General features: G+C 34.7%; 6 protein-coding genes and 1 long non-coding RNA gene across 12 annotated transcripts; 4 read left to right on the plus strand and 3 right to left on the minus strand.

Annotated features, from left to right (window-relative positions):
- Positions 1-46,169: 46,169 nt before the first annotated feature.
- Positions 46,170-51,631, plus strand: LOC116119903 (elongation factor P). The gene is made up of 11 exons (XM_031405841.1): positions 46,170-46,367; positions 46,469-46,499; positions 47,110-47,123; positions 47,221-47,271; positions 47,872-47,941; positions 48,372-48,438; positions 48,532-48,599; positions 49,587-49,710; positions 50,109-50,148; positions 50,809-50,876; positions 51,315-51,631. The coding sequence occupies exons 1-11, from the start codon at positions 46,170-46,172 to the stop codon at positions 51,322-51,324; spliced, it is 741 nt and encodes a 246-aa protein (XP_031261701.1). The 3' UTR covers positions 51,325-51,631.
- Positions 51,632-51,983: 352 nt separating this feature from the next.
- Positions 51,984-54,628, minus strand: LOC116119906 (mitochondrial dicarboxylate/tricarboxylate transporter DTC). Its single transcript, XM_031405848.1, has 6 exons — positions 54,372-54,628; positions 53,943-54,026; positions 53,526-53,587; positions 53,042-53,403; positions 52,449-52,663; positions 51,984-52,327 (listed from the first exon to the last, which is right to left on the minus strand). Exons 1-6 carry the CDS (start codon positions 54,489-54,491, stop codon positions 52,271-52,273), a joined length of 900 nt encoding a protein of 299 aa, XP_031261708.1. The 5' UTR covers positions 54,492-54,628; the 3' UTR covers positions 51,984-52,270.
- A 19,584-nt stretch (positions 54,629-74,212) lies between these two features.
- Positions 74,213-86,726, plus strand: LOC116119896 (tubulin alpha-3 chain). Its single transcript, XM_031405834.1, has 5 exons — positions 74,213-74,441; positions 84,737-84,951; positions 85,034-85,233; positions 85,398-85,906; positions 86,208-86,726. Exons 1-5 carry the CDS (start codon positions 74,329-74,331, stop codon positions 86,518-86,520), a joined length of 1,350 nt encoding a protein of 449 aa, XP_031261694.1. The 5' UTR covers positions 74,213-74,328; the 3' UTR covers positions 86,521-86,726.
- Positions 86,727-88,373: 1,647 nt separating this feature from the next.
- Positions 88,374-89,393, minus strand: LOC116119915 (ethylene-responsive transcription factor ERN1). Its single transcript, XM_031405861.1, has one exon. It carries the CDS (start codon positions 89,289-89,291, stop codon positions 88,428-88,430), a length of 864 nt encoding a protein of 287 aa, XP_031261721.1. The 5' UTR covers positions 89,292-89,393; the 3' UTR covers positions 88,374-88,427.
- A 3,608-nt stretch (positions 89,394-93,001) lies between these two features.
- On the minus strand, positions 93,002-104,216 carry LOC116119897 (importin-5). The gene is made up of 20 exons (XM_031405835.1): positions 102,857-104,216; positions 101,779-101,982; positions 99,426-99,530; positions 99,247-99,312; positions 99,007-99,171; positions 98,599-98,673; positions 98,359-98,513; positions 97,200-97,335; positions 97,046-97,115; positions 96,800-96,927; positions 96,627-96,683; positions 96,330-96,515; positions 96,080-96,172; positions 95,184-95,269; positions 95,013-95,079; positions 94,864-94,930; positions 94,645-94,781; positions 94,390-94,481; positions 94,208-94,274; positions 93,002-93,662 (listed from the first exon to the last, which is right to left on the minus strand). Exons 1-20 carry the CDS (start codon positions 104,093-104,095, stop codon positions 93,504-93,506), a joined length of 3,354 nt encoding a protein of 1,117 aa, XP_031261695.1. The 5' UTR covers positions 104,096-104,216; the 3' UTR covers positions 93,002-93,503.
- A 10,736-nt stretch (positions 104,217-114,952) lies between these two features.
- LOC116119891 (peptidyl-tRNA hydrolase, mitochondrial) lies at positions 114,953-118,981 on the plus strand. Of its 6 annotated transcripts, none has more exons than XM_031405828.1 (10): positions 114,953-115,078; positions 115,557-115,726; positions 115,885-116,091; positions 116,183-116,270; positions 116,360-116,427; positions 117,013-117,063; positions 117,161-117,234; positions 118,158-118,216; positions 118,342-118,418; positions 118,618-118,981. In XM_031405828.1, exons 3-10 carry the CDS (start codon positions 115,978-115,980, stop codon positions 118,747-118,749), a joined length of 663 nt encoding a protein of 220 aa, XP_031261688.1. In that variant the 5' UTR covers positions 114,953-115,078; positions 115,557-115,726; positions 115,885-115,977; the 3' UTR covers positions 118,750-118,981. The 6 variants fall into 6 exon arrangements, with proteins under 6 accessions (XP_031261688.1, XP_031261687.1, XP_031261690.1 ...); XM_031405827.1 differs by having other exon boundaries at positions 115,557-115,715; XM_031405830.1 differs by having other exon boundaries at positions 115,557-115,715; positions 116,186-116,270.
- A 1,601-nt stretch (positions 118,982-120,582) lies between these two features.
- LOC116119892 lies at positions 120,583-121,787 on the plus strand. Its single transcript, XR_004126462.1, has 3 exons — positions 120,583-120,603; positions 121,527-121,585; positions 121,711-121,787. It is a non-coding gene; the product is annotated as an uncharacterized LOC116119892 (long non-coding RNA).
- The last annotated feature ends 22,392 nt before the right edge of the window (positions 121,788-144,179 follow it).

The following is a 144,179-nucleotide window of genomic DNA, read 5'->3' on the forward strand; positions in this document are numbered from 1 at the left end:
TATTTAATTTATTAGAAAAATTAAATAAGTGAAATTACGTTTAAATATGTGTTCGCATATATTTAATTAAATCATCATTATTGTTAAATGTTAATATATATATATTAAATATATATTAATTGATTTTAATTGAGATAATGATGAAATAAATATAAAATATCTAATTGGGAGTGTTTGGTAACATGGGGTGTTTGGGTTGGAGCCCAGGCCTATTCCATATGGGAATAGGGCATTAAAGTAACACTATAAAAGGAAAAGGTAATTGTAAAAGTGTGTGATTTTCATTATTCACTTTTTCCTTTGTAAAAGAGAAACACAGCAGCCCCATATTCCCTCTCCCATGGCAGACTTGGTTTTTACTTGAAATCAATTCTTCCTTTTCTTCTTTAATCTTAAAGCTAAGGAGGATCTAGCAAATCTCTCCTTAGTTCTTTGTGATTGTCTTCGTGTGGATTACATGGGTTCGATCCTACACTTGGGTCGGTAACAAAAACGTTCATTGACAAATTTGGAGGAGCCTCCAAATGTGCTTATGTTTTTCTAAACTCATAATTAATTTCTGCAAATTTGTATTTTAACATAAACTGTAAACTTGTACATTTGATCTTGGCTCTTTGGGAACGATCCTTGTATTATGATTTTTGTTTTTTCGCTGCGTATATGGACCGTTTCCTAACATAATATAACATAGCATATTCAGTTTATATCATAACGCATAATATAATTGATGTAATGCTTTCCTTTAATGTTCATGAATAATGTACTTCAATGCCATGCATATATAAATACATTTTTCTTTGAAAACTTTTTACTTTCTGCCGATTGGACTAAGCTGAGGCATGGATTACAGAACCTTGGGCCAATGAGCCAATCTTAACTTATAACACAGTCCCCATGGTCATGCACGCTGTGGACTATTCATTTTTTTTGGTCTAGACATGTGCATGAGTGAGCTCAGGTTCCCCATACATGACAACAGCTTCCATAAAACTTAAAAATCATTTTGTTCATGAAAATGCATGTCTATGTACCTTGAAAGCACTTTGCTCAAACTTGGGATCAAGTCCCCCTTTTTTTCATCATTAATATAATTGACATGCTCTAATCTTTAGAAACATACACTTTCCATATATGAACATATCATTTGATCATGACCATTTCGTGGATGCATAAAAAATTCATAGAAACATAGCATATTTAGGCTTGTTTATACATAAACAAGCTCATAATTAGGTAATACATAACATATTACACATAACCTCCATGGTCATTCATTACATCAAATATATATATGTTCATACAATCATTAAATAATCACAAAGATCACTCATTCAAACATCCTTCAAAACCCTTTAAGCATTATTTCCATACTTGGAATCAATCATACATTATTAGGCTAAAAAATAAATTAAGAAATTGGAAGCACTTTTGAGGTAGTCATATAACTCGATATATTCAAGAAGGCATATATCAAGTCATATACATTCGATTGATATGATATTTGTTAGAGTAAATGCCCTAGAACCAATCAATTATTGTAGAATTAACTCTTTGTAATAATGTTTATATATTAATAAAAGGCATATACTTCTATATCATGTAAATCATAATTGTGTGTATTGATATATATCCTTAGGATAGTACAACCGTGACGAGAGTATCAAGTATTTCAAATCTTGATAGTGAGAACCCTATGATCACATCTGGTGGTCATTCTAGAAATGCCCGTAACCCCAGTATTATTCTAACCAAGGACACAAATAATACGGTAAGGGTATCATAGTGTTAAACGACCCTGTCGAAAGTTAGTGACTGATCTCACTTGTCAAGGTTGTTTGCCAACAACCTGGTGCAACACATGGGTGCTTGCTATAGGCAAGTTCACTAGACAGACCCACCAGAGGATTCCATATGGATGGTAACCCAAGTGTTTATGGAATAAATCCTCTAACGAATGGTGGTGCATGTGATCCTTAGACTGGAGATCACCAAATCGCCTTGTGCACCGATTGGTGTAGTTTGACACTAGCCTAATGTAGTTCTATTCAGAGCTATCAATACAGTAGTATCGAAGTGTATATCAAGACTATGGTGGATATCTCATTGCATAATTCAGTAAATGGCAATGGCACCAAATTTATGGCCACAGTGGGATTGAATTGTTGTTCAATCCAATTTATTAATCTAGTCATTGGTCCAGTAACTAAATACAAAGATATCGAGAATAACTCAGGTTGACACTATTTCTATACCTAAGCCTTGATGAGATAATGTATAATGAAAGGATTTGATTGCACGTTAACCATATCATTGATAGGTAGCTACTTCGCTGAATCTGAATCTATCAGGTGACCATGATGCCTTGCTAGGGGCCAATCTTGATTTGTGTGTAGTGAGACGATTAATTGGTATTAATCGTGATACTATTCACTGTTGGTATGATAAGAAGCCTACCGGTCACACACTTAGAAGATAATTTAAGAATCAATTTGTGAAAGAGGCATTTCTGTTTTTTAGGACGAAAGGGTATTTTGGTAATGTCACTGTGCAATTAAATTTGCTAAGGTTGTTGCTTGTATTAAATTTAAATATTAAAATTAAAATTAGTGAGATTATATTTAAATATATGTACGCATATATTTAAATGGATTATTATTATTAATTAAATGTTAATATATTTTTATATATTAATTTATTTTAATTATAATAATAATTAATTAAATTTACAATACCATTAATGGGTTGTTTGGTTGCAAGGGTGGATTAGGGTTGGAGCCCATGGCTATTCCTAACTAGAATAGGGTTTTAATTATTGCACTATATAAGTGCAACTTAAAATTAAAACAAATATAACACTATTCAATAAAGAAAAACCCTAGCCACCTACCCCACTCTCCCTCTCATGCTCTTCTTCATTAAGTGGGGAAGAAAAAATTTCTTCTGGATTCTTGAAGCCATCAAATGGATCTAGCAAATCTCTTTTTGGTTCTTTGGATTGTCTTCGTGTGGATCAACGTTCGTGCAGTTCTACATTGAATCGCTAGCGAAATCAAATCAAAGACTTTTGAAAGAGCCTCCAAATGTACATAAGTGAATCTGAATCCTTGTATGGATTTGCTGTTAATTTGATATTACACAAATTTTATAATACACGTAAACAATATAATCGATACCTAGATTTTTTGGGATTGAGTAATTGATTGATTTGTGTGTGTAGAAAGAGATTAATAAGCTAAATGAATACTATGAAAGATAAACAAGAGAAAAAAGTTTAAAGTGGTTCTGGAAGTAATCTTGGATGTGAAGCAATTCTTACATCCACTGTTATTTTATTGCTGAGATTACAAAATAAGAGTAGCTCTCTATCTTTTTAGGAGATTTCTCATATATATCAAATTCGGGGTGAACAGTGACGGATCCAATTAATGACTTGTGGGGACTAGAGTCCCCACTCAACTTTTGAAAAAAAGTCCATATCTTATATTTATTTAAATTTTACACTTATAGAATTATGAGATTTTGGGAACAGCCCCCACGATTAGTTTGGATTTTATTTTTGTAAAACCCTATTTTTAATCCTAATATATATATTTCATATTTTTTTTTTTTTTTTTTTTATGCAAGAGGATCTGATAGTTTTTAAAAGTTTTATTAGGAGTGAAAATGAAAGGAATAAGAATTGTTGGGTTTGCATTTAACTGATGAGAGAAATCTGGGCATTTTTACATCAAAAAGCTAATGTGGCGAGGTCATGGTGAGAATAAGAGAATCTTGAGGCAATTTCATAATTCAAAGAAGTTGTTTTACATATAAATTGGGTTGTTTGTCAAAAATGAAGAAAAAGAAAGAAAAGTCCATAAAAAAGAAAGGAAGAAGAAGCAAAAGAAAAGGAAATGGGTTTGGTCAATTTTATCCATTTGATTTTTCTGCACTTGAGTTGATAGTACTTGAGAACCAGATTAAGATTTATGTTATTGACATATGTTCTTATGATAAATTTGCTGAGTTACAAGGAATTGGTGATTTGGTTAAGAATTTAGTTCAGTTTAAAAAAGAAATTTTGCATACGTTGGTGTATAAACTTGTGAAAGTTGTATTGGTTTTATCAGTTGCGATTGCAACCGTTGAAAGAGTTTTTTCTACGATGAATCTTGTGAAAAATCGGTTATGCAATCGAATGGAAGATCAATTGATGAATGATTGCTTGGTCATCTATATTGAGAAAGATGTATTTGATACTATTGACAATGAGATGATTATCTAACGTTTTCAGAATAAGAAAACTAGTCAAGGACAATTGTAAAAAAATTGTTCTATTTTTACAAAAATTATGTTTTTTTTAAGATATTTATTTGTATTTTATAACTTTTTATTGAAGCTCATTGTAATGGGAAAAAAAAAAGTGTAGTTAGAATGGTTTTAATTTTTTTTTTTTTTTTTTTTATATTTTGCCCCCAATGAGGGAGATTCCTAGATCCGCCACTGGGGGTAAAAACCTCTTATGTATATTGTTCTATAGGTAATCTTGGATGTGAAATAATTCACATTCATCCAGACACATTACGCTACATTTTTATCTAGGTGGATGAAGCAACCCTCATGGAAGCTGACATGTGGAAAGATGTTCAAGCCGCATTCTTTTTGGTGAAGCTATCCTCATGCAGGGAAAGCACATGGTCTTAGCAAAGGCGGCTTCATTTCCTCTTTTGCAAGCTTTGTCCTCTGAAAGTGGGTCCATCTGGTGGACACGTGTCTGGTCCTTATTCTGCATGTATTACCTTCCAACACATAGTAAGGCTAGATTTTATTCTTTAGTGGTGAAACAAGCCAATGTTTGCCTTTCTGTACGGAATTCGTTGATTAAGTTATTGTATAATTTGTTCAAATCAGGGGCGGATCCAGCCCACTTTTGGGTGGATCATAGCCCACTCTCTATTTTTTTTTAAATATTAATATATATAATTTTTAGATTTTGATCCACCCTAATAAAAATATTAATATATAATTAGTTTTTATTTTGGTCCACCCTAAAAAAAATTTTTAGATCCGCCATTGACTTCAAATTACTAATTTTTTTTTGCATGGTAATTATTATGTTCCGGTTGTTCTTGATAAACTGCATAATGTTTCAAAATATTTTATCGGTTCAACATGTAAAATAGATGGAAGAAAAACTCAAGTGTTAATTCATATTTATATTACATGCATTTTATTGTTTCATTTCTTAATTTCATCTTCCATGTAAGTACGTCGTTTATATTTCTACTTGCATGTTGTTGGTATACTTGTATTGCTTAATTCAGCCATTAAATTGGAACTTCAGTGCGGAATAATGGTTTGATTCAAATACTTACTGATGGTTGATGATGTTTAGTGCATGTTTGAGATAGAAAATTGGGTGAGGTCTTTTGTAAGTTGCCTTGCATGAATGACCACCACTTAAATAGCCAAAGATCATATTTCATGCAATAGCTACTTATAATCTCCTTCTGTAAGTATGGCATAATAGTCATAATATGTATTATCGTTGGAATATGAAAACTGTTGACATGTTTCAACATTTTTATATGGGTATAATCGACCTTAAAAAAAAATGGGGGTTTACGGTCATATTTTTGAAACCTGTTGGAGGTATTGGCAATAGTTGGAACACAAGGGCGTTATTAAATTATTCATTTAATAAATAAATAAATCAAACATTTCATAAAAGTTGAATCACTGGGAATGGAAGATTCAAAGCAAGATTTGCCCAGAACAGTAAAATTGGGCGACTTGTATATAACTAGAAAAAAGGACGCAGAATTGATGGGAAAGACATGATTGTTCTGAATAGAGATGGGTTTTGTCTCGTCCGCAAAGAGGATTAATGAAAATAATATTTTTTTCACAGTTGATTTAGTAGGGCAGAACAAAGCAGGTATGTTTGTTTAGTTGAGTTTATTATTATGGTGAAATTTTGCAATCTCAGTGAGATCGATGTGTATATTTAAGCACACCGTCCAAGCATTGATTGGGATGTTTTTTATGAGATTTCGTTGTTGTTTTAAGACTTATTATGATGATCTAACATTGTTGAATTTGTGTTAATTTCGGTGTTTAACTATTTAAATTTTGCAATGTTAGTGAGAATGTTATAGTTTTTCTTTTAATTTTTTGATGAATTGGCATACAATACTTATCAATAATTTGCTTGAGATTTCCTTCAATCTGTGCAATTTAAATACTAAAAAAAAGGATAAAGTGATGAACCTTGAACCAACTCTTATCACTTAGTCACAATTTGTTGATACCAATCGTCAGTTGCTGACGTAAAACGTCTGGCGGATAAATTCATGGAGTGGATTGAACGTCAGAAGTCCATGCATGAAGCCCAAAGGTGCTAAATTAGTATGTCTCATTCAAATGGCTATAACTTTTGATCCAAAAAGAGTTACGGGGCCTGTAAGATACCATTGGAAAGCTTATTTCAAGCCCTTCAATGTTAATTGGTTAGAGGTCATTTTTTAGGTCAAAATCCACCATTTTGGCATTTTTCAGTGTTGTTTTTGTTGTTTGCAAGTTTTTTCCTATTTTATTTCGGGTTTTCTTGTTTTAATTAATTTAGTTTTTGTTTCCTTTGTTATTAGGAGTCTTATTAGGGTTGGTTGTCACCCTATATAAACTTATTTTTCGTTTTGGATGTCATTCAATAAATTATTCAATTTTTACTTCAGATTTTGTGGTTTAAGTTTCTAAATTGAGATTTGTGTTATCAATTCTAAAGGTATAATCGTGTGCTAGTCTTGTTTATCATGCTAACTCGCTGCATTAGTTGGTATCAGAGCAGGCAAAATTCGTTTGATCTAATGGTAGGTGATGAAGTTGTAGGAGGCGGTGGTTCTCATGACGAAGATTAGGGAGCTGAAACCTCGCAAGGGGTGGTGTTGAGGGCTTTGGAGCAACGAATCGATCTCAAATTCAGCGTTTGGAATGACGTTTTGACGAAAGGCAATGTACCGAGGATGATGCCGCTCATGGACGACCTATTGGCAGACCTGTTTTTGCAAATAGACTTAGACAGCTAGTTTACATGGAAGAGTCAGACGAAGAAGATGGTTATCATGAAGAACCTAAAAGGAACATGGGGTATGGTAGAAATTAGTATGGTGATAGAGACTCCAACGAATTCAGATTAAAGGTAGATATCCTTTGCTTTAGAGGAAATTTAGATATTGAGAAATTTTTGTATTGAATGGTAGAAGTAGATAGGTTTTTTGAACATATGAAGATCCTAGAGGGGAGAAGGGTGAAACTGGTCGCATGTAGATTGAAAGGAGGAGCTTCTACATGATGGAAAATATTACAAGCTAGATATTTACTCATGGGAATTACCAGACACAATGGGAATTTCTAAGACATTTAACATGACGGATATTTACCCATTTCACTTTTCTGATGAACCCTTGTATCCCGATGCCTAACTCAACTCAAGGTTGAGTTTTTCTTAAGTGAAGGAGACTGACGTAGAATGTCTAGCGGATGAATTCATGGAGCAAGCTTAACGTCAGAAGTCCATGCTTAAAGCCCAAAGATGCTAAATGAGCATGCCCCATTCAAACGGCCATAACTTTTTATATCCGAGAAGAGTTACGGGGCCCGTAAGATACCTTGGAAAGATTATTTCGAGCCCATTAATATTAGCTGGTTGGAGGTCGTTTTTGTGGTCAAAATCATGGTTGTTAGTATCCTACGATACCCGATACGTATCATACGATACGATTCGATACAGGTCGTCAACGATACGTATCAGAGAGTGTATCATAAACCTTTCGATACATTGATATGTATCCTCCAATACGATACGTACCCGTTCGTATCCTTAAAAATATCGATATAAATCGATACTACTTTATTAATTTGGGCCAAAGGTCCAAAAAAAATTTCAGGTCGAAACCGGGTCACCCCAACCCGATTCACTAAAACCTATCCAAATTTACCCATTTTGCATGGAGAAAGTGAAGAGGAATATGTATTGCCCATTTTACATGATAATAATAATATAAGTGGAGATATAGATATTGACATTGATCTTGGAATTTTGTGATTAATTTTGATTATGTAATACCGTAATTTAAAGCCAATAATACCACAAAATTCTTTAATTAATCTTGGGGATGAAATTAATTTTTAGAAAATTTTGATTATTTTATTAATTTTTTTGAAAAAGGTGTATCTTACGATACGATACGATACGCGATACCCAATTCAAAAAATTAGGTTTTCGATACACAATACGATACACGATTTGATAACCATGGTCAAAATCCACTGTTTTGGCGTGTTTCGAGACTGTTTTAGTTGTTCGCGTGTTTTTTCCTATTTTATTTCGGGTTTTCTTGTTTTAATTTATTTAGTTTTTGTTTCCTTTATTATTATGAGTCTTATTAGGGTTGGTTGTCACCCTATATAAACTTATTTTTCATTTTGGATGTCATTCAATAAATTATTCAGTTTTTAATTACTTCAGATTTTGCGGTTTAAGTTTCTAAATTGAGACTTGTGTTATTAGTTCTAAAGATGTAGTCGTGTTCTAGGCTTGTTTATCACACTAACTCGCTGCATCAGTTTCGATATATGATCATTGGTTGTATATTTTGTGGTTTGTGTGGGGAAGTACCAAAATACTACAAACTTTTGAAGAGATTTTGAAGATGTGTATTCTTGTTAAAGACTGGAAGCCTCTGTATTTGATGTTCTGCCTTCATTCCAAGCAATCATATAATGGAATTGGTGGAGTTTCAAGTGATGTTTGGAACCAGATTGGTCTTTACTTGTAAATTTCCAGATGATTCGTAGTTTGCAATCACTCAAAACTAATTAAGATGTGTACATAAAATGAATAGTGTTTCATGATTATCAATGTGGACGAGGATTGCAAGTATGGTGTCAAAAAATTTATTATGTTGTTTTTTTACTCCAGTTTAATTTATTATTAAGGTGAAATTTTGCAATTTTAGTGAGATGTGTATATTTAGGTTGTATGGTGGAAAAATATAAATTGTCATGATTCGTTGCGGTTTGATTAGCTAATAAAAATTTTGCATGATGGTTAGTATTTTTTTTTTTTTTTTTTTTGGGTAAGAGGATCATAAAAAGAATAATGAATTACAAGAGAGAAAAACCCCAACACTTCATCCTTAGCAATTAGTAAGAGGCAAAGAGACTCAAAAGAAAACAGTAAAACAAGACAAGATTTACAAACCAAAACAAATTCTTGAATCCAAAGAAAAGGCAGGAGACAGGAACACCTATACAAAACAATCCACAGTCCACACCGAGGCCCTCAAAACCAAGACAACCAACAAAAACAACAAGAGAGCAGAGAAAGGAATCAGCATTAGGCAAAGAAGTCAGCAGCTTCACACATAAGCAAAACAGAAATTCAAACCGCCCAGACAAATCAATCATCACCACCCAAAGACCCACCCAGTTGACACTAACAGCAAGCAAAAGGCCAATAGCAAGCAAAAAAAGGAGGAGCCTTCAAGACACGGGCAACCTACCTAGAAACCTAAACAAATCTCCATAAGGCTTTTGAGAAGCAAACAGCGCAACACCTCCAAATAATCATACCATCCCTATCATAAGCCCAAGTCTCCCAAAAGGCAGACATCATAACACACCAATAACCAACAAAAAATCCACAACTATAGGATACAAGAATGATCCCTGTATTTCTCACCAATGCAGCATCTAGAGATACCCCATTCCTCCAATAAATTACAGACATGCACAATGTTCTTAAACTTAAAATTAACCAACCTAAGCCTAACAACTGACATGATTTGAAGCTTAACCCATTGGGGGCTGTGTTTGTCACTATTAAAAAGCCGCAATTTTCTCTCTTTCCAAATCCAGTAAGTCGTAATAGCTATAAGGAGGCGACAAACAATCGATGTAGCTTTTGTTGCCCTTAAGATTACACGAACACCAGTCAATGGAACTTTGCCAATCTCCTATAGGAACTCTAAACTTACCCTTATCTTATCTTGGACCTTACGTCAAAAGTACATGCAAAGAAAAGGTGGTCATGGGAGTCCATAAAACCGTTACAAAGAACGCACTCCATGCAAGTCATAGTCACCCACCTCTTCATCTGGTCTTGTGTAAGTAATTTACCTTTAATAGCTAACCACATAATGAAAGAGTGGAAAGGAATGTTCTGACCAAACCACAGAAGATCATGCCAAGAGACTTTAAAGCCACCTAAGGACAAGTCCCAGCAAGCTTGTCTCACAAAAAAGCACACTAGTTTACCTTTGTCCTCCAAAAGATCTCATCTCTATTAACAGCAGTAGGGATTGAAGGAGACTGATTAACAACCTAGGAGAATCTATCACGAATTACCTCTAGCCAATTCCATTGCCTGTTAAGAATAATCTCACCAACCTTGGCTGTAAGGCCCATTCTAGCCTCATAGATCAATCTCTTAGGGATAATCCCATCCAAAGGACCAAGAAGATGCCAATTATCATGCCACAAAAAAATAGAAGCCCCACTACCCAACTTGGACCCAATGTGGTTTGAACCTCATCCCTTAAATTGAGAATCTTCCGCCAACTCCAACTAGCATCCCACGGCACCTTCACATTCCAAAAACTCCTACCTTTTAATTGAAATGTGTTAATCCATTTCACCGATAACGAGTCTTTATTAACCACAACACTCCAAAGATGGGAGATCATAAGAGAATAATTCCATACTTTCAAAGGTGCCTAAACCCCCATTTGCCTTTGGCACACATAAATCCTTCCAAGCAACTTTAACCTTACCATTAACAAGCTCATTCCCTGACCAAATGAAGCTTCTCATCAGTTTTTCCAAAGCTTTGGTCACAGAACTCGAGAGAATGAAAGGGATGCCCAATAAACTTGCATCGAGGAAAGGACAGTGATAACAAGCTGAAGCCTCCCAGCATAGGAAAGGAACTTATTCTTCCACGACTTCAACCTTTTTTTCATCTTCTCAATGAGAGGAATGCAATCATTGTGCTTAAGCCTTACGGTAATCAGCGAAACCCCCAGATATCTAACAGGGAAATGACCTTTAGAAAAACCCATAATGTCTCTAATATGAGTACGAATCTCTTCCTTGACATTGCAAAAAAATATAGCATTTTTGAAGGGATTGGGCTTTAAACCGGAGACTTGAGGAAAGTCTGAAAGAGCATCGTTAATGATCGAAACTGAATAAGTATCTCCATGGTAGAAAAGAAACAGATCATATGTAAAACAAAGGTGACTAAGATTTAGCTTCTCGCACCTAAATGGTACTTGAAGCCATCATTCTCCTAAATTTTACTACAAACCAGCGCAGTGAGAACTTGAACTCACCATTAACAGAGACAGAGAAGGACGCAATAGTCACAAATTTACGGATCCACTGAATCATTCGAGGAGGGAAACCAAACTTACCAAGAATATGAATCAGGAAACTCTAGTTACACTATCATAAGCTTTATGTATGTCAACCTTAAACGTGCATCAGGCAACCCCTTTATCTTTATGATAATTGCTGAAGATCTCTTATGCAAGCATAATATTGTCATCACTTATTCTTCTACCTGGAATAAAAGTATTTGTTGTGAACCAAGAAACTAATTACCATAAAAGTTGTAGTTTGTTTGATTTTGGGGACTTTTATAGAATTATTTAGAGAATGTGGGGATTAGGGTTGTATAATTATGCTATAGGTGTAAATTCACAGGCTACAATAGTAGTATTAGAACTTTTCAATCTATGCCCTAATGCAAAGAGTGCCAAAAATTGTAGGTCTTCAAAAGAAGAGGGCAATGATGAGAGGACGCTTCTTTGTATGTAAAAAATATCTATGCCCATGATCGTATTCAAGATATCTGAATTAATTTCATCGTAATAACATGTGAGACTCCTATTGATATGCCTGGTATGCAATATTATGTACAGGAAAGTGAGATGGGGTGGCATACAACCAATGCAATATTACTTGCCTGAAGATGAAAGCTCCTCATCAATATATACAAAAAATTGAGGACCAATTAAATATTGTCCTTGAGAAATGAGAAATGAAATAAGAGAAGATTACCAAAAAGCGGCTTAATTTATAAATATAGAATATAAAAAATAGTGAACATTTTACAATTATAAAGTATGTAAGTTTTGATGACAAAAAAGAGTGGACATTTTATAAGTTTAGAGCAGCAGTTGATGTGATATTTCTAATTCTCTGAGAGATATCAATGATCCCATTATAAGTTGCAGTATGTTACTCCGGTCATTTTGCATATCTCATGCAGTATGTGACAAAAAAGAGTGGACATTTTATAAGTTTAGAGCAGCAGTATGTTCTATAGAAATGGTCGACGAAAACCTATGTCGATACCAGGAACAAGACCAATGCATTCGACATCACTTTTGGATTTCTTTTGCATCTTCAACACATGCATTCAGACATGTTTGGGTAGCACTCAATAATACTAATGACCTGTAAACACACAATATTAATGATAATATGCCAGTAAACATACGATATTGTAGAACATGTGTCAATCCCAACACCCATTCCTTAAACAAACAAAAATTGGAAAACAAATTCAGCTGAAACATTCAATATATTTGTTTAAAGCAAGACAAATTTGAGTTTGTTGTAAACTACTGATGATATCTTATTTCAAGTACTAAGAGTGAGCAGTGGATGTAATTATCATGTGAAGACATGAAGATACAATTATGTTATCAAATTTTTAATTCTCAAGCAAAATGACGAAAATCTAGATAAAGCATAGGATAAATGTCAACGAAGCAATTAGATGTTGATATAAGCTTTAAAAAGAAATTCTTGTACTCCAGCAATACATAGTACCAGGATTAAAATTGCGGAATTATGGTGAAGTTCATTCAAAATTGTATTCATTCATTTGGTACAGCTATCTATACACATGGAAAGAATCTTAAAAAGCATTACTGTACAAGAATCTTATAATAAAAAGACAAATGCAAATAGGTGGGTTGAAATAACACAGCATACATAAATTGACATAATTAAATGGGTTGACAAATTTGTACAGCATAAGGTGGTACAGAATCTTATAATAGCAATATTATCAAGTTACCATACAGAATTTTATAATAGCAATATTATCAAGTTACCATACAGAATCTTCAGTAAAAGTCTCGGTACAGAGAACTTTGGACTGAGTCATACATTTACACAGAATTCAGGAAACAGATAAATAGAATCCTACCATAGTTATGCACATGAGAGGATGCCTTTTGTTATTAACATTATATTTTATATAGTTTTGGATCATGGAAAAGAAAACAATGAACGAACGAGTGAATAACAACTTGACCTATTGAAGTTTATACTCTTACTACTATGAATTCCTCCCAAAATCATGACAACTTAGGCTAACTTATTCATAATTAAAAAGAAAACAACATAAATGCAAAGTTTTGTTCATGAAATAGTGCTACAGTCATCCACAACAAATCTTGACATATCCATTTAGCTAATTCTTCATCTTCCTACCGATCAATCTATTTAGGCCACAGGATTGCAAAAATTTCCACTAGAGATTTGCCCTTGTGGATTGACTAGGGTTAAGTTGGCACACAGGAAAAAAGAATAACAAAGTTGGAAAATTTTAGAACTTATATTGTTTATTTTTGGATTCAATGGTCAAATTTCTCACATTATATAGAAATCCAAAGTGAGCCTACTATCCACGGGATCATCAACTATGTTCATAGATGAAAAAAATATGGTATTCACGTTAAAAAACAAAACATTGCATGAGGCAATTCAGTAACTTAAAGGAGGATACTAATATTTCAATTAAAAAATAGAAGTTTAAAAATGAATCACATAAGAGTTCAGCTTTTTGATAGGAAAATTCGTGTTTTAGAGCAAATAATAAAGAAATTTATCATATAAGACTCTACAACTCCGATGAACCAAATAGTCAAAGAAAAAATTAGTCGAGCAAAGATCTTTCTGCTTTGCAAAATTTGATTCCTTTTATTCAGTTTGAGTTTAAAACCAGATGTCACCCTGATAGGAGTTTGAAAGTCTTGGGTACTCGTAACCTTCCAGTCCAGAACTCACATCATTGCAGGATCAAGTTCCCATCTACTTCCATTCTCATAACCTGTTTCAGTTAATTGTTTGTATTTAGTGACTGAACTAAATCCTGTGTCCACAATTAACACCCGCACCTATGCTTGTGACATCAGTATATACCCATTAGAATTTCAAAGTTAGACCTGCTGATTAAATATCTATTGGATGTTGCTTAACTTATAGGGATTTGTTGGAAGAATCAAAATAGGAGATACAGAGTTGCCATAATATTCTAAAACAACATTCTTTAGTTACATAATGGATGAAGTGCCTTAACTTATTGGTTCGATACACAAAAGTATTACCTTTTGTGTGAAACCTAGGTAGCTGCCACGTATGTCTGGATCCAACCCGCTAGATTCATCAGCTGTAAATGAGCGAACATTCATTTCATATACATCAAGATCTTTCTGCAAATAATTTGATATGTGTACCATTATCAGCTCACCATCAAAACACATATATGAGAAACACAGAGAAAGAGAGACAGGTTTGCATTTTCAAATTTTAATCTCATAGAAAAATTTGTCAAAAAGAAAAAGAATCTTCACATGACTGAAGACCTATGTAATTTTTCAGAGTACCTGTGGTACATTAATAGAAGTATGTCAATAGCATTAACAATAATCCAGTAAAATAGGTGTTTGTAATTTAAACAACAATGGTTCCTGCCAATTAAACTAAAGTTGGCCCTTAGAATTTTCTTGATTGAGTTACCTTTTTCGAACTTTATTACAAATGTTAGAAAATTGGAAACTCAATTCATGATAAATGTTACAAATTTATATAACTGAAACCTAATCATTGAATATTAAAAAGCAAGATTAACATAACCCATAAACATAGATAAGAGATATGAGAAACCCATCAGCAATATGTGCATGTGCCAGATGTCTCCGGTTTTATTTACATGGGGACCCAAAGGTAGCTCAATCATTCCACCATCCAAACTGTGTCCTCTGAAAATTTATTTCACCAAACAGCAATATGTAACACTTTAGAACTTCATGTCCACTAAGAAAAGATCTAATGGTTTCATTAACTATTGGATCAGAGCAATCCACCACAAGTATCAAGAAATGCTTATGCATTCATCAGAAATCTTAATAGTTATGAAAGAACTCTCTACCCACTCTCTCCTTATTTCGTTACATTCATGTAAAATAGGATTCCATTCACTATCAACACAAGAAAACCGTATATTTCATTCACTGTCAACAGAAGAAAACCACCAAAGGTATGCATAACCCACTTTCAAAGGTATGCAATCGAATAGATAAAAGGAAAAGGATTTCACCTAATGGAAAGTGATAAACAAAGCACAGCATCCATTTCTCCTCTCGTTAAACAACTCTTAATTAGAGAACCAAACGAAGAAGCAATCTAAATAGGAAAAGTTATAAATGATTATAAAGGAAATATATACATATGGCTTCTTCACCAACTATACAAACCATATATAGGCAGCAATCTAAATACGAACTTACCGATTCAAGTGTGAGAAATTATTGTTGGAGTGATTCACTGGTTTGTTTGCGAGAGGCAGGGGGGACTAGGTAGCGGCGAAGAAGGGATTAGGGCTGGCTGTGAGATCGTTGAGTTATATAGCATGAAAAAATCTATTGACCCCCCTAGGTAATGCCTTTATTAATTAACCCCCTAGGGAGTTTGGAGTGTCGGGAAGTGTTTGGAAGGTGATAACTTTGCGATCCGATATCCGATCGGGAAGATTTTTTTTTTAAACCGCACGGATTTCGACATAGAATACAATGGACAAGCTCCAAAGGAGCTTGGGGGCTTGTGACGAGCCCAAAAAATGAGTTTTCTGGTAAAAATTAATCTTTTCCTTAAAATCAAATTTTCGGAGCTTATTTTTTTCATTAAGCAAATAAATTAAAATTTCGATTCCACAAGCAAAACCATATCTCTCGTATCCAAATATTGTATTGGATGTAATTTTAGGATAATCTGAGTTATTTGAAATACATATAATTGATACATGTAATAAGGTAGGAGTAATCTCAAAACTATAGAGTTATCCAAGTGCTTCAGAGCTTTACTTAGATTTTGACTCCGAGGTCAAAGGTTCAAGATGCAGTTGTGCAAATTTTTATCAGGCATGTAACTTTTTCATTGGTTGATATTTGCAAACAATGGCGCCCAAAAATGTCCACCACCGACACTGCCTACCCCGACCATCAGCACGTGCAACCACCCTTGATCTTTACATTGAATACTATGCATTTTGGGTCGGGGTCTGTTGCGTTGTACTTCTAAAATCCCCATTTGAATTGTGGTGTACAGAGTTGGGGTGCACGCTTTTGGTGCGGAGCGGCAACCTTACTTTCGCGCACGGTAGGGGCGTTCGGGACATCGAGGGACGATCTTTTTGGGGGTTGTCGTTTTGATTTGATTTTTTGGATGGTGGTGGGGAAAAATGCGAGGAACGAAACGCAGCAAGAACGGACCGATTCGGACGAGCAGATCTTTTTTAATGATTTTTCGAAGATTAAAACTTTGGAAAATCGTAAAAAATCGAATACTATGCATTTTGGGTCGGGGTCTATTGCGTTGCGCTTCTAAAATCCCCATTTGAATTGTGGTGTGTAGAGTTGGGGTGCACGCTTTTGGTGCGAAGCGGCAACCTTGCTTTCGAGCACGGCAGGGGCGTTCGGGACATCGAGGGACAATCTTTTCGGGGGTTGTTGTTTTGATCTGATTTTTTGGATGGTGGTGGGGAAAAATGCGAGAAACGAAACGCAGCAAGAACGGACCGATTCGGACGAGCGGATCTTTTTTAATGATTTTTCGAAGATTAAAACTTTGGAAAATCGTAAAAAATCGAATACTATGCATTTTGGGTCGGGGTCTGTTGCGTTGCACTTCTAAAATCCCCATTTGAATTGTGGTGTGCAGAGTTGGGGTGCACGCTTTTGGTGCGGGGCGACAACCTTGCTTTCGCGCACGGCAGGGGCGTTCGGGACATCGAGGGACATCTGATTTTTTGCATGTTGGTGGGGAAAAATGCGAGTCTGTTTTGTTGTGCTCCTACAATCCCCATTAGAATTGTGGTGTGCAAAGTTTCTATGCACGCCCTTGGTGTGCAGCAAAAACCCTCCTTTAGTCTATGGTAGGGGCGTGCGGCACACCGAGGGACGATCTTTTCGGAGGTTATTTTTTTGATCTGATTTTTTTCATGGTCGTGGAGAAAAAAGCAAGGAACCAAATGTGAGAAGAATTAAAAAAACACATACTATGCATTTGTCGTCGGGGTTTTTTTTGCTGTGCTCCTAAAATCCCCATTTGAATTGTGGTGTGCAGAGTTGGTGTGCACGCCCTTGGTGTGTAGCGAAAATCTTCGTTTGGTGTACGGCAAAGGCGTTCAGCATACCGGGAGGACGATCTTTTCGGCGGATGTCGTTTTGATCTGATTGTTTGCATGGTGGTGGAGAAAAGTGCAAGGAACGAAATACAGAAAGAATAAAGTGATTCGCACGAGAGGATTTTTTTTAATATTTTTTTAAGAAAATTTTGGAAAATCGAAAAAAATCACATATTATGCATTTTGGGTCGGGGTCTGTTTTGTTTTGCTCCTAATCCCCATTTGAATTGTGGTGTGCAAAGTTGGTGTGTACGGCCTTGGTGTGCAGCGAAAACCCTCTTTTGGTGCATGGCAAGGGCGTGCGACATACCGAGGGATGATCTTTTCAGAGGTTATCCTTTTGATCAAATTTTTTTCATGGTGGTGGAGAAAATTGCAAGGAACCAAACGCAAGAAGAATGAAGCATTTGCACGAGCGTATTTTTTTGATGATTTTTTGAAAATTAAAACTTTGAAAAATCGTAAAAAATCACATACTACGTATTTTTGGTCGGGGTCTATTTTGTTGTGCTCGTAAAATCCCCATTTGAATTGTGGTGTTCATAGCTGGTGTGTACGCCCTTTGGTGTGCAGCGAAAACCCTCTTTGTGTGCATGGCAATGACGTGCGGCACACCAAGAGACGATCTTTTCGGAGGTTATCCTTTTGATCTTATTTTTTCTATAGTGGTGGTGAAAAATGCAAGGAACCAAATGTAAGAACAATAAAGTAATTCACACGAGCAGGTTTTTTTTAATGATTGTTTGAAGATTAAAACTTTGAAAAATCATGAAAAATCACATACTATGCATTTTGGGTCAGGGTTTGTTTTGTTGTGCTCCTAAAATCCCCATTTGAATCGTGGTGTGCAGCGAAAACCCTCCTTTGGTGCACGGCAGGGGCGTGCCGCACACCGAGGGACATTTGTTCGGAGGTTGCCCTTTTGATCTGATTTTCTGCATGGTGGTGGAGAAAAATGCAAGGAGCCAAATGCAAGAAGAATGAAGCAATTCACATGAGCGTATTCTTTTTAATGATTTTTTGAAGATTAAAACTTTGGAAAATCATAAAAAATCACATACTATGCGTTTTGGGTTAGGGTTTATTTTGTTGTGCTCCTAAAATCCCCATTTGAATTGTGGTGTGCAGAGTTGGTGTGCACGCCCTTAGTGTGCAATGAAAACCCTCCTTTGGTGCATGGCATGGCCGTCCGGCACACCGAAGAACGATTTTTTTGAAGGTTGTACTTTTGATCTGATCTTTTACATGGTGGTGGAGAAAATGCAAGGAACCATACGCAAGAAGAATAAAGCAATTCGCACGAGCGGATTTTTTTTAATGATTTTTTGAATATTAAAACTTTGGAAAATCGTAAAAAATCACATACTATGCATTTTGGGTCAGGGTTTCTTTTGTTATGCTCCTAAAATCCTCATTTGAATTGTGGTGTGTACAGTTCATGTACACACCCTTGGTGTGCAGGGAAAACCTTCCTTTGGTGCACGATAGGGGTGTGCAGCACACCAAGGGATGATCTTTTCGAAGGTTGTCCTTTTGATCTGATTTTTTGCATGGTAGTGGAGAAAAATACAAGAAACAAAATGAAAAAAGAATGAAGCAATTTGCACCCAACGGATTTTTTTTAATGATTTTTTGAAGATTAAAACTTTGAAAAATCGTAAAAAATCACATACTATGCATTTTGGGTCGGGGCTTGTTTTGTTGTGCTCCTAAAATCCCCATTTGAATTGTGGTTGGTATGCACGCCCTTGGTGTGCTGCGAAAACCCTCCTTTGGTGCACGGCAGGGGTGTGCGGCACACCGAGGGACGATCTTTTCGAGGGCTGTACTTTGGATCTGATTTTTTCTATGGTGGTGGAGAAAAATACAAGGAACCCCACGCAAGAAGAAAGCAGTTCACATGAGCAGATTTTTTTTAATGATTTTTTGAAGATTAAAACTTTGGAAAATCGTAAAAAAATCACATACTATGCATTTTGGGTCAAGGCTTTTTTTGTTCTGCTCCAAAAATCCTCATTTGAATTGTGGTTGGCATGCATGCCCTTGGTGTGCTGTGAAAACTCTCCTTTGGTGTATGGTAGGGGCGTGCGGCACACCAATGGACAATTGTTTTGAAGGCTATCTCTTTGATCTGATTTTTTTCATGGTGGTAGAGAAAAATACAGGGGACCAAATGCAAAAAGAATGAAGCAATTCGCATGAGCGTATTTTTTTTAATGATTTTTTTAAGATTAAAACTTTGGAAAATCATAAAAAAATCACATACTTTGCGTTTTGGGTTGGGTTCTGTTTTGTTGTGCTTCTAAAATCCCCATTTGAATTGTGGTGTGCAAAGTTGGTATGCACGCCTTTGGTGTGCTGCAAAAACCCTCCTTTGGTGCACGGCAGAGGCATACGGCCCACCGAAGGACGATCTTTTCGGGGGCTATCCTTTTGATTTGATTTTTTCTATGGTGCTGGAGAAAAATGCAAGGAACCAAACACAAGAAGAATGAAGCAGTTCACATGAGCGGATTTTTTTTAATGATTTTTTAAAGATTATAACTTTGGAAAATCGTAAAAAATCACATACTATGCATTTTGGGTCAAGATTTTTTTTGTTCTGCTCCAAAAATCCTCATTTTATCTTTGCTTGGTATGCACGCCCTTGGTGTGCTGTGAAAGCCCTTTTTTGGTGTATGGTAGGTGATAATTCAAGAATTATACTGTTTTTATTAGGCTTTTAGGGTGGATTTTAGATACTTTTTAGTTCATTTATGCCTGAATTGCTACTTATTTCTTTACATTTTGTGTTTTAGGCTAAAATGGACATTTTGAGCAAATAATGAGCGAATTGGAGTTTTTGGACTCAGAAGTAAGCGGATCTCAGAATTTGGGAGAGTTCTGAAGCAGAGTGAAGCACTATGAAGCTTTTTCCCATGGGAGAGCATCGAAGATCGAAGAATCAAGCAAAGAAGCAAGCAGAGGGCAATTCTGTAATTTCAAAAAAAAATTATGGAGGTTTGCCGCGGCGAAGTTTGTTCTTCGCCGCGGCGAAATGAGTCACGCAGAAGAATCCATTTCACTTCATCGCAACGGCGAGATTTCTTCTTCACCGTGGCGAAGTCTATAGTTTTCAGTTTCTTTAAAACGCACAGTTTCAATTTTAGGCAAAGTTTTAGGTTTTTGGGCGAGGTATAAAAGCAAAACTTTACCATTTTGAGAGGGGGTCGCGTTTTCCTTACGCTAGAATAGCTTTTTCCTCTTCTTAGTTTGAGATTTGACGAATTTGTGTTAAAAAGTGAGAAGATTTGGGATTAACTCCGGTGGATTCTTCAATTAGGGAAGATCTCTTATCTTTTCTCTCATTTTTATCATGTTGAACTTTATGTTTATCGTTTTTCTTGTTTATTGTATTGATTTAGCTATGAACTAACCCATTTTGGGTTAGGGTTTTGATGTAGTTCGAATTCTCATGGATTAAGCAATTGATTTTTATTATTTTCATATGCTATTGCAATGATTGTGGGGTTATTCTGTTTTTAATGCTATTAATTGATGAACATGATGAGATTGAGAAATGAGTCATGTTAAGCTTCTTGGGTAATCACCATTGTAGTATTAAATGCTAGAGATAGATTTAAGAATCAATGAAATCAATCTAGGATTCTAGGTGCTTAATGAGCTTAGAACTATTAATCTTCAAATTGTTGGGTACGGAAGTTTAATAGGGAAAAGTAGGAAAACATAGCCTGAGAAGGTATGTTTACAATTTAGAGAATTCGATTTACAATCAATGCATGTGAATATGGAAATAGCATAATCTGTAGGTTTAATCCATAGAGTCCGAATGAAATCAAAATCCTACCTGTTGTTTTAAATTGATATTACCTTGTTTTTAATCTTGCTTTCACAATTTAGTTTTGAATATTTAGAACTTTCTGTTTTAGTTTTAAATTTAATTCTCTCCTATTAATCCAAACAACTCGATTGCTCTAACTTGAAAACAGTAGAAAACTTAGTGCTTAGCAACCAATCCTCGTGGGAACGATACTCACTCATCACTTTATTACTTTGTGCGACTAGTGCACTTGTTATTTATGCATGTTGTAGTTACAATGCATCAAGTTTTTGGCGCCGTTGCCGAGGATTGAGTTTTGTGTTAACATTGAAATTTTCTTGTGTTAACATTGAAATTTTCTTGTGTTAGCTAGATTGGAGTGTTATTTTTACTTAATTGTTATTTGTTTAATTTTCGTTATTTTTTTCTTTTCTTTGTTTGGTGTGATTTCACTCTTTCTATTTTTCTATGTAGTTTACGCGAAGAGCAAGACATCAGCCAGTGGTTCCTGTTGATCCTAAGATTGAAAGAACCACTCGAAGACTGAATAGAGAAAGAGAAGCTACAGTTGAACCAGAAGGAATAGTTGTAAAGATGGCAGAGAATAGAACACTGGGGGAATTCTCAGTTCCCACAGTTGAAGGCAGTGAGTCGAGTATTACTAGACCAGCGGTACAAGCCAACAACTTCGAGATAAAGCCGGCAATCATCCAGATGATGCAGCAGTCGGTTCAGTTCAGGGGTGATTTGAAGGAAGATCCAAATCTACACATTGCAAATTTTTTAGAGATTTGTGATACTTTCAAGTCAAACGGAGTGTCAGATGATGCAATTAGATTGAGACTATTCCCATTTTCATTGAAGGATAAAGCTAAGGGATGGTTACTGGCACTACCAATTGGAACAATCCCCACATAGAATAATTTAGCACAGAAGTTCCTGACTAAATTCTTTCCTCCAGCAAAGTTGGCAAAGTTGAGAAATGACATCATGTCATTCATTCAAGAAGAGTCAGAATCATTGTATGAGGCTTGGGAGAGATACAAAGAATTACTGAGAAGGTGTCCACATCATGGGTTGCCAGTTTGGATGTAAGTCCAAACATTTTATAATGGATTAACGGTGAATGTGCAAACTATGGTGGATGCAGCCTCGGGAGGAGCATTACAGAATAAGACTCCGGAAGAAGCTCACGAGTTGCTTGAGGTTCTGGCAAGCAACAATTATCAGAGACCTAATGAGAGGGTGCAACCGAAGAAATCTATGGGTCTTCATGAAGTTGATACATATACAGCCATTTCAGCCCAACTGACAGCACTTCACAAACAGTTGGGAAGTATGCAGTTGCATTGCAACAGATGCCGAGCTACGCGAAATTTGTTAAGGAGATTTTATCAAATAAAAGGAAGTTAGAGGATGAGGAAACAGTGATGCTGACAGAGGAGTGCAGCGCCATTCTCCAAAAGAAGCTACCTCCGAAACTCAAAGATCCAGGGAGTTTTACTATTCCTTGCATTATAAGAGATATTACTTTTGATCGTGTTTTATGTGATTTAGGTGCTAGCATCAATTTAATACCTTTTTTTGTTTTCAGGAGATTGGGGATTAGTGAAGTGAAATGACCATCTCGTTGCAACTTGCAAATAGGTCTATAAAACATCCACGTGGTATAGTTGAAGATGTGTTGGTGAAGGTGGACAAGATTATCTTTCCGGCAGATTTTGTCGTATTGGACATGGAGGAGGATAAGGAAATGCCTCTTATTTTGGGCCGACCATTTCTGGCCACGGGAAGAGCACTCATAGATGTGCAAGAAGGAAAGTTACTGTTGAGGGTTTAGGATGAAACAGTAACATTCAATGTGTTTGAGGCTGTGAATTTTCCATCCGAGATGGATTCATGCTTTAGTGTTGATGTGGTGGATAAACTAGTAGTGGAGACCATTGAAGAGAACACTCCACAACTACCTCTAGAAGCATGTATTGCACAATCAAGAACAGTAGAGGTAGAGGAATCGGCAAAGAATGAATGTGTTAGATTGTTAGAAGCACTTCAGCTGATTGATGCGAACCAAGATCTTGAATTTGAGGAATTTGATTTTGAGAAAGAGAAGGCAAAGGAAAGAAATGAGGAAACTCCACAGCTTGAATTGAAACCCTTACCTTCCCATGTCAAATACATGTATCTTGGAGAATCGGAAACATTCCCAGTAATCATCAGTTCAAAGTTGAGCAACTTGGAAGAAGAGCGATTGATTCAGGTTTTGAGAGAACATCGATCAGCAATTGGATGGACTATTTCGGATATTAGAGGCATCTCTCCATCTTTTTGCATGCATAAGATACTCATGGAGAATGATATCAAGCCTAGAGTTCGGCCACAACGAAGATTGAATCCTTCGATGAAGGAAGTAGTGAGAAAGGAGGTGGTGAAACTTCTAGATGCGGGAATAATTTATCCCATTTCTGACAGTCCATGGGTGAGTCTGGTGAAAGTGGTTCCGAAAAAGGGAGGTATCACAGTGGTAAAGAATGAGAGCAATGAATTGATACCAACTAGGATGGTCACAGGCTGGAGAGTATGCATTGACTACCGAAAATTAAATGAAGCGACAAGGAAGGATCATTTTCCTCTTCCTTTCATTGATCAAATATTGGAGAGATTGCTGAGCATACTCACTACTGTTTCCTGGATGGTTATTCAGGGTACAATCAGATTGCCATCGCTCTTGAGGATCAAAAGAAGACGACCTTCACTTGTCCATATGGCACCTTTGCTTACCGAAGGATGCCCTTTGGGTTATGCAATGCACCAGCCACATTTCAGAGATGCATGATGTCGATCTTTGGTAATATGGTGGAGAGGTTTATAGAAGTCTTCATAGATGACTTCTTTGTTTTTGGTTCGTCCTTTGATCATTGTTTATCTAATCTTTCGTTTGTTTTGCAGCGATGTCAAGAGACGAACTTGGTGCTCAATTGGGAAAAGTACCACTTCATGGTCTAGGAAGGGATAGTGCTTGGTCATAGAATCTCTAAAGACATAATAGAAGTGGATCGAGCAAAGACGGACATGATTGAGAAGTTGCCACCACCCTCCAATGTTAAAGCAGTTCGAAGTTTCTTAGGGCATGCGGGGTTTTATAGACGATTCATCAAGGATTTTTCTAAGATTTCTAAACCCCTTTGCAATTTATTGATTAAAGATGTTGCTTTTGATTTTAATGATGAATGCATGCATGCTTTTCAAACTCTAAAGAAATTACTTGTATCTGCACCTATTATTGCAGTCCCTGATTGGGGACTACCATTTGAATTGATTTGTGATACTAGTGATTTTGCTTTAGGAGTAGTGTTAGGACAGCGTAAAAACAAAGTGTTTTATGTAATTCAATATGCTAGCAAAACACTCACTGATGCACAATTGAATTACACCACTACTGAAAAAGAATTGTTGGCTGTGGTTTTTGCTTTTGATAAATTTCGTTCATATTTGTTAGGTGCCAAGGTGATAGTCTACACGGACCATTCAGCACTCAAGCACCTGATGGCAAAGCAAGAAGCGAAACCTCGGCTGATAAGATGGATCCTATCGTTACAAGAGTTTGAATTGGAGATACGAGATAAGAAAGGGTCAGAAAATGTGGTAGCGGACCACTTTTCAAGGATTGAATGACCAATTCAGGGAAATGAAGAAGAAACCCAAATCAGAGAAACTTTCCCGGATGAGAAATTGATGAGAGTGGAGGAAGCACTGTGGTATGCAGATTTTGCAAACTACTTGTCAGCGAGAGTGCTCCCCATTGGCATGACCTTCCAACAAAAGAGGAAGTTTTTCTCAGATTTGAAATACTATTTCTGGGAAGAACCATTCCTTTATAGACACTCTGCTGATCAGATGATACGTAGGTGTGTGCCGGAAGAGGAAATGGAAAGTATTCTAAGGCATTGTCATGAGAGGGAAGTAGGTGGCCATTTTGGAGGAGCTAAGACAACAGCCAAGGTTCTTCAATCTGGGTTTTACTGGCCAACCCTTTTTAAGGATTCTTTCCGGATGGTTCAAGAATGCGACCAATGTCAATGGAGTGGTAATATTTCAAAGAAGGATGAGATGCCGTTGAACAACATCCTTGTAGTTGAGTTGTTTGATGTGTGGGGAGTTAACTTCATGGGGCCCTTCCCAAATTCTTTTGGGAACATATACATTTTGGTAGCAGTGGATTACGTATCAAAGTAGGTGGAAGCAGTTGCATTGCCGTCTAATGATGCCAGGGTAGTGATTAATTTTGTGAGAAAGAATATTTTCTCAAGATTTGGAGTACCAAGGGCTATCATTAGTGATGGAGGATCGCATTTTTGCAATAGGCAATTTGATGCCCTGTTGGGAAAGTATGGGGTAAAACATAGAGTTGCAACACCTTACCATCCACAGACCAGCGGCCAAGTAGAACTGTCGAACAGAGAACTGAAGGGAATTTTAGAAAAGACAGTAAATGCATCTAGGAAAGATTGGTCACGAAAATTGGATGATGCATTAGGGGCATATCGAACTGCATTTAAGACTTCGATTGGAATGTCTCCATTCAGGATGGTTTATGGGAAGGCATGTCACTTGCCGGTAGAACTTGAGCATAAGGCATATTGGGCAGTAAAGCAGCTCAACATGGATTTACGAGCTGCTAGGAAAGAAAGGATGCTGACTTTGAATGAGCTCGATGAGTTCCGTCAAGAAGCGTATGAGAATGCTAGAATGTACAAGGAAAAGACCAAGAAGTGGCATGACAAGCATATCTGGAAGAAGAACTTTGAAGTGGATCAGAAAGTGTTGTTGTTTAACTCTAGAGTTAGGCTTTTTCCAGGAAAACTTAGGTCAAAATGGTCCGGACCCTTCATAGTTACAAGAGTTTACCCATTCGGAGCGATGGAGGTGTCACATGAAGAAAAAGGCACATTTAAGGTCAATGGCCAGAGGTTGAAGCCATAAATCGACGGAGTGATAAGTTGCAAGTCAATTCCTCTCCGGCTCGACATTCCAACATGAGAACTTAAAAGAGTCGAGCTTTTCGACTATAAACAAGCGCTCCTTGGGAGGCAACCCAAGTGTTTTCAGTTGTTGTTGTTATTTTTAATTGTTTAGTTTTCCTATAATTTTAGATGAAGTCTAATTTGTGTGTTTTTGGGTGTTTCAGGTGAGTTATCGAATCAAGGCGGAAAACAGAATTGTCCAATTTTCGCCGATCTTCGCTGCGGCGAAGTATCTTTTTCACCGAGGTAGTGCGTCTCTGTAATTTTTCGCCGCGGCGAAGAATTTTGTTTCGCCGCGGCATCGACTGGTTCTTTAAAAAACCCTAGATTCGACCTGATGAACTTCGCAGCGACGAAGTCTGCTTTATATAAATACCCACTTTATTTTCGTCATTTTTCACGCCACCCTTCAAACACATTTGAGAGGAAATTTTTTCACTTTCAATCTTGATCCTTTCCAGTGAATTTCCATCACTTCTTCTAACTCCTAAACCATCCCAAACACAAACACAACTCGATCTCACCAAGATCTTTGCGAAAAATTGAAAGAAATTTTGAGTTCAAGAAATTGGGGGGTTTTGCAATCTAGGTGATTTTTGGCTAAATTGGTAGCAAATACTCCATTGTTTTGGTAAGATTTCAAGTTCCCTAAGCCTTTAATCGAAATTTTTCGTGTTTAGATTTGTGGATCTTAAAATATTGATTGTGGTTGAGTTGTGGATTTTGGTGATTTTGTGCGTTAATTTTGTGTTGGAAGAAGTGTTGATTTTGCATTGTGTGATATTGAGGAGTGTGGATTTTGATTTTTGGAGTATTTGGTTGATTGCGGAAAATTCGTAGTTTGGGGGTCATTTTGTAGTTTTTGGAAGTTGTGGTGCTTATGCAGGATTGAGTGTGGTTGTTCGTAGGGTGTTTAATTGAATTTGTGAGTTTAATTTGTTGTGAAAAAAATGCCGGTCAAAGTACCATCCAAAGGTAAAGGAAAGGGGAAGAAAGTGGACAATCGGGTTATAAGTGACAACGCTCGGCAACGGTACGAAGGAGCAGCCCAAATGAGGGATAAATGATTCATTCCTGAGCGTGGATTGACCATTGACCACGCTGACGAATGGAGTCAAGGGAGACTTTGGGGGTTGTTTATGAGTCAACCCGAGCATGCGGCCGTAGAACCGATTGTGAGAGAGTTCTATGCCAACCTCCCTGAGTATAATGAGGGGGTTGTCTATGTGAGAGGGATTGTACCTTTTGATGTTAAGGAGATCAATAAATTCTTTGAATTACCTAAAATCTCCTGTGATGAGCATACGGAGTAGAAGTCAAAACGATCTGATGATGATGTAATACTTCCGATCTTAACAAAACCGGGTACCACTTGGGAGCTTTCGAAGAAAGGAAAGAAGTCTATCAAGGGAACAAATCTGACTCTGATTCTTTTGTGAGTGCGAGGATGATTCTGGAGACGCATTATAGCACAGTAACTTATGAAAAGACATTGCTTCTCTATTCCATTGCCACATGGAAAAAAATTGATGTGGGGAACAGTATTCTGAATAGTATCAAGAATGCAGCTCAACTAGGGCGAGGCAATTTCCCATTCCCACAGCTCATTATAGCATTGTGCCTCAAAGCAGGAGTCGAGAAGACTGATGATGAACCACTGATCCATGCTGCCCCGTCCTTGACTCAGACTATTATCACAAGCACCTTGAACGTACAGACGATGAGCAACCTAGCATCGGGACAAAACGACTGAGAACCACATAGGGAGCTACCACATCATCCAGTTCCACAGCCACTATGAAGGAAATGGTGCAGCAGATGATAGGTTAGATGAGACATATGACAAAACGTTAGGAATGGCTGGTAGAGTAGACCCGGATAATGTTTGACATGCAAAAGAGTAGCTTCGACAAGCTCAATGTTGATATTGTGGCATTCCAATGGGCTGACTGGGATTCAGATGAGTGGATGGGCTCCAAGTCAGAACAGGATGACGCCGAGGGAGACGAGGAGGCCGACAAATGAGCTGGAACACCTGTTTTGTATTTTGTTTTTGTTTGTTTTTATTTTGGTTTATTATTGGATATTGTGGAACTTTGAATTGATTTTTGATTTGTTTGTGGTTTGTTTTTGGATTGTTTTTCGTTTAGTTTAAATTTGTGTTGAACTTTTTAGTTGAAAAGACGAGATTAGGGTTGCAATATTTTCATATTAGTTCATGAAATTTTTCTAACATAGTGGACACCACCGTTTTCAATTGTGTTTACAGATTTTGGTGATGAAAAAGTCAAGGACCGGGTGTGCACAATGTTGAGTGACACTTCAGCTTCCCAGATTAATCAGGGAACTATCTCGTACTTTTACAGATTTTGTTTTTCTATTCCTAATTTGTGCATAATGTGACATTGGGGACAATGTCATCTTTAGTTTGGGAGTAGGAAAAATTTGAGAATTTTTTAACTTTTTATTTTATTTTATTTCTATGTTTTGTTGTGTATGCCAATAATGGATTGTATAAATCAATGATGAGATTAGGGTTGTTGGGATTTTATTGTTGAAAAATGTTAAGCATTGCTTCAAGTTTTTGTTTATTGACTGGATTTTGATTGAGGTTTATTGAGTGGTTCAGCCACCATTTTCATTTATTTTGGTATGCTTAGATTCATTTTATGTGGTTAGGTAAAGTTTGATAATGTTGGTGGACTCTGGAACCTAGTTGAGAAGTGCTTGAGGCGAAATTCTAGGAATAGACCTTGTTGAGGAAATGATTTAGGCATTTTTCGGAACGTTTGAGCTTTTCCAGCCAACCCACGAATGAATTGTCCCTAGTTACCCACTTGAGCCTTATGAGATTATCATTGCATTTTATTTTCTTGCAAACCAAAAATTTCCCAATCCAACTACCCTAAACACATAATCATACCCTTTAGGAGAATGTTGGACTTAATGCAAACACAAAGAATCTGAAGAGTTGTGTGAATGAACTAAAAGAATAGTTTGGGGGTTGTGAGATGAGCAAAAAGAATAAGAGAGGTAGTTAACCTCAATTTGAATTATTTTTATTATTTTAAAATAAATAAATAAATAAATATTTTGAGAACTGCATTGCAGAAGCAAAAATAAGAAAGGAGCCCATTACTTGAGCTTAACGTTATAAGCTTACAAAGACCTTTTGATTCTCAGCGATGTCTAATCCTCATTAGTGGAGAGTAGTTCGATATTTAGGCTTATGGAGTCTGCTGCCATTTGATAAACTTTGCATTTCTGCATAAAATAATCTGGGAAGTCGAAAGGTGGATTGAAGTGGGGATTACCTACTCGGGGGACCAATAGAGAAAGATAGTCGATGGTACTTATAACTTCTTGGAGTGTTAAACATTTTTCTAGTAATAATTTTGCAACAATCTTTGATATTTGTATAAATTCTAGGCAGTTTGTGTGTTGAGTTGAGTCTTATGTTTTTCTTTTTAATTTTTGTTAATTTTGCTGTTTTGCGTTTATTTGGGCGTTTGTTGTTTTTCTTTCATTTTGTTTTGTACCTGATGCTCGGGGACGAGCATGTCTTTAGTTTGAAGGTATTTGATAATCCGAGAATTATACTATTTTTATTAGGCTTTTAGGCTGGATTTTACATACTTTTTAGTTCATTTATGCCTGAATTGCTACTTATTTCTTTACATTTTGTGTTTCAGGCTAAAATGGACATTTTGAGCAAATAATGAGCGAATTGGAGTTTCTGGACTCAAAAGTAAGCAGATCTCAGAATTTGGGAGAGTTCTGAAGCAGAGTGAAGCACTATGAAGCTTGTTCCCATGAGAGAGCATCAAAGATCGAAGATTAAAGCAAAGAAGCAAACGGAGGGCAATTCTGTAATTTTAGAATTTTTTTATGGAGGTTTGTCGCGGCGAAGTTTGTTCTTCGCCGCGGCGAAATGAGTCACGCATGAGAATCCATTTCACTTCGTCGCCGCGGCGAGATTTCTTCTTCGCTGCGGCGAAGTCTGCAGTTTCTTTAAAACGCACAGTTTCAATTTTAGGCAAAGTTTTAGGTTTTTTGGCGAGGTATAAAAGCGAAACTTTACCATTTTGAGAGGGGGTCGCGTTTTCCTTAGGCTAGAATAGCTTTTTCATCATCTTAGTTTGAGATTTGACGAATTTGTGTTAAAAAGTGAGAAGATTTGGGATTAACTCCGGTGGATTCTTCAATTAGGGGAGATCTCTTGTCTTTTCTCTCATTTTTATCATGTTGAACTTTATGTTTATCGTTTTTCTTGTTTATTGTATTGATTTAGCTATAAACTAACCCATTTTGGGTTAGGGTTTTGATGTAGTTCGGATTCTCATGGATTAAGCAATTGATTTTTATTATTTTCATATGCTATTGCAATGATTGTGGGGTTATTCTGTTTTTAATGCTATTTATTGATGAACATGATGAGATTGAGAAATGAGTCATGTTAAGCTTCTTGGGTAATCACCATTGTAGTATTAAATGCTAGAGATAGATTTAAGAATCAATGAAATCAATCTAGGATTCTAGGTGCTTAATGAGCTTAGAACTATTAATCTTCAAATTGTTAGGTGCGGAAGTTTAATAGGGAAAAGTAGGAAAACATAGCCTAAGAAGGTATGTTTACAATTTAGAGAATTCGATTTACAATCAATGCATGTAAATATGGAAATAGCATAATCTGTAGGTTTAATTCATAGAGTCCGAATAAAATCAAAACCTTACCCGTTGTTTTAAATTGATATTACCTTGTTTTTAATCTTGCTTTCATAATTTAGTTTTGAATATTTAGAATTTTCTGTTTTAGTTTTAAATTTAATTCTCTCCCATTTATCCAAACAACTCGATTGCTCTAACTTGAAAACAGTAGAAAACTTAGTGCTTAGCAACCAATCCTCGTGGGAACGATACTCACTCATCACTTTATTACTTTGTGCGACTAGTGCACTTGCTATTTATGCATGTTGTAGTTACAATGCATCAGTAGGGGCGTGTAGGACACCAATGGACAATCTTTTTGAAGGCTGTCTCTTTGATCTGATTTTTTTCATGGTGGTAGAGAAAAATACAGGAGACCAAATGCAAAAAGAATGAAGCAATTCACACTGGCGGATTTTTTTAATGATTTTTTGAAGATTAAAACTTTGGAAAATCATAAAAGATCACATACCATGTGTTTTGGGTTGAGGTCTGTTTTGTTGTGCTCCTAAAATCCCCATTTGAATTGTGGTGTGCAGAATTGGTGTGCACGCCCTTGGTGTGCAGCGAAAACCCTCCTTTGGTGCATGGCAAGGTCGTCCGGCACATCGAGGGATGATCTTTTTGGAGGTTGTCCTTTTGATCTGATTTTGTACATGGTGGTGGAGAAAAAGGCAAGGAACCATACACAAGAAGAATAAAGCGATTCGCACGAGCGGATTTTTTTTAATGATTTTTTGAATATTAAAACTTTGGAAAATCTTAAAAAATCTCATACTATGCATTTTGGGTCAGGGTTTGTTTTATTGTTCTCCTAAAATCCTCATTTGAATTATGGTGTGTACAATTCGTGTGCACGCCCTTGGTGTGCGAGGAAAACCTTCCTTTGGAGCACGGCAGGGGCGTCCAGCACACCAAGGGACGATCTTTTCGGAGGTTCTCCTTTTGATCTGATTTTTTACATGTGGTGGAGAAAAATGCAAGGAAGCAAACGCAAGAAGAATGAAGCAGTTCACACGAGCGGATTTTTTTTAATGATTTTTTGAAGATTAAAACTTTGGAAAATCGTAAAAAATCACATACTATTCATTTTGGGTCGGAGTTTATCTTGTTGTGCTCCAAAAATCCCCATTTGAATTGTGGTGGGTGTGTACCCCCTTGGTGTGCAATGAAAACCCTCGTTTGGTGCACGGTAGGGGTGTGTGGCACACCAAGGGACGATCTTTACGGAGATTGTCATTTTCATCTAATTTTTTTTCGTGGTGGTGGAGAAAATTGCAAGGAACGAAACGCAAGAATAATGAAGCAATTAGCACGAGCAAATTTTTTTAATGATCTTTTGATTATTATAACTTTGGAAAATCATAAAAAATCACATACAATACATTTTGGGTCAGGGTTTGTTTTGTTGCGCTCCTAAAATCCCCATTTGAATTGTGGTGTGTACAGTTGGTGTGCAGCGACAACCCTCATTTGGTGCACGGCAAGGGCGTGCGGTACACTGAGGGACGATCTTTTCGGAGGTTGTCCTTTTGATTTGACTTTTTGTATGGTGGTGGAGAAAAATGCAAGGAACCAAACGTAAGAAGAATGAAGCAATTCGCACAAGCGGGTTTTTTTTAATAATTATTTGAAGATTAAAACTTTAGAAAATCGTAAAAAATCACATACCATGCATTATGGGTCGGGGTTTCTTTTGTTGTCCTCCTAAAATCCCCAATTAAACTGTGGTGTGTACAGTTGGTGTGCAGCGAAAACCCTCATTTGGTGAACGGCAGGGGCGTGCAGCACACCGAGGGACGATCTTTTCGGAGGTTGTCCTTTTGATCTGATTTTTTGGATGGTGGTGGAGGAAAATGCAAGGAAGCAAACGCAAGAAGAATTAAGCAGTTCGCACGAGCGGATTTTTTTTAATATTTTTTGAAAATTAAAACTTTGGAAAATTGTAAAAAATCACATACTATGCATTTTGGTTCGGGGATAATTTTGTTGTACTCCTAAAATCCCCATTTGAATTGTGGTGTGCACACCCTTGGTGTGCAGCGAAAACCCTCCTTTTGTGTACGGTAGGGGCGTGCGGTACACCAATGGACGATCTTTTTTAAGGTTGTCCTTTTGATCTGATTTTTTTCATGGTGGTAGAGAAAAATGCAAGGAACCAAATGCAAAAACAATGAAACAAGTCGCACAAGCGGATTTTTTTAAATGATTTTTTGAATATTAAAACTTTGGAAAATCGTAAAAAATCACATACTATCGATTTTGGGTCAGGGTTTGTTTTGTTGTGCTTCTAAAATCCTCATTTGAATTTTGGTGTGTACAGTTGGTGTATACACCCTTGGTGTGGAGCGAAAACCTTCCTTTGGTGCACAGTAAGGGCGTCCGGCATACCAAGGGATGATCTTTTCGGAGGTTGTCTTTTTTATCTGATTTTTTTTATGGTGGTGGAGAAAAATGCAAGGAACCAAACTCAAGAGCAGATTTTTTTTAATGATTTTTTGAAGATTAAAATTTGGAAAATCGTAAAAAATCACATACTATGCACTTTGAGTCGGGGTTTGTTTCATTACGCTCCTAAAATCCCCATTTGAATTGTGGTATGTAAACTTGTTGTGCACGCCCTTGGTGTGCAGCAAAAACCTTCTTTTAGTGCACGGCGGGGGCGTGCGACACACCATGGGACGATCTTTTCGGAGGTTATCCTTTTGATCTTATTTTTTTCATGGTGGTGGAGAAAAATGCAAGGAACCAAACGCATAAAGAATGAAGCAATTCGCGAGAGCAGATTTTTTTTAATGATTTTTTTAAGATTAAAACTTTGGAAAATCGTAAAAAATCACATGCTATGCATTTTGGGTCGGGGTTTTTTTTGACGTGCTCCTAAAATCCCCATTTGAATTGTGGTGTGTACAGTTGGTGTGCAATAAAAACCTTCCTTCAGTGCACGGCAGGGGCGTCCGGCACACCAAGGTACGATATTTTCGGAGGTTGTCCTTTTGATCTGATTTTTTTCATTGTAGTGGACAAAAATGCAAGGAACCAAAAGCAAAAAGAATGAAGCAATTCGTATGAGTGGAATTTTTTTAATGATTTTTTTTAAGAATTAAACTTTGGAAAATTTTAAAAAATCACATACTATGCATTTTGGCTCGGGGTTTGTTTTGTTGTGCTCCTAAAATCCTCATTTGAATGGTGTTGTGTAAGGTTGGTCTGCACGCCCTTGGTGTGTAACGAAAACCTCCTTTTCGGAGGTTATTGTTTTGATCTGATTTTTTCCACAGTGGTGGAGAAAAATGCAAGGAACAAAACACAAAAATAATGAAGCAATTCGCACCAACGGTTTTTTTTTAATGTTTTTTTTAATATTAGAAAATTGGAAAATCATAAAAAATCACATACTATTCATTTTGGGTCGTGGTTTGTTTTGTTGTGCTTCTAAAATCTCCATTTGAATTGTGGTGTATACAGTTGGTGTGCATGCCATTGGTGTGCAGCAAAAACCTTCATTTGGTGCACGGTAGAGGCGTGCAACACACCAAGGGACAATCTTTTCGAAGGTTGCCCTTTTGATCTGATTTTTTTCATGGTGGTGAAGAAAAATGCAAGGAACCATACGCAAAAAGAATGAAGCAATTCACACGAGCGGATTTTTTTTAATGATTTTTTTAAGATTAAAACTTTGGAAAATCGTAAAAAATCACATACTGTGCATTTTGGGTCAAGTTTTTTTTTTTTTTTTTTTTTTTTTTGGTGCTCCTAAAACCCCCATTTCAATTTTGGTGTGTGCAGTTGGTGTGCACGCCCTTGGTGTGAAGCAAAAACTTTCCTTTGGTGGACGGTTGGGGCGTGCGGCACACCAAGAGACAATCTTTTCAGAGGTTGTCTTTTTTATCTGATTTTTTTCAAGGCATTGGAGAAAAATGCAAGGAACCTTACGCAAAAAGAATGAAGCAATTCGCACGAGCTGATTTTTTTTAATGATTTTTTGAAAATTAAAATGTTTGAAAATCGTAAAAAATCACATACTATGCATTTTGGGTCGGGGTTTGTCTTGTTATGCTCCTAAAATCCCCATTTGAATTGTGGTGTGTACAGTTGCTATGCACGCCCTTGGTGTGCTATAAAAACCTTCCATTGGTGTACGGCGGGGCCGTGCGACACACCAAGGGACGATCTTTTCGGAGGTTGTCCTTTTTATCTGATTTTTTTTCATGGTGGTGGAGAAAAATGCACGGAATCAATCGCAAAAAGAATGAAGCAATTCTCACGAGTGGATTTTTTTGAATGATTTTTTGAAAATTAAAACTTTAGAAAATCGTAAAAAATCACATACTATTCATTTTGGGTTGGGGTTTTTTTTTTTTTGTGCTCCTAAAATCTGAATTTGAATTGTGGTGTGCACGTGCTCGGTGTGCAGGAAAGACCTTCCTTTGATGCACAGCAGCGGCGTGCAACACTCCAAGGGATGATCTTTTTGGAAGTTGTCCTTTTGATATGTTTTTTTTTCATGGTGGTGAAGCAAAATGCAACGAACGAAATGCAAAAAGAAGGAAGCAATTTGCACGAGTGGATTTTTTTTAATGATTTTTGGAATACTCAAACTTTGGAAAATTGTAAAAAATCACATACTGTGCATTTTGGGTCGCGGTTTATTATGTTGTGCTCCTAAAATCCTTATTTGAATTGTGGTGTGTACAATTGGTGTGTAACAAAAAACTTCTTTTGGAGCATGGCCGAAGCGTGCGGCACACTAAAGGACGATCTTTTCGGAGATTGTATTTTTTATCTGCTTTCTTCTATGGTGGTGGAGAAAAATGCAAGGAACCAAACACAAAAGGAAGGAAGGAAGCAATTCGCACGAGCAGATTTTTTGAAGATTAAAACTTTAGAAAATTGTAAAAAAAAAATAACATACTATGCATTTTCGGTCGAACTATGTTTTGTTGTGCTCCTAAAATCCCCATTTGAATTGTGGTGTGTACAGTTCGTGTACATGCCCTTGGTGTGCAGCAAAAACCTTCCTTTAGTGCATGGCAGGGGCGTGCAGCACACCGAGGGACGATCTTTTCGAAGGTTGTCCTTTTGATTTGTTTTTTTTCATGGTGGTGGAGAAAAATTCAAGGAACCAAATGCAAAAAGAATGAAACAATTCGCATATGTGAATTTTTTTTAATGATTTTTTGAAAATTAAAACTTTGGAAAATTGTAAAATTGTAAAAAATCACATACTATGCATTTTGGGTCTGGGTTTGTTTTGTTGTGCTCCTAAAATCCACATTTGAATTGCGGCGTGCACGCCCTTGGTGTGCAGCAGAAACCTTCCTTTTCGGAGGTTGACCTTTCGATCTGATTTCTTTCATGGTGGTGGAGGAAAATGCAAGAAACCAAACGCAAAAAGAATGAAGCAATTCACATGAGCGGATTTTTTTTAACGATTTTTTGAAGATTAAAAATTTGAAAAATCGTAAAAATTCGTATACTATGCATTTTGGGTCGGCATTTGTTTTGTTGTGCTCCTAAAATCCTCATTTGAATTTTGTTGTGTACAGTTGGTGTGTAGCAAAAACCTTCATTTGGTGCACAGCAGGGGCGTGCGGCACACAAAGGGATGATCTTTTTGGAGGTTGTCCTTTTGATCTGATTTTTTCATGGTGGTGGAGAAAAATGCAGGGAACCAAACGCAAAAAGAAGGAAACAATTTGCATGAACAGAATTTTTTTTAATGATTTTTTTAATATTAAAAGTTTGGAAAATCGTAAAAAATCACATACTATGCACTTTGGGTCGGGGTTTGTTTTGTTGTACTCCCAAAATCTCCATTTCAATTGTGGTGTGTACAGTTGGTGTGCATGCCCTTGGTATGCAACAAAAACCTTCCTTTGGTGCACGGTAGGGGCATGCGGCACACCAAAGGACGATCTTTTCGAAGGTTGTCCTTTTGATTTGATTTTTTTAATGGTAGTGGAGAAAAATTCGAGGAACCAATCGCAAAAAGAATGATGCGATTCGCATGAGCGGATTTTTTATAATAATTTTTTGAAAATTAAAACATTGGAAAATTTTAAAAAATCCCATACTTGTGCTCCTAAAATCCCAATTTGGAAAAACCTTCCTTTGGTGCATGGCAGGGGTGTGTGGCACTCCAAGGGACGATCTTTTCGGAGGTTGTCCTTTTGATATATTTTTTTTTTCATGGTGGTGGAGCAAATTGCAAGGAATGAAACGCAAAAAAGAATGAAGCAATTCGCATGAGCGGATTTTTTTTAATGATTTTAGGAATACTTAAACTTTGGAAAATCGTAAAAAAATCACATACTATGCATTTTGGATCGGGGTTTATATGGTTGTGTTCCTAAAATCCTCATTTGAATTGTGGTGTGTACAGTTGGTGTGCAACAAAAACCTTCTTTTGGTGCATGGCAGGGGCGTGTGGCACATCAAGGGACGATTTTTTTGGAGGTTGACCTTTCGATCTCTTTTTTTTCATGGTGGGAGAGAAAAATGCAAGAAACCAAACGCAAAAAGAAGGAAGCAATTCACACAAGCTTTTTTTTTTTTAATGATTTTTTGAATATGAAAATTTGGAAAATCGTAATAAATCACATACTATGCATTTTGGGTCGGGGTTTGTTTTGTTGTGCTCCTAAAATCTCCATTTGAATTGTGGTGTATACAGTTGATGTGTAGACCCTTGGTATGCAGCAAAAACCTTCATTTGGTGCATGGCAGAGGCGTGCGGCACACCAAAGGACGATCTTTTTGGAGGTTGTCCTTTTGATCTTCTTTTTTTATGGTGGTGTAGAAAAATGCAAGGAACCAAATGCAAAAACAAGGAAGCAATTCGCATAAGCGGATTTTTTTTAATGATTTTTTTAAGATTAAAACTTTGAAAAATCGTAAAAAATCACATACTACTCATTTTGGGTCGAGGTTTGTTTTGTTGTGCTCCTAACATTCCTATTTGAATTGTGGTGTGTACAGTTAGTGTGCAGCAAATACCTGCCTTTGGTGCACGGCAGGGGCGAGCGGCACACCGAGGGACGATCTTTTCAAAGGTTGTCTTTTTAATCTTTTTTTTTTTCATGGTGGTGGAGAAAAATGCAAGGAACCAAACGAAAAAAAGAAGGAAGCAATTCACACGAGCAGATTCTTTTTAATGATTTTTTGAAAATTAAAAGTTTGGAAAATTTAAAAAAATCACATACTATGCATTTTGGGTTGGGGTTCGTTTTTTTGTGCTCCTAAAATCCCCATTTAAATTGTGGTATATACATTATGTGTGGACACCCTTGGTGTGTAGTAGAAACATTCCTCTGGTGCACGGTAGGGGCATGCGGCACATCAAGGGACGATCTTTTCGGTGGTTGTTTTTTTTATCCTTTTTTTTCATGGTGGTGGAGACAAATGCAAAGAACCAAACGCAAAAGAAAGGAAACAATTCACATGAGCAGATTTTTTTTAATGATTTTTAAAAAATTATAACTTTGGAAAATCGTAAAAAAATCACATGCTATGTATTTTGGGTCGGGGTTTGCTTTTTTGAGCTCTTGAAATCCCCACTTGAATTGCAGTGTGTACAGATGGGCCTTTGGTGTGCAGCAAAAACCTTCCTTTGTTGCACGGTAGGAGCGTGCGATACACCAAGGGACGATCTTTTCGGAGGTTGCCCTTTTGATCTGTTTTTTTTCATGTGGTGGAGAAAAATGTAAGGAACCAAACGCAAAAAGAAGGAAGAAATTTGCTCGGATTTTTTTTGATGATTTTTTGAAGATCAAAACTTTGGAAAATCGTAAAAAATCACATACTGTGCATTTTGGGTCTAGGTTTGTTTGGTTGCGCTCCTAAAATCCCCATTTGAAATTGGGTGTGTACAGTTGGTGTGCACGCCCTTGCTGTATAGCAAAAACCTTCCTTTGGTGCACCATAGGGGCGAGCAGCACACCAAGGGATGATCTTTTCGAAGGTCTTCCTTTTGATCTGACTTTTTCCCCGGTGGTGGACAAGAATGCAAGGAACAAAACGCAAAAAGAATGAAGCAATTCGCATGAGCGGATTTTTTTAAATGATTTTTTGAAGATTAAAACTTTGGAAAATCGTAAAAAATAACATGCTGTGCATTTTGGGTCAGGGTTTGTTTTATTTGTGCACCTAAAATCCCTGTTTGAATTTTGGTGTGTGCAGCAAAAACCTTCCTTTGCTGCACGGCAGGGGCGTGCGGCACACCGAAGGACGATCTTTTCGGAGGTTGTCCTTTTGATTTGATTTTTTTCATGGTGGTGGAAAAAAATGCAATGAACCAAACGCAAAAAGAATTAAGCAATTCACACAAGTGGATTTTTTTTAATGATTTTTTGAAGATTAAAAAATTGAAAAATCGTAAAAATTCACATAGTATCATTTTGGGTCGTGTTTTTTTGTGCTCCTAAAATCCTCATTTGAATTGTGGTGTGTACAGTTGGTGTGCACGCCCTCGGTGTGCAGCAAAAACCTTCTTTTGGTGCATGGCAAGGGCGTGCGGCACACCAATGGATGATCTTTTCAGAGGTTGTCCTTTTGATAGGATTTTTTTTTTATGGTGGTGTAGAAAAATGTAAGGAACAAAAAGCAAAAAGAATGAAACAATTCGCACGAGCGGATTTTTTTTAATGATTTTTTGGATACTAAATTTTTGAAAAATCGTAAAAAATCAAATACTATGCATTTTGGGTTGAGGTTTGTTTTGTTGTCCTCCTAAAATCCTCATTTGAGTTGTGGTGTGTACAGTTGGTGTGCAAGCCCTTGGTGTGTAGCAAAATCCTTCATTTGGTGCACGATAAGGGCATGCGGCACTCTAAGGGATGATCTTTTCGGAGGTTGTCCTTTTGATTTGATTTTTTTCATGGTGGTGTAGAAAAATGCAAGGAACCAAATGCAAAAAGAATGAAGCAATTCACATGAGCGGTTTTTTTTTTTAATGAGTTTTTGAAGAATAAACTTTGAAAAATCGTAAAAAATCACATACTATCCATTTTGGGCCGAGGTTTGTTTTGTTGTGCTCCTAAAATCCTCATTTGAATTGTGGTGTGTATAGTTGGCATGCACGGTAAGGGCGTGCGACACACCAAGGGACGATCTTTTCGGAGGTTGTCCCTTCATGAGGGTGGAGAAAAATGCAGGGAACCAAACGCATAAGAATGAAGCAATTCACATAAGCGGTTTTTTTTTAATGATTTTTTTAAGATTAAAACTTTGGAAAATCGTAAAAAATAACATACTATGCATTTTAGGTCAAGGTTTCTTTTGTTGTGCTTCTAAAATCCCCATTTGAATTTGTGTTTGTACAGTTGGTGTGCACGCCCTTGGTGTGTAGCAAAAACCTTCCTTTGGTGCACGGCAGGGATGTGCGGCACACCAAGGGACGATCTTTTCGGAAGTTGTCCTTTTGACCTGATTTTTTTCATGGTGGTGTAGAAAAAGGCAAGGAACCAAAAGCTAAAAAAAATGAAGCAATTCCCATGAATGGTTTTTTTTTAATGATTTTTTGAAGATTAAAACTGTGAAAAATCGTAAAAAATCACATACTGTGCATTTTGGGTTGAGGTTTGTTTTGTTGTGCTCCTAAAATCCCCATTTTAATTGTAGTGTGTATAGTTGGTGTGCACGCCCTTGGTGTGCAGCAAAAACCTTCCTTTCGTGCATGGCAAGGGCATGCGGCACACCAAGGGATGATTTTTTCGAAGGTTGTCCTTTTGATCTAATTTTTTTCATGGGGATGGAGAAAAATGCAAGGAACCAAACGCAAAAAGAATGATACAATTCGCACGAGCGGATTTTTTTAATGATTTTTTTTAAGATTAAAATGTTAGAAAATCATAAAAAAATCAGATACTATGCATTTCGAGTCAGGGGTTTTTTTTTTATACTCCTAAAATCCCGATTTGAATGGTGGTATGTACAGCTGTGTGCACGCCCTTGGTGATCAGCAAAACCTTCCTTTTCGGAGGTTGTCCTTTTGATCTAATTTTTTTCATGGCGGTGGAGAAAAATGCAAGGAACCAAACGCAAAAGGAATGAAGCAATTCGCATGAGCAAAATTTTTTTAATGATTTTTTGAAGATTAAAATGTTGGAAAATTGTAAAAAAAATCATATACTATGCATTTCGCGTCGGGGTCTGTTTTTTTGTGCTCCTAAAATCTCGATTTAAATGGTGGTGTGTATAGGTTGTGCGCACACCTTTGGTGTGCAACAAAAACCTTCCTTTTCGGAGGTTGTCCTTTTGATATAATTTTTTTTATGGTGTGGAGAAAAATGCAAGGAAAAAAACGCAAAAACAATGAAGCAATTCGCACAAGCGGATTTTTTTTAATGATTTTTTGAAGATTAAAAAATTGAAAAATCGTAAAAAATCAAATACTTTTCAATTTGGGTCGGGGTTTGTTTTGTTGTGCTCCTAAAATCTCCATTTGAATTGTGGTGTGTACAGTTGGTTGCACGCCTTTGGTGTGCAGCAAAAACCTTCCTTTACTGCACGGTAGGGGCGTGCGGCACACCGAGGGACGATCTTTTCGGATGCTGTCCTTTTGATCTGATTTTTTTCATGGTGGTGAAGAAAAATGCAAGGAACCAAACGCAAAAAGAAGGAAACAATTTGCATGAATGGATTTTTTTAATGATTTTTTTTAATATTAAAACTTTTGAAAATCATAAAAAATCACATACTATGCACTTTGGGTCGGGGTTTGTTTTTGATGTGCTCGTCAAATCCCCATTTCAAAATTGTAGTGTGTACAGTTGGTGTGCATGCCCTTGGTGTGCAACAAAAACCTTCTTTTGGTGCACGACAGGGGCGTGCAACACACCAAAGGACGATCATTTCGGAGGTTGTCCTTTTGATTTGATTTTTTTAATGGTGGTGGAGAAAAATTCGAGGAACCAATCGCAAAAAGAATGATGCAATTCGCATGAACGGGTTTTTTTTAATAATTTTTTGAAAATTAAAACATTGGAAATTTTTTAAAAATCACATATTATGCATTTTGGGTCGGGGTTTGTTTTGTTGTGCTTCTAAAATCTCAATTTGTAAAAACTTTCCTTTGGTGCATGGCAGCGGTGTGTGGCACTCCAAGAGACGATCTTTTCGAAGGTTGTCCTTTTGATATATTTTTTTGTTTTCATGGTGGTGGAGCAAATTGCAAGGAATGAAACGCAAAAAAGAATGAAGCAATTCGCACAAGCGGATTTTTTTTAATGATTTTAGGAATACTTAAACTTTGAAAAATCGTAAAAAATCACATACTATGCATTTTAAGTCGGGGTTTATATGGTTGTGTTCCTAAAATCCTCATTTAAATTGTGGTGTGTACAGTTGGTGTGCAACAAAAACCTTCTTTTGGTGCATGGCAGGGGCGTGTGGCACATCAAGGGACGATTTTTTCGGAGGTTGACCTTTTGATCTCTTTTTTTTCATGGTGGGAGAGAAAAATGCAAGGAACCAAACGCAAAAAGAAGGAAGCAATTCGCACAACCTTTTTTTTTTTAAAATGATTTTTTGAATATGAAAATTTGGAAAATCATAATAAATCACATACTATGCATTTTAGGTCGGGGTTTGTTTTGTTGTGCTCCTAAAATCTCCATTTGAATTGTGGTGTGTACAGTTGGTGTGCAGACCCTTGATATGCAGCAAAAACCTTCCTTTGGTGCATGGCAAGGGCGTGCAGCACACCAAGGGACGAACTTTTCAAAGGTTGTTCTTTTCATCTTCTTTTTTCATGGTGGTGGAGAAAAATGCAAGGAACCAAACGCAAAAACAAGGAAGCAATTCGCACAAGCGGATTTTTTTTAATGATTTTTTGAAGATTAAAAAATTGAAAAATCGTAAAAAATCACATAGTATTCATTTTGGGTCGGGGTTTATTTTGTTGTGCTCCTAAAATTCCTATTTGAATTATGGTGTGTACAGTTAGTGTGCAGCAAATACCTGCCTTTGGTGCACGGCAGGGGCGTGCGGCACACCGAGGGATGATCTTTTCGAAGGTTGCCTTTTTTATCTTTTTTTTTTTCATTGTGGTGGAGAAAAATGCAAGGAACCAAACGAAAAAAGAAAGAAGCAATTCACACGAGCAAATTCTTTTTAAGGATTTTTTGAAAATTAAAAGTTTGGAAAATTTAAAAAAATCACATACTATGCATTTTGGGTCAGGGTTTGTTTTTTTGTGCTCCTAAAATCCCCATTTGAATTGTGGTATATACAGTATGTGTGGACGCCCTTGGTGTGTAGCAAAAACATTCCTCTGGTGCACGGCAGGGGCGTGCGGCACACCAAGGGACAATCTTTTCGGAGGTTGTTTTTTTTATCCTTTTTTTTTCATGGTGGTGGAGACAAATGCAAAGAACCAAACGCAAAAAGAAGGAAACAATTCGCACTAGCAGATTTTTTTTAATGATTTTTTAAAAATTAAAACTTTGGAAAATCGTAAAAAAAATCACATGCTATGCATTTTGGGTCGGGGTTTGCTTTTTTGAACTCCTGAAATCCCTACTTGAATTGCAGTGTGTACCGTTGGGCCCTTGGTGTGCAGCAAAAACCTTCCTTTGTTGCACGGTAGGGGCGTGCAGCACATCAAAGGACGATCTTTTCGGAGGTTGCCCTTTTGATCTCTTTTTTTTCATGTGGTGGAGAAAAATGCAAGGAACCAAATGCAGAAAGAAGGAAGAAATTCGCTCTAACGGATTTTTTTTGATGATTTTTTGAAGATCAAAACTTTGGAAAATCGTAAAAAATCACATACTGTGCATTTTGGGTCTAGGTTTGTTTGGTTGTGCTCCTTAAATCCCCATTTGAATTTTGGTATGTACAGTTGGTGTGCACGCCCATGCTGTATAGCAAACACCTTCCTTTGGTGCACCGTAGGGGCGTGCGGCACACCAAAGGATGATCTTTTCGGAGGTCTTTCTTTTGATCTGAATTTTTCCCTGGTGGGGGAGAAGAATACAAGGAACAAAACGCAAAAAGAATGAAGCAATTCGCATGAGCGGATTTTTTTAAATGATTTTTTGAATATTAAAACTTTGGAAAATCGTAAAAAATAACATACTGTGCATTTTGGGTCGGGGTTTGTTTTGTTCTGCACCTAAAATCCTGTTTGAATTTTGGTGTGTGCAGTTGTTGTGCACGCCCTTGGTGTGCAGCAAAAACCTTCCTTTGCTGCATGGCAGGGGCGTGCAGCACACCGAGGGACGATCTTTTCGGAGGTTGTCCTTTTGATTTGATTTTTTTCATGGTGGTGGAGAAAAATGCAAGGAACCAAACGCAAAAAGAATTAAGCAATTCACACAAGCGGATTTTTTTTAATGATTTTTTTAAGATTAAAAATTTGAAAAATCGTACAAATTCACATAGTATGCATTTTGGGTCGTGTTTTGTTGTGCTCCTAAAATCTCCATTTGAATTGTGATGTGTACAGTTGGTGTGCACGCCCTTTGTGTGTGACAAAAACCTTCATTTGATGCACGGCAGGGGCGTACGGCACACCAAGGGACTATCTTTTCAGAGGTTTTCCTCTTGATCTATTTTTTTTTTTTTTTTTTTTTTTTGTGGTGGAGAAAAATGCAAGGAACCAAATGCAAGAAAAAGGAAGCAATTCACATGAGCAGATTTTTTTTAATGATTTTTTGCAGATTAAAACTTTGGAAAATCGTAAAAAATCACATACTATGCATTTTTGGTCAGCACTTGTTTTGTTGTGCTCGTAAAATCTCCATTTGAATTGTGGTGTATACAGTTGGTGTGCAACAAAAACCTTCCTTTGGTGCACAGCAAGGGCGTGTGACACACCAATAGACGATCTTTTTAAAGTTGTCCTTTTGATTTGTTTTTTTTCATGGTGGTGGAGAAAAATGCAAAGAACCAGACGCAAATAAAAGGAAGCAATTCGCACTAGCGGATTTTTTTTAATGATTTTTTGAATATTAAAACATTGGAAAATCGTAAAAAAATCACATACTGTGCATTTTGGGTCGGTGTTTTTTTTATCGTGCTCCTAAAATCCCCGTTTAAATTGTGGTGTGTACAATTGGTGTGCACGCCCTTGGTGTGCAACAAAAACCTTCCTTTGGTGCACGACAGTAGTGTGCGGCACATCAAGGGACGATCTTTTCGAAGGTTTTCCTTTTTATCTGTTTTTTTTCATGGTGGTGGAGAAAAATGCAAGGAACCAAACACAAGAAAAAGGAAGCAATTCGCACGAGGTGAATTTTTTTTAATGATTTTTGGAAGATTAAAACCTTGAAAAATCATAAAAAAATCACATACTATGCATTTTGAAACCACCATCATCCACAAACAACAAACCTACTACTTTTCTACACCAATTCAATTCCAATCTTTTTTTATTTTCTGCTCCTTTTGTCTTCACAAATATAACTTCAATTCACCACTAATGTTTTGAAATACTGGCATTGTTATGTGGTATTAAAATTTAAAAGCTGTAAATAGATATTTTGAAGGCCTAAACAACATAATCACAAAAACTATAAAGTTGAAATGAAGTCAATAACATATTATACGCCTAATAATACTATGTGCACTAACCAAAAATCATACAATCCAAGTACTAATTGACGTGACAAATCTCTCTTATTGCCACGTCAGTTCCTCTCAAAAACTGAAAAAAAAAAAATTAATTTCAATTATTAATATTTGGATTAGCATAATTTAACTAGTGCATATAACATTACTCCATTAGAAATAAATAAACATCAAACATTGTGATGCAGCAAATCCAAGACATGCATTACATTATCTTAGTCGTATACAACAATGGAAATCGAAGGGGGAAAATAGAGATTTTAATGGCCTAAAATCGAAGAGGTTATAATTGTCCATTATGAAAAAATGGTACGATTGGGATGAAACATTCTAAGCCCACCCTAATTAATTTCCTAATCACCTCACACCCGTTCGTTAATTCCATCGACCGATACCCGAATCCGAGTCCGCGGGTCAAGCCTAATTGCCATCCAGGTGTACGACGCCGTTCTAATCTATCTTCAACCTCTGCTCTCCCCTACATAAACCATAATTCGACCGTACAGAAACAAAAACAAAATAGAAAATGCGAGCTCTCGAAGCGAGTAAGAGACTCTCTCGCGCTCTCTTCACTTTCAATCCTTCTTATTGGCGCTCGTTACCGAGCTTGTTACCGTCACCCGACTGTCATCGGAGCACTGCCGACAGTAATGGTGGCACGTGTCTACTACGCTCCCCGTGGTCCGTCAGTCAACATCGTGGCGTCAAAGTCAACGCTTCTCATGTAAGTGATAATCAATTTTGTTTATTTTGGATATTTTATTGAAAATCAATTGTGAAATTGTTGAGTATGAATTAATTAATTGATCCAAATATTTGGTGCAGGTGAGGCCTGGGAATGTCATTGAAAAAACAGGTAATTCTTGCGTTTAAGTGAGCGGTTTTCAAAAATGTTTTTATTTTTTTTTTTTTTTTTAAATGCGTATGAAAGTTTTTTTAAATAATTTTTTGATGAAGAAAAAAATCAGCTAGCATTTTGGGGAAATGGAATTTAGGAATTTTGTTGTGGAAAGTGATTTTAACTTTTAAGTAATTTCGAATGAAAGTGCTTTCTACGAGTATTTAAAAGCTCTTTCTAGAAAAGCACCTGTGACTGTAATAGCTCTTCAAGTTTATTTTTTGATCACATGAAACACTTGGGTCTGTAGTTATAAAATTGATACATAAGTGCGTATATTGGTGTCAAGGGCTCTCCCAAACAAACCATTAGCATGTTTCTTGCGTGAGAAAACGTTTTGTAGAAAATCACTTGTCTAAGTGCTTCTCCAAGCTTACTCTTTAAGTGGCTTTTTTTATTAGAACAAACTTCTTATCTTTTTCATTTAACTACTGCAAAATATGAAAACCCTTTTTAGTTGTACAAAGACTAATTGTTAATGAGTTTTAATCTCTTTCGTGGTCATATATATTATGAACTAACGAAGTTATCTTGTGTTCATAATTGTGGTGGATGATACTCACTTCAGGGAAGTTTTACCAGGTATATGCATTTTGTGCTTTAATGTTATCTTTTTCTACAGTCAGGCTTGTGAAAGGCTATGATGTAATGTAATTGATGCTTTGAGAATTTGGTTTAGGTCATAGAAGCACAACATAAGCAGCGAGGAAGAGGAGGAGCCATGATGCAGGTTATTTCTGAACCCATTTTTGTCCAAATCAGTGGGATACTCGTTAGAAAACTTAACAGTTGACAGATCATATTAAGAGCCGTACTATGGAAACAGTGGGTCTAACATTATTAGGATTGATTTTTTGTAATGTGGAACTTCTCTTTTAATATTGAACATTAGACTTATAAAAAAATATGAATTCTAATTGTTATATAACTTAGAAATTAACTACCCAAATGAATTTCTAAGGATGTTAAACTGCCCTTATGGATCAAAGCTGACTGCCCGCACTGCCGGGACTGTAGATATTGGATAATGCTTTTCTTTTTTTGGTTCCGTTAAGGTTATGAATCACAAAAATGTGCAATTTTACTTTAAAATATCTTATTGTCTCTCTTATACAATGAAATTATTATTGTCTTACTCATTAATTTAGTGGGTAGTATATTTGTGGTTTACCATTCTTCACTGTGGTTGCCTGTATCCTGATTTTAATGATTGGACTTCTGTGCTTAGTTAGTGTGATGATTTTATTTTGCTATGATACAGCAACTTCCTTCTTTTGATCTTATAATTTTTTTGTTGGAAATTTAACATGCCACATACTCTCTATCATAGATGGAGCTTCGTGATGTAGATACTGGAAACAAAATAAGCTTACGGTTTGGTACAGAGGAGGCTGTTGAAAGTATGCATCTTAACTTTTTAATCTTTTCCCAGTTTGCTGAGTGAAGTCTATATTGATTTTTCCTCTCTGATTGTTTATTTGGTTAGGTTTGTTGGTCCCTATGGTGGTAGGGTAATCTACTTCTGTCAAAAAAGATTTAGCTTTTCATTGTAACTTAATATTCTATCTTCAGTTTATCCAAATGGTGTTTTAGTAGCTTTATATTTAAACCCACTTTTTATCATTGTAACTTGGTTGGTCCGTTTGAATCTGTGACCTACCTAGCTATTCTATGCTAGGTTCATAAAAAAATTTTGAATGCCATTCTTACTGGATGTAATGGATGTAATTAACAATTTCAATTATTTCTGCAAATTATAAACAATTTAGATTCTTGCAGAAGAACTTTTGAATTTTTATAGATAGATTAATTCCGTATTATTTGCCACAGGGGTATTTGTTCAGGAAAAGCCTTTCACATGTTTATACACTGAAAGTGATATTGCATTTCTAATCGAGTGAGTTTTCATTTCACCCAAACCTTTTGACAGATTGTTTAGTTAATGTGTTCTATTGTTTATGTGTTTTTTGTACTTTTTGAATGTTTATAGTTCTGAGACATTTGAGCAACTGGAAGTAGCTTTGGACTTGTTTGGAAAGGCTTCAGCATACCTGAAAGGTTGACATAAATAAGATTCAGCGTCATTCTCTCTTTTATGTTGTCTCCACTGTGACCTCAAGTGAAAAATTCCTGTAAGCAATTAATGGTTATAAAAGTAACTTTAAGAAAAAATTCTCCAAGTTAATCAATGGTTTATCGGTCAACTTATGTTGCTAGTGCTACGAGTACCACCAATACCCCACCATAGATCAGCAACTGACTGCCATCATTATTGCCATGCACAATACTTCTCCTGCCTTCAACATTCTAAACTGGTGATTCTCTGTCTATTATTTCCGAACTACTTTAAGTGGAATTATTCCCACACACCCTGGGACCACAGCATGATCAAATTTGACATGTTCAGCCTGAAGTGCGTTGTTTGCCACTGATGCTGGGTTTAAATAATTGATTAGAACAACCTTCAGTTTCATTTATGTGGAAATGGCATGAAGTTTTTGCAGTACGCCACTCTGAAAATGTTCTATGCATTTCCTTTTCTTTTTTCTGCCTGAATTAAATTCACACATGTTTTGGAGCTTTTCCATCTAAGTACATGTTAAATCTCCCAGGAAACTTGATTTCTCTAGTAACAAGTGACAGTTAATTGCTGTTGAAACTTTTTGATTAGAAACCAAGACATTTATATTAAGGGAGATTGGTAAAATTAAACAAGCAGTCCACTGAGAAATGACTAGCCTGCGTGAACAGAAAGATTGATATTAGATGGTACTGGGAATGTCCATATCTGAAGACAATCAAAAGCCTACTATGCCCTCCCAATTATTCGATTTAAAGTTAATTACACATTTTGACATATGTTCTGCTAGCTGTAATTCTATAATAAGACTTCTCATCATGCCTTCTGTTTTCAATTATTTGTTTGGTACTTTTTGCCAGCGGTTGATACTCTCTTTTGCTATTGTTAGACATCATTTAGATGAGAACACGCAGATGCAGCAGTGCCATTCTGTGTATTTAATTATTATTTTTCATTGCATGTAGAGGGAATGAAAGTTTCACTAGAGTTATTTGATGGAAGACCTTTGTCTGCAAGGATGCCAAAACGTGTTACATGCACCATTAAAGAAATTCATGTTTCTACAAAGGGGCCTACAGTCACACCTCGGTATGTTCTAACAACTATGAGAAATACTTTTACATATCTTGATGTGCTTAAGGATTTGCGTTAAGATGCTGTTTATATATACTGGGCGACAGTAATAATACAATGACCATAGTTATATGTCTATGGTTTGCTCAGAGATATTGACCATCAAGAAAATATATTATTCTGGCTTTGTGATGAATTCATGACTTATCCTTTAGTACTTTTAGATGTTCTTAGGTCCAAGCATGTACCCAGTAAGACCCTAATATGAGCCTTCAAAAATACAGGCTTGTTTCCTAACTTCAAACATACCACAAGACTCCTAGCTTAAAAGCTTAGGACCCATTTATATCATTTGTGTGCTTTTGCTTGCAACCTTATAATTTTTTCCCTTAAAACTTTTTGTTCCAATGCAGGTATCAAAGGGCTGTGCTGGACAATGGTGTCACTGTACTGGTAAGTGTAAAATGTAATTTCTGTTTGTTGTATAGATTTTATCTGGCAAAGATGCTATTCTTTTGTGCATTTGCTTGTGTATATACATGTGTGGGTTTGGTTCGTTTCTTGGTGAAAAACTGCACAGGGATACCCACTTAATGACAATTTTTGTACAAAGAGGAAGAGCATGTTAATTTGTTTAACCTTACCCTCTTGGTAGTCTTTGGTAGGAAAATATCTGCCAAGCTCCCTTTCCCATCCAATGTTCATTATATACTTTTCTAGCATGCTAAATTTCAAACCGATCAGAGATTGAAGCTATTACATTTTATGAAGTGTTCCAAATGAGGGCTTCTGAATATTAGTTTCATTGATTGGGGAGCTATCTAGTTTTGTAATTAATATTCAGACATCATGACTGTAGCAAAAAGGGCAATTCAATAATAGGATTGACAATAAATGGAAGTATGTGGAGAAATATGAATTATGTTTTTCCATCTTCTAGATTCTTATTTTGTTGAGTTTCCATGTACACAAAGGTGGATTGTTCTCTTGCAATTAAGCTAATTAACTTTGTAGGATATTCTGGCTTTAATGCCTTCTAAATGTGAAGTTGATATCAATTCCATAACATTTTAACACTTTTCACTATTTTCCTTATCTTATAATTTCCCCCAGGTACCGTCCTACCTTGAAATTGGTGAAGAAATTTTTATCAATCCCGAGGACGATTCCTACATTGGCAGGTAATGCTTTGCATATCAGTATTTTATTGCAACTTGGGCTGCCATTATGGCTCTGCCGTTTTATCTGAATACTCCTTTCACTTCTAAAAGCAATTATCTACATCTTTAGGAGGCCCTTTACTTACAAAAAGACATTTCATCATACTTGATACTGCGTTCCCTGTGATGTATAAACATTTTTTCTGATAGTTCGGTCTTGTTGTTGACAACTTTAGAGAGGCAATCTCTCGTTCTCTAGAACCGGACTGTACACCCCTTTGCTTCTTGCTTCTTTCTATAATGCCTTTACTTGATTTTTCCTGTTCGCCAATCACTTAATGGTTTTTGTCTTCTAAAAGCGACTGCATCCAATAACTTCCATTTTTCAGTTATGAAATTCTACTGTTGCTCTTCTGCCGATATTTTATATAATGATTGTATCTTTTCTTCCCTGCTCAGGGCGAAGTAGAACTTGTAAGCGGCTGTGTTTTGAAGGAGATGTCGTGAAAGTCATTTGCATGAAATGTTTCTGCATTATTGGTAATGACTGACTCGATAAGCTTATTATTGTAAGATATTCCATTATTACTTTGGACATTGGGGTCCAAGGAAACAAATACAAATTTTTGCAGGAAAGGATAAAGTTTTACATTGTTTATTGTCATCAATAAATGCTGTGCTGTTTATGGTAGCATGAGCCAGTTATTTACCTTACCTTGTATGTTACATTTCAGAAATGTCATTTTTGAAGATGCTTACTAATTTTATGGTAAATTTTCAATATTTTCTCTTAAAAGAATGCTGTGCTTTTGTAATTTATCAGCAAGTTATAAAATTTATTTAAAACCTATTCTGAATCTTTCTGAATTTTGTCAGACCCATTGTGTTTCAATTTTGCACATCAAGATCCCATTAAGGACCCAGAAGGGTAAAAATAAAATTTCATTAAGAAAATATATCAATTATCAATAAAGCCATTGCTAAATCCTGTTCAAGAACAAATCTGAAACATCAAATTCAATGCAGAATCTTAATAAAGAACGAATCCAAGACATAATATATAATGGCCAATCCATGGCTTGAATTGAACAATTTCATCTCAAAATCAATAGGCGCAAATTGCAGAACTCTGCAAAAAAAAATACCTGTTTATAGAGTACAAATCTTATTTTTCTCGCAGTATTTCAGAGGAGTAACTCTCTCAAGTTGTCAAATATCCTATTTCAGTAATACAAAAAATTTCTGGTCCAAATAACAATAACTTCTTTAAGTCCTAGATCAATTGTGCTGTAAAATTTCGAAACAAACGGTTTGGTTTTTACGGGTGTCTAAGTGCCAAAACCCGCCAAAAATAGAAACAAACTGTCCATTTATTTAAGACTTGAGTCGAATAGATGTCATCTGGCGTCAAGAAACTACAACCCAACTGACTTTTCCAGCTTTTGGATCTGGTTGAGGAATATCCATGTCATCTGCATAAACAGTAATCGAGCTGTCAGAAAAATGCAATACTTTTATATCTATCATAACTTAGTTTGCTTTACTCAAGAACCAATTACTAGGCATTTCCGAGAGTCAATGAGAAAGATTTACCATGACATGTGGCGCAATTCGAACACAATATACGGGGAAACCAGTATAAAATTTGAATGGTCCTCCGGCCTTGAGAGTTTTCATGACACAGTCCAGAGAGCCTGTGTATGGATACTTCCCCTGAGCATCAGGTTGCATTTTCTGGATTTGGGTTTTGACATAATCAAAGGGTAAACTGCAAGCCGCAGCAAAGAAACCTGAAACGGAACTTGCCGCTGAAAAGAAAAAAAAAAACGAGATTAGCTTAACCAACATTCCACAACTAAAAAAAGGAAAAACAAAGTATCACATCAGAAGAGTGGTTTATTTTCCAATTGCAAGCGTGCTCACAAGTTTAAAATTATTGACCAAACTATAGAGTAGATGGTTCACACCAATCATTGAAGATTTGAATATTAAAAAGTTCAGATATGAAACTATGAACATCTCGCTAAACAATAAGATCAAGACTATTACCAATACTTAAGGTGGTTCATATAAGGTTAATGATATAAGTGTCCTTTAACTAAACAAACTACACTGCACCAGAACTCCACCAAGCAAGAGACAAACACTTTTGGCAAAATAAACAAAATGCTTGCAAAGGATCTTACCTACAACTGTAGATGCTTCACCCAAGCGGCAAGAATCCCTGAAAAACTCAACACTCTGATCATAAGAGGCAAGCATGCCCATGTTCAATGCCATAGCTCTCACTACAGTCGGGCCTGCACCTTTCCAGAGTGCCAAAACACCCTCATCTGCAGTGATACGATAGAGGGCATGGAAAGCATTGGTATAGTTTCTGCGTTGAGCAGCAGGCAAAGTGGCATCAGCCTGCATACGGATCAGTGCCAAATCTGCTGGACTACCAACAGTTGCACCAATAGCACCAGCAGTTAGACCACACAAGGCCTTCTGATACAAAGGTAGAGGCTTCCCATCATTGGCTTCAATTGCTTTGTTTGTCAAAATCCTAGGGGAAACAAACAAACAAAAATCCTATAAATGGTGTTCGCTAACACAGTAAAAAGCTACAAAGTGCAGTAGTTCACACGCTATCAGAGAAGAACTAAGCAATTGGAAAGAAACACTCACCTAAATGAACCAAGACGGGCAGTGGTATACGTAGCTTGCCTCAGCAGTCCTGCAGAGAGCCCCTGCCCAGTACAATATAGTATAGATAACAATTTCAAGAATAGGAATGGACTTCAAGATCAATTGACACTGCATAACCACATTTTGGATTGCAATAACACTGACACATTAACAATAAAAATTATTTCCCAACGTGCAGGGTTTCTATATGGATTTTACACATTCATACAATTCACAAGGCTCAAATGCAGTAAACCTATAACCTTTTCATTGGTCCTCTTTCAAATCCATGCTAAACCAAATCAAGTAAAGATCCATCTTTAACCACAGATCTTATGACAATGAATCGTAAACTCGACAAATTCCCAATTCAAATGATCAAAACACACAACTTAACAAGTTTTTATAGAGCCAAACCTTGTAGAAGGCACCAATGCCCTCATTTTTAAGCATGGTCTTCGTTACAGAAGCTGCAGATCCCTGACCCAGTTGAATTCTCACCTGCAATAACACAAACAACAAAAACCCATCAAAACACAAATCGCCATTAGACCATATCAAAGAAATGAACCAAACACTCAGACTCCAAAAGCCACCCATCAAATCCCACGAGTAAATCTCATAAAAAACAAAACAACAAAAACCCCCAACACGCAAGTCCAACTCAACCATAACACACAACCAAACCTACAAAAATTACCAATCAAATCCCAGATCTAAAAACATATCAAAAGCACCAACTTACCTAAAGATCAAAACTTTACGACACTACACAAATAAAAAACTCATCTTTTACACAAACACATACATATTTTCATCCAAAACTATTGGAAAAAAAATTCAAACCTTAATCATGTCGATGGGTTGAATAACACAGGTGGCAAGCATCCCAGAAGCGCCGCCATTGACAAAGGGTTTAATGGTGGGCCAAACACCAGCAGCTTGAGGTTTCTTCTGCTCTGCCATATTGGATTTGGTTCCAAAAACTCAGAGCTTTGAGGAAGAGAGAGAGAGAGAGGGAAGGGACTTCTCTCAAGAAGGGTGTGTTTGAGAGAATGGAAAGGACGTGAGAGGCAAATATAAAGCAACCTAAGCACCAAGGAAAAACAGAAAAACAAAAAACAGTGAAAATGGTTTTGGTTTTATTGGTTTGTTTTTGTTTTTGTTTTAAAAAAAAAAAAAAATGTTTTTGGAGATGAGATTGAGATTTGTTTTTTGGGTAGTGAAAAAAGTGTTTATTTATTTATTTTTTTTTTTTNTGTCTACTTCCAGTTCAAATACTAGAGATGAACAGATTGTTCATCAAGAAGAGATTTGTATAAATCAAAATGACAACATAATTGAAACAAGTCATGCTTGTACACAAAAAGATAAACAGGTCATAAGACCTCAAGATTTATAAAAACATTTTGATAAATGGAACATTCCCAAAATTTCTGTAACAGATGTTTACAAAGAAGGAATTATCAAGTCTCAATAGAGTTAACCCTTTAAACAAATCAAAATACATTATTAAAACAGAAGAAAAAACTCTTAAGATAAACAATTCTTCTCAAGTCACTCAATTATTATCTAAGGAAATGGTCAAAAAATACAAAAAGAGTTATAATTATCTTCATATAGGACTTGTCCAAATAGGAATCAAACCTCTAAGCATTGAAGGCTTAGACACTGCCATCTTTGCATGTTTAAGAGATTGTGGATGGCTAAGATTTAGAGATTCTCTATTAGGAACGATATAATCTAGCCTGTCCAATGGACCAATTTATTTCAATTGTTATCCTGATTTCACAGTCTGCTTAGATGACCAAAATATACTAGACGTTTTAACTTTAAATATTAAAACGTTTAATTATGACTNTAATTCCACGTATGTTTCATTACATAGATTTTCAATACTTAAAAATTATGAATTATATGTTGCTTTCGTTATTTTAATATAATAAAAAATTAGTTAAGAACATTAAAACCCAATCTTAACAATTACAAACACGTAATTTATATTGAAACAAATTACATATCCTTTTTGGTAATTTTAATAATCTATTATAAAATAAGTGTTTTCATTATTATACTACTAAACCATTAACTGGCTGAAAATAAATTTTTTAATTTACAACCAACAACTTATTAGTAAAAGACTAAAAGTACTACCTTTGATAAGCTCGTGTCCATAAGTTATTCTTGGAGAAGCCCAATTAAATAAACCCTTAGGGCCCTTTGGATTGGGTTATATAAGATAACGAGGGTAATCTTCGTTTATTTTGCGAGATTCATGTGTTTGGTTTACAAGTAATAAAATATTACAGTAATATTTATTATAAATAGTGTTTTACTATTGATAATATAAGGGGTAATCTTATTATCTTGTTAGCGGGTGTTATTAAAACATTACTGGGATAATCTGATTTTTCTACCCATTTTGCTCTTAATTAAAAACCATTTCAGATACAATTGCCTTTAAATGTCTACCAAATAACAACTACTTAGCCCATCTATATTTGAGAAATTAGCTAAAACACCCCATTCACAAAAAAGTTTAAAAGATAACAAAATACCCCCAACCACCCAAAACCACCAACGGTCGTTGGCATCAATCGCCGTAATGGTGCACGACCGGTAAGATCTAGCCCGTCGTGTGCCAATAAGGCCTTTTTTTGCCATAGATCACAAATTCATGATCGTTTCACGACCACATCTTTGGTTGTGAAATGGTCATAGATCTTAGGGGTGAGAAATTCCGATTAATCGAACCGAATAGGATAGTTTATAAACCGAACCGGTTTTTCACTTCAAGTAAAAATTTTAACTGAAATCGAATCAGTTATATGATTAAACCAGTTATGAACTGAACTGAATGTACAGTTCGGTTCACCAGTTAACCGGTTTTTAAAATCAGAGTGACTGAGAAAGTTTGGCCACAAAACTTCTACTCTCAAATTCTAGCCAAGTGTAGGAGAAATTTAAATATAAATAATAAATATTAAATACACCCAAAAGGGCGAAAGTGATAAACTACCCATACTATTATTCTTCATCAAAGAAATCAAATTAAGCCAATCAAATTTCTTACATCTTCACAAATTCAAATAAACTTGAAGACAGGAGAAAAAGATGAAAAAGAAAGAGAAAAATGGAAGAGAAGATAAGACGAAAAAGAAAGATAAAACTGAAGGAGAAGAGATGGTGAAAACGAAAGAAGAAGTGTTAGGTGAAAAGAAGAAATAGAGGAGAAGAAGATGAAAGAGAAAAGTGGCAGTAGCGGTGAGCTATAGGAGATTAAGTATAATTTAAATGTAGGGTTTTTATTTTTTTTTATTTTTTTTTTTTGAAATCGATTTTAAAATTCAGTTTCGGTTAACCGGTTTAAAAAAACCTGTAAATTGAAAACTAAACCTAATAATTGGTTTATGAATTTTTCAAATCGAAAACCGAACTGGTTTTAAGAAAAACCGAATTTTTGGTTCGGTTTTCGGTCTTTTTTCCCACCCCTAATTGAGCTGGCCATTTCCGACTTTGCCAGCGCACAACTAGCCATATACGGTCAGTTGTGCACCATTTCTTCAACTGCCGACGGTGGTGACTGGCTACAGGCAGTGGTTTAGGGTGGGTGGGGTAATTTTACTACAAATTAAAGTTTTATATGATTGATGTGTTTTAGCAAAATTTCAAATGTAGGGGTTAAAAGAAATTATTCAAAAAATAATAATAAAAAATACAATTATATTAATATTTAAAAAGGAGGACAATTTAGTAATCTACATAATATACTCACCCATTTATCCTCCCAACCAAACATATTATTTATGAATTTATTCGAATTAACCAAACATATTTTCTAAACATTCTTAGTAATCTTTAAGGTGATATTTCTTTCTATTAATATAATATACCTTTATAATAAAATATTATATAATCCAATCGCTCCCTTAATAATACATTTTTTTTTAATTAGAGTATTTTTTATTTTTGGGAAATAAAACCCATTAATCTATATCTAAACTGATATATTTCACTAATTTTAAAATTCATCCAGGCCGGCTCAACCGCAAAGCACTTGCCTAGGGGCCCCCTAAGAGAGGAAGGCCTCGTTGAAATATTATTAATATATATTGCATATATTTATTATTTAAAAAAAATCGTAAAATTTAGTTATTATCTCTATTTAAAATGTAAAACCAAATTTCTGTTTTATATNCTTTTAATTTTTTTTTTTTTAATTCCACGTATGTTTCATTACATAGATTTTCAATACTTAAAAATTATGAATTTTATGTTGCTTTCGTTACTTTAATATAATAAAAAATTAATTAAGAACATTGAAACCCAATCTTAACAATTACAAACATGGAACAAATTACATATCCTTTTTGGTAATTTTAATAATCTATTATAAAATAAGTGTTTTCATTATTATACTACTAAACCATTAACTGGCTGAAAATAAACTTTTTAATTTACAACCAACAACTTATTAGTAAAAGACTAAAAGTACTACATTTGATAAGCTCTTGTGTCCATAAGTTATTCTTGGAGAAGCCCAATTAAATAAACTCATAGGGCCATTTGGATTGGGGTATATAAGATAACAAAGGTAATCTTCATTTATTTTACGAGATTCATGTGTTTGGTTTGCAAGTAATAAAATGTTATAGTAATATTTATTACAAATAGTGTTTTACTATTAGTAATATAAGAGGTAATCTTATTATCTTGTTAGCGGGTGTTATTAAAATATTACTAGGATAATCTGGTTTTTCTACCCATTTTGCTCTTAATTAAAAACTATTTCAGATATAATTGCCCTCAAATGTCTACCAAATAACAACTACTTAGCCCATCTATATTTGAGAAATTAGTTAAAACACCTCATTCACAAAAAAGTTTAAAAGATAACAAAATACCCTCAACCACCCAAAACCACCAATGGTCGTTAGCATCAATCACCGTAATGGTGCACGACCGGTGAGATCTAGCCCGTCGTGCACCAATAAGGCCTTTTTTTGCCATAGATCACAAATTCATGGTCGTTTCAGACCACATATTTGGTTGTGAAATGGCCATAGATCTTAGGGGTGAGAAATTCCGGTTAACTGAATCGAATAAGGTAGTTTATAAACCGAACTGGTTTTTCACTTCAAGTAAAAATTTTAATCGAAATCGAACTGGTTATATGATTAAACTGGTTATTAACTTAATTGAATATATAGTTTGGCTCACCGGTTAACCGGTTTTTAAAATCAGAGTGACTAAGAAAGTTTGGCCACAAAACTTCTGCTCTCAAATTCTAGCCAAGTGTAGAAGAAATTTAAATATAAATAATAAATATTAAATACACCCGAAAAGGTGAAAAGTGATAAACTACCCATACTATTATTATTCTTCATCAAAGAAGTCAAATTAAGCCAACCAAATTTCTTACATCTTCACAAAATCAAATATACTTGAAGACAGGAGAAAAAGACGAAAAAGAAAGAGAAAAATGGAAGAGAAGATAAGACGAAAAGAAAGATAAAACTGAAGGAGAAGAGATGGTGAAAACGAAAGAAGAAGTGATAGGTGAAAAGAAGAAATGGAGGAGAAGAAGAAGATGAAAGAGAAAATTGGCAGTAGCGGTGAGCTATAGGAAATTAAGTATAATTTAAATGTAGGGTTTTTATTTACTTATTTATTTATTTTTTGAAACCAATTTTAAAATTTGGTTTCGGTTAACCAGTTTAAAAAAACCTGTAAACTGAAAACTAAACCTAATAATTGGTTTATAAATTTTTCAAACCGAAAGTCGAATTGGTTTTAAGAAAAACCGAATTCTTGGTTTGGTTTTTGGTCTTTTTTCCCATCCCTAATAGATCTAGCCATTTCCGACTTTGACAACACACAACTAACCATATACGGTGAGTTGTGCACCATTCCTTCAACTGCCAACGGTGGTGGCTGGCTGCAGGCAGTGGCTTAAGGTGGGTGAGGTGATTTTGTTAAAAATTAAAGTTTTATATGATTGATGTGTTTTAACAAAATTTCAAATGTAGAGGTTAAAAGAAATGATTCAAAAAATAATAATAAAAATACTATTATATTAATATTTAAAAATGAGGACAATTTAGTAAATTACATAACATACTCACCCATTTATCCTCATAATCAAACATATTATTTATTAATTTATTCGAATCAACCAAACACATTTTCTAAACATTCTTAGTAATCTTTAAGATGATCTTTCTTTCTATTAATATAATATACCTTTATAATAAAACATTATATAATCCAAACGCTTCCTTAATAATACATTTTTTTTTAATTAGGGTGTTTTTTTATTTTTGGGAAATAAAACCCATTAATCTATATCTAAACTGATATATTTCACTAATTTTAAAATTCATCCAGGCCGGCTCAACCGCAAAGCACTTAAATATACAACATCTATTAATAATATTTCAACCCCTTAAGAGAGGAAGGCCTCGTTGAAATATTATTAATATATATTGTATATATTTATTATTTAAAAAAAATCGTAAAATTTAGTTATTATCTCTATTTAAAATGTAAAACCAAATTTCTGTTTTATATATAACTAAAAAATAATTTAATGATATTTTTATTTTGCATAATTATTCTTCTTTATATCTATTGACTCCTATGGAAAATTGAATGATATTACTTATTTTACATTATTATTTTAAATTGAATGACATTAAACAGTATCAAAAATTGAGTTACAATTACGTGATCCCTATCTTATTTTCCTTATTGATATAATTTTTTTTTTTTTTTTTTTTTTTTTTTGTATTGGTATATGTTAAATGACAATTATTGTTACTAATTACAGCATTAAATTAGCATATAAGAGTTAAAATACATAATATCAAATTGATGAAAAAGACCTTATCAAATATATAATTATAAAATAAAATTATAACTAACATATAGATTCCATTATGTCTTATTTTGTGTACCCTCTTTTAACTCTACCAAGTTTTTGACTCAAATAAACATATAAATTGTATAATTTTGTGATTGGTGACATGTTCTTGCTTGTCAATATCAAAACCAAGTAACCAACAATTAGAAATATTAATAAAATAAATAATAGAGAAAACTTGTGTTGGTGATATATCATGTTGTAGTGGCATGTGATATGCCATGTAACTTTAGAATTAGTGGCTGAAATTTATTAATTTTTTATTCCCCTTTTTTGCTAGTCAGATACTCAGTATCTCTTCTGTCCAATCAAAATCCATAGAATTTGGGTCAATTGTATGATTTGCGGGAGCACTTCGGTTGGGCTTTTCTTTAGCCGAAAATAAAATGGGCCTCTATTTTAGGCCGAAATCAGTTGGCCTTTTCATAGCCCAAAACCAGTTTGGCTTTTCATTTAGCCTACAAATATTTGGGCTCCTCATTAAGCCCACCAATATTTGGGCTTTTAAAGCATTTTCTTGTTTACTTTGTTGCTCTCCAAAGTTGGTGTACTTAAAATCTGAAATTGTAAAATGATGTGTAGATTTTGATTTAGGTGGTCTCAAGTAGAGATGGGCGCGGTCCCTGAATTTTTGAGGACCCAATACGGGGAGAGGATTCTTCGGAAAAAGCAGGGATGGGGACAAGACAAGAAAATTTGTCGACCAGCCCCGCCTAATCCAAACCTGAATAGTAAAAATGGATTAAAATATCATATTTTAATGTATTTAGGATGGGGAAAAATCCCTACAGAGATTTCCTACATTGTCTGTGATGGGGTAGGACAGAGATTCCCTGTCATCCTTATAACAGAGACGGGAATGTGTTTAGGGGGCAAGGGCGGGGACGGGGAATGGGAAACCCACCCACACCCATCTCTAGACTCTAAAAACATTATTGTAATGACATTATATTTTTAAAATACTTTTTGCATATAAGAAACAATTTTTGGGTAGCGTATTCGCATGTACACTATATGATATGCTCATTATTGGCTGGACATACATATATTTATTTCGATTCCCTTTAAAATTTCTTTCTCCAAATAAATCTAAATTCAAATATGAGTACCGTAACAAAAGATATAAATTTTGGCATACAAGATTATCTAAGCAAGTTATTAAAAGAATAATTTTAGAAAGGATTTTATAATTGTGTGTATCAAACTATAAAATATTAACTAAATATTTTTAGATTGATTGAGTGAATATCCTTCATTATTTAAAATTCTATCTAATCACCATAAAAGTTGGACCAACCTTTCTTTTATGCAAAGTTTATTTTGAGTTTTAAATGATGATCATGTGATACATCTTTTCTTAATGTGTCACCAATACTTTTTTTTCTTCCTTTTATTAGACTATTTTTTTTTTCCCATTAAATGTGTATGTTCCAAACCAATCATAAATTAACCTTCTATAATTATTGTTTATTAACTATTATAAAGGTTCAATTTCAATGAGAATGACAGCCTTAGGAAGGAAGATTGATACATTTTACCTGCAAGTTTATGTGGGCATGAATATTACTTTGTCTCTACTCTAAGGTGTAGTTTCATTAAAGTTCATTAATTATTTGGAGATTTTCAGCCTCTATTAAAATGTAATGCTTCATAGGTTTTAATACAATTTTTTTAAAAGATAAAACTGTATGTATAAACTTTTTCATATAAACTAAGGTAGTACAAAGTTAATAAATGAGTTAATACAAAAAAGACAACTCAATAGATGTTGGTCGTGTAATACTGATACATATGCTGTATTAAAATTTAGATTTTATATAATAGAAAGGGATCAAACCCACCTTAAAGTATGTTTAAATTTACAATTTCATGTCTTGAAATTCTTCTCTTTATCACTTATTAGTACTAAAAAAACAATGTTTTTAAACTCGACCGAGGCTTGACTTGATCAAGGGTTTGGTCCCTAAGTCGGGTTGTTTGACGGATTGGACTAGTTAGCTGAATCGATGATGTTAGCATATCCAACAGGTTTGAAATCCATCAGTTCCCTGACTCGACGGTTTGACACTGTTCCGCAAGTTTGATTACTGGTCAATCCAAACTAATTTCTAAAACCAAGTTTAGGGTGTTTCTAGACCAGAGAAGGTGCCAGTCGACGATCGGAACGGTCTGTCCAATCCAAGTTTTAAACATTGTAAAAAAGGGCACAAGTTAATATTCATGTATGAGATATTGTTATGTTATTAGGATATTGTTATCTTCACTTGAACCATAATCTAGTGGTTCAAAGAGAGATAATGTTACCTCTATACTGTAAACTTACGTACACTTATAAACACAATATCTAGGTAGCAGTGCAGCACACAATTAGGGAAAAAAGGAATAAACCGTTAAAGGGATGGACCTTACACGAGTACAAATTTTTGTTGCTATGAAATGAATTACTCCCAATTCCCAAACTTTAGGTACAGATCCATTAAAGTTCATTATTTATATGGAGAATTTTTGGACTTTACCATCCTTAGAGTTTAGTGCCCTAGATAAACCTTAAGATCCGCTTGAGAGTTTCATGGTAACGGTTATGAGAGTAAACCACCATAGCGGTTATAAGGGTAAACCACTGTAGCGGTTTTGAGGGAGTTTTAGTAACAATTTTTAAAACACCTAACCTATGCTTGAGAGTTTATTTTCTAATTGTTCTGACAGTTTTTTAAAATGATAAATTTACATATATGCCCATAAAAATACCCACTTCAACTAGTACTTGGGAGTTTTGTTTTTTCAATTACAAGGTAATGATTATTTATTTGTTTTCTACTTATTAGTATTTTATAACTTCAAATGTAATAAAATCTCCTTATCCTTCTTCGCCATTCTTTGCAGTATCTGGAATGATTGAAAAATTGTAGCTCCACTTCTCTAAGAAAGCATCTAGAAATGAGATTTTAATAAATTTTTTTTTTTTTATGATTGTTTAAAATTATTTTATATTTAATATGGTTGGAGACGCGCATAATATGGTTAAATTTTTTTTTGAATATAATTGGGATAGTTTTGTAATGGATAGGTTATTTGTGAAATAAAATTTTAAAACCAACCAAAACACTCCGATTTGGGGTGTTATATAAACCCCTTAAAAATACACTACAATAGTGTTGGGGGGTTTTTGAGCCAGCCAAAATCAGTGCATAAAAAATCTGGCAAGTAATGATTTTAGAATACCTCAAAACCAGTCTAATTAAAAACCTCTCAAAACCAGTGGAAAAAAAACTTTCAAGCAAACCCTTAGACACATGAATGAGTTTCACAATACATGTGATCGAACCCATATCAAACTGTGTTTGAATTTACCATCTACTTTAGGTCTTCCTTTTAAGTTTTAACCAAGATTTTAAAACCCGACCCGAGGAGTGACCCGGTAAGGTCAATTGGTCACCAGGTTGGCCGATCGAATCATGATGTCATCATGCTGATGTCAGCATAATGACATCATTCTAACATCAACATGACATATAAAAAAATAATTAAAAAACGGTTCAACCGCTGAGTAGAACCGGTTGGACCGACAGTTCGTAACAAAAAATCTGGTCCAATCGCGGTTCAAACTGGGCATTTGAAAATTTTGGTTTTTTAGTTGAACTGACTCGGCTCAATCATTGGTTCTCAGTTCAACCAGTTGAACCGGTCGGGTTTTAAAATCATGGTTTTAACCACTTGCAGTAAGTGATGGAACCAAAATTTTGGTTCAAGAGGAGCAATGTCAAATCACATAAACTAAAAACTACCAACTTATGTACAATATATTGGATTTGTTTTCCACTTGGCGAAGAACATAAATAAACCTATTTGATTAGGATGAATTATTTATATAATAATCGTTTTAATAATAATCTTAATCTAACTACATTTAAAGTATTGTCTATTGAAATATCAATATCTATTGACCAATTGTTAGGGCCAAAAATCGTTTTGGGCTTGACGAGGCCCAATAACGAAATAAACATGTCATGGCCCAAGGCCTTAACCCAATCCCGATTGAGCTTATGCTTAAAATCACCTTGCGAACTACCCACTCTATGAGTTGGGCTATCCTATAAGTTAAGCTAAATTGGGTTTCAGCCCATTAGCCTGCAACAGTCTATAAATAGGAAATCAGAATTCCATTCTATTTCCTCTTCTAATAAGATTCCAAATCTTACTCAAACTATTAAATTTAATCTGATAAGGTCAAGAAATCATATCTCTTTCATGATAGAGATTATCTCCCAAAATAGGACTTAGTATCCTACTAAGATTCCAAATCTTATTTAAACTATTATACTTAATCTAATAAGGTCAAGAAATCATATTTCTTTCTTGATAGGGATTATCTCCCAAAAAAGAGGACTCAATGTCCTACTAGGATTCCAACCCCTTGGGTTTACTATAAAAACAGAGGCTTGCCCTCTCATTAAGAGACAATCTCCCATAGTCAATCTACACTACTCAAAACCATCTATTTGTTCCTGAAGTTCTTGCTCCCAAAAACCCGACGCCTCCGTCGTAGTCCTAGCTTCCGACAAGACTCCTGGTAATTCTTCATCTCCTTAATTCTTATTAAATAATCTCTTTTAGCATTGCTAACTTGAGCGTCGGAGTGCCTATGGCAAACACCACCCCGGTGTTTTTTTAAAGCTTCACGCTTGCCCTTTCATGTGTGCAGGTCTAACGGATTGTCAGTGGCCTTAATTTCACGGGATCAGACCCTATTTTCTATATATGTATAATACTATTGATGGGTTTTCAATTGATACAGATAATTACTTTTTCAAAATCCAACACAAATTAGAGAAGAAAAGTATCATATATAATTAAATTGATATGTTTTACTTTTATTAAATTGTGAAAATTCTTTCACATAATAGGAAAATGACATTTTACACAAATATAAAGGATGAAAATGCTCTAAGATATAAATAAACCCTCACCTATTCGCCCATCTTCTTCAAAGTTAGACTAACCTTTCCCTCCATTGAAGAATTTGTAAACCAAAGCTATAAACCGATTCTTAATTCAATTTTTGTGCAATGTTCTAAAACTCGACCTGAGCAATGGCCCAATTAGGCGGCCAAGTCTTGCGTTGAACGGTTGAACCAATGACATCATATGACATCTAAGCAAATTTTTACCAAGTTCAAACTATGAAACTTACCCATTTTTCTGAAGAAATGAAAATTAGTGATAAGGTGTAATAACTCTTTCTAGCTAGTAGACTTTGGAAAATATAATATGAAGTCACTAAATATATCGTAGAAATTATATATGTATTTAAGTACAAAATAATGAGCCCAAAAATTTCTTTACATTATTAAAAGCGTCATATACATAAACTCAAAAACAGTGGACAGTAGTGTCATTCTCCTCCGCTCTTGACGTTCCATCTGACCGCTTCTCAGCTATTTCCTGCAAAAATAGAGAAATCAACGGAGTGAGCACTAATTGCTCAGTAAGTAAATCCGCTATGATACATTTCTATCTCCGCTGTTCATATTCTAAATTTCCTTCCTTATATCACACTTTTCTATTTTTCTCGGTTCTTTCTTTGTTATTTTTCTATTTCTAATTTCTCACTACTCTTGATAGTAAGCATGGTATCATGCATAGGTATGACGCAATGCACAAGTGCATAGGATGTGCATTTTTCTTTCTATTTTTCTATTTCTTATTCTGTTTTTCTTTCTTTTCTTTTCTGTGTTACTTTCTTTCTGTGTTTTTCTTCTTTCTTTCATTCTATTCTTTCTTTTATTTTCTTTCTCTTCTTTCTTTCTTTCTATTCTTTATTTTCTCTTCTTTTCTTTCATATGCTCTTCTTTTCTTTCATATGCTCTTCTTTTCTTTCTATTCTTTGCCGATCAGACTCGATTGAGACATGGATTCGGAACCTTGGCCATGTGAGTGAATACAGTCCTCATCTACATACACTTCTTACGAACTATACAAATTCTTCTTCTTCTTAGGCTGCTCACCAAAGGCGGCATGCATGTAGTTATATTCTTCTAGGTACAGTCCTCATCTACATGCACTCTTACGGACTGTACAAATTCTTTTTCTTATTCTTAGGCCGCTCACTGAAGGCGGCGTGTATGTGGGAATATTCTTTTTCTTGTCACTCACGAGTTCCCCATCGCAACAACCTTCTTTTCTCTTATCTTTCTTTTAGCCATTAATAATCAATTTCTTTTCTTTAATACTTCTCTTTTCTTTCTTTGCTCTTTAATATTCTTATAAGCATGTATGCATGTAGATGGGCTTTTCTTATTGTTCTTTCTTAATTCAAATGATTAAATGCAAGGATGCAATATGGCATGTAAACATGTCATTCTCTAATCTCTCTACCATCTACAAACTCATATCAAAAAGATAAATCAACATACTCATACATGCACTGCTCCATGAACTTTCATCAAACACCTTGTATGCATAAATAAAGCACTAAGGTGATCACACTTCCATAACAATCTCTAACCACCAAAATTTTGGAGCAAAGCTCCCTAAAAACAACTTCAAACTTGGCCAGGAAAATACACTCCATAACTCTACTCAAGTTCTTTCTTAGCTCATCCAAACTTCCATCAATTACTATAAACACAATCATCACTCCTCATGGTGGAATTCTAACCATGAATCATCATCAATTTCATCAACAATTCTCAATACTTAAGCATATAAATACATATAAGAAAATTCTCTACTCAAGTATTGCTCAAATCATGACTGGGGTTGGATTTACTTACCTTGAGCTTGGGTAGTTCTATACTAGAATCTCTCTCTTTGGTAGACTTCCCCTTCTTCTTAAACCCTAAGCATATAAACTATAAGAATTCAACACTTTAAATTTAATCTCACATCTTATTGCAAGAATTTTTACCTTTGGATGCTTAGGATTGAATATCTACCAAAATCTAACCAAACATCCTCTAAATAGCCTTGGAAATTTGATGAAGAAATTGAGAGAATTTGGGGATGAAAGTGGCGTGTGAGAGAGTAGAAAATGGTAGGGTTTTTGTAATACCCCACTTGAGGTACGTATTTAAGATTTTTTGTATTACTTAAAGGATTCACTGTTTCAACTTCAATTGACTTTGTATGTTGTTGTGGTTAGTTGGTTAGCCTCTAATTAAATTGGTATGTGGTATTGGTTAAGTGTTTGCCTTGGTTTGGTTGAAATTTGGTGAAGTTTGGAAATTCGAGCTTCGCCGGGGCGAAGAAGAAGTTTTGCTGCGGCGATAAGGAGCTGCACCCACGGGTAGGCTCTGCCGTGTTTCGCCGGGGCAACGGATTGTTCTTCACCGTGGCGAAGAGCCTAATAAAAAGTTTCTTGAGTTTTCTAGAGAATTCTTCCTTTGGGGCACAATGACCTTTCTACCCCTAATTAGCAGGAAAAGTGGGGAGTAAAATGTAAGGAGATTTAGTAGAGATTGTGTTTGGATAGGGGTGTATTTGTAAAGAATCAAAGGATATAGATGGAATTTCTAAGGAAGGGCAAGGGCAAAATGGGAAAGGATGATTATAATATGAGCAAAAAAGGGTTAAGTGTAGAGAAATGCATTAATTCATCCATTGCCACCGCCTCTTCCATTATCTAATTTCTCTCAATTTCTCCATCCAATCTTCCAAGATTTCTAAGGAGTTTAAGAGCTTTTGGGAAATTTTTAGTTGAGATTTCATCTAAAGCATCCTAAGGTAAGGATTCTTGCTTTAGATGTGAGTTTGCTTATAGTTATATTGAAGTCTTATTTGGTTGTTATTGTTCTTGTTGTTGTTTTGAGTTGTAGAGAGAAGACAAGACAACAAAGGAAAGGAAAAGTGCTAGAGAAGTCACTTTTTCACAAGATAAGTAAATCCAACCAAGTTGAGTTTTGAATAAGCTTTTGAGTAGAGATTTAGAGATTGAGTAGAGATGTATACTTATATAAGTATGCTATGTTATTGAGAATTGAGTTGAGATGAATATTTGCTTTGTGGTTGTTGAATACACTTTAATTATAAGAAGTGTTTGATGTGTGAAGAGAGATTGAAATTGAGTTGAAGTTGGAGGAGTTTGCATGAATATTTTTAGGAGTGTTTTCCTTGACATGAATTATGACCGTATGAGGGAGTTTTTCTCCCATTTTGGATGATTAAAGAGAAGAGTAGAGTTATAGATAAGTAGAGCTTTGGTATGCACATGAGTTGTTTGATGAAATGCCTAAGTGAGAAACTGCCCTGTCACAGCTGTGACCTTCTGAGTAAGTTTTGGGCATCTTAAGGATTGAACTAGGTTTATACCAAAACATAAAAGTTGTAGCCCTGTCTCTAAGCTTTAGAACAAGACCAAAACCGTAGCAATCCGATGTGTATAACGCAAGTTATGCCCTTTTTAGTGTGACCTGTGCAGAATGACTGTTTTGATGCAATCTTGTATTTGGCATTTCATAAGTGCATTAGTGAGCATGAGTTATTCATACGCATTTTTTATGCACTTAAGAAGTAGCTTGAGACATAGTTGAGAATTTGAGTATAAGCTACTTTAAGAGCTAAGAGAAAGAGAGAATGAGCACTAGAGAACAAAGAGAAAAGAGAATAGAGTAGGTTGTGCGATGGGGAACCCGTGAGTAATGGGTAGAGTATTCCCGCATGTACGCCGCATTGAGAGAGCAGTATGGGTATGAGAAAGAGAAGTGGTGTAGCCCGTGAGACTGCATGCGGATGAGGGCTATACCCGAGTACCCGAGAGAGAGATTATACACTCACATGGCCAAGGGTTCCGAATCCATGCATAACCAAGTCCGATCGACTAGAACGAGTAGAGGTCACGTAGAGTGGGACGAGTCCCGGCCATGCCCCCGGTAAGATGGGGCCGTGACTTACTAAAGAGAGTTAATAGAAAAGAGTTCTAAGAAAGAGAAATAGAGAGAAGTACCAAAGAGAAATTGAATGAGAAGTTGTAAAGAAAGAATTAGAGAGAGAGAGTTACGGGGATAGATGAGTAGAGGATTTACTTACTGAGCATTGTTTTAGTGCTCACCCCGTTATTTCCTATGTTTGCAGGATCCAGGTGAGGACGCGGTCAGATGGACGTCAACACGCGAGGGGAAGCGGTTACACTGTCCACCATGTTTTTGATATCTTTTGTACATGTTACAAATTTTGTATAAAAAATGTATATGTTTAATAAAAAAGAAAAAATTTGGGCCCAACTCTTTACACTATTTTATATGTATTTTATTATGTATATTATATGAGTACTTGAGTAGAAAATGGCTGTTACAATTTTCATTCTTGAACCTTTAATATCTCATTTATTACTTATACTTTCCCATTTTGCCGTTGTACTTTCTATGAAATTCCATCTTTACCCTTTAGTCAATTACAATAATGTCCTTATTTCCATTGCATTATTCATGAAATTCTACTACTTTCACTCCCCACAATTTCAACTAATTATGGGTGGAATAACCATTTTTCTCTTAAAGAAGTTTTCTATAATTTTCTCAAAAATTCCAACAAGTTCTTTGCCCAGGCAAAGTTGTTTCTTCGCCTCGGCGAAACATTTCAGAGTGTACATTGCTGCAACGAACTTTCTTTCTTGCCGCGGCGAAGTCTGTAATTCTAAAAGCATAATTTGGGCAGTGTGTACAATGCCGCGGTGAAGTCTGCAAATTTTAATTTTTAATCTTTCACCTTGAAATAAATAAAACTAAAGGCATTAAAGCATAAATAAGTTGCCTCACTGTGGGTTTTACATAAGGCGCCAGAACTGATACTACTTAACCACTAGTGTTGGATGCAAGCATAGATTAAATGGCGATATAATCTATGAAATTGAGACACAAAACAACAAAAACATGAGAATAGCAAACAACAGCTCCTCAAAGTTAAAACCCAATCAAAAGAAAAAAAACCAAACAATAATAATAAACAAAACAAAACAAAACCAATCATTTTCATGCTAAATGCAAAACTAAAACTTTGGATCTGTCATTTAATGAAAGCACTGAAATTCTCAAATTTCCACCAAACCCAGTTAAATCCTCTCAAAACAAACAAACCCATTTACCTAGAAACAAGATCACCACGCATTACACCATCTAACCCCTAAAACCCTAAAAAAGTACACCAAAAAAATCACAAATTCAAGCCCTTTCTATTGAAAAGAAAATAAAAAACACATAAAGAACAAAATGAGAGAGAGAGAGAAATACATCAAGAGAGCAACCGATTGTGTTGACGATAGCGGCTATGAGATAGGTGCAAGTGATGATTGGCATCTGTTTGTACCATTCCTCTACAGCTTGGGCCATTTTTCTTCTACAAATTTCTCGACAATTTTGTTTATGAAAGAACTTTCAAAGCCCTCGAAACACGAAGACTTTCAATCGTCGAGAAAAAGGGGTTTTTAATTAAAAAAAATGGTGATTGTGAATGAAATGAACAAAGAACAATAAAGATCAAAGATGAATGAAGGAGAATTAGATTTTTTTTAGGGATTTTAAGTTTTATTAAACCAGTTTTTCATCTGAATCAATTAGACCGGCGGTTTGACACTATTACGTAGGTCCAATCGTGGTCCAAAGTGGTTTATTGCTCAAAACCAAGTTTTATGCGTTATTGAACTGGAGTCATTGCTGATACTTGGTCCAATCGGTCTAACCAACCAGTCTAGTTTGAGAACATTAGTTTTGTGTGTAATAAACATGTTAATTAAGATTTTTTTTTTTTATTATGTAGATAAGTGGTTAAAATTGGTTGTTTGAGTTAATTTTTAATTAAAGATATTGCAAATCGAAGAATTTTGATGTTTTTGACAAAACCTAGGACCACTATCGGTGGATATCGATGGTATCGGTCACTTTTTGTAACCCAAGGTTGGGACGAAAAGTGTCTAATACCTATAGTCCTATCAGACAATATTTGATACTTTTTGTCCTCTTCAACCTTGGATTGAAAAAATGACTGATACCATTAGTACCTTCTGATAGGCAGTCTTAGATTTTGTCAAAAACATTAAAATCCTTCAATTTTTAACATTCTCATCTAAAAATTAACTCAAACAACCAACATTAACGACCTACCTACATAGGTATCCTTCAATTTTGTTGGGGTTGTAGTTATGAAGAATGGGTTAGATAGGTTTTAAGGGTTGAAGAAGGTGTTTAAAGATTTAAGAATTTGTGAATAAGGGCATTTTCGTCTATAAAAATAGTACTTAGTGTCATTTTGCTATATTGTGAGAAACCGCTTTTCAACTCCACCTCTATAATAATGCCATTTAATATAATTTCTCTACTTTCAAAATGTCCAAATTTTGAGAGAATTTTAATAAAAATATAATAAACATTGAAGACAATTTTAAAATAATTCAAGATGGGGCAAGAGCCCCTCTTGGGCAAAGACTGACTCTGCCTTTGCTTGCACTTAATTAAGGACTCAAGCTAGTATCCATGTATAAGAATAAGATGGAGATAAAGACTTAATCCACTTTGAGTTTTTGGTCCAATAGGGTCAAGGTCTTGATTTTCAAATACAAAGAAATACCACCACCATCAAACTTACAACCGTTAATCAAATTCTAACTTTAAAACAACATTTTTTTTATGTAAAGACAATCAAGTTAAGAGTGCATTATATGTTCTACCCTTACGCGTACGAGTGAGTTATTCTAGTAGTTTAAACTATAGAATTTGTAATACTATACCCAAACCCCAAGAGGTAAATACAATTATCTCATATAAGATATTCTTATATTACCAGGATATACTCATTGCTTCCCACTTCAACTATGATTCAAAATGTTCTTGATCCTAAATTCTTACCCTCACAATAATGAATAGAATATATGCATGCATGGAGTGACAGTGATGCATGTGCATGCCAACCTTGCTATAAGGACATTAATAAATGTTGTTACCAAACCTTGTTGCTCCAACACCCGGCAACAAAACAATTGGTATATATACTTAATTTACGACTATAACTATGAGCTTCACTCATTCAGATCTGATTGAACTTAAACGTTTGGTGAATCACAAGTTTGCATTTCTGTCAACCTTATCTAGTTTCTTATTCGCATTGTATTTATATTTGTCTAGATAAGGTTATTAGAATTATATATTACATCATCGTAACGATATCGAGACATATTATTGATTCGATAATGTATACGACTTATGATTAAGTTTTTGGTCAATGAAAAAGTAAATATGTATTCAGTTTTATGTATATAGACAGTAAGTTAGTAACAAATTTAAATTTCTCGATTAACGAAAAACAAATGATAAATCTCGAAAAAGGTAGAAACAAATTACTTATAAAGTAATATGTTTAAAATTGTCTTAAAATTTCAAATAATTTGAAGTATTATTATTTTCTGTTTGAATCATTAAATCACGATCTAATAAATTATAAATTATAATTAAAGGTTTTATATGATTCCGACGTGTAAATAAAAGCTTGGGATATTTTAGCGGGTAGATTTATTAGTAGTTGGTATTGTGGAAAAACAAAAAAATGTATTGTCACAACTCACATGGGAGTAAAAATCGTAGATAATTGAAGAAAAAATCATTGGATGAACTGATGATAAAAGAGCAAAAAGATATTTTATAAATTCTTATATTTGAGTTTATCTAAATATTAATAAGGGTAGTTATTAAAACTCTTATTCAACTAACAATTTTAAGACTCTCAATAATTAATTTAAGTGTGCTGGTCCAACATCCCAATAATAAAAAAACAAAAACAAAAACAACGTCAACAACAACTACAACTAAGCATTTGCATGCCAGGATGTGTATGTATAAAAGAAATAATAGTAACAACTCACTCCCATCTTATCAAAAAAGTAGTTTTAGTTTTCTCTTCTTTTCACATGGTCCCCCATTTTCACTTTCCTATTCTACCCCTCTTAATATAAATTTGTCATTTATATTTTTTTAACTTTCTAAATTTTAATTAGGATCAAAATAGTTTTAAAGTTTTTCTAATTTATTTTATTCTACTATAAACTAATATAATGAAGGTTATTAGTTAACTTAGGATTATACCATAGAACGATTTAATAATATTATCAAATTGATAATAATCATGAAATTAAAAAAATATGCAACACTAATTTGAATTATCATTTATAATTGGAATTTTTAGTTTTGTTGTGGATATTATTATATAATACAAAAAAATTCATGTTGAAAATAAAGAAATTTTTTAACGATATCTATAAGAAAATAGATTTATATTACGTTAATAATCATATTATATTCTTTTAACACGTTTAAAAATTAATTCATATAAAGATTAACGATTAAATGACTAAACAAAAACTTCAATAACTACAATATGCTGTACAACTTTAAATGAGTCTTTCAAAACTGATGTTAGATTTTAATATTATTGATTAACAAAATTTGAAAGAAACACTTCCAATATCAAAACCATATCAAAAGGAAAATAATAAATTTATTATATTGATACTTACCAAAACTCATTCTATTCAAAATTTTAATATTCCCTTTATAAATATTACTAATTAGATAAAATCTTTATTAATAAAACTCATTCTACTTAAATAAAAACAAGGAAGGATAATATAGTAAATGCTCAAAACCAGCCCTTTAAGTGGAGCCCAAGAAAGGCTGGCGCAAATTGTCATATCCGGATTCCAGATTTTTATTAAATCCGCACTTATAAGTCAACAAATTCACACATACTGTGGTAACAGTCAGTAAATAAACAATATAAGCACTTAAATACATAAGCACTTTCGCTGGTGTTTGAATCCTGACTCCTCAGAGAGTGTACAAATAGGTAAAGGCGGAGTTTAGGTTTTCTGGCTATTTTGAAAGTGACCGCGGAGACGAAGAAATGAGAGAGATTATTAGTATACACATTGGACAAGCTGGAATTCAGGTCGGCAATTCATGTTGGGAGCTTTATTGCCTCGAACATGGCATTCAGCCTGATGGGATGATGCCCGGGTACCCTTTTTAGTGTTTATGTTTAATGAGCATTTCTAGATTCAAACTTTGTGGATGGATTTTTGGGGTGGGATTGTAACGTTGTAATTTTTTAAGCATAGATTAAATGGCGATATAATCATGAAATTGAACACAAAACAACAAAAACATGAGAATAGCAAACAAAGCTCCTCAAAGTTAAAACCCAACAAAAAAAAACCAAACAATAATAATAAACAAAACAAAACAAAACCAATATTTTCATGCTAAATGCAAAACTAAACTTTGGATTTCATTTAATGAAAGCACTGAATTAAATTTCCACCAAACCAGTTAAATCCTCTCAAACAAACAAAACCCATCTAACCCCTAAAACCCTAAAAAAGTACACCAAAAAAATCACAAATTCAAGCCCTTTCTATTGAAAAGAAATAAAAAACCATAAAGAACAAAAGAGAGAGAGAGAGAGAAATACATCAAGAGAGCAACCGATTGTGTTGACGATAGGGCTATGAGATAGGGCAGTGATGATTGGCATCTGTTTGTACCATTCCTCTACAGCTTGGGCCATTTTTCTTCTACAAATTTCTCGACAATTTTGTTTATGAAAGAATTTCAAAGCCCTCGAAACACGAAGACTTTCAATCTGCGAGAAAAAGGGGTTTTATTAAAAAAAAATGGTGATTGTGAATGAAATGAACAAAGAACAATAAGATCAAAGATGAAGAAGGAGAATTAGTTTTTTTTAGGGATTTTAAGTTTTATTAAACCAGTTTTTCATCTGAATCAATTAGACGGCGGTTTGACACTATTACGTAGGTCCAATCGGGTCCAAAGGTTTATTGCTCAAAACAGTTTTATGCGTTATTGAACTGAGTTTATGGACCTGGTCCAATCGGTCTAACAACCAGTCTAGTTGTTTAAACATTGTTTTGTGTGTAATAACATGTTAATTAGATTTTTTTTTATTATGTAGATAAGTGGTTAAAATTGGTTGTTTGAGTTAATTTTTAATTAAAGTATTGCCAATGAAGAATTTTGATGTTTTTGACAAAACCTAGGACACCATATGGTGGATATTGATGGTATCGGTCACTTTTTTCCGTATAGTCCTATCAGACAACTATTTGATACTTTTTGTCTCTTCAACCTTGGATTGAAAAAATGAGATACCATTATACCTTCGATAGGCAGTCTAGATTTTGTTAAAAACATTAAAATCCTCAATTTTAACATTTCATCTAAAAAATAACTCAAACAACCAACATTAACCACTACCTCATAGGTATCCTTCAATTTTGTTGGGTTGTAGTTATGAAGAATGGGTTAGATAGGTTTTAAGGGTTGAAGAAGGTGTTTAAAGATTAAGAATTTGTGAAAAGGGCATTTTCGTCTATAAAAATAGTACTAGTGTCATTTTGCTATATTGTGAGAAACCGCTTTTCAACTCCACCTCTATAATAATGCCATTTAATAATTTCTCTACTTTCAAAATGTCCAAATTTTGAGAGAATTTTAATAAAAATATAATAAACTAATTGAAGACAATTTTAAATAATTTAAGATGGGGCAAGAGCCCCTCTTGGGCAAAGACTGACTCTGCCTTTGCTTGCACTTAATTAAGGACTCAAGCTAGTATCATGTATAAGAATAAGATGGAGATAAAGACTTAATCCACTTTGAGTTTTTGGTCCATATGGGTCAAGGTCTTGATTTTCAAATACAAAGAAATACCACCATCAAAACTTACAACCGTTATCAAATTCAACTTTAAACAAACATTTTTTTTAGTAAGACAATCAAGTTAAGTGCATTATATGTTCTACCTGTTAGAGTTGTCGACTACTTCAGCATATTGGGTAACGGAGACGCACTCGGGGCTCCTGCCTACCGGTCAGCGGACAGGGATCGCGGGGCCAGCGCCCCCGAGCCCGTAGGCGGTTTTGGGCTTTTCTAGTATAATCGCTATAAGATTTCTTTTAAGTTACTAATTCTTTATTGGGTTGGGCTTAGGAATAGGAATCCTTGTAAAACTAGGTTTAATCTCTTAAATCTAGTATATAAACATATTTTTTCTCTGTTAGGGGGGTGATAGCAAATCACAGGGCAATTTATTCATTGTAAACGAGAGAGGTGAGGCATATTGCATAATATGACTCAACTGGACATAGCCACATTGGGTGAACCAGGGTAAATCGCGCATGTTATTTTTTTGTTTACTATTGATGTTGTTTACTATTAATTTTGTTCCTATGTGTCTCTATTTAGTTCATCGACCTGAGCAATGGCCCAATTAGGCGGCCAAGTCTTGCGTTGAACGATTGAACCAATGACATCATATGACATCTAAGCAAATTTTTACCAAGTTCAAACTATGAAACTTACCCATTTTTCAGAAGAAATGAAAATTAGTGATAAGGTGTAATAACTCTTTCTAGCTAGTAGACTTTGGAAAATATAATATGAAGTCACTAAATATATCATAGAAATTATATATGTATTTAAGTACAGAATAATGAGCCCAAAAATTTCTTTACATTATTAAAAGTGTCATATACATAAACTCAAAAACAGTGGGCAGTAGTGTCATTCTCCTCCGCTCTCGACGTTCCATCTGACCGCTTCTCACCTATTTCCTGCAAAAACAGAGAAATCAACGGAGTGAGCACTAATTGCTCAGTAAGTAAATCCGCTATGATACATTTCTATCTCCGTTGCTCATATTCTAAATTTCCTTCCTTACATCACACTTTTCTATTTTTCTCGGTTCATTCTTTGTTCTTTCTCTGCTCTTTCTCTATTTCTAATTTCTCACTACTCCTGATAGTAAGCATGATATCATGCATAGGTATGATGCAATGCACCAGTGCATAGGATGTGCATTTTTCTTTCTATTTTTCTATTTCTTATTCTGTTTTTCTTTCTTTTCTTTTCTGTGTTACTTTCTTTCTCTGTTTTTCTTCTTTCTTTCATTCTATTCTTTCTTTTATTTTCTTTCTCTTCTTTCTTTTCTTTCTCTTCTTTCTTTCTTTCTATTCTTTATTTTCTCTTCTTTATTTTCTTTTCTTTCATATGCTCTTCTTTTCTTTCTATTCTTTGCCGATCAGACTCGATTGAGGCATGGATTCGAAAGCCTGGCCATGTGAGTGAGTACAGTCCTCATCTACATGCACTTCTTACGGACTATACAAATTCTTCTTCTTCTTAGGCCGCTCACTAAAGGCGGCGTGCATGTAGGTATATTCTTCTAGGTACAATCCTCATCTACATGCACTCTTACGGACTGTACAAATTCTTCTTCTTATTCTTAGGTCACTCACTGAAAGCGACGTGCATGTGAGAATATTCTTTTTCTTGTTACTCACGGGTTCCCCATCGCAACAACCTTCTTTTTTCTTATCTTTCTTTTAGTCATTACTAATCAATTTCTTTTCTTTAATAATTCTCTTTTCTTTCTTTGCTCTTTAATATTCTTATATACATGTATGCATGTAGATGGGCTTTTCTTATTGTTCTTTCTTAATTCAAATGATTAAATGCAAGGATGCAATATGGCATGTAAACATGTCATTCTCTAATTTCTCTACCATCTACAAACTCATATCAAAAAGATAAATCAACATACTCATACATGCACTGCTCTATGAACTTTCATCAAACACCTTGTATGCATAAATAAAGCACTAAGGTGATTACACTTCCATAACAATCTCTAACCACCGAAATTTTGGAGCAAAGCTCCCTAAAAACAACTTCAAACCTAGCCAAGAAAATACACTCCATAACTCTACTCAAGTTCTTTCTTAGCTCATCCAAACTTCCATCAATTACTATAAACACAATCATCACTCCTCATGGTGGAATTCTAACCATGAATCATCATCAATTTCATCAACAATTCTCAATACTTAAGCATATAAATACATATAAGAAAATTCTCTACTCAAGTATTGCTCAAATCATGACTAGGGTTGGATTTACTTACCTTGAGCTTGGGTAGTTCTACACTAGAATCTCTCTCTTTGGTAGACTTCCTCTTCTTCTTAAACCCTAAGCATATAAACTATAAGAATTCAACATTTTAAAATTAATCTCACATCTTATTGCAAGAATTTTTACCTTTGGATGCTTAGGATTGAATATCTACCAAAATCCAACCCAACATCCTCTTTATAGCCTTGGAAATTTGATGAAGAAATTGAGAGAATTTGGGGATGAAAGTGACGTGTGAGGGAGTAGAAAATGGTAGGGTTTTCATTCTTGAACCCTTAATATTTCATTTATTACTTATACTTTCCCATTTTGCCCTTGTACTTTCTATGAAATTCCATCTTTACACTTTAGTCAATTACAATAATGCCCTTATTTCCATTGTATTATTCATGAAATTCTACTACTTTCACTCCCCACAGTTTCAACTAATTATGGGTGGAATAACCATTTTTCCCTTAAAGAAGTTTTCTAGAATTTTCTCAAAAATTCCAACAAGTTCTTTGCCCAGGCAAAGTTGTTTCTTCGCCTCGGCGAAACATTCCAGAGTTTACATTGCCGCAACAAACTTTCTTCCTTACTGCGGCGAAGTCTGTAATTCTAAAAGCACGATTTGGGTAGTGTGTACAATGCCGCGGTGAAATCTGCAAATTCTAATTTCCAATCTTTCACCTTGAAATAAATAAAACTAAAGGCATTAAAGCATAAATAAATTACCTCACTGTGGGTGTTACATAAGGCGCCAGAACTGATACTACTTAACCACTAGTGTTGGATGCAAGCATAGATTAAATGGCGATATAATCTATGAAATTGTAACACAAAACAACAAAAACATGAGAATAGCAAACAATAGCTCCTCAAAGTTAAAACCCAACCAAAACAAAAAACCAAACAATAATAATAAACAAAACAAAACAAAACCAATCATTTTCATGCTAAATGCAAAACTACAACTTTGGATTTATCATTTAATGAAAGCACTGAAATTCTCAAATTTGCACCAAACCCAGTTAAATCCTCTCAAAACAAACAAACCCATTTACCTAGAAACAAGATCACCACGCATTACACCATCTAACCCCTAAAACCCTAAAAAAGTACACCAAAAAAATCACAAATTCAAGCCCTTTCTATTGAAAAGAAAATAAAAAACACATAAAGAACAAAATGAGAGAGAGAGAGAGAGAAATACATCAAGAGAGCAACCGATTGTGTTGACGATAGTGGCTATGAGATAGGTGCGAGTGATGATTGGCATCTGTTTGTACCATTCCTCTACAGCTTGGGCCATTTTTCTTCTACAAATTTCTCGACAATTTTGTTTATGAAAGAATTTTCAAAGCCCTCGAAACACGAAGAATTTCAATCTTCGAGAAAAAGGGGTTTTTGATTAAAAAAAAAATGGTGATTGTGAATGAAATGAACAAAGAACAATAAAGATCAAAGATGAACGAAGGAGAATTAGATTTTTTTAGGGATTTTAAGTTTTATTAAACCAGTTTTTCATCTGAATCAATTAGACTGGCGGTTTGACACTATTACGTAGGTCCAATCGCGGTCCAAAGCGATTTATTGCTCAAAACTGAGTTTTATGCGTTATTGAACTAGAGTTATGGCCGAAACCTGGTCCAATCGGTCTAACCAACCAGTCTAGTTCGAGTTTCAAAACATTGGTTTTGTGTGTAATAAACATGTTAATTAGGATTTTTTTATTATTATGTAGATAAGTGGTTAAAATTGGTTGTTTGAGTTAATTTTTAATTAAAGATATTGCAAATTGAAGAATTTTGATGTTTTTGACAAAACCTAGGACCACCATCTGAGGATATTGATGGTATCGGTCACTTTTCGTATAGTCCTATCAGACAATATTTGATACTTTTTGTCGTCTTCAACCTTGGATTGAAAAAATGACTGATACCATTAATACCTTCCGATAGGCAGTCTCAGATTTTGTTAAAAACATTAAAATCCTTCAATTTTCAACATTTTCATCTAAAAATTAACTCAAACAACCAACATTAACCACCTACCTACATAGGTATCCTTCAATTTTGTTGGGATTGTAGTTATGAAGAATGGGTTAGATAGGTTTTAAGGGTTGAAGAAGGTGTTTAAAGATTAAGAATTTGTGAATAAGGGCATTTTCGTCTATAAAAATAGTACATAGTGTCATTTTGCTATATTGTGAGAAACCGCTTTTCAACTCCACCTCTATAATAATGCCATTTAATATAATTTCTCTACTTTCAAAATGTCCAAATTTTGAGAGAATTTTAATAAAAATATAATAAACATTGAAAATTTGAAGACAATTTTAAAATAATTTAAGATGGGGCAAGAGCCCCTCTTGGGCAAAGACTGACTCTGCCTTTGCTTGCACTTAATTAAGGACTCAAGCTAGTATCCATATATAAGAATAAGATGGAGATAAAGACTTAATCCACTTTGAGTTTTTGGTCCAATTGGGTCAAGGTCTTGATTTTCAAATACAAAGAAATACCACCATCAAACTTACAACCGTTAATCAAATTCTAACTTTAAAACAACATTTTTTTATGTAGAGACAATCAAGTTAAGAGTGAATTATATGTTCTACCTGTTAGAGTTGTCGACTACTTCAGCATTATGGGTAACGGAGACGCACTCGGGCTCCTGCTACCCCGTCAGCGGACAGGGATCGCGCGGGCCAGCGCCCCCGAGCCCGTAGGCGGTTTTGGGCTTTTCTAGTTAAATCGCTATAAGATTTCTTTTAAGTTACTAATTCTTTATGGGTTGGGGCTTAGGAATAGGAATCCTTGTAAAACTAGGTTTAATCTCTTAAATCTAGTTATAAACATATTTTTCTCTGTTAGGGGGGTGATAGCAAATCACAGGGCAATTTATCATTGTAAACGAGAGAGGTGAGGCATATTGCAATATATTGACTCAACTGGACATAGCCCACATTGGGTGAACCAGGGTAAATCGCGCATGTTATTTTTTTGTTTACTATTTGATTTGTTTTAATTATATTTTGTTCCTATGTTGTCTCTATTTCGTTCACTACCCTTACGGGTATGAGTGAGTTGCCCATTTTATCCAAACATAGGTTAGTGTCTATTGAATAAAGGAGGTCTATCCTAGTAGTTTAAACTGTAGAATTTGTAATACTATACCCAAACCCAAGAGGTAAATACATATATCTCATATGAATATTATATACCAGGATATACTCATTGCTTCCCACTTCAACTATGATTCAAAATGTTCTTGATCCTAAATTCTTACCCTCACAATAAGAATAGAATATATGCATGCATGGAATGACATGATGCATGTGCATGCCAACCTTGCTATAAGGACATTAATAATGTTGTTACCAACCTTGTTGCTCCAACACCGGCACAAAACAATTGGTATATTACTTAATTTACGACTATAACTATGAGCTTCACTCATTCAGATCTGATTGAACTAACGTTTGGTGAATCAAAGTTTGCATTCTGTCAACCTTATCTAGTTTCTTATTCGCATTGTATTTATATTTGTTTAGATAGATTATTAGAATATATATTACATCATGTAACATATCGAGACATATTATTGATCGTAATGTATACGATTATGATTAAGTTTTGGTCAATGAAAAAGTAAATATGTATTCAGTTTTATGTATATAGACAGTAAGTTATAACAAATTAAGTTTCTCGATTAACGAAAAAAAATGTAAATCTCGAAAAAGGTAGAAAACAATTACTATAAAGTAATATGTTTAAAATTGTCTTAAAATTTCAAATAATTTGAAGTATTATTATTCTGTTTGAATCATTAAATCACGATCTAATAAATTATAATTATAATTAAAGGTTTATATGATTCCGATGTGAAATAAAAGCTTGGATATTTTAGCGGTAGATTTATTAGTAGTTGTATTGTGGAAAAACAAAAAATGTATTGTCACACTCACATGGATAAAAATCGTAGATAATTGAAGAAAAAACCATGGTGGATGACGATATAAGAGCAAAAAGATATTTATAAATTCTTTTTGAGTTTTCTAATATTAATAAGGTAGATAAAACTCTTTTCAACAACAATTTCAAACTCCAAATTTTAAGTGTGCTGTCCAACATCTCAATAATAAAAAAAAACAAAACAAAAAAAACAACACAATAACAACTAAGCATTGCATGCCAGGATGTGTATGTATAAAAAATATAGTAACAACTCACTCCCATCTTATCAAAAAAGTATTTTAGTTTTCTCTTCTTTCACATGGTCCCCCATTTTCACTTTCCTATTCTACCCTCTTAATATAAATTTGTCATTTATATTTTTTTAACTTTCTAAATTTTAATTGGATCAAATAGTTTTAAAGTTTTTCTAATTTTTTATTCTACTATAAACTAATATAATGAAGGTTATTAGTTAACTTAGGATTATACCATAGAACGATTTAATAATATTATCAATTGATAATAATCATGAAATTAAAAAAATATGCAACACTAATTTGATATCATTTATATTGGAATTTTAGTTTTGTTGTGGATTATTATATAATACAAAAATCAGTTGAAAATAAAGAATTTTAACGATATCTATAAGAAAATAGATTTATATACGTTAATAATATATTATATTCTTTTAACACGTTTAAAAATTAATTCATAAAGATTAAGATTAATGATAAACAAAAACTTAAACAAATATGTACAATTTAAATGAGTCTTTCAAACTGATGTTAGATTTTAATATTATTGTTAACAAAATTTGAAAGAAACACTTACAATATCAAAAGGAAAATAATAAATTTATTGATACTTACTAAAACTCATTCTATTCAAATTTTAATATTCCTTTATAAATTTACTAATTAGATAAAACTTTATAATAAAACTCATTCTATTAAATAAAAACAAGGAAGGATAATTAGTAAATGCTCAAAACCGCCCTAAGTGGAGCCCAAGAAAGGCTGGCGCCCTTGTCATATCCGGATTCCAAATTTTTATTAAATCCGCACTATAAGTCAACAAATTCACCATACGTGTAACAGTCAGTAAATAAACAATATAAAGCAACTTAAAACATAAGCACTTTCGCTGGTGTTTGAATCTGATCCTCAGAGAGTGTACAAATAGGTAAAGGCGGGATTAGGTTTTCTGGCATTTTTGAAAGGACGCGGGAGCGAAGAAATGAGAGAGATTATTAGTATACACATTGGACAAGCTGGAATTCAGGTCGGCAATTCATGTTGGGAGCTTTATTGCCTCGAACATGGCATTCAGCCTGATGGGATGATGCCGGGTACCCTTTGTGTTTTATGTTTAATTAGCATTTCTAGATTCAAACTTGTGGATGGATTTTGGGGTGGGATTGTAACGTTGTAATTTTTTGGGGGGTTTTGTGTCATTTTTGTTAAAGTTTGAGTTTTTTTTATTTTTTGTATTTTTATAAGGGTAGAAGTTGATTTTGTTATTCGTTTGAGATCGGAACTTTGGGGGTGAGATTGTGGGGTTTTTGTGTGTGTTTTTTTTTTGTGTGTGGTGTGTTTTTTGAGTGTTTAGAAGTTGATTTAGGTTATACCCATTTCGATTTTATGTTTTCTGAGCATGTTAGGTTAGTTTCTTGTAGATGAAATGAGTGGTTGAGATGGTGATTTTGTGGTTTTTTTGTGAAAGTTGAGTATTGAGTTCAGAAGCTGATTTTGGTTGTACACTTTTATGTTTTTATGTTTGCGAGCATTTTAAAATTAATTTTACTTGGGAAGATTTTTTTTTATTTTATTTATTTTCTTACTGAAGTTTGATCTTATTGAGTACAAAAGTTGATTTTGGTTATACCCTTTTTGTGTTTATTTTACTTTTACATTTCAAACCGGAACTTTATATGTGAATTTGTGGGGATGAGATGGTGAAGATCATGGTTTTTGTGGTGAGTTTACTGTGGTTGTTGTTAAAAGTTGGAGGTTTTGAGTTAGAATTAAGTCGATTATACCCTTTTTGTTTTTGTGCTTTCTGAGCATGGTGAGGTTTGTAACTTGTGGCTGAACTTGCAGGGATGAGGTGGTGAAATCATAATTTTTGGTGGTGTTTGTTGTGAAAAGTTAGAAGTTTTTCTTTTACGTGTTGAATATACGAGTTAGGATAAGTGTAAATTGAATTTCTTTGTTTTTAAATTTTTTGATGAATAGATTCAGTGCAACTGATTTAAGTAATTGTGATTTTGTTTCACTTTTTGGTGAATATTTGCACAATTTAGTTGTTGCTTATGTCATAGTATGTTCCTATTCAAATTTAGGCAAATTGTATTGACATTTGCTCAATTTGATGTCTATGTAGTGATCCCTCAGTGGGCTCTTGCCATGATGCCTTCAACACATTCTTCAGTGAAACTGGTGCTGGCAAGCACGTGCCAAGGGCTGTGTTTGTTGATCTTGAACCAACAGTCATTGATGAAGTTAGAACTGGTACTTACCGCCAACTTTTCCACCCAGAGCAGCTTATTTCTGGCAAGGAAGATGCAGCTAACAACTTTGCGAGGGGGCACTATACTGGTAATTGTGATTGTTTATAAATGGTGTAAAAAACACTTATATTGGTTCTTTGTTGGTTTAGGTTGATTGTTATATTGTGCAGTTGGGAAGGAAATTGTTGATCTTTGCCTTGATAGAGTGAGGAAGTTGGCTGATAACTGTACTGGGCTCCAAGGATTTTTGGTGTTTAATGCTGTTGGTGGTGGCACTGGTTCTGGTCTGGGGTCTTTGCTGTTAGAACGCTTGTCTGTAGATTATGGGAAGAAGTCAAAGCTTGGCTTCACTATCTACCCTTCTCCTCAGGTACTGAATAATAGTTTTGACCTGGCAACCTGGATCAAGAAATTGTAATCTTTGAATGTGGTGGCTCTGGGCCTTCATGTTATAGATGACCTTAAAATTAGGAACTCTTTAATTGTAATCAATCCGTGTTTTAACTTCTGATTAACCTATTCTTCATATATCAGGTGTCAACAGCAGTTGTCGAGCCTTATAACAGTGTTCTGTCTACTCATTCCCTTCTTGAGCACACAGATGTTGCTGTGCTTTTGGATAATGAAGCTATTTACGACATATGCCGCAGATCTCTAGATATTGAGAGGCCAACATACACTAATTTGAATCGATTGATTTCTCAAATCATATCATCTTTGACAACTTCATTGAGGTTTGATGGAGCAATCAATGTTGATATTACAGAGTTCCAGACCAACCTTGTACCATATCCCCGTATCCATTTCATGCTCTCATCATATGCCCCTGTCATCTCAGCTGAAAAAGCGTACCATGAACAGCTATCAGTTCCAGAGATCACAAATGCAGTGTTTGAGCCCTCAAGTATGATGGCCAAGTGTGATCCCAGGCATGGGAAATACATGGCTTGCTGCTTGATGTATCGGGGAGATGTTGTTCCCAAAGATGTAAATGCTGCTGTAGCCACCATCAAAACCAAACGAACTGTACAGTTTGTTGACTGGTAAGCAAATTATACAACATATTTTGTTGAAGAATCTGACTGGATAACAGTAGATTTTTTTTTTTAAATTTTAAAACTTGATCAAGAGGGTTTTATCAGTTCTTAATTATTTCTTGTAACATATCCTGCATCAGAAGAGTCTGTAGAATATTAATACTTTGAGTACTTTTGAGAAATATTAATGTGACCTTGTAAGCTTGTAGCTTAATTGTTGTGCAACTTTGCTACCTCTTTTAACACTGTGCTTCTGCCTTACATTTTTCCTTTTGATCTAAGATTCTGTTGTATTTGAACTCCACAGGTGTCCAACAGGATTCAAATGTGGTATTAACTATGAGCCTCCAACCGTTGTACCTGGGGGTGACCTGGCCAAGGTGCAGCGAGCTGTGTGCATGATTAGCAACAACACAGCGGTGGCTGAAGTGTTCTCTCGCATTGATCACAAATTTGATCTCATGTATGCCAAGAGGGCATTTGTGCACTGGTATGTCGGTGAAGGCATGGAAGAAGGTGAATTCTCAGAAGCACGTGAAGATTTGGCTGCACTTGAGAAAGATTATGAAGAAGTAGGTGCAGAAGGTGTTGATGATGAGGAGGAAGGTGAAGACTATTGATGCACCTTCAACTAGTAAAAGATACTTTTGAATGGCATTTATGTGGAAGTTGGTCTGTCCACAACCAATAGCCCGTAGCTTTATATTGTTGTGTTGTTTCTCTTGTTTAGCACTGTTAATTTTCGTTGTTAAAAATGCCAAAATTGTGTCTATGCTGTGATTCAATGTGCTTTTCAAGGTACGAATGAAGTAATGTTTTGACATTATTAGTTGTGCTTTATTTCCATTATAGATGTGTCATGGCCCTCGGAATTGTAGTACATGAATATTGTTATGCAGAAAGAACAGGAACTGGGAAATGTTAAATCTGTGCTTGAAGACACATTATTTCCAAAATCTTTGGATTCATTTTGATCAACTTGAAGACTTGGTACGGCCATGAAATGGACACTCAGCTCATTTATCACTTAAAAGAGGAAAAAGATCTATCACATTTGATCGCAGAAATACTGAGGGTATTTATGGATGCTGCTAAATTATCTATACGGTAATCCTGACAAAGGAGCTCAAGAATGAAATGGTGTAGGAAAGTAACCAATTTGCTTGTTTTGAGGAAGCGATAACATGACTGAAAGGGGGATTTTATGATTTTAGGCTGTCAAAATTGGAGTTCATGAATATAATTACGCAGAGAAAAAGGAACTGGAAAATGTTAGCTCTATGCTTCAAGGATTAGGCCAGGAAATTAATGACTGAACTTGTTATCCCATTCACTTGTTATCCCATTCCCAGGTAACCTCACAACAAATCAGAATTGAAACAACTTAACCAGGATATTGCTGATTCCAATAAACCTCTTGAGAATAAGGAAAACTCACTTGCAGATGTCTGGATTCAGATTGATCAACTTAAGAGCTAGTGTGGCCATGAAATGGGCACAGAGCTCGTTTATCACTTAACACCAGAGTAAGAAAGATCTTCCATCACGTTTGAATCCTGAGATATTTGATGGATGCTAAATTAGTATTTATTCAGGATGCAGAATAGCAGCTCAAAAGGGATTTCTGATAGTGTACATAACTACAAAGGAGCTCTAGAAGATCCAAGATGAAAAAGGCTAATTTAAGGGTGCTTCATTGTAGAATCCTTTCTTCCGCATTTTAGAGTTTTTACTTAACAGAATACATCTCATACCTTAACCCTCTCTTAATTTTCATCTTTACTAACCATTTCTTATCTCAAGAAAAAAAAAAATGTTTATGGAAGAGAGGAGTAAATCACATTCAAGAGAAGAAGCTTCAGACGAAAAGTATAAGAGCCAGTGAGCGGCATGGCATATATTTTGGCGATATCATTTTTTCAATTTTTATTTGGCAGATTATCTTCATGTTGCAAATGCTATGGTGAAACTATAACTCGGGTTGAATTTTACACCTTCTAGAGCATTTTCGTTTGCCTTCATTCTGTGTATATCCGAAGAGTTACAAGGAGCCTAAGACAAGCAGCCATTGACAAAACGTTTCCTTTTGCATTACAATAAGGTAGGTACTAAGGAATATTCTACAATAGGCTGCGTGCGGTATGCAGTTTTTTTTTTTTTTCTTGTTTCATCAGGATTATTCCCAATCTTCCAGTCTGTCAATTGAAGTTTAGGCTTGATTATTTTATCAATTCTATTGTTGATTTGTTGAGTATAGCCATCTCCAAAAGCTCAAGAAATGGAGTCAAGTAAACTTTCATGTGCAGATGCTATGATTTTCTAAAAGATATGCAAGTTTATCAAGAGTCCTGGATTTTATTCAGGCATTATTAAAAGTATAGAAACTCTATATATCAATTATCTAATTTTCTATTTTTATGCATTCAACTTTCTTCATTACATCACTAAGAACATAGTACATTCTCAAGATGCTCAATCAATTCATTTATCATCATATAAATGCCGATATCTTCCTAATTTCGGGCATTCAAAACTCATAACATTGAGAAAATAAGAGAGAGCTTTGTGCCAGTGAGGGAAGATCCCATACAGCTTGACTTTGATAATCAAATGCATTCTCGAAGTAGTCATTCACTCCATTCATCGCATATAGAGATGCGGATATCTGTCTTTCTACCTTCATCCGCTCGAATTCTGATAACTCTATGTCAGCTGGATGTTCAGGAAAACCATTGTGTTTAGGCAATTGGAACACTCCTTGTTGAGTAAATGGAAGCGAATCAAACCCGGTTGGGAATGGCCATGAATGATCAAACTGAGTACTACTCGGTTCAAGTTCCGCGATGCAGCTGCTCAAATCAGGCTTGTATGCATCATCAAACACAAGGCCATCTTGTTTCATGCCATTATATAGAAAACTGTCATTGTTTATACTATCACTAACAATACTACTATTAGTACTAACTATAGTACTTGGTTTAATGCTAGCTTTTGTGTTGGTAACGGCGGTGGGTTGTGCAGGGGAGCTTTGTTTAAGGCTCTTTTTGTGATTAAGCAGGTTTCTGATCTTCAAAGAGAGGTTGGAATTGGTAAACACAGGAGTAGCGAAATTGGTTCGAGTATTCGATCCACGAAGAAGGCAGGCAGCTTCATCGTAAGCTCTTGCCGCATCTTCGGCAGTCTCAAACGTGCCGAGCCACATTCTAATCTTCTGGGTTGTGTCTTTAATCTCAGCAACCCATTTCCCAGAAGGCCTTTGTCTCACCCCAACAAACTTACTTTTCTTGCAAGTCTTTGTTGTGGTGTTTGATGATGCTCTCTCTTTGAATTTGGTTTGTTTTTTGGCTGCTGATGAGACACCTTTGTGCTGACTTTGGAGTTGGTGTCCCATTGAAAATGCTCACAAAAGAAGCTGATAATTCACAGAGAAAAAGAGTTGAGAAAGGAGGGTAATATATAGTTGAAGAGAATGAAGTTTGAAAGTCTAAAATAGTTGTTCTGTTAGTGGGTTCCTCGTTGCCTCGTCTGTTTGTTATTTGGCATCATGTCATTGAGTTTTGTTCCATTTGAAGCTGACTGATTTCACGATGCTTGAGATTTGACTCAATCATACCTCCCTTGTTTACTTGTATCTTAAAAAAGATATTAGTCATATAATTATGTATTATTTTCTTTTTCATTTATCTAATTATCAATATAACTGACCGTATTAAATAAATATACACGTGTGATGATATGACAATTAAAGTTTGCAAATGAGTTTTTAAAAAAGTATATCATTTCTACAATTATGTATTTTTTTTTTAATCTATCTAACCATAAATATAACTGATTATATTAAACAAAAATACTGAGTAAAGATACTCTCATCTCATCTAAGAATTCTCAAATTTTACAATTGGGTATTATAACATACAAATTATATTTAAAAAACCTAAGAATTCTGAAAATTTAAAAAAGACCCTAATAAGAAAACATGCAAGCCATTCCCAAAATTGGGAGGGCAAGAGTCAACCCTTTGAGTTGTAAACATCAAAGGGAGATGAAGGGTGAGTTGTTGGCCTCTTCTTGATCACTTAGTCAAAGGAAGCAAGAAGCAAAATTAACGGAGGGATGACACTTGGAGAAGTAAGGTTGAAGATGAAGTGGGTTTAAGGTTGGGATTGGGCCCCGTTCATACAATAAAAACAAAAGCAAGTCTAAAGGAATAATCTCATGGAGCATGCTCTGTTGGGTGGAATCTGTCATCACACTACATTACAAATTCTCACTTTTTAGAGTGGTTGGAATGTTATTGTCATTTCTTATTTTATTTAGAATCTCATGAGCTCATGGGTCCGACCCACATCACAAATGGGCCTATTTGCCTCACTCATTTCGGGCCCATTTTGTTCTATTGGATTGAAAATGAAGTTTCTAGTCAAACTGACATAGGCTCCGTTTGGTTCACAATTTTGTGTTTTTGAGAAATTTTTTTTGAAAAAAGTTGAATTGGGCGGGTATTACGATTGAGCATTTACAAATTATAAAATACCCCCTATATTTATTTTTTTACAAAATACCCCCTATAATGAAACATTAAAAGTTAACAAAAGCACCCCCAAACCACCCTCAAATACGTACAGCCAGCCACCACCGCTGGAAGGTGGCTGGAGTCACCGTATCGGCGCATGACTGGCTGGATCTTGCCCGTCGTGCACCGATATGGCCTTTTCCGGCCAGATCCACGGTGATCTAGCCGGCAAAGGCCAGATCTACGGCTAGATCTGGCCATATTTGCTATTCAACGACGGCCAACAAACGGTCGTCGTTGATGGTCAACGACGACCGTTTGTTGGCCGTCGTTATCGACTGGTTACGACCAAAGACGGCCAGATCTTTAGCCTTAGATCTAGCCTTTTCCGGCCAAATCCACCATGGATCCAGCCGAAAAAGGCTAGATCGACGCACTACCGGTCAGATTCAGCCGGTAGTGCGCCATCTTACCAGATTCCGGCTATTTTTCGGAAGTGGTGGCTGGAATCTGATAAATGTGGATTGTTGGAGTGTTTTTACAATTTTTTAAAAAATATTTAGGGGTATTTAATTAAATTAACAAATTTAGGGAGTTTAAAAAAAGTTGAATAATATTGTGAGTTTTTGGGTATTTTACTGTTTAACTTTTTTGGGAATACTAAAACTAGTATTCCCAAAATGCAACCAAACGAAGCCATAATATTTGTGTTATTTAAGTCTATTTCGTGTATATTTTAAACTGAAATTATCGTAAAGAATAGGGTTATTGTTAGTAAGAGAACACTTTTTTCATAAACTTACAGTTGTAGAATACTTTTATTAGAAAAAGACAATGAGAGAACACTTTACTTTATTAAGGATATTAAGGTAATTTTATGTGTAATATAGTTTCATTGACAATAAGTATTTTTAAACTACAATTAGGTGAAAAATCAGAGAATGATACGTGTCAAAATAAAAATATAAGGATTATCAGTAGAAAAAAATAAAAAAATGGAAAACTTAAATAATTTTTTTAGAAAATTAGTAAATTACAATGGCCACCAATTTTTTTTTTTTTTTGGAATTAAACTCTCTTTATAGAGAGTTTGTACTTTGTACAAATAGTTTTACCCTTTTGGAATGTTGTTAAAAAAAAAAAATAAGGTTATTCTTCCTATTTGTGTATTCGTTTGTTGAATATAAAATGAAATATAATAGTATTAAGAAAAGGGTTGTTAATATGATTGATAACTTGAATTAAAGGTAAATTAAAAAGGGTTGGGTTATATCAACTTAAAATTTTGATTTATATGCATTGAATATACCATGTCCATGAATATTTGTCCCAATTTAAGTTCCCATTAAATAAATCAAAGTAGATAAGGGTTTCCACATCAGTTTTTTAAGAATTAATTGTATCATTATAATCTCATTCAAAATTGTTTAATAAATGATTGAATAAAAAGAAAAACAACTCTCTCCACCCTAAATATACCAATAACTATGGTTTTATAAAACAAATAGATATTTGCCCCTAAACATTCGGCTTGTGATAGAAGAAAGTTGACATTTTGATGGTGATTTAAGTAATAATGATGATAATTATCACAAAAGCAATTAAACCATATAATATGGGGGCCATGCTTAGATAATAATACTATACATACGTCATCAAATATTACGAAATATATTCTTATTTCAACTAATTGATTACCAATACACCCCTTGTCAAGAATCTCCCCTAGACCGGTTATCAAATCGTGTATCGTATCGTGTATCAAAAACCTAATTTTTGAATCGTGTATTGCGTACGTATCGTATCGTAAGATACGTCTTTTTCAAAAAAAAATTAATAAAATAACAAAATTTTCTAAAAATTAATATAATCCCCAAGATTAATTAAAGAATTTTGTAGCATTATGACTTTAAATTACGGTATTACATAATCAAAATTAATCACAAAATTCCAGATTAATGTCAATATCTATATCTCACTATATTATTATTATCAGTAAAATAGGCAATACATATTCCTCTTTACTTTCTCCATGCAAAATAGGTAAATTTGGACAAGTTTTAGTGAATCGGGTTGGGTGACTTGGTTTCGACCCGAATTTTTTTTTGGACATTTGACCCAAATTAATAAAGTTGTATCGATTTATATCGATATTTTTAAGGATACGAACGGATACGTATCGTATCGTAGGATACATATCAAAGTATCGAATGGTTTAGGATACACCCTCTGATACGTATCGTTGACGACCGTATCGAATCGTATCGTATGATACGTATCGGGTATCGTAGGATACTAACAACTAGCCCTAGACTCATACTATAATTTATAGCAATTAATGAGAATTTACAGGTAGCTAAAACTAAAGGTGATTAATCCAAATCGAGTATAAAATATCAACCTTCGGCTTTTATACAAATTTGCCATCTTTTTCAATTGATTTGCTGAGGGAGGTCAAAGATTTGTTACATTAAGGCTCTATATAAAAACAATACCATACATGACAAATTTCGTATAAAGATAAACTGATAATATTAGTCTTTTCTGAATCATGAAAATGAAATCATCCATACACAACACAACACAACAAAACTGAAATGCATTTTGCAAACGTAATAAAAGAATCACCATCCAAAATTTCAGTTTAAATATAATCACAATCACAAGTTTGTATGTATGTAAGGAAATTATCAAAGAACAACCACAATGGGATCAAAACTGCTATAGGAGTTGCCTCGCCCACAAGACAACCTCGACAAAACCCTTCACAAAACCACAATACAACCTTTTTCTTCTTCTTCTTCTTCCAGACTCAATCTAGGATCATAGATTTAACACTTCTAATATACACATTCTACAACCAGACACAAAATTCAATTCATTCAATCGCAATGTTGACTTGACTTGACTTTCAAGCTCAATCAAACCAATGCTGTGTTGCGGTCAAACATCATGCAATGACAACTTTTGACGATAACCACCTTATGGAAAAAGAATGGGTAATAAATATATTTTCAACACACACAGGCCAGGTCGGACCATGCGTCTTTTCCAAAACCAGCTACTTGCTAAGTGCTTCAAAAGGTCCTGTTATGAGAGGATTGATTGCAGAGCAAGCTGCTGTTGGGGCTGCAAGGATGACCATGTTGAGGCCAAGGTAGCTGGTGGCAAAGTCTGCTGAAGCTGCCTCAGCAGATTCACCATCCGGCTTGCAGTTTGTTCTGTTGCTAGATCCTTACCGCATAGAACCTACACAAACACGAGGAGCAGTTTCTGACTTCGATTTTCTTTACGAAAATAACTTTTGGGATGGCTTTTATTCTTTTGTGCAAGCAACAAAAAGTAATAGCCAAGAATGCAACAAATCTCAAAATGGAGTATGACAAGGATTCAGACCAGTCATCTGTCCAAATAGCAGGTTAGGATACAAATAAGAAAGTTCTCTAAGGTACATCAAAGGGATAAGACATCAATCTATGAAAGATAGATCTAGAAAATAATCACCTAAACATTAGGTAAGGTAAAGTATCTAACCTCACATATCTAAATCCAAATAGGTCAGTGATAGATCAGTCAAAAAAATTATCTAAATCCAAATAGGTCTAAAGATAGATCAGTCAGAAAAGTTTTTTAAATCCAAATAGGTCTAAAGATAGATCAGTCAAAAAAGTTATAAACCGAACAATGTGCCATATGATATGGCCCAGACAGAATCGATAATTTTTCACTCTTACAGAGCATTCTTCAAATTTAAGTAAACAATTAAAAGTACTAAGTCATAAAGCAAAACCAACCTCAGCAAATACTGCAACTATTTTAGGAAGATATTGATGATTGGGACCCAAAAGATCCCCATCCGACCTGTATAGATAAAAAAGGGCATTGTCGTTATTAATGATGCATGACAAAGAGTTAAAAAAACTGTAGAGAAAAATAAGAGGACAAGGTTTAAAATAAGTATAAATGCAGTCCTTACCTCTCTACCATTGAACAAAGTTGGTCATGAACAACTTTGGCCTCAATTAAGTCGCCTTTTATTGGCAAACAGTTTAACCATGCAGGAATAACCTATCACACATAACAACTTTTAATTCCGCCAAGAAAAAATAATGCTAGCAAAAAGTTACTAAAGGTTGTTATTGGAAGTACATTTACTGATAGTTGGAACTTCTTACACAATCGTGCAATATAATAATTAATCAATAAAAAAAACAGAATAGATATTAAGTACCTGAGCTGCATCAATACTGTCACGATGAAACTGGCATATTTTTCCCAATGCAGAAACAGCATTATCATATGCCATCACATTCTCAGATTGCAAAGCATTAGGATGCCTTATAACAACATTTAGCCTTGATAAAGCCTCTGGAAAAAAAGTCACTTATAAATGTTAATAAGATACACATGTGAACAGATCAACTTTGTAAGTTATGCAAGCAGTATACACCTCCAACAAGCGGTTTAAATGCAGATGCACCAAACTCCGCGCAAACACCAAGTCCATACACAGCTGCCTAAGAAACAAAGAAAAAAGATAGATAAGAAAAACAATAACCTAAGCCATATCAACTACAAGAATTAACTGTGCATGCATACCTGTCTAACATCTGGGTTTTCATCATTGCATGCCTCCAACAAGAAAGGAAGAAATGTATCATAATATCTGTCCCACCACATCAGCAGAATCATATTCAATCGGTGATCTCAAAGATGGGTGATCTCAAAGATAATAATCACAGAACAGTAAAAGATGTAAAAGAGCTTTACTTGAGAGCTGCCTCACGACACTGCTCTGCAACATCATCAAAAATGCAAATTGCAATCCTTCTTTCTTCAGGTGTCTTGTCTTTACCCTGTTTTAAGAAACATATGAGCAATAAAATATGTTCAATAAATCAAACAACCTCAAACAGATTCCAATAGTCAGTTTATACATGTTGCATTCAGCTAGCACTAAAAAGGCTCCTCCAAGTGGTAGAATTATACGAAGCAATGCAATAGAAACACATTGAAAGAATTCCACATTTCATCACAAAGCAATTCTAAAATAATAACTGTCCTTCAGAAAGTGCAAATAATATAGCACCAAACAAAATGTGAAATAATTGAGACATACATAATTATGCACTGAAATCATTTGCTAAGATGCCTGTAGAACCAGTGCCTCATTTCCTCTCCTTTTACCACTTTTGATCAATCAAATGTGAGTTGAAGAGTTTTTCACTGGAATTAAATTGTTGAAGAGTCGTTTCATAGATAAAAAGTAAGTCTCAAGAAAGAATTCTTAGAAGAGTGAGCAATTTTAATTGGATTTACATTGTTGAAGAGAGTTGCTCTCAATTTACTGCTTTGTCCTCTCTTTCTAAACCTAGTTTCTATTCTGATTTATCTTTTCCCTCTCACTGTGACTTCTCTCTCTGATACACTCTTTCTCAAAAATTCTCCAATGAAGTTCTTCATTTCATAAACCCAAATTTCAAAAGAACAAAACTGCATACATTCTAGCAACAATCAACTGTTCAAACCAAGTGCAGCACATACAATATAAGCACTTTGGTCATACCTCAACAGATAAGTATGAAGAAGAGCAGCAAGTGAAGAAAACATTTCAGGTAAAAGGAACCAAATACAAAATAAACCTATGTTATAATGGCAGAACTTACCCACATAGGTGTCAGATATGTGGATAGCTCATCAAAGAAAAGCAAGAAATTGGCTTTAAATGTTTTGATCAAAGTTCCCAGAATTTCACCAACCTGGCAAAAAAAAAAAAAATATTTAGACAGAAGACACAAGATTTTATAGACCAACAGATAAAAAAAGAGAAAAAATAAAAAAGCCAGATAACAAAACATTAGCTCTACTGCCAATGTGCTTTTATGCTTATAGATGGTATTGATTGATGATACTAACTTGATCAAAAACTTCTTCCTCTTGTTCATTTTCCTCTTTAATCAACTCTGACTCCTCAGCATCAAAGTCTTCAGCTTTGGCCCTCTCAGCTCTCTCTCTTTTTCTACTTGAGCTGGCTGTAATAACCTGCTTTATCTCATCCACAATGGATCTGACTTGGCCTTCATCCAGAAGCAGTCCAGAGATCTGAAAGAAATACGACATTTGCAAAATCAGTCAGAAATCTCATATCAAGCATAGCATGAGGCAACCAGAAGCGCTTGGTAACTATATTACACCATTACAAACATGACAAACCTGTATGCATTCATTCAATGAGTCTAACATGCTTGCACAGATCTCTGTATCTGGTTCCTGCACAAAAATTGCAATTCAAGCACTTTTCATCACCCTAAATAAATATTATATTGATGGTGTAATTAGATTTACGGTATGAAAAGTAATTTCAAACGAAAATGAACATGAAAGACCTTATGTAATGCTTCCACAAGAGCTGGAATGATATAGTCAGACAACTGCTTTACATAGGACTCATTACGTCCTTGTGCTAGGCCTTTCTCTACAGCTAATTTTGCAGAGCGCAGTAACTCCGGCATTGCTTGAAAGAAAAATTTAGAAATTACCAGTCAGGAGAATAGCAAAGATCCTATAACATGGAGAAGAAAACCATGAAAGAATATGCATCTAATGCGTCAATATTTATGGCCAATTAGTACCTGATACAGCCGCTTTTCTAACTTCTTCATGGAAATAAAATTTAAGAAGAGGGACTAGCGTTGGAGCAACCTGACCACAATTGCATCCTTAAGTCAAAAGAGGATTATTGAAAGGTTTAGAAAGAAATTTCAATAACAATGCACCTAGACAGACCTGATCAATCCATGGAAAAAATCCTTCCTTCAACTCATCAGCATAGCAACATAGCATGTTACAAGCTGTAGCTTTTTCCTCCAACACACTTGTTTTAATTCCTATTCTTTTGTCCCCAAGAGTAATTGTCTCCATACTGTAATAGATAAAGAAATATTAGCAAGGTGCCATAAACCAATGTGCAAAACAGACATGCTACCACTATATGTCACGATGTGGTTGCAGAAAAGCAACAAAAGAAGAACTTAAAAGCTCTTGCACTCATTTCCATTTGCCTAGGTGTATGCAAGAGGAGAAGATAGGATGAAGAGAGAACATAAGAAGGGAAATACTGCCAGAAGACTTCATGCAACAAAATGAAAGAAGAAAAAGGTACAGGATGCGTTTGTTTCCCTATTTTTGCACTATACACATTTGTTTCCCTATTCTGAAAATCCTATTTTATTTTATTTAATTATTTTAAACCCCCTAGGTTTGTTAATTTAACTAAACCCCAAAAAAAAAAGTTTAGAAACTGACAAAAACACCCCCATCCACCCACAATTGCCAGATTCCGGCCACCACCACCAGCAGGTGGCCGGAATCTGGTATAATGGTGCACTACCGACTAGTAGTGCGCTGATCTAGCCTTTTTCGGCCAGATTTATGGCCAAAGATCTGGCCGTTGACGGCCAGACTTTGGTCATAGCTAGTCAACGACAGCCAAGATATGACCGTTGTTGACGACCAAACGCGGTCAAATCTAGCCATAGATCTGGCCTTTTTTGGCCAGATCCATAGTGGATCTAGCTGGAAAATGTCATATTGGCGCACGACCGGCTAGATTCAGCCAGTCGTGTGCCAATACGGCAACTCTGGCCACCCTCTGGCGGTGGTGGCCGGCTGCCGGTATTTAATGGGTGGATGGGGGTGTTTTTGTTAATTTTCCATGTTTTATTACAGGGGTGTTTTTGTTAATTTCAAATCCTACCTTGTAATAACCACCCAACCCTTACTTTTTCAAAAATCCTATCCAAAATACTGAAACAAACGCACCCTAACCATTTAAATACTTAAGTTTAAGCAAAAAAATTATTTAGTAAAAGCACATGCACATCATATGCATAAGTATCCTTGCACTGACAATAGGTATTGAATGAAATTTTCTGGAAGGAAATACCTCTCATCATCTGAGTCCTCAATTTCATTGTCTGAATCTGCAGATGTAATGGTTACATCTGGCTTAAGCTGAGCAGACTGAAGCAAAGGTGGCATGACAACACTCATATAAGGGAGGAAGTCTTGTCCTAAGCACTTGCAGAGTCTGGCCCATGCCTATAAAAAATATAAACTAGTTATCATATGAGAAAATGAGCAGATATAATGATACTTTCTGCACATTTTCAGTGATAGAACATACTTGTAGCATGTAACTTGTTGTTGGATCATCTGTCTCCATTTGAGATCCTTGCAATGACATAAGCACTTCCATAACCTAGCACAAAGTAGGCATTAGATTTAAGTCACATTTCTAATATCAGGACATGTTGATATGAAGCAAAAAATCAAAGCAAAAAGAAACTCAAGATAAGGTCATTGTAATTTTCACCAAACCACGACCTAAAACGTGTGGTACATTACAGAGATCTAGCTCTTTCAATGGATGGGTATAGGTTCAAGTATCACATTATTTGGAAAATCCTTAAAAATCATTTAAGTCATCAACCATTGAGATGAAACAAAAGGGTTGAATCTCCACATGAGAATAGGGGTTGGGTGGGTGGCAAGAATTGATCTGGAAGAACTTTATGCATAATATTATATCTACCTGCTTAGCATCATCCCTGAACTTCTCCTTTCCAACGGCCATTCCCACCAGACTAATGCACTCCATGGATTTGGCACGAAGCATGCGATTAGACTTGTCAGTTGCATTGATCAAAATAGCTTTCAGGTAAGGCATAACAGCATCATAGTATTTTTGGAAGTGCTCCTACAAAAACCCATTGCTCTCAGAGAGGGGCATCCATAACAATTAACCACTAACCAGAGCAGAATTATAGAATACCTGAGATGAGTCCGCAACGGATGCTAAAGCAGTTAAGGCTCCCTCTTGCACCATTTGTTTTCCATTCTGCCATATTACATATGTGATATTTAGCAATTTCAAGAAAAATGTCTACTTATTCAAATTAGTTACGCAAATCATTGCATAGTAAATTGCTGTTAATTAAATTGTCAGTATACCTGCAGAAGAACAAGCAATTTGCTCACGATGCCATCCAAGTAGGGTGTTAAGATTTCCGGTGTGCAGTTCTCACTGAAGTTGAGCACTGCTGAAGCAGCATGTGCCTGTTGATACACATATTATACAAGAAGTTAAGCATTTATGGAAATATCTAACATCTTCCTGATACTCTGGCAAAATAAAACTGTATGTTTCACCTGAAGAAGAAACAGTAAGTATATGGTAAATGCACCAGAAATTCTCTTTAGTCAGAAAGCACAAAAATACAGAACAACAGAGTTCCAGATAAGGATATACAATACACATGCCATAACCCAGTAAGTTTTCATAGAAAGAATAAATCTAGTAGAATTAGGTTTCCTATAATTGAAGACTTTTGACTAAATTGCTTTATAAACTTGATATAATTTCCAAATCATTTGTTTTGCATTAAGAACAAAGCAGGTTTTTTTTCCCATAAGTTAAGAATGAAATATTCTTTAAAAAAGCAAAACAACATTACTATCTTGATTATAAACAGCTGCTAGGACATTATATTCCAATCCACTGACCTGAAAATCTATTGGTCCAATAGATAAATATCAAACCAACTCAGATTCAATCACAAACTAACGGCAGTTTCATTCCACCATATCTTGAAGTATTTTTCATAAGCTGTTTAAAAACTAGCTTTAGTCTTTTCCTAATCTGACACACAATTTGTTATCTACTCTTTCGTATTTCTTCTCTACAATATGAACTGCTGAAATATAAGAGAGTTAGGCATAAATTTGAGGAGCATTTCCTCTGTAGCTTCAATGGTTACAAGTAGATGCATGTCAAATAATACGTAGCAAGGGTAGTTACCCAACTTTTTTTTTCTAATTTCAAAAAGAGAGAGATACCCTAATAACAAAAAAGGCTACCTAAAGTATCATGATCTGCTAAGTTAGAGAGTAGCTACACCAATTTCAGACCACTATAAATTCTGGATTTGGAAATCAGAAACTGAACATTCCAAATCATGTGTATAAGGCCAAGCAAAAGGCTACAAATCAAAATCTCCAAACCCCTGTCCAACTCATTCGAGTTCAATATCTACAGCACCCTTACCCCCTTGCTAAAGCTTTTAGGTGATGATGAACAACAAATAGAAAAATCCAGTATAACATTTCCTTATTGACAAAATCTAAAAGCAATATGAATTTTAAAGTTAATATAAAACATAAAGGAAAGACAAATCAAGGACACAAATTTACCATTGCCATCTTACTCCAATTTAATTTTTTACTTATCACCCATTATTCTCACCTAAGTTATTCAAAACTTCAGGGATAAAACTGCATCTCAAAAAAGATTGAAGTCCTAAGAGATTTATTGATAGATTCAGGTTTTCCACAGCAACCAACTCATCTCACAAATCAATAGGATTATATTTTTTTTATATCAGACAGTTTGCAAGTGTAGAAGAACCCATTTTAATTGGCTAAAACAACATACTTCATTTAGTAACCCGGGAAACAATTTCTATTAAACAAAAAATAAAGCACATCTGAAAACTTCCAAGGCCATACCCTAACTCCAAAAATTTATCAAACAAAAAATATGATAATCAAAGGTTGATACCAACCTACTGTAGTAGATAGCAAATTTTATTCATAGATTCAGGAGCTTCCATGGCAACCACCTTACTTCACCAATAGATAGAATTAAAAGACAGTTTGCAAGTGTAGAAAAACCCATTTTAATCAACTAAATCAACATACTTCATTTAATACCCCAGGAAGCAATTTCTAGTAATGACTCGAGTTAAACACATCTGAAAACTTCCATGGGTATCCCCTAACTCCAAAAATTTATCAAAAAATAAATAAATCTGACGACCAAAGGTTCATAGTAACCTGTTGTAATAGTTTCCATATTTCATTCAAAACTACAGGGAGAACTGTCTAGTAATTACCAAGTTATCCATATAGCTAATCAAATGAGAATACATCAAGATTTAAAAAAATCACAACATCCCTGCACAGAGAATATATAGAAGGTCTAGCCAAACAACATAAAAGAACAGAAAACAAATGGAAAAGTTACATTTTTCGGTATAGACTGTACAAAGAAAAAGGTATGCTTTACCATTCTGGCAATATAAGTTTAAGTAAAAGAAAGTTTCCAATTGTTTTATTTCAAGGAACTCATACGGTCGCCTAATTTACATCATGTTACTGAGAAAAACGGTTTATATTACAAGGATCACCACCATAGTTGTGGTGAAAAAAGAACTGCCAAATCGATGTGATGCACCAATGAAAATATTTCCAGTTAAAATAAATAAATAATGCACAAAAGCACATAAAGCTCATAGCTTTGACTAACCTGTACTCTGGGATTCTGGAAATCATCCATAGAGCCAGCTAGAGCTGGGATAACCCTTTGATGGAATTGATTTTGCAAATCAGGACCCAAGTCCGTTGACAACTGCCCAATTGCATTAATAGCCGCCCACCTCACACGGGGATGCGGATCATGAAATGAGTTCAGAACCATTGACAATACTTGCTCTAAGTTTTTTACCATTACCTACAAGAACAGGATCAAATTATAAATCAGCAATAGCAGTACAGAAAATGTAATTCTTCCCATCCATCACTAAGAAACTATCAATCAGAACTTAAAAAAATATCTAGAGTACCATTATCCAAATACAAGAAGCCTCTTGTAAAACAGTGCTCAAGTCTACCCTTTAAAAATGTAAACCCCAAGAAGTAAAAGGACCTAAAACCTTATTAAAGGCACACCTTACAAACATATTTAAGAACAAATTATTCAGAAAGGCCAAGACAAATATACTATCATTCAATCAGTATATCCAAACTCTCATAAATACAGGAATCAAACAAAAAACCCAAACACCTAATCATTTCTACTAAACACACCATTTGTCCTAATTCAACTTCAGACAAAAAACATTTAATCATAACAACAAGACTAACACTAAATACAAGTAACTACCACCAAAGACAGACATTAGAATACTCCACAAATTGAATAACATCTCTCATTAGTACTTCCAAACGAATATCATCATTACCAACTTAAGAATATCCATCTGAAAAATAACATTATTGTCACTAAAATTACACATTACTTACACTTTATAAAATTTCTATCGTATTAACACAATTAAACCGTAAACCGCATCAAATACTCGATAACCACACTGTCTCATAATACACTCACAATAATTTTCTAAAATTAAAATCATTTCTTTACAAAATGAGATGAAAAGACATACTTTCACACAATTGAATTACAGTAATATCCATATAAATTGTAAAATTATAGTGACCACAAGTATACATTACTTTCAGTAACCATACTCTCTGTCACATTAACACAATTAAATTAAGAAACCCAATAAGCAAATAACCTTCTAAAACTAAAATCATTATACCTTGGCACAACCCTCAGCAATCTGTGCAAGCGCAATCAATGCAGCATGATGTTTCTGCCACTCCGGCGCAGCCAAATAAGCTGGCAACTGCTCAGAGGCCACTGGAACAATAGTGTTCCCTCCCAAAGCAATCGCCAACCTATCCAAACACTCCTGTCCCACACTGTAGTTGCTCGTCTCACCAGCATCCTCATCCTCAGTCTCCGCCGTGTGCCACGCTGGATCATCCTCGATATCCAACAACATCTTCATCAAAATCGCGAACAACCTACTAATAAATTGCGGCAACTTTCTCATCATCCCGGGGGCCCGCTCACGCGCCTCCGCAAGTGTAATCACGAACTCAATCGCCAGATGACGTGTCCCTTCCTCCAAACTCTCCGCCTCCGCTATTTGCAACATGGACCCGACAACGTCCACTAATTGTCTCCGCAAGAACCGGGGCTCGGTCCCCGCTAATTCAATCAACAACTCCAAAGCCTCCTGCGCTGTCGCTTCATTTCCGTTATTCAAAGCCTCCGTCAACGTCCTCATCATCGACGGTAACAGGTCCTGGAACCGGTCCCGATCCGAGGAGCTCGTCAAGCACTGGATGAAATTGATAACGGCGTTCAACGCGGCGATCTTGACGTCAAAGTTAACGGAGTTCGTTAAACAGTTTAAAAACACAGCGTGGAGGTGTTTAATATGAGGAATCAACGTGTCGCCGATGTATTGACTCAACTGCGCGAAGATCAAGAACGCCGATTCTTGCAACTTAAAATTGTCACTCGACACGCACGTGAACATAAACGGCAACAGTTCAGGCCATCCATTATCGGGAAGAATGTTAGAAGCAAGCTCCGAAACGGTGTCGCAAAGCTTCTTAGAGATGGATTTAGCATTCTCTGATTGGATAGATGCTAAAAGAATCGATTTAAGAGACGACTGAGTGCAGAGCGAGAGGCGAGGCCAGAGAAACGCGTCGTCGCGGGTGAGTAGCTTACGAAGGAGGACGGCGGCCATGGCGCGGGCCTCGGGGTGGGGGGAGAGCTGGAGAAGTTGGGCGAGCTTGAGGGTGAGGGAATCGGGATCGTGTTGTTTACAGAGGTTGAAGATGACTTCGGCCTGGGATCGTTGCTCGTTGGAGGCGGACATGAGGTGGGAGATGAGGGTTTCGAAGGGGGCGGAGTCGGGGCCGAGGATGGCGGCGAGCTGTTGCTGCTGCTGGTGGTGGAGGTGGGAGGACTCGGCGGCCATGTCGGCGAGAGTTAGGGTTTTGAGCGGGGATTGGGGTGGAGGTGGGGGTGGGGGCAAGTCGTCTCCCTCGAGGACGTTTGAGGAAACGCGTAATAGAGAAAGAGTTTGGAGTTTGGGGTTTGAGGGGAATTTTTAAGTGTGGAAATGTGTTGTGGGAGTGAGAGTGGGGTTCGATTGGGGGCAAAAGCGTGATTAGCTGTGATGTTTTTAGTGACTAATGATTAAGGTGAGGGTGGGTTGGGTTGGGTTTGTTTGCTTTTGGGTTTTTGGAGGGAACTGAGAAAAATAAAATTTATTGCAGGGGTGGTTGGGTTGGTTTATATGAGTATTATTATTATATAATTTTATAAAAAAATTTATCCTACTTAACCTACTTAATTTAATTTTGGGGATATATTTAGATACTAGACTTTATGAGAGTGTTTGATTTCTAAAAATATTATATATATTAATAAAAAATTGTAATAGACTTTATAAGAGTGTTCAATTTCTGAAAAATGGAACTTGATTTTGTGAGAGAATTCGATTTCTAAATAATGATACTCGACTTAATGAGAGGGCTCGATTTTCTTTATTTCTTTTTTTAAATGATAACCTTTGCATCACTTAAAAGCATCTCCAATGTTTTAAAGAGCATATTTCATATAAATAGAGAGCATCTTCATTAATTTTTAAATATAAAGAAGACAATTTTTATTCAAATCCAATAGGCTCTTTAAATTTAATGAAGATGCTCTTTATTTTTAAGAAAAAGACTTAATGAGAGAGAAAATTAATAAATAAAATGTATAGAAACTTGTAGTTTATTAATTAAAATTAGGATATAGAGTGACATTTGACTCTCTAAATGTGGAGAGTCAAACTCACTCTCTAATTTATATTTTAAAGATAAAGAGTATGTTGGACTCTTGTTTTTATGGACAGACTCTTTATAATTAAGAGTTTAGGTCATATAAAAAAGTCCTTTGGAGATGCTCTAATATCAATAAATAACCTAGTTGCATTTGTTTTATTATTTTTTCCTATTCTATTCATATCCTACCCAAAATACATATTTGTTTCCCTATTCTTAAAATCCAATCATATTCTATTCAACTCAAAATATTTAGGAGTACGTTTGTTTTGTTATTTTGGATAAGATTTTGGAAATAATATTGGGTAGTTGAACAAGGTGAGTATTACAAGGTAAAATTTAAAAATTAACAAAAAAAACCCCATATGTTTGCTAATTTAACTAAACACCCCAATATATAAACATTTTGTAAAATAACAAAAACACCCCCACCCACACACAGTGCCAAATTCCAGCCACCACCGTCGGAATCTGGCCGAAAAATGGCGTTACGACCTAGACCGGTCAGATTTGGCCGGTCATGCATCGATATGGCCTTTTCTGGCCAGATCCACCATGGATCTGGCAGGAAAAGGCTAGATCTAACCGTCGACGGCCGTAGAAGGCCAGATTTGGCCATCACATATAAGCGAATTACTGACCAATTCTGGTCTACGCCGTTGTGACAGATTCCGGCAATCGCCGACGGTGGTTGCCGGAATCTGGCAACTTTGGGTGGGTGGGGGTGTTTTTGTTAATTTTTAAACTTTTTTTTCCAGGGGTGTTTAATTAAATTAATAAACTTAAGGGGTCTAAAAATAATTAAAAAATAGAATAGTATTTTCCAAATAATTAAAAAACATGTATTTTGGGAATAGGATAAGGAATAATAAAACAAACGCACCCTAGATTTTTTTAATCTTTAGGTTTGTTAATTTAACTAAACACCCTCAACTGACCACATCCAGCTGGTCGTGCGCTATTCTGGAGATTTTCGACCACCGTCCAGCGGTGGTGGCCGACTGCCAGCATTTAATGGGTGGGTGGGGTGTTTTTGTTAATTTTAAAACTTTTATTGTATAGAGTGTTTAACTGGAATAACTTATGTAGAGGATTAAAAATAATCTTACCAAACACATTTTCAAATTTAAATCATATCTCGTAATAATAACCCAACTCATATTTTTTCAAAAATACTACTCAAAATAATAATACAAACACAACCCGCAATACTTCAGACAAATTTCTCATTCAAATTGAATTAAAAGTTTCCAACAATGAGAAATTCTTAAAGTATATCATAAATATTTCATCCTAAATAAGGATTATTAGTATCTAATAATATTGCATTATCTATGTAAGCCTGAAATGTTGAAGGATGACCTTAAACTTATGAATAATATTGAACCTTATGATCTTTTAGAAATGAAATTACATATCACATAAGGACCAAATTAAAAGAAATGAAAATTCCAAATGATAAGTGAGGAGTGTAACATTATTTCTTTAGAAAATAAAATTTTCATGATTTTTTCATGAAATATTATGTCTATTTTAGTTTTATAAGTAGTAAAACCAACGTAATTTAATTAATTAATAATAAAATTTTCTAATCCAATTACAACCCATAGCCTCCATAATAACCTTTATTATATAATATTTTTTTATGGTCTTGACTTAGGCTAGTCAATTAAAATAATAATTTCAATAAATTAATAAAATAATATTTTTCTAGAAAATCTTATATAACTTTGTGGTCCTATTCATATCATAAATAAATAATTTACTAATTGATTATAATATTTTATTAAAATATGATTCTATTGTTACTTGTTTTTTCTTAAAATTTAAATCTTGTAGGATCTCGTCTCTAATTTTTCTCATTGCATCTAAAAGTTCTGAGATTGAATTCTCGAATTGCAATAAAAAAATTATAAAGTGTTGTTGATGTTTGAATTTTGTTGGATCTCACCTCTAATTTAAATATATGTTCGTCGAATCGTAATACATTCTATAAATTAATAAATTATTAATTTATTGATTAATTAATACCCCTTGTGATTAATAGAATTTATACAGTCCCAAGATTATTAATTTATAGAATTTATACTGTATTTATTTGAGATGATTTTTTTTTTTTTTTTGTATTTTTGATCATTTATATTTGTATATTTAATCACTTTAGAGCCAGAAAAGAAAAAAAAAAAGTTAATTGGAAAATAAGGAACCTTTGGCATACTTTATACAAATATCAAGTTGTCATGGTTTGACCAATTTGCTTAATCTTAGTTTTATTCTTTCTTTATGCCACCAAAATATCCTTTTCACTTTGGACCAACATATATTATTCTTCTAAGAGAACTATTGTAATTATTCAAAACATTATATAGTCAATAATTGTATATAATCAACATACTAGAATCATAAAATACAAATAATATTACAAGTAAAAATGATTAATTTTTATTGACTCATGAGGTTGGAAAAAAATTATAATTAAACTTCCATGATTTAAATAGTAAATTAGACTTATTTTTTTTGAAAATCATATAAATCTCTTTAAATATTTTCAAAATTTTAAGAGTTAAAAAAGGATATTAGCCTCTTAAATATGTTATAATTAGAAAAATATCCTAAAGTTTTTAAAATAATAAAAATCCCTCTAACGTTAGAATTTATACTATTATGAATTATCTTTTTATTGTTTATTTTACTACCTAAAAATGTGATTAAAGATATTAACTCAAAATTTAACATAAAATGGCAAATTAGTAAACTTATGACATAGGTTTATTTTGATTACACGTGCAAGAATATTTTGAGAGGTTAATTTTTTTTTTTTTTTTTAATCTCTCAATAAAATATGGTGATTTTTTTATCCAACCCGATCGCAAGCCCTAAATAAGTGAGAAACAAACTTCAATTATTATCTAGCCGCCACCCACCTTTACGTCAAAAGGCGGCCGCTTTTATTTTGTTATTTTCAACTTTGCCCTTTTCGGTGGTGGCTAGATGGCCGTGTGCGGTGGGTTTAAACAAGTTCGTTTTTTATGATGTCTCAATGTTAATTTTTTCAGGATAATGTTTAATATATTGCATTTATTTGTATAATTTAAATATCATACAATTCAATGATGATATTATAAAATAAGCTATAAGAAGAGAGAAGATAATTGAGGGATAATACAACCAATGCTTTTCTATTCCAAAGTTTAGTGTACATCATCTTTTACAATACATCTATTTATAGTCTCAAGATTATAAAATTAAAAACTAATAAAATGCTTTGAATTTGTAAAACTTGAAAGGTTTAAGACTTAGAGAAGATGAAAGATTAAGAAGTTATAAAATTGCAAGGGGCATCCACATTTATTCATAACACTCCCCCTTGGATGTCCATTACACAAAGAATATGTCTCGTTAAAACCTTACTAGGAAAAAACCCAATAAACCTAGTGAAGGAAAAGGAGTACATTATTCTTGTGTATTATACGCATTTAGAAACTGTCTCATTAAAAACCTTACTAGGAAAATCTAGTGGGATAAAACCTTGGTCAAGGGAAAAGAGTACAGTGCGTATTTACTCTCCCTCATGATGATATCACTTAAGATTTTTGTATCGATGCATTCCAATATTGTATAACAACTTTTCAAATGTTGCAGTCAGTAAAGTTTTAGTGAATAAGTCTGCCAGATTATCACATGACTTAATCTGTTTAACTTCAATATCGCCATTCTTTTGAAGATCATGAGTGAAGAAGAATTTTGGTGATATATGTTTCGTCCTATCACCTTTGATATAACCTCCCTTTAACTGAGCTATGCATGCAGCATTATCTTCATATAATGTTATAGGAACTTCTTTGTTGTAATCAATGTCACATGATTCTTGAATATGTTGGGTTATTGATTTGAGCCAAACACATTCTCGGCTTGCTTCATGGATAGCTATTATCTCGGCATGGTTTGAAGAAGTAGCAACTATAGTTTGTTTTGTAGAATGCCATGAAATAGTCGTACCTCCATATGTGAACAAATAGTCTGTTTGAGATATAACTTTATGTGGGTTAGATAAATATCCCACATCTGCATAACCAATTAATTGAGGTGTAGATTCATCTGCATAAAATAAACTCATATTTATTGTTCCTTGAAGATATCATAATATATGCTTAATTTCATTCCAATGTCTTCATGTCGAAGCACAACTATATCTTGCTAACAAATTTACTAAATGCTATATCCAGTCGTGTATTGTTAGCAAGATACATTAATGCACCTATTGCACTTAGGTATGGTACTTCAAGATCAAGTACCTCTTCTTTATCTTATGCTGACCGAAAATGATCTTTGTTCACATCAAGTGATCTTACAACCATTGGGGTACTCAATGGATGTGCTTTATCCATATAGAATCGTTTTAAGATTTTCTTGGTATAATTTGACTGGTGCACAAAAATTCCACTCGTTAAGTGCTCAATTTGCAAACCAAGACAAAAATTTGTTTTTCCAAGGTCTTTCATCTCAAATTCTATTTTTAGATAATCTGCTGCCCTTTGAATCTCCTCAAGAGTTCCAATAATATTCAACTCATCAACATATACAACAATTATAACAAATTCAGATCCAGATCTTTTTATGAAAACACATGGGCAAATAGGGTCATTTTTATAACCGTCTTTCAACAAATATTTACTAAGACGGTTATACCACATACGACTTGATTGCTTTAATCCATATAATGATTTATGTAATTCAACTGAATAAAATTCTCGAGAATTTGAGTTGCATGCTTCAGGCATTTTAAATCCTTCAGAGATTTTCATATATATGTCGTTATCAAGTGATTCATATAAATAGGCTGTAACTACATCCATTAGACGCATATCAAGGGTTTTATTTGTTGTCAGACTAATAAAAAATCGAAATGTTATTGCATCCATCACTGGAGAATATGTTTCTTCATAATTAATGTCAAGTCTTTGCGAAAACCCTTTTGCTACAAGTCGTGCTTTATATCTTATGACTGCATTTTTCTCATTTCGTTTTTGCACAAATACCCATTTGTACCCCACCGACATTACATCTTTAGGTGTTCGGACTACCAATCCAAAAACTCCACGTTTTTCTAATGAATTCAGTTCTACCTTGATTGCGTCTTTCCGTTTTGGCGAATCTTCTCTCTGTCTACATTCTTCAACAGATTTAGGTTCAAGATCCTCATTATTATTTACAATATCAAGCGCTATATTGTATGCAAAAATGTTGTCGACAATTATTTCTTTTCGATTCCATATTTTTCTTATAGAGACATAATTTATTAAGATCTCTTCATTCTTGCTAGTTTCAGGCACTTGAACTTCTTATGGAGTTTCATGATTAATCATGTCTCTATTCTCTTCATGAGAACTTGCCTCCTTGATGTAAGCATCTTGGTCATTTGCTACTCTTTTCTTTCGAGGATTTTTATCTTCGGAACCAACTGGTCTACCACGCTTTAAACGTGCCTTAGATTCATTTGCTACAGGTAATTGTCCTTCAAGGACATCAATCCGAATTGGAGCATTTGTAGCTGGTATGTGAGATTTAGTCACTCTTTTTGAATTAGTGAATGCATCTGACAACTGATTTGCTGCATTTTGCAAATGAATTATCTTTTAAACTTCTTGTTCACATTGTTTAGAATGAGGATCAAGATAAGATAATGACGACATTTTCCAGGTAATTTCCTTTTCCAATTGCCTATTCTCTCCCCCTAATGTTGAGAATTTTGTTTCATCAAAATGACAATCGGCAAATCATGCCGTAAATAAAACTTCTGTTAATGGTTCTAAATATTTAATTATAGAAGGAGATTCATATCCAACATATATTCCCAATCTTCTTTGGGGACCCATTTTAGTGCGTTGTGGTGGAGCAATTGGAACATATACCGCACATCCAGATATTCTTAAATGGGGAATATTTGGCTCTTGACTAAAAGCCAATTGTAAAGGGGAGAATTTGTGATAACTTGTTGGCCTAATGCATACAAGTGCTGCTACATGTAAAATAGCATGTCCCCAAGCAGAACTTGGGAGCTTTGTTCTCATAAGTAATGGTCTAGCAATAAATTGGAGGCGTTTATTAATTGACTCTGCTAGACCATTATGTGTATGAACATAAACAACAGGCTTTTCAATCGTTATTCCGATTGACATACAATAATCATTAAAAGCCTGAGACATAAATTCAACAGCATTATCAAGACTTATTGTCTTAATTGTATAATCTGGAAATTGTGCTCGTAATCGAATTATTTGGGCAAGTAATATCGCAAACACCAGGTTGTAAGTAGATAATAAACACACATGAGACCATCTTGTAGATGCATCTACTAAGACCATTAAATATCTAAATGGTCCACATGGTGGATGAATAGACCCACATATATCACCTTGAATTCGTTCTAAAAATGTAGGTGATTCAATCCCAAATTTAGCTAGCGATGGTCTGATAATTAATTTACCTTGAGAACAAGCAACACAAGAGAATTCATTAGATTGAAAAATCTTCTGGTTTTTCAATGGATGTCCATGTGAATTCTCAATGATTCTTCGCATCATTATTCAACCAGGATGGCCTAACTGATCATGCCAAATTATAAAAGTATTAGGATCAGTAAACTTCTGGTTTACTATAACATGTGTTTCAAATACACTGATATTTGTGTAGTACACAATCCGAAAGAAAAAGCAAGTAATTTTTCCGACACACATTTCTTGCTTGCAATTATTCTTGTAATATAAAGATATTCAATATTTCCTTCATTGGTTGTCTCAATATGATATCCATTACAGCGAATATCATTAAAACTTAATAAGTTTCTTTTAGACTTGGAAGAAAATAATGCATCTTTTATAAAACCGTGTTCCTCCTGGCAATAATATATTAGCTCTTCCAGAGCCTTCAGCTAATCTTGTACAACCAGATATTGTATTTATGTTAGCTTCACACATTATCAAAGGAGAAAAATATTTTTTTTCTTTAAGTATAGTGTGCGTTGTAGCATTGTCTGCGAGACAAAGATCTTCATCATCAATCTTGGATCCAATCATAGACTTGGGAATGCCCATTTTTCTTTATTCAAAAACAAGATATATAGTAAGGCATATTACAAAGCCAACAAAATAAAGTAATTTATCTAAAATTGAAAATCACACTTAAACATATTTAAAGCAAAAAAAAAAAAAAAAAAAAAAAAAAGTAAAGCACTCAACGTAAATATATTAAAAGTAAAACACTCACAAAAACATAACTTTAATAATTTTAGACATTTCCATCCGCAATTAAATGATCAATTCTCCTTTCAGGATTTTCGAAAAAATTTGCAACATCCAGATGTGTTATATTAACAGGTCCATGATCAAAATTATCATCTTGATAAGCAAAATTTGCTTTTCTATTTTCATTTTGGTAGACAAAATTTGCTTTCATATTTGTCTCTTTTTCTTTCAACGATGCTTGATAAAGTTCAACAAGACGTTTAGGCATATGACAAGTACGTGACCAATGTCCTTTCATGCCACATCGATAGCACAAATTTTCTGTATTCTTCGAATTTTTATGTTGTCCACTTTTGCCCTTTTCCTTTTTCTCTTCATCATTATTCCACTTCTGGTGGCTTTTATAATTAGAAGAGTTATTATTATAACCACCACCCACGCCCATGATTATCATATATTGTCACATTTACTTCAGGGAATTGAGCAAAACCTGTTAGGTGAGCTTCATGATTTTAGGAAGAATCATAGTTTTCTAGTGGTCATGTATTTCCTTTAAATTTTCCCAAAGAGTAAGTGGATCTTTTACTATAAGGTATTTAGTTTTCAATCCTTCGTGGAGATGATGTCGAAGGAAAATCATGGCTTTAGCCTTTTCTTGATTGGATGATTTATTGCCTTCATTGATAGTGTCATCAAGACCCATAATATCTAAGTGAATTTCAGCATCAAGAATCCATGACAAATAATTCTTGCCCATAATATCAAGAGCCACAAATTTAAGTTTCGTAAGATTTGTCATGACGAAAACTATAAAAGAAATATTTAATAAATTAGACAATCTCTAATAAAATGAAAATATTACCACAAATAAGAATTTAGAATAACAATAATGCACATACAATTTATTACAATTATAGAGAATTTAATCATTTGAAAACACAAATCATAAAAGCCCATATCTACAAATATATGTATGTCTTTTCATAGTAATCAAATTATAAATCCATCACTATACAATGTTTTGTTTATAATGAAATCAAAACGGTCCAAATTAAAACACTTTCATATATTTTATACTATAAAAATGGTTAAACATTCCAACATATTTATAAGGCATAGTGAGATACAAGCAAAATTAAATTTACTTACTTGGCAAATGGAAAACTTCAACTCCAAATTTGATAAGAGACAAAAGCTTGAAACTTGATGAGAATTTTTTTTTTCTTTGACAAGTTGATATGGTTAGAGACTTGTGCTAATAATGAATTATAAAATAAGCTATAAAAAGAGAGAAGCTAATTGAGGAGAAATAAAACCAATGCTTTTCTATTCCAAACTTGAGTATACATCATCTTTCACAATACATCTATTTATAATCTCAATATTATAAAATATTATAAATAAAATTAAAAGCTAATAAAATGCTTTGAAGTTGTAGAACTTAAAAGGTTTAAAAGTTTGTGAAGATGAAAGATTAAGTTATAGAATTGCAAGGGACATCTATATTTATTCATAAGAGGTGATAAATTTAATGGTTATTATAACTTTAAACATCCTGTCTATATATATATTATTTAGATTTATGTTTTTGAAAAGAAACTTTTTCTTTTATGAAAAAAAACAAAAGCAGATGTAAAAATGGGAGAAAAATATAATTGCCATTCAAATATTTCTAGACTTCAAAAGGCTATTTCATTTTTTAAGGTCAATCTAGGTCAACCTTTGAATTCTCATAACAGTAAGGGTTCGTATGGTTACATTTTGGGAATACTACTTTTAGTATTCCCAAAAAAGTTAAACGGTAATATACCTAAAAACTCACAATATTATTCAACTTTTTTTAAACCCCCTAAATTTGTTAATTTAATTAAATACCCGTAAATATTTTTTAAAAAATTGCAAAAACATCCCAACAATCCACATTTACCAGATTCCGACCACCACTGCCAGAAAATGGTCGGAATCTGGTAGGATGGCGCACTACCGGCTGAATCTGGCCAATAGTGCGTCGATCTAGACTTTTCCAGCCAGATCTGGCCGTTGACGGCCAGATCTTTGGTCGTAACCAGTCGGTAACGATGGCCAACAAACGGTCATCGTTGACTATTAATGACGACCGTTTGTTGGCCATCGTTGAATAGCAAATACGGCTAGATCTAGCTGTAGATCTGGCCTTTGCCGGCTAGATCCACCGTGGATCTGGCTGGAAAAGGCCATATCGGCGCACGACCGGCAAGATCCAGTCGGTCATACGCCGATACGGCGACTCTGGCCACCATTCGGCAGTGGTGACCGGCTGTCCGTATTTGAGGGTAGATTAAGGGTATTTTTGTTAACTTTTAATGTTTTATTATAGGGGGTATTTTGTAGAAAAACAAATATAGGGGGTATTTTAAATTTATAAATCCTACATCGTAATACCCGCTCAATTTAACTTTTTTTAATTTTTTTCAAAAAACTTTTCCCAAAAACACAAAATTGTGAATCAAAAGGAGCCTAATTGATAGGGCCTTTTTAGTATTTAAAAAAACGGGGAGGTAAAAATATTGAATAAAACTATGTGCACTAACTAATGAGTACTAATCCAAATATTGAATAAAACTATGTGCACTAATTAATGAGTACTAATCCAAGTACTAATATTGAAAATTTAAAATTTTTTTTGGAGAGAATTTTAAATTTTTAATGTTAATATTTAAATTAGTACAAATTGGTTATTGCCTGTAACATTACTCACAAATATTTACCCAAAAAATTTAAAACGCCTTTGTACATTGAGAATCGGTGGAACGCCACTGTTTATTCTACCTTCTGATTCTCTTGTTGCAGAACGCTGCTGGAATACAGCTCCAAACAGAACAAATTTGTACTATTCCCTGTTCACGGGTACTCAATTTCTTTTAACTCTTTCCGGAAAGCATATTCTTTGATTCTATTCTTAGTTTGTTAATGGTTTATTGACTTAATAAAGTACTTAAGTTAATGGGTAATTTGAGTTTAGTTGATGCATTGATTTTGTTCGACGAAATGCCTCACTGAAACGTTTGCTTCTGAGTTCAATTGAAACGTTTAATTTTTTATTTGTGATGAAAAGTAAAATTAAAGTAAACCCAAATCCAAACCCATTTCCCGGGCGACGTTACGTTCGCAATTCTGCTACTTAAATGTACTCTTTCAGAATTGTCGTCTGTTCGCATTTAAAAAAACAAAAATCTTTACTCTTCTTTTTGCTGATTGCCTATTATTAAACTTTAATAATTTTTTTTTTTGTATTTTCTGTATGATTAAGCATTTATCTATTGATTTTATGTTGTGATTATGAATATGTATGGAATAAACATCTAATTTTTGAAAATTTTTACAGTCGGTGGATTTAGAAATAAGTGTTGAGAGAAGACTTTTTTCGTTGCGAATAGCCTCGTGCCTCGTTTAGTTCAGAAATGGAGGGGTGTTGAGATTGGTTGGTTAACATTAGATATGCTTAAGCTGGATTGTGAAAATTAAGGGTGTTTAAATGCAGAAGGTACGATGAGGGTAAATGTTCGTTGGATTCAATAATTGGTGTTAATTGATGAAGGGGGAAAAAGTATATCTGGAGTATTTTAAGCAGTGGGATGATTGGATTGAGATCCAGTTAAAACTTGAGATTCTGGTTGCTATTTGTCTAACATAATGCTAAATTGTCATTGTAGGCAAAGGAAATTTGGTGGGGATTGTAAAAAAGCATTATTGGTGGGTTTTTGTTCTGCAACAAAGTGGAAGGAAGGAGGAGGACATAAGGCGAGATGCTTAAGATTAACAGGTTTTCTAGGCGTTGCTTTTGCACTGGTGTCTCACGGCCATGGCTCTTTGTGGGCTTGGGCAACCCCGGGGATAAATACCAAGGGACTAGACACAATGTATAGTAAGAATGCATCTTTATCAGATGTCCCAAATCCATGGTTGAATTGAATATGTAACATTAAGGTTGCCTTCTATCTTGGCTATTAGCAGGTGGGGTTTCAGATGGTGGATGCGTTTGCTGAATCCCAGGGGATTTCTATGAACACAATTCATTGCAAAGCTATCTTTGGACAAGGTCATTTTGATTTCCTTCACTTAATGTAGTTACTGATTTTTATTCAGTGTATTGTGCGAAGTTAATGGGTGTTTGATATAATATTCCAGGTTTTGTTGGTGATGCCCCTGTACTCCTTGCAAAGCCTCAGACTTACATGAATTTGAGTGGTGAATCTGTAAGTTATTGAGACATGTCCTTTAGCATATGAAAAACGGTGTATCTATGGGTTTTGTGTTTCATGGAGTCTTCTACTTGATGCATGTAGAGAAGAAGGCAGGCACAAAATCAGAACTTTTTTATATCTTTGATATTAGAGAATTTCAAATAGTTGTGTCATGTTGTGTATACTTACCCCATCAGTCAATGTAGAGGAGCTTTGCCAAGTTTACTTTTTATTGGTTTGATGGAAATGATTTTGATACTTCAAACATATTTATGTTTTCATTAGTGTGGCTACTTTCAAAAGTTTCTCGTGCATCCCTATTGCCATTCCCATCCTCCAACTCTGGGAAAAAAAGAAGGCAATTTTTCTGGAGAATTCTACATTGAATTTGTTAATAGACTTTTGTTTATGCAACTTTATTAGCTTTGCTTTTGTTTTGGTTTATGTTTTAAACTTTTGTACTAGAAATAAATTTTAGAAGTTTTATGATGAGTAGGACAGTTCTTGGTTTTCTTAGTGAGATTGTGTGACAACATATAATATTTAAAATATTATTTAGTATTATGTATTAACTCTATTCTCTTCTTTCAAATGCAGACAGGACCACTTGCAGCTTATTATAAGTTACCTCTTAATCGTGTGATTGTGGTAATTTTACTTTTACTTAGTAATTATTTCTGTATTAGGTTTTCGATAATTGACATCATTTTGAAGTTGTCTTGTTGATTAATGTTTCCTGTTGTAGTTTCATGACGACATGAACTTACCTTGTGGAGTGCTTCGACTGCACAGCACTGGAGGTCATGGAAGGCACAATGGGTTTGTATAGAAGCGTTGCGTATTTAATTCTAGTAAAACTTTGTGCACAAAATAATACTTAATATGTTCTCATCTTATTCACTGAAAATGCTGTATTTTGAGAAAGAGGCAGCTTGCTGTGCTAAATGCAATAATGCGTGACTGCTCTAGCAGAACAGGAAAAAAGATAAAGAAAGAAAAATCGAAAGAAACAAAGTAGTGGGCATAGTCGCATTAGAGTAATATTGTGTTGGATTAATCCAGGCTGTTAGTCAGAAGCTGCCCCTTTTTAAGTCTTTCATACCTTTGTCCTTGGCCCATAGGTCTGTACTGTCTTGTTTTCAGTTAATGTAAAAGTTGGTGATGGTCTGAATGATGAAGACATTGTGGTCCTGCATCATTGAAGTTCATGCTTGGGTCCCCAAAAAGAGGTGCAGCTAGATTGTAGTTGGTTGCATGACTAGGGACCAGGGACTTGTTTTTACCTAACTGCATTTCATTTGCAAGTTTGAGACTACACATTCAAGTTTTATTTTGGCCTTTATATATTATCATATTGGAGAATGCCATCAAGAGATTTCTTGAACCTATGCAACCTTAACTACAACTTTAAAACAGAGTTTGTTTATGTCGATGAAGAAAATTACTGTGATTTTTATATCCTTGTGCTGATTAGGTCCCATAACCGCTATTTTCATCCTTATGTAATTAGTTTTGCAACTGTGTTTTTAAATTCTTGTGAACATGGTCGGAATCTCTCAGTTCATATGTGTTTTATATTGACTTTTTTAGGATTTTTCATCTTACCTGATAATCTGCAATTCAGCTTGAGGGGTTCATGCATTTAAATGACCTTATGTGTATGTATGGTGTTATGTAGAATTTCGTTTTCAGAACACTTGCTCTCATCATCTAGTTTTATTTACTTTTCTTCATTGGACTAGGCTGAAGAGTGTGATTTACCATTTTCGAGGGAATCGAGAGTTTGCTCGACTAAGGATTGGTTAGTTTGAGCTCCGAATTATTTATTTGGTTGTGTTGATGTGTACATTATATGTATATGATTTTAAAACTTTTTTTCTTATAATGAATTAATAAATAATTAAGTTATTTTGATTCTCTGGTTAGGTATTGGGAGCCCTCCTGGTCAAATGGATCCTAAAGCTTTCTTGTTACAGAAGTTCAATGCAATAGCTCGAGAACGAGTAAGTTAACTCATCCTAATCTTGATCCTTTTTATAATTTATTTAAAGATCTATTTTCACCACAAATGTTCATTTCATCATTGAATTGGGCATGCTATGGTTTCCGTTGAGTAGTTACAAGATCATTATTTCCGTTGAGTACTTACAATATCATTAATTATTTCATCGTATAATAATATTATGTGCTTTCTTGAACAAGATCGATGCTGCTTTACCAGAAGGTGTTGAAGTATTGAAGCTCCTTGTATCTAAAGGGTTGACAGAGAGTGCTAGACATTTCAATACACAACAGAAATACAAGCATATAAGGTTACAAACTATGCAGACTTGAGTAGTTGAGATATCGTTTCTCTTGAGTATCAACTATGAACTTATGGATGGTTATTTCGGGAAGCCTATGTATAATGTGAGCAAACATGTACAAACATCTTCTAGTAAAGAGAGAGGGCGAGAGCAAGATAATTTCCTGAAAACATAAATCCATTTAGTGTTACATATTTGACATAACTTTGTTATGTAAAATGATGTGCAGTTAATCAAATGTTTCATTGAATCATAGTGCTTGTGGCTTTCCTTCCTAATAATTCTTGCTCTAAAGTTCGTGCCTCTTGTTCTCATGGCCCTTTTCAATTGAAGGGAAGCAATGAATTGTGTGTATACCAAATGGTCCAAATCTACCAAAACACTTTCCTTGTCACTTGTGAACGGTTCCTAATTATCCCTTTTTCTTGAGAAGGAAATGGAGATTTGAGTCATTTGATATTATATTTTCTTCATCCACGGATTCAATTCATCCAAGGCACCCTATCTAATCCAAAAACAAATCTTAACCTAGAGAATCAAAATTACCCAAAATAGAAAAAAAATCAAACAGTAGACAAAATAAGGACCCACGCGATAAGGGAAAAGCTGTGAGTAGTTGTCGAGTAGAAATAGAATGAGTAATTTGTAATTGCCAATTGAAGGGCAATTTTGTAATTTTCAATAAGCTGACTTTGACCGTTCATAATTTTTCAGTAATATGAAATAACTTTTTGAGTTAGCTATGGAGACAACTAAAAATTACTAAAGCGAACATGATATGTTACACATAATACATTACATCACATGATAATATTATGATCGATAAGAAAACCGAATATTATTTTATACGAGAAAATAATACAACAATAGTGAAAAAGAGTGTTTTTAACACTAAACACTCTGTTCATGGATAAACATAACATTATGTTGATACAGTTGGGTTCACACATACAATAAAATACAGCATAACACTCAGATATATGATCAATACATGTTATGGTGAGGATATATCAAATTTGACAGAGAAGTAGCTCTAAATTTTGTAGAAGCCATTCACAGTTTGGACGCATGTCATCCAATGTTGAACACTATTGTGCGGTAAAGATGGTCAGCATGGAACCAGTTAGAAAGCTTGGAGTACATCTCCACAAAAGATAGGTATCAAGCCTAGGATTGGAAATAAACTGAGACAGTGTGAGTGATCAGCGAATGCCGATGAACACGACATTTGGTGAGTTGGGCTAAGAAACCCATTATATGAATCATCCCTTTGTTCAACCAAACCATTTTGCCAGGTGTACGCTGCCTACCCTGATTGGCGGCACGTGGCCAAGCAGCTCCACGTGCCTTTCATGCAGTTAAGTTGACGGAAAGCCTATAAAAGCACATGTTTTCAGAGGGAATACCATCATTCCTTTCTATTGAGAAGCATGTGGCCTCCGATCGTCGTTTAAACCATGACGACCCGGTTGACATGCCTGTCATCATGACACCCTCAGTACTCCATATAAAAAGAAAAAGGAAAGAAGAAAAGAGAGGATGGTGACTTAGTTTCTATCCAGATATAATATCAGTGTATGTAGACTTTGGGTTTTTCTCTAGCCAAACCACTTTAAAAGGGTCATGTTCTTGCATCGTCATCGAGGACATTCGTCCCAGTCTCATCCATATTTATGCATTAATACATTCTTCTTTGCTGACCCCCTAGAGTCACGCACCCATCTTGCTCGATTTCAATACGATCAACTGAGTATCTCTAGTTGTTGTGGATTCTTGTATTGACATCTAGGTCGATGCAGATTTTCACATCAACTACTGTGATATTGGGGATTATCAAATTTTGACGGAGAGACTCTAAATGAGGTCATGGAAGGCACAATGGGTTTGTATAGAAGCATTTCGTATTTAATTCTAGTAAAACTTTGTGCACAAAATAATACTTAATATGTTCTCATCTTATTCACTGAAAATGCTGTATTTTGAGAAAGAGGCAGCTTGCTGTGCTAAATGCAATAATGCATGACTGCTCTAGCAGAACAAGAAAAAAGATAAAGGAAGAAAAATCGAAAGAAACAAAGTAGTGGGCATAGTCGCATTAGAGTAATATTGTGTTGGATTAATCCAGGCTGTTAGTCAGAAGCTGCCCCTTTTTAAGTCTTTCATACCTTTGTCCTTGGCCCATAGGTCTGTACTGTCTTGTTTTCAGTTAATGTAAAAGTTGGTGATGGTCTGAATGATGAAGACATTGTGGTCCTGCATCATTGAAGTTCATGCTTGGGTCCCCAAAAAGAGGTGCAGCTAGATTGTAGTTGGTTGCATGACCAGGGACCAGGGACTTGTTTTTACCTAACTGCATTTCATTTGCAAGTTTGAGACTACACATTCAAGTTTTATTTTGGCCTTTATATATTATCATATTGGAGAATGCCATCAAGAGATTTCTTGAACCTATGCAACCTTAACTACAACTTTAAAACAGAGTTTGTTTATGTCGATGAAGAAAATTACTGTGATTTTTATATCCTTGTGCTGATTAGGTCCCATAACCGCTATTTTCATCCTTATGTAATTAGTTTTGCAACTGTGTTTTTAAATTCTTGTGAACATGGTCGGAATCTCTCAGTTCATATGTGTTTTATATTGACTTTTTTAGGATTTTTCATCTTACCTGATAATCTGCAATTCAGCTTGAGGGGTTCATGCATTTAAATGACCTTATGTGTATGTATGGTGTTATGTAGAATTTCGTTTTCAGAACACTTGCTCTCATCATCTAGTTTTATTTACTTTTCTTCATTGGACTAGGCTGAAGAGTGTGATTTACCATTTTCGAGGGAATCGAGAGTTTGCTCGACTAAGGATTGGTTAGTTTGAGCTCCGAATTATTTATTTGGTTGTGTTGATGTGTACATTATATGTATATGATTTTAAAACTTTTTTTCTTATAATGAATTAATAAATAATTAAGTTATTTTGATTCTCTGGTTAGGTATTGGGAGCCCTCCTGGTCAAATGGATCCTAAAGCTTTCTTGTTACAGAAGTTCAATGCAATAGCTCGAGAACGAGTAAGTTAACTCATCCTAATCTTGATCCTTTTTATAATTTATTTAAAGATCTATTTTCACCACAAATGTTCATTTCATCATTGAATTGGGCATGCTATGGTTTCCGTTGAGTAGTTACAAGATCATTATTTCCGTTGAGTACTTACAATATCATTAATTATTTCATCGTATAATAATATTATGTGCTTTCTTGAACAAGATCGATGCTGCTTTACCAGAAGGTGTTGAAGTATTGAAGCTCCTTGTATCTAAAGGGTTGACAGAGAGTGCTAGACATTTCAATACACAACAGAAATACAAGCATATAAGGTTACAAACTATGCAGACTTGAGTAGTTGAGATATCGTTTCTCTTGAGTATCAACTATGAACTTATGGATGGTTATTTCGGGAAGCCTATGTATAATGTGAGCAAACATGTACAAACATCTTCTAGTAAAGAGAGAGGGCGAGAGCAAGATAATTTCCTGAAAACATAAATCCATTTAGTGTTACATATTTGACATAACTTTGTTATGTAAAATGATGTGCAGTTAATCAAATGTTTCATTGAATCATAGTGCTTGTGGCTTTCCTTCCTAATAATTCTTGCTCTAAAGTTCGTGCCTCTTGTTCTCATGGCCCTTTTCAATTGAAGGGAAGCAATGAATTGTGTGTATACCAAATGGTCCAAATCTACCAAAACACTTTCCTTGTCACTTGTGAACGGTTCCTAATTATCCCTTTTTCTTGAGAAGGAAATGGAGATTTGAGTCATTTGATATTATATTTTCTTCATCCACGGATTCAATTCATCCAAGGCACCCTATCTAATCCAAAAACAAATCTTAACCTAGAGAATCAAAATTACCCAAAATAGAAAAAAAATCAAACAGTAGACAAAATAAGGACCCACGCGATAAGGGAAAAGCTGTGAGTAGTTGTCGAGTAGAAATAGAATGAGTAATTTGTAATTGCCAATTGAAGGGCAATTTTGTAATTTTCAATAAGCTGACTTTGACCGTTCATAATTTTTCAGTAATATGAAATAACTTTTTGAGTTAGCTATGGAGACAACTAAAAATTACTAAAGCGAACATGATATGTTACACATAATACATTACATCACATGATAATATTATGATCGATAAGAAAACCGAATATTATTTTATACGAGAAAATAATACAACAATAGTGAAAAAGAGTGTTTTTAACACTAAACACTCTGTTCATGGATAAACATAACATTATGTTGATACAGTTGGGTTCACACATACAATAAAATACAGCATAACACTCAGATATATGATCAATACATGTTATGGTGAGGATATATCAAATTTGACAGAGAAGTAGCTCTAAATTTTGTAGAAGCCATTCACAGTTTGGACGCATGTCATCCAATGTTGAACACTATTGTGCGGTAAAGATGGTCAGCATGGAACCAGTTAGAAAGCTTGGAGTACATCTCCACAAAAGATAGGTATCAAGCCTAGGATTGGAAATAAACTGAGACAGTGTGAGTGATCAGCGAATGCCGATGAACACGACATTTGGTGAGTTGGGCTAAGAAACCCATTATATGAATCATCCCTTTGTTCAACCAAACCATTTTGCCAGGTGTACGCTGCCTACCCTGATTGGCGGCACGTGGCCAAGCAGCTCCACGTGCCTTTCATGCAGTTAAGTTGACGGAAAGCCTATAAAAGCACATGTTTTCAGAGGGAATACCATCATTCCTTTCTATTGAGAAGCATGTGGCCTCCGATCGTCGTTTAAACCATGACGACCCGGTTGACATGCCTGTCATCATGACACCCTCAGTACTCCATATAAAAAGAAAAAGGAAAGAAGAAAAGAGAGGATGGTGACTTAGTTTCTATCCAGATATAATATCAGTGTATGTAGACTTTGGGTTTTTCTCTAGCCAAACCACTTTAAAAGGGTCATGTTCTTGCATCGTCATCGAGGACATTCGTCCCAGTCTCATCCATATTTATGCATTAATACATTCTTCTTTGCTGACCCCCTAGAGTCACGCACCCATCTTGCTCGATTTCAATACGATCAACTGAGTATCTCTAGTTGTTGTGGATTCTTGTATTGACATCTAGGTCGATGCAGATTTTCACATCAACATTTTGACGTTAGAAGGAAGGCCCTCATCCTTGAATATTCTGATCCAAACCCATTTCGGTTTCGGCCACAACCGTTGTAGCAAACTCATCCACCTAACAACAGTGGGCAATTCCTAATTACGAGGGCCTTCAGCTCTACGTCTCGACCCAGGTCGGCCGGAGACTCTCTCGACCCACACATGCTCAAGGATGAGCCTTACTATCTTTACTCACCAATGGTGGGTGTGCAAGGCTTGCCAACGATGGGTGTGTGGGGGTGGGGGTTTGGTTTGAGGTTGGGGGCGTGTAGGGTAGGGTGGGGATGAAAAAGAGGAGTTAGGTTCAAGATTTTTTATTTTTTATTTAACTTTTATATATTTTTATAAAAATTATAAAGAATTATAATTATGAAAATTTTGGGAATGTACTCTCTTACTCGTAATCATAAGCTTATCATAAATGAGCATCTTATCACCAATATCATTGTCCGTTGATAGACCATAAAGTTGACATTATTTGAAGATAAGGAATCTGTTATATCAACGGTTATTTTCTTGAGTCAAATCGGTGTTACACACAATCAAGTATGGATTAAAAAGAGTTATTAACCCGATAAATTTCTTCTTCAAGCTTCGAAATATGATGCCTAAACATTCATCCAACAGTCTCAATTATAGTACGAAAAAAGAATAAGTTACTGTTAATACATTATTAATAACTCAACAAATATACTCTTTAGTTATCAGGAGAGTTTGGATTATATAATATTTTATTATAAGGGATGTTATATTAATGGAAAGATAGATCACCTTAAAGATTATTGGAAATGTTTAGAAAATGTGTTTGGTTTGTTAGAATAAATTGATGAATAATGTAATGCTTTCTCTCTCTCTAGTAGCATACTCGTAAAATAACAGTAAAACTCACTAAATATGTACAAGAAAATATACATGTAGATGAGTATAAAATAATGGGCCCATATCTAGTTTTTCTTTATATACAAATCTTTACATAATATAATACAATCACAAAACAACAACTCGACAGTGTTGCCAAACCCTTCCGCTTCTTGACGTTCCAAAACAACAACTCGACAGTGTTGCCAAACCCTTTCGCTTCTTGACGTTCCAAGCGACCGCATCTCACATACTACCTGCAAAAACATTGAAAACAACGGGATGAACACTAATTGCTTAGTAAGTAAACCCGCTATACTACTCTTCTCTCATTGTTGCTTATATTCTAAATTTTTTTCCTTACATCACACTTCTCTAATCTTCACTGTTCTTTCTCTGTTTCTAATTTCTCACTACTCATGATAGTAAGCATGGTATCATGCATAGGTATGATGCAAATGCACAAATGCATAGGATGTGCATTTTCTTTTCTGTTTTTTCTATTTTTCTTATTCTGTTTTCTGTTTCTTTTCTCTGTGTTTCTTTCTATGCTTCATTTCTTTCTTTTCTTTTCTTTTCTTTTTTAGTCTTTTTTTTTCTTTTCTAGTCTTTTTTTTTCTTTTTTTCTATTCTTTCTTTCTTTCTATTATTTTTTTATTTCTATTCTTTCTTTCTTGCCGATCGGACTCAGTTGAGGCATGGATTCGGAACCCTGACCGTGTGAGTGTATTCTCTAATTCTGGGTATAGTCCTTATCCACATGCACTTCTAATGGACTGTACAATTCTTCATTCTGATTCTGAGGCCACTAACTAAAGGTGGCGTGCATGCGGGGCTATATCACTCTCGGGTTCCCCATCGCAACAACCTTCTCTTCTTTTATCTTTTTACACTTCTTTAAATAAAAATCCAGATTTGAACTTCTTTAATATTTTTCATTTCTTTCTATTTGTTCTTTAACTTTATTGTTTGTTCTTTAACTTTATTGTTTATTATTGCTCTTATGAGTATGTATGCATGTAGATGGNATAAAAGAAATATTTAATAAATTAGACAATCTCTAATAAAATGAAAATATTACCACAAATAAGAATTTAGAATAACAATAATGCACATACAATTTATTACAATTATAGAGAATTTAATCATTTGAAAACACAAATCATAAAAGCCCATATCTACAAATATATGTATGTCTTTTCATAGTAATCAAATTATAAATCCATCACTATACAATGTTTTGTTTATAATGAAATCAAAACGGTCCAAATTAAAACACTTTCATATATTTTATACTATAAAAATGGTTAAACATTCCAACATATTTATAAGGCATAGTGAGATACAAGCAAAATTAAATTTACTTACTTGGCAAATGGAAAACTTCAACTCCAAATTTGATAAGAGACAAAAGCTTGAAACTTGATGAGAATTTTTTTTTTCTTTGACAAGTTGATATGGTTAGAGACTTGTGCTAATAACGAATTATAAAATAAGCTATAAAAAGAGAGAAGATAATTGAGGGGAAATAGAACTAATGCTTTTCTATTCCAAACTTGAGTATCCATCATCTTGCACAATACATCTATTTATAATCTCAATATTATAAAATATTATAAATAAAATTAAAAGCTAATAAAATGCTTTGAAGTTGTAGAACTTAAAAGGTTTAAAAGTTTGTGAAGATGAAAGATTAAGTTATAGAATTGCAAGGGACATCTATATTTATTCATAATAGGTGATAAATTTAATGGTTATTATAACTTTAAACATCCTGTCTATATATATATTATTTAGATTTATGTTTTTGAAAAGAAACTTTTTCTTTTATGAAAAAAAACAAAAGCAGATGTAAAAATGGGAGAAAAATATAATTGCCATTCAAATATTTCTAGACTTCAAAAGGCTATTTCATTTTTTAAGGTCAATCTAGGTCAACCTTTGAATTCTCATAACAGTAAGGGTTCGTATGGTTACATTTTGGGAATACTACTTTTAGTATTCCCAAAAAAGTTAAACGGTAATATACCTAAAAACTCACAATATTATTCAACTTTTTTTAAACCCCCTAAATTTGTTAATTTAATTAAATACCCGTAAATATTTTTTAAAAAATTGCAAAAACATCCCAACAATCCACATTTACCAGATTCCGACCACCACTGCCAGAAAATGGTCGGAATCTGGTAGGATGGCGCACTACCGGCTGAATCTGGCCAATAGTGCGTCGATCTAGACTTTTCCAGCCAGATCTGGCCGTTGACGGCCAGATCTTTGGTCGTAACCAGTCGGTAACGATGGCCAACAAACGGTCATCGTTGACTATTAATGACGACCGTTTGTTGGCCATCGTTGAATAGCAAATACGGCTAGATCTAGCTGTAGATCTGGCCTTTGCCGGCTAGATCCACCGTGGATCTGGCTGGAAAAGGCCATATCGGCGCACGACCGGCAAGATCCAGTCGGTCATACGCCGATACGGCGACTCTGGCCACCATTCGGCAGTGGTGACCGGCTGTCCGTATTTGAGGGTAGATTAAGGGTATTTTTGTTAACTTTTAATGTTTTATTATAGGGGGTATTTTGTAGAAAAACAAATATAGGGGGTATTTTAAATTTATAAATCCTACATCGTAATACCCGCTCAATTTAACTTTTTTTAATTTTTTTCAAAAAACTTTTCCCAAAAACACAAAATTGTGAATCAAAAGGAGCCTAATTGATAGGGCCTTTTTAGTATTTAAAAAAACGGGGAGGTAAAAATATTGAATAAAACTATGTGCACTAACTAATGAGTACTAATCCAAATATTGAATAAAACTATGTGCACTAATTAATGAGTACTAATCCAAGTACTAATATTGAAAATTTAAAATTTTTTTTGGAGAGAATTTTAAATTTTTAATGTTAATATTTAAATTAGTACAAATTGGTTATTGCCTGTAACATTACTCACAAATATTTACCCAAAAAATTTAAAACGCCTTTGTACATTGAGAATCGGTGGAACGCCACTGTTTATTCTACCTTCTGATTCTCTTGTTGCAGAACGCTGCTGGAATACAGCTCCAAACAGAACAAATTTGTACTATTCCCTGTTCACGGGTACTCAATTTCTTTTAACTCTTTCCGGAAAGCATATTCTTTGATTCTATTCTTAGTTTGTTAATGGTTTATTGACTTAATAAAGTAATTAAGTTGATGGGTAATTTGAGTTTAGTTGATGCATTGATTTTGTTCGACGAAATGCCTTACTGAAACGTTTGCTTCTGAGTTCAATTGAAACGTTTAATTTTTTATTTGTGATTTGAAAAGAAAATTAAGTAACCCAAATCCAAACCCATTTCCCGGCGACGTACGTTCGCAATTCTGGACTTAAATGTGACTCTTTCAGATTGTCGTCTGTTCGCATTTAAAAAAAAAAAATCTTGACTCTTCTTTTTGCTGATTGCCTATTATTAAACTTAAAATTTTTTTGTGTGGATTCTGTATGATTAAGCATTATCTATTGATTTTATGTTGTGTATGAATAGTATGGAATAAAAACAATTTTTGAAATTTTTACAGTCGGTGGATTAGAATAAGTGTTGAGAAGACTTTTTTCGTTGCGAATAGCCTCGTGCCCGTTTAGTTCAGAAATGGAGGGGTTGTTGAGATGGTTGGTTAACATTAGATAGCTTAAGCTGGATTGTGAAAATTAAGGGGTGTTAAATGCAGAAGGTGATGAGGTTAATGTTCGGTGGATTCAATAAGTGTGTAATTGATGAAGGGGGAAAAAGTATATCTGGAGTATTTAGCAGTGGGATGATTGGATTGAGACCAGTTAAAACTTGAGATTCTGGTTGTATTTGTCTAACATATGCTAAATTGTGCATTGTAGCAAAGGGAAATTGTGTGGGGATTTAAAAAGCATATGGTGGGGTTTGTTCTGCAACACAAAGTGGAAGGAAGGAGGAGGACATAAGGCGAGTGCTTAAGATTAACAGGTTTTCTAGGCGTTGTTTTGCACGGTGTCTCCAGGCCATGGCCTTTGTAGGCTTGGAACCCCGGGGATGAAATACCAAGGGACTAGACACAATGTATCGTAAGAATGCATCTTTATCGATGTCCAAATCCATGGTTGAATTGAATATGTAACATTAAGGTGCCTTCTATCCTGGCTATTAGCGCGGTGGATTGAGATGGGGGATGCGTTTGCTGAATCACAGGGGATTCTATGAACAAAATTCATTGCAAAGCTATCTTTGGACAAGGTCATTTGATTTCCTTCACTAATGTAGTTACTGATTTTTATTCAGTGTATGGCGAAGTTAATGGGTGTTTGATATAATATTCAGGTTTTGTTGGTGATGCCCTGTACTCCTTGCAAAGCTCAGACTTACATGAATTTGAGTGGTGAATCTGTAAGTTATTGAGACATGTCCTTTAGCATATGAAAACGGTGTTCTATGGGTTTGTGTTTCATGGAGTCTTCTATCTGATGCATGTAGAGAAGAAGGCAGCACCAAAATCAGAACTTTTTATATCTTGATATTAGAGAATTTCAATTAGTGTGTCATGTTGTGTATACTTACCCATCAGTCAATGTAGAGGAGCTTTGCCAAGTTTACTTTTTATTGTTGATGGAAATGATTTTTATACTTCAAACATATTTATGTTTTCATTAGCGTGGCTACTTTCAAAAGTTTCTAGTGCACCCTATTGCCATTCATCCTCAACTCTGGGAAAAAAGAAGGCCATTTTCTGGAGAAATCTACATTGAATTGTTAATAGACTTTGTTGTATGCACTGTATTAGCTTTGTTTTTTGGTTATTTTTTAAACTTTGGTACTAGAAATAAATTTGAAGTTTTTGATGAGTAGGACAGTTCTTGGTTATCTAGTGAGATGTATGACAACAATAATATTTAATATTATGTAGTATTATGTATTAACTCTATTCTCTTCTTTCAAATGCAGACAAGGACCACTTGCAGCTATTATAAGTTACCTCTTAATCGTGTGATTGTGGTAATTTTACTTTTACTTAGTAATTATTTCGTATTAGGTTTTCGATAATTGACATCATTTTGAAGTTGTCTTGTTGATTAATGTTTCGTTGTAGTTTCATGACGACATGAACTTACCTTGTGGAGTGCTCGACTGCACAACACTGGAGGTCATGGAAGCACAATGGGTTTGTATAGAAGCATTCGTATTTAATTCTAGTAACTTTGTGCACAAAATAATACTTATATGTTCTCATCTTATTCACTGAAATGCTGTATTTTGAGAAAGAGGCAGCTTGCTGTGCTAAAGCAATAATGCGTGACTGCTCTAGCAGAACAGGAAAAAAGATAAGAAAGAAAAATCGAAAGAAAAAGTAGTGGGCATAGTCGCATTAGAGTAATATTGTGGTTGGATTAATCAGGCTGTTAGTCAGAAGCTGCCCCTTTTAAGTCTTTATACCTTTGTCCTTGGCCCAAGGTCTGTACTGTCTTGTTTTCAGTTAATGTAAAAAGTTGGGATGGTCTGAATGATGGAGACATTGTGGTCCTGCATCATTGAAGTTCATGCTTGGGTCCCCAAAAGAGGTGCAGCTAGATTGTAGTTGGTGCATGACTAGGGACAGGGACTTGTTTTTACCTAACTGCATTTCATTTGCAAGTTTGAGACTACACATTCAAGTTTTTTTGGCTTTATATATTATAATTGGAGAATGCCATCAAGAGATTTTTGAAACCTATGCAACCTTAACTACAACTTTAAAACAGAGTTGTTTATGTATGAAGAAAATTACTGTTTTATATCCTTGTGCTGATTAGGCCCCTAAACGCTATTTTCATCCTATGTAATTAGTTTTGCAACTGTGTTTTTAAATTTTGTGAACATGGTCGGAATCTCTCAGTTCATATGTGTTTTATATGACTTTTTTAGGATTTTTCATCTTACCTGATAATCTGCAATTCAGATTGAGGGGTTCATGCATTTATAGACCTTATGTGTATGTATGTGGTATGTAGAATTTCGTTTTCGAAACACTTGCTCTCATCATTAGTTTTATTTACTTTTCTTCATTGGACTAGGCTGAAGAGTGTGATTTACATTTTGAGGGAATCGAGGGTTTGCTCGACTAAGGATTGGTTGTTTGCGCTGAATTATTATTTGGTTGTGGTGATGTACAATATAGTAGATGATTTAAAACTTTTTTTCGCTATAATGAATTAATAAATAATTAAGTATTTTGATTCCTGGTTAGTATTGGGAGCCCTCCTGGTCAAATGGATCCTAAAGCTTTCTTGTTACAGAAGTTCAATGCAATAGCTAGAGAACGAGTAAGTAACTCATCCTAATCTTGACTTTTTATATTTATTTAAGATCTATTTTCCCAAAATGGTCATTTCATCATTGAATTGGGCAGCTATGCTTTTCGTTGAGTAGTTACAAGATCATTATTTCCGTTGAGTACTTACAATATCATTAATTATTCATGTATAAAATATTATGTGCTTTCTTGAAAAGATCGATGCTGCTTTAACCAGAAGGTGTTGAAGTATTGAAGCTCCTGTATCTAAAGGGTTGACAGAGAGTGCTAGACATTTCAACCAACAGAATACAAGCATATAAGGTTACAAACTATGCAGACTTGAGTAGTTGAGATATCGTTTCTCTTGAGTATCAACTATGAATATGGATGGTTATTTCGGGAAGCCTGTATAATGTGAGCAAACATAGACTAGTAAAGAGAGAGGGGCGAGAGCAAGATAATTTCCTGAAAACATAAATCCATTTAGTTTACATATTTGACATAACTTTGTTAAGTAAATGAGTCAGTGTAATCAAAGTTTCATTGAATCATAGTGCTTGTGGCTTTCCTCCTAATATTCTTGCTCTAAAGTTCGTGTCTCTTGTTCTCATGGCCCTTTTCAATGAAGGGAAGCATGAATGTGTGGTATACCAAATGGTCCAAATCTACCAAAACACTTTCCTTGTCACTTGTGAACGGTCCCTAATTATCCTTGTTTGAGAAGAAAATGGAGATTTGAATCATTTATTATATTTTCTATCCACGGATTCAATTCATCCAAGGCACCTATCTAATCCAAAAAAAAATTTAACCAGAGAATCAAAATTACCCAAAATAGAAAAAAAAATCAAACAGTAGACAAAAATAAGGACCCACGCGATAAGGGAAAGCTGTGAGTAGTTGTCGGAGTAGAAATAGAATGAGTAATTTGTAATGCCAATTGAAGGGCAATTTTGTAATTTTCAATAAGCTGACTTTGACCGTTCATAATAACTTTTTGAGTTAGTTATGGAGACAAAATTACTAAAGGGAACATGATATGTTAGACAGAATACATTAGATCACATGATAATCTTATGATCGATAAGAAAAACCGAATATATTTTATTATAAGAAATAATACAACAATAGTGAAAAAGAGTGTTTTTAACACTAACACTCTGTTCATGGATAAACATAACATTGTTGATACAGTTGCGTTTCACACACAAATAAAATACAACATAACACCAGATATATGATCAATACATGTTATAGTGGGGATATATCAAATTTGACGGAGAAGTAGCTCTAAATTTTGTGATGAAGCTATTCACAGTTTGGACACATGTCATCCAATGTTGAACACTATTGTGCTGTAAAGTGTGTCAGAGAACCAGTTAGAGAGCTTGGAGTACTATCTCCACAAAAGATAGGTATCAAGCCTAGGATTGGAAATAAACTGAGACAGTGTGAGTGATCAGCGAATGCCGATGAACACGACATTTGGTGAGGTGGGCTAAGAAACCCATTATATGAATCATCCCTTGTTCAACCAAACCTGTTGCCAGGTGTACGCTGCCTACCCTGATTGGCGGCACGTGGCCAAGCAGCTCCACGTGCCTTTCATGCAGTTAAGTTGACGGAAAGCCTATAAAAGCACATGTTTTCAGAGGGATACCATCATTCCTTTCTATTGAGAAGCATGTGGCCTCCGATCGTCGTTTAAACCCATGACGACCGGTTGACATGCCTGTCATCATGACACCCTCAGTACTCCATATAAAAGAAAAAGGAAAAGAAGAAAAGAGAGGATGGTGACTTAGTTTCTATCCAGATATAAATGAAGTATCAGTGTATGTAGACTTTGGCTTTTTTCTAGCCAAACCACTTTAAAAGGGTCATGTCTTGCATCGTCATCGAGGACATTCGTCCCAGTATCATCCATATTTAGCATTAATACATTCTTCTTTGCTGACCCTAGGAGTACGCACCCATCTTGCTCGATTTCAATACGATCAACTGAGTATCTCTAGTGTTGTGGATTCTTGTATTGACATTAGGTCGATGCAGATTTTCACATCAACATTTTGACGTTAGAAGGAAGGCCCTCATCTTGATATTCTGATCCAAACCCATTTCGGTTTCGGCCACAACACGTTGTAGCAAACTCATCCACCTAACGAGAGTGGGCAATTCTAATTACGACAGCCTTCAGCTCTAACGTCTCGACTCAGGTCAGTCGGAGACTTCTCGGCCCACACATGCACAAGGATAAGCCTACTATCTTTACTCACCAATGGTGGGTGTGCAAGGCTTGCCAACGATGGGTGTGCAAGGCTTGCAACGATGGGGGTGTGGGGGTGGGGTTTGTTTGAGGTTGGGGCCGTGTAGGGTAGGGTGGGGATGAAAAAGAGGTGTTAGGTTCAAGATTTTTATTTTTTATTTAATTTATATATTTTTAAAAAATTATAAAGAATTATAATTATGAAAATTTCGGAATGTACTCTCTACTCGTAACTAAGCTTACATAAAGGAGCATTTACACCAATATCATTGTCCGTTGATAGACCAAAAGTTGACATTATTTGAAGATAAGGAATCTGTTATATCAACGGTTATTTCTTGAGTCAATCGGTGTTACACACATCAAGTATGGATTAAAAAGAGTTATTAACCCGATAAATTCTTCTTCAAGCTTCGAAATATGATGCCTAAACATTCATCAACAGTCTCAATTATAGTACGAAAAAGAATAAGTTACTGTTAATACATTATTAATAACTCAACAAATATACTCTTTAGTTACAGGAGAGTTTGGATTATATAATTTATTATAAGGGATGTTATAATGGAAAGATAGATCACCTTAAAGATTATTGGAATGTTTAGAAAAGTGTTGGTTGTTAGATAAATTGATGAATAATGTAATGCTTTCTCTCTCTCTAGTCGCATACTCGTAAAATAACAGTAAAACTCACTAAATATGTACAAGAAAATAACATGTAGATGAGTATAAAATAATGGGCCCATATCTAGTTTTTCTTTATATACAAATCTTTACATAATATAATACAATCACAAAACAACAACTCGACAGTGTTGCCAAACCCTTCGTTCTTGACGTTCCAAACAACAAATCGACAGTGTTGCCAAACCCTTTCGCTTTTGAGTTCCAAGCGACCGCATCTCATACTACCTGCAAAAAACATTGAAAACAACGGGATGAACATAATTGCTTAGTAAGTAAACCGCTATAATACTCTTCTCTCATTTGGCTTAATTTAAATTTTTTTCCTACATCACACTTCTCTAATCTTCACTGTTCTTTCTCGTTTATATTCTCAATACTCATGATAGTAAGCATGGTATCAAGCATAGGTATGATGCAAATGCACAAATGCATAGGATGTGCATTTTCTTTTGGTTTCTATTTTCTTATTTGTTTCTGTTTCTTTTCTCTGTGTTCTTTCTATGCTTCACTTTCTTTTTTCTTTTCTTTTTTAGTCTTTTTTTTTCTTTCTAGTCTTTTTTTTTTTTTTTATTTCTTTCTTTATTAATTTTTTATTTCTATTCTTTCTTTCTTGCCGATCGGACTCAGTTGAGGCATGGATTCGGAACCTGACCGTGTGAGTGATCTCTAATTCTGGGTATAGTCCTTATCACATGCACTTCTAATGGATGTACAATTCTTCATTCGATTCTGAGGCCACTAACTAAAGGTGGCGTGATGCGGGGCTATATCACTCTGGGTTCCCCATCGCAACAACCTTCTCTTTCTTTATCTTTTTACACTTCTTTAAATAAAAATCCAGATTTGAACTTCTTAATATTTTTCCTTCTTCTATTTGTTCTTTAACTTTATTGTTTGTTCTTTAACTTTATTGTTTATTAGCCTTATGAGTATGTAGCATGTAGATGGACTCATGCTTATTATTCTTCTAAATTCACATGTTGGATGCAATAATGCAATAGGAAGTAAACATGTCATTCTCTACCATCTACAAACTATCTCAATTAACAAATAATCATAATCATGTATGCACTTCTCTTGACATTTCATCAAACAATTTATATGACACATTAACTCTAATTTGGCTACATTTCTACCTCTTCTAAGCCACCAAAATTTGGAATAAAACATACCAAGATTAACGTCAAACCTGTCCAGGATTCAACTCCATAAATTCTACTCAATTTTTCCTAAATTCATCCAACTCTATCAAACATAAGTACACAAACACTACTTCTTATGGATAAATAACCATCATTCAACAATCCATTCCATCAACAATTTTCATAATTAAGCACATACATGCTAAATGAAGTTCTCTTCAAAGTTTACATCCAATATAACCAGGTTGAATTTACTTACTTAGATGTGGAGCAATCCAAAACTTAGTAGTTTTCATTAATACAACCCTATTTCTCTTAAATCCTATAAACACAAATAATAAGAATTCAACACTTTAGAAATTAAATCTCAAATCTTAGTGCAAGGATCTTACCTAAGGATGCTTAGGATTGAAATTCCACTAAAAATGAACCAAGATCTATGAATTTCCTTGAAAAATGATTGAAGAAATTTGAGAGAACTTGGGTGGAAGGTGGCGTGAATGGAAGGGGAAGAATGGCTAGGGTTTTATTTTTTAACTCTTAATATAACAAAATATTACTTATAGTTTCTCATTTTACCCTTGCACTTTCTATGAAATTCCATCTATGTCCCTTAATCAATTACCATAATGCCCTTATTTTTATTAACTTCTCCATGTTATTCTACTTCTTTTCATTCCCCACTTTTTCAACTAATTATGAGTGAAAAAACCATTTTGCCACTAATGAGATTTTAGGGAATTTTTTTCACACTTGTTCAAGATAACTTTAACAAAATTCAACTAAGGGTATTAAGACATAAGTAAAGCTACGTACCTCGATGTGGACATTACAAATAATATGTTTGGTTGGGAGGATAAATGTGAGGGTATGTTATATAGATTACTAAATTGCCCTTCTTTTTAAATATTAATATAATATTATTTTTTGAATAATTTCTTTTAATTCCTTACATTTGAAATTTTGCTGAAACACCCCAGCTATATAAAACTTTAATTTGTAACAAAATCATCCCCACCCACCCCAAGCAATTGCCAGTAGCGAGCTAGCCACCACCACTGGCCGCCATCGATAGTCGAAGGAATGACGCATGACTGGCTGTATATGGCCGACCGTGAGCCAGAAAAGCCATTTCCAGCCATGTATATCAAATCCATGGCCGTTTCACAGCCAGATCTATAGCCATTTCACAGCCAGATCTATGGTCATTTCATGGCCAAAGATGTGGTCGTGAAACGGCCACAGATCTGGTCATGAAAAGGCTAGATCTTTGGCCGTGAAATAGCCAGAAAAGGCCTTACCGACACACGACTGGCTAGATCCTATCGGTCATGCACCATTGTGACAACTGACGCCGGTGACTAACGGTGGTGAGTAACGGCCGGCGGTGGTTTTGGGTAACTAAGGGTATTTTGTTAACTTTTAAACTTTTTTTGTGGTTGGGGTGTTTTAGCTAATTTCTCAAATATAGGGGGGCTGGGTAATTGTTATTTGGTAGACATTTGAAGGCAATTGTGTTTGAAATGATTTTTAGTTAAGGGCAAACTATGTATAAAAATCAGATTACCCGATAATGTTTTAATCCCAAGGGTGGGGGAGGGTATCAGATTACTCCTCACATTACTAACAATAAACACTATTGGTAATAAAAGATTCCTATAATATTTTATTACTTGCAAACCAAACACCAGAATCTTACAAAATAAACGAAGATTATCCCTATTATCTTATATGCTCCCTATCCAAACGCACCCTCAGATTTAAATACTGATCCAAACGCACCGTCAGCTATATCTATCAAGTATTTGAAGAAGGTTCATATTGAATATTGTCTAAAGAACGTATGAAAGTTCATTCCTACCATGCAATTTGAATCACCCTAAAAAGATTAATTTAGGAAAATTCTCTCCAATTGCAGATTAAAAGCTATTGTGTTTAGTCAAATTAAAAGCTTACACTTCAACGCAAACTAATTTGTCAATAAAGCTACCAATCCTATGATTTGGATATTCCGGAGAAAATCCTTTTTTATTTAAATTATATTGAAAATTAAACCAATTGTATTAATTTTATTGAGAGTTTTAAATTATAATTACGTAATTTTTTTTGGAGTAATGTTATAGTTATTGAAAGGTGTGCATCGAATGACGTAACAAAATCTTGACCGTTGATTCATTATAAGTTAATATTAATCAACGGTCAGAATTTTATCACCTCATTCAATGCATAAATTTAATGTGTAATTTTTGATAACTCTATCATTTTTCTTTTTTTAGTATGGTGAAGTACACAGATTAAACCCAATAAATTCATGACTCTGGTTTAAGAATATTTGACACGACATGAATGTGGTACGACACGAAACGGTTTCAACTTTCAACATAACCCATTGCGAAATCATGAAGAACCGGGGGACAAAAAGTTGTTAAATGAGACATAAACTATGTACAAAGTACAAACTGAATTTCTGTTTGGTACTTCCTAACAATTATGCTCTTTTTCAACCTAGTTTGAAAAATTTTGAAAAAAGAAACTGGAAACGGAAACCTCTAAATTAAAGTTCGACAGAATTCTTAAAAAGTTAGTTGCTAAAGAAGTTGTTATATAATTGTTCAATAGCTGCTTGAATTGTAATAAATATTTTGAGTGTCTGATCCAAAATTCTTGCTAATTTCTAGTAACATCAATAATATTAAGGTTCAAGAATAGTGACGGATTCAGAATTTTTGTCGAGGGGGGACTTCTGCGGCTCCGTTATCGTTTGCTAAACAACTAGTAAAAACTTAAAAAAAATCACCAAACCTTAAGTAAAGAAAATAATACAATATTAAGAACTTAAGATAAAAGAATGCAATAATGTAATAATTTCTTACTTTAATAAATCCATGAGAAACAAAATTTTGAGTAAATGTGTTAATTAAACCTTGAGTAAAACATTCTTTTAATTTTTGGCTTCCAAAAATTATAATATAAATTTTCATGACTTTGACCAAACCTAACCTAAGCTAAAGTAAACTAAAACTTAAATCAAGTCAACATTGTGTTGACTTTTAATATAATTAATAAAAAAAAGGGAATTTTCTTTATATAAATATAGAAAGTACACATTTTTTTAATTATTTTGAGTAGCAGAACGATGACGTTTGAAATGTAGGAAAGTGGTGGGTGAAGGGTGAAGAATAACGTTATTTAAAATATAGTTAATATTTTAATTTGGGAAAGCAAGTTCATTCTTAGGCACAAAACACAAAATAAACTCACAATATCCATGTATTTTCTCTTCAAAGTGAGGAAGAAAAAACCTCAAAAAAAAAAAAAAAAAAAAAAAAAAAGCATGATTGAACCCTAAAATAAACTAAATTGAAATGAGCAATATACCACCTAAACTGATAAAACAAAAAACAGAGCTAATTGTGACTTGAGTAGTGAAAGCTTCAACAATTTCAATCTTCAAAAGTTTCAAGATCGAATAGCATGAGGAAGAGAATGAGAGATTAAAGAATTTTGGGGATAAAATCATAAAAACTGGTGGAGCCATGGAGAAGAAGAGTGGAGAGAGTTTTAAAATTTTCATATGATGTGGGCTTGAAATATATATATTAATAACCAGTTTTTTGTGGGCTTAATATGTATAATATTCTCATTTTTTAAAAATCCGAGGGTGCGCTTGGGTATATATATTAATAGAATTTTTGTGGGTTTATATTAATAATTAAAAAAAAAAAAAAAAAAAACTTAAGGGTAGACCCTCAAAGGTTTGGATCCGTCCCTGTCCACGAAGCTATTAATCTTTTGTAGTGTTAAGATTTAAAAACTAAAAGAAGAAACAAATATCACTTTTACAGTTTTAAAACTGAAACAAGAATATTTGAAGTAAAGAAAGACAATTTTTTCTTTCAAAAAGTAGTACCAAACAAAAAAAAAAAAAAAATGTAGTTAAAAGCGTAGTTAGTAAATTCGGGAATAAAACATGAATTATACGCAACTGTATAATTCGTGTATCATTTGCGAGTTTTCGTATTTTATCAGCACATCCTTATTGTTGCGAAATATATGCTTTAGACATTTTATTCGCGAATTATTCGTATTATTGTTATTTTATCAGCACATATGTATTATATGCAATTGAAACTTTGTATTTGTAATACTATATTGGGTGAACCATGAAAGTACTAAAACCAGGATTATACTACCGTATTTTTAAAATATTTATTAACAATGTGTCATATTAAACCCATATGTATTTTACCGTATTTTTTCCGTATATGAATTATGGCCAAATTTTTACAAATGTATTTTCACACATTTACTGTATATACCCGTACCTTTTTTTGCCGTACTCGTATTTACTAACTAGGGTTAAAAGTATTGATTTCCACACAGAAGAATAAAAAACTTATAGAAAATACGAGACTAAATGGGTTAGTTTGATTAAGAATATAAACTGGTCTTTCTATCTGTTCCATTTGTGGTAAATTCCTTGTTTTTATAGTAATTCACAATCTTATTTTATTTATTTTAAATTACAAGCAGTTATTTATGAGCAGAAAGATCAATACAAAACAATATCACAATTATAGGTTTAAAAAAACTTCTTATTTATTTATTTTATTACTTTATACATAAGGCTATTAATAAAATAAGTGCGGTTGAAAAATCACTTCCCTTAGAATGATCATAATCTATTAAAATTCCAATAATTTAGATATTTTTGGCATAATGAAGTAAATGAGTTAATATAATCAAACTTTGCTACCAAAAAAAAAGGGCTTCCTGTTGATAAATTTATAATTCTACATACTGATAATAGACAACAAAATCGAATTTATCTATTAATAATTGATTAAAATAAATACAAAATTGAATTTCTATCTATAACATTATTACAAAAAAAAATGGTTATATGATCAAACATGCGAGATATTCTGCAAAAACGTAATAATTATCAATTTAAATTAAACAGGTTACTGAAAAAATCAAGTAAGTCAGTGAAAATACCCAAAGCCCCCGAACAGTCACCGCAGTTAGTGCAACAGTCCAATTGATCCAAAACATTGATTGCAGTTATTGAAACACTCGGAACCTTCGGAACAGCACCTCAAACATCCAACCGGCACCGCAAGTCAAAACTCCAACGCTGCAATTGAATTGTGTGTACATACATTTTACAAAATTAATTTAATGATAAAAAATTAAGAAAAAAAATATGCCTGATATAAGCTTCAATTGTGTGAAATTACTAAACCTAATGGTGGACAACTTTTTTCCCCTTATTCTCTATCTTTTTCCATGTTAATTGTCCCACAAGTTGTCTTTATCTCCAGAAAAGTGATTTAACATTTGGTAATTTTGTAACTTTAGTTTATTGAGTCATGATCTTACTTAGTTTTGCAAGCTAGATTTCGTTTAGAATGTCATGATCATGATCATCTTTCAGTTTTGGAACAAATGTTTGGTGAGTTCATCAAAGAAGTAGAAAACAAATAATATAAATCTAGTGCATGACATTCTTAAAAAAAAAAAAAAAAAAAAAAAAAAACTAGTGCATACAATTTTCCAACAACCTTAGCAGGAGGTGGTGCCGGCGGTGACAGAGGGCGGTGACGGTGGTGGCAGAGGGGTGGTGGTGCCAGTGGTAGAGGGGTGGTGGTGGAGGGCAGTGGTAGAGGTGGTGGTTGGAGTGGTGATGGTGATGGTGGTGGAGGTGGTGGTGGTGGCAGAGTCGAGTTGCGTGGTCGGTGGTAGCGGTGGCGATGGTGGTGGTGGAGATGGTGGTGGCGGTAGTGGAGGTCGTGGTGACGGTGGTGATGGTGGTGGACGTCGTGGCGGTGGCGATGACGGTGGCCGTTGTGGCGACGGTGGTGGACGTCGTGGCAATGGTGGTGGTGGTGGCGGCGGCAATGGCGATGGTGGTGGTAGTGGTGGAGGTCGTGGCGATGACGGTGGTCGTTGTGGCGACGGTGGTGGACGTGGTGGTGGTGGACGTCGTGGCAATGGTGGTGGTGGTGGCGGCGGCGATGGCGGTGGCAATGGTGGTGGTGGTGATGGTGGTGGTAGTGGTGGCGGTGGCGATGGTGGTGGTCGAGATGGTGGTGGCGACGGTGGTGGTGGATGTCGTGGTGGTGATGGCGAAGGTGGTGGTGGCGGCGATGGTAATGGTGGTGGCGGTGGTGGTCGAGGAGGCTGTGGTGGTGGTGGCCGTGGCAGTGGTGGTCGTGGCAATGGTGGTGATGGTAGTAGTCGCGATGAGGGTGGTCGTGGAGGCCATGGTGGCGGTGGCGGCGATGACGGCAGTGGTGGTGTTGGTGGTGCAGGAATTTGATGAACTGGGACGTCAAAATGCAAAGTACGCTGAACACCCGCGGGAGATGGAGGGCTTGATTCCTGGCTAGATGGCTGCTGAGGAATCTTAACATGATCTATTCCTGAAGTAACGGAGCAAATTGACTTGAATGTCCATTTGAATAACAGGTTGATAGAAAACAAAACAAAACCAAATCAAACCTGAAGCAGCTTTCCTCAAAACATTCTTGGTAACAACCATATTTTCCATACGAGAAATAAATAATAAATTGTTGATTGAAAACAAGACAAATCCAGACCAAACCAAAGCTGAAGTAGCACTCCAACAACCATTCTTAGTAATAGTAACAACCATTTTTCCATATGAGAAACCGAGATTTGTTTTGAGAAATGGCAGGAGAGGGAGATGATTGTATGCCCGTACAGGTTTCTTTATACAGATAAGAATAATCTTTTCTTTTCTTTCCACAAAGAAAAGGTATCAATATTCTTCATAAAATGCATGCAATAAATGACGTATTATGTTTACTTTCGTCTATTGTTCAAAAAATAAAAAGAAATAATTCTAATAACTTGAGTTCAATCTAATAGATACAGGGGTATCCAGACCAACCTGTTTAATTAGTAGCCAAACCGAATCAAACCAATTCAAATCATGTTAAAAAAATTGTAGATTCAAATTCTCGTATCATGGAATAATAATAGATGAAAAACTTGAAAAGTAATTCTCTAATTACAATATCTTTATCAAATCCTTGATAATATTTGTTCTATGTTAATGGTTTGGATCCGTGCATAATTTAAATTAATAAAATCAAAAGAACACTTAGAATACTTAAAAGCCAAGTCAAGTGCGTTACTATTCTCTACTTGAACTGTGGGAATGGAACCTCAAAAAGCAAATTAAGCAAGGAATATTGGACTTGGCTTAATAACTTTTAAGTTTTATTAACACTTGCAAATAAGTTGCCAATTAAACTCAGATTATCCAATGCAACACAAAATGGTATGAGAAATTTTGAAGTATAAACAATCCCTTAACGATTAATGATCACAATCTTAATCTCTATCAAAATTAGAACCAAAGAAGATACCTCGCAATCCAACAGCAGCATCAAGCTCATCAAGTTATCCAACATCATCATCAGGCTTACCAAGTTCTCTGAAAACACCAAGTGTTTAGTTATTGAAGATCTCTTAAGCACCTTATAATAACTACAAAAATGCTTACATGAACTGAATATTAACCTGTTATTCATATAAATTATATAAGTTTCCATTGAACCAAAGACCTGACGTTATAAAGAACAGAAGAGTAACCAAAAACAAAGCTTCATTGAGCTAGGCAGAATTGGTGAGGATAAGAATTTATAAGAGAAATGTTAATGTTTACCTGAAGAAAGCAACTTCTGGAGTATTGATGCGTAAGTTAGTAAATATTCTAAACTTTAACTCTTTGTAAAGTTTATAAGAAAATGGGATTTTAGTTTATTTTATTTTTAATACATATAACACCTAACATTTCTCTTTTCTCTTGTTGTATGCCATATTTTAAATAAAGTTAATTGCAATTTTCATTGTGATGTATCGTTGAATAATAATTTTTTCTTTTTATTGTGGCTAATGTTATGAAACCCGGACCGGGCCTTGACCCGGTCAAGGGCCTAGTTTTTGGGTCGAGCGGTTAGACCAATCCGATCGATGGGTCGGACTGATGATGTCATCATCACTTTATTTTAAATATATACTTAAACAATAATCTTGACAGTTAAAATAGAGAGATTTTCTAAATATTTTTCAAAATACAACCGTACAATTTTGTAAAATCTAAACAATATTCTCATTTATTACGCTCCAATTGCAACGCCAATAACATAATGGGGGCGTTTGGTTCAGGAAATATTGGATTACTGGGAATGTTGTATTACTGGAATCTTAAATTACCTTGAAGATTACTGGGAATCTTTAGGAAAATGTGTTTGATTAGTTGGTGGGTATATTATATTAATATGTTTGGTTAGGAGGAATAAATTGGTGAGTATGTTATTTAAATTACTAAATTGCCCTCTTTTTAAATATTAATATAATATTATTTTTATTATTAATTTTTGAATAATTTTTTTTAACTCCCAATATTTCAGATTTAACTAAAACACCCCCGCTTATATAAAACTTTAATTTATGACAAAATCACCCGCACCCCCTGCCGCCACCGTTGGAAGTCTTCGAAAGTCGCTGTGAGCAGTGTTCTTAAAACAGGACTGGACCGCCCGGTCGGACCGGTTCGATCGGCAACCAACGGCAAATCCGGTCCAGCATATACAAAAAACCGTTATTTGAAGTTAAACCGGATTGGACCGCGGTTGGACCGCCAGAATACTGCCGAATCACGGTCCAATCGCAGCTAAACCTCGCCAGATTCTGGCATCTTTCGACTGAGAAAACACCCTCATTCGACGGACGGCATCTCCACGACCAAACCCATCCATTTTCAATCGCCTTCGTCGATCGCTGTCCACCTAAAGTTTACGGCTACGTCGGATTTCTTTCGTTGATTCCGGTGAGTTCCGACGCCGATGGAACTCCGTCGCACCACCATCAGAGTCGCCGGCACCTGCACATCAAAAGCCCCAAGATTCCAGCTTCGATTGGCCGTCGATCGTCGCTACCGCCACACTCACCAGAATCTTCGCGTGACAGGGGTGTTTTAGATAGATT

Source organism: Pistacia vera, unplaced genomic scaffold (genome assembly GCF_008641045.1).
Source record: "Pistacia vera cultivar Batoury unplaced genomic scaffold, PisVer_v2 Contig910, whole genome shotgun sequence".
Classification (NCBI taxonomy): Eukaryota; Viridiplantae; Streptophyta; class Magnoliopsida; order Sapindales; family Anacardiaceae; genus Pistacia; species Pistacia vera.

Excerpts from the sequence above, each read along its gene's own strand:
- LOC116119896 (XM_031405834.1), top strand. The coding sequence starts at position 74,329 with ATGAGAGAGATTATTAGTATACACATTGGACAAGCTGGAATTCAGGTC. Across the intron at positions 74,442-84,736 it reads CCTGATGGGATGATGCCCGG|TGATCCCTCAGTGGGCTCTT; the intron begins GTACCCTTTTTA and ends ATGTCTATGTAG. Across the intron at positions 84,952-85,033 it reads TGCGAGGGGGCACTATACTG|TTGGGAAGGAAATTGTTGAT; the intron begins GTAATTGTGATT and ends TATATTGTGCAG.
- LOC116119906 (XM_031405848.1), bottom strand. The coding sequence starts at position 54,491 with ATGGCAGAGCAGAAGAAACCTCAAGCTGCTGGTGTTTGGCCCACCATT. Across the intron at positions 52,664-53,041 it reads TGAAGCATCTACAGTTGTAG|CGGCAAGTTCCGTTTCAGGT; the intron begins GTAAGATCCTTT and ends TTTTCTTTTCAG. Across the intron at positions 52,328-52,448 it reads GAATTGCGCCACATGTCATG|ATGACATGGATATTCCTCAA; the intron begins GTAAATCTTTCT and ends CTGTTTATGCAG.
- LOC116119915 (XM_031405861.1), bottom strand. The coding sequence starts at position 89,291 with ATGGGACACCAACTCCAAAGTCAGCACAAAGGTGTCTCATCAGCAGCC.
- LOC116119891 (XM_031405828.1), top strand. The coding sequence starts at position 115,978 with ATGCTTAAGATTAACAGGTTTTCTAGGCGTTGCTTTTGCACTGGTGTC. Across the intron at positions 117,064-117,160 it reads CTCTTAATCGTGTGATTGTG|TTTCATGACGACATGAACTT; the intron begins GTAATTTTACTT and ends TTCCTGTTGTAG. Across the intron at positions 118,419-118,617 it reads ATGCAATAGCTCGAGAACGA|ATCGATGCTGCTTTACCAGA; the intron begins GTAAGTTAACTC and ends TTCTTGAACAAG.
- LOC116119903 (XM_031405841.1), top strand. The coding sequence starts at position 46,170 with ATGCGAGCTCTCGAAGCGAGTAAGAGACTCTCTCGCGCTCTCTTCACT. Across the intron at positions 46,368-46,468 it reads TCAAAGTCAACGCTTCTCAT|GTGAGGCCTGGGAATGTCAT; the intron begins GTAAGTGATAAT and ends TATTTGGTGCAG. Across the intron at positions 47,942-48,371 it reads TACAGAGGAGGCTGTTGAAA|GGGTATTTGTTCAGGAAAAG; the intron begins GTATGCATCTTA and ends TATTTGCCACAG.
- LOC116119897 (XM_031405835.1), bottom strand. The coding sequence starts at position 104,095 with ATGGCCGCCGAGTCCTCCCACCTCCACCACCAGCAGCAGCAACAGCTC. Across the intron at positions 99,313-99,425 it reads AATTGCTTGTTCTTCTGCAG|AATGGAAAACAAATGGTGCA; the intron begins GTATACTGACAA and ends GTAATATGGCAG. Across the intron at positions 93,663-94,207 it reads TAGTTGCAGTATTTGCTGAG|GTTCTATGCGGTAAGGATCT; the intron begins GTTGGTTTTGCT and ends GTGTTTGTGTAG.